General features: G+C 40.0%; 2 protein-coding genes across 2 annotated transcripts; both read left to right on the top strand.

Annotated features, from left to right (window-relative positions):
* The first annotated feature begins 13,069 nt into the window (after nt 1–13,069).
* OSR1 (odd-skipped related transcription factor 1) lies at nt 13,070–20,862 on the top strand. Its single transcript, XM_033055420.1, has 3 exons — nt 13,070–13,145; nt 18,403–19,095; nt 19,620–20,862. Exons 2-3 carry the CDS (start codon nt 18,449–18,451, stop codon nt 19,753–19,755), a joined length of 783 nt encoding a protein of 260 aa, XP_032911311.1. The 5' UTR covers nt 13,070–13,145; nt 18,403–18,448; the 3' UTR covers nt 19,756–20,862.
* Nucleotides 20,863–21,945: 1,083 nt separating this feature from the next.
* Nucleotides 21,946–72,618, top strand: LOC116993634. The gene is made up of 4 exons (XM_033054465.1): nt 21,946–22,057; nt 22,563–22,893; nt 51,715–51,813; nt 72,386–72,618. Exons 1-4 carry the CDS (start codon nt 21,946–21,948, stop codon nt 72,513–72,515), a joined length of 672 nt encoding a protein of 223 aa, XP_032910356.1. The 3' UTR covers nt 72,516–72,618.
* The last annotated feature ends 52,651 nt before the right edge of the window (nt 72,619–125,269 follow it).

The raw sequence follows: 125,269 nt of genomic DNA, 5'->3' as shown, positions 1-125,269 counted from the left end.
AGCCTTCAGCCTGACAGTCAAAATTAGGCTGTGTAAATTACGCAAAAGTAATATCTGAGAAGCAGCATTCAGCTAAACTCTTTTTTTTTGGTCATGATTTTTGGTAAGAATTTCTTATAAGTGAAATTCTGTTTTTGTGGAAATCTGGGGAAAGTAGGGGTTCTATGAAAATGTTTATAGCTTACATGCACGTGTTGAGAGCTCTAACACAATGTGTTGAGTCAAAGTAGAACAAAAATATATGATCAGAAAATTAATGAACATGTGAAAACACAAACAAGTCTCCATTGCAAACGTCTTGTGAGCCATTCATTGCAAATTAAAAACTTAATATGCTATCCATCAAATGATATAAAATAAAGCAGATTAGGAAGAGCTTCCATTCAGAATCCATAAGTAAAGTGTCATGAAGTGTGAAATATAAAAGTTTCATCTGATCTGGAAAGTTAAGCTCTGTCAATTTTCCCCAACCATCTCCTTTAGCAATACTTTAGCTGTGCTAAATCTAGAAAGAGTTGATTTAACCACTGACTTTAAAATCTAAAGTAAGAACAAAAAAAGCACATATACAAGCTTTATTTTAAAATAAATATAAAGGGAAGATCTTTGACAAAGACAAAAAAGGTGGAAAGGATACTGTAGTCCTCTAAGAGAGGAAGTCAGGATTGTATGGTCACTGGAAATCAATACTGTTAGTTCCTGTGAGAAGTAGATGAAAAATATCTCAAACCAACCACAACTGCAAACATCTGGATGCTCAGCTGCCCTGTTGGATGAGAGGAAGCAGGTGCACTCATCCTCTTGGTTAGAATTAGCCTTCTGCTGCTGATGGCAGACATTCCTGGAAAAGGATAACGGCCCCCAGATGGAAACATGACCAGTCCCATGCAGTGGACGGACTGTTTGGATTTCAGTGGAAGAAGTGGTGCTTAGGTCCAGTCAGACACAATAAGGATCTCGTCTTTGAAAGTCATAACCTTTTCCATACCCTCTTTCTTCAGTAAACACTCTCCCTTGAGCCAAGAGAGAGATGAGAAAGCCTCAAGCAGATGGAAAAGGAAGAGGAAAGACACTCAGCTGGCCTGCACAGAGCAAGGCTGCGAGAACTGAGGTGTGTACAGACAGGATGTATCTGTTCAGAGAGGAGATTTGAAACCAATATTGTTCAGGTCAACTGAGTTGGAAAAATAGCTAAATTGTACAACTGTTTGGTTTGTGAATAACATGGTCTTACTTCAAAGAGGGATGTATTGCAGACAGTGTTTGTTAATCAAGTTTATTTGTACGGATGAATCAGACTAGAGATGCAAACATTGTATAACCATGTATCTTGGGTACCAAGTACCTTGGCATTTAAATTACTGTAGAAGCCACCATTAAGACCACTAATTCAAAATGAAGGAGAAGCAGAGTAAGTTCATCAAAAAGGAAATTGGACATGAAGCATCCATCTTTCTGAACAGGATTTGTTTACTTTAGGATGCAAAAGCTGAGGAAGAAGACATCAATGACGATAAACAGATTAAATTAGCCCAAAACATATGGATATAATAAACTGCCCATGAGATGTAAGATGTGGGATGTTAGAACCTGGAAGGGCTTTCTAATAGAGATAAAAACACCCAAAATAATTCTCAGTAATTTTACAACTATGTATAAGAAATCCATGTGAAGACAATAGTGCTGGTTTTGACTGGAACAGAGTAAATTTTCTTCACAGCAGCTACTATGGGCCTGTGCTTTGTATTTGGTCTGGAAACGCTGTTGATAGTGCCGAGATGTTTTCATTATTGCAGAGCAGCTCTTAAACAGAGTCGAGGTCCTCACCCCTCCCCACCAGTGAGGAGGCTGGGTGGGCACGAGGAGCTGGGAGTGGACACAACTGTGACAGTGGATTCCAGCTGACCCAAGGGATGTCCATACCATAGGGCATCATGCTCGACATATAAAGCAGAGGGAAGAAAAGTAAGAGGGGGAACATTCAGACTGATGGCATTTTGTCTTCCCAATCACCATTATGTGTGATGGAGCCCAGCTTTCCTGGGAAGGGGCAATCACTTGCTTCCCTTGGACCTGGAAATGGTTTTCCAAACCTTGTTTCACTTTTCTGATGCAATTTTTGTTTGGCTTTTCGTTTACCTATTTAGCTGACTTTGTCTTTCACTTTCTCCCCCCGTTACACTGACAGGGAGTGAGCTGCTGTGGGAGTCTGAGTTTCTGGCAGGGGCTAAATCATGAAAAAAATACAAACCTGGACATCCAAAGAATGGAAACCAAACCACCATGACTCAGGAAAATCATTCAAGTTCAGTTTCTAGCCTTAATTTTCTCCTGTAAGATCTGAAAGACTAGTTACCACAGGGAGTAACTAGCAGTCATAAGGTCTGACCAGAGAAAGGCTGTCGTGGAAGAGGTAAGGTTCAATTTTGAGGTTCCACTCCTATCCAGGACACTCTAGGACAGACATAATGTCTGGTTGTTTTCTATCAGAGTCAGGAAGAGTAGAGCAAGATACAAGTCAGAAGTCCATGACTCTGGTCCTGCCCTAAATCTGCTCCCAAAGAGAGGCTAGAGCTTAGAAACTTACCATTGCTTTATGTGAGCAGGTTTGTGTGAAAACATTCACAATTTAGGAAGTAATTTTGGCAAGCTGACAATTCCAAGCAAATGGTCCCCAAATTGCTTGAAAATTGCATTGTGACAAAATATAACAGTAGCTGAGACAAGGCCAAATTGAACAAAATGCAGATTGCCAGCAGCTATTTTCCCCTCCGTGAAATATGATATCTAATATTTTTCTTTACATTATCCCCTGGCAGTTAGATGAACATTTTTACCCAACTTTTACAGATGTTTATATCAGAGCAGAGAATTGATCACGTGCTTTGAACAAAGCTAGAGGTGAATTTGGTAGAAACAATTGATCTAATTCCACTCCTCTTCATTCATAGCCACTTTTGTCCCTTTTGCCCCGTTTCTTGGGTAGAAAAGTGTGATTTTATCATTCACATCTACCATTACACCAGGGACATCCTCTCCTGAGTAGCTTCACTTCAACTTGTTTTTCTGCTACTATTCTCTGATCATCCTTATTACCATACACTGAACTAAAATTATTTTGGAGTTGTGAGAGACTGAGTTGTTAATGGTTAGTGACTCAAAACAATTGTCCATTTTTAATTCTTTTGGCTCTTCTAGCCAATATTTCTATCTTAAGTTCTCAGTATTATGCTGACATTTATGTTATATATATATTTTTAAAATATTTCCGCTATTCTGCTTTCGACATTTTTTAGCTTCAGTACCTTTTTCATTTTTGTTATGTAGAGTAATAAATTGAAATTCAAATGTAATATAAATTGGAATTAACAGGGTTTAAGTCTCATTTGTTTCTCTATTGCTCTCTTCCATTTTAGAAAGCTATCCATGTTTTATTTTCCTTCTCCACTGTTGGCTATACTGATAAAAGTATTCCTACACCTTGTGCATGCCAGCCTCACACTGACTGCTGCCCCTTTCCATGGAGATTTGGCCACTGAGCCTGGATGAACCCAGCCTTCAGTGCCTTTCCCTTTCTGTGTCCAGAACCTGTGACTGTGGCTTTTTTTCCCTGTGGCTTGTGCATTCACAATCCTCATCAAGAGATTGCAAACTCAATTCTGAAGTGTGTTCACATTGTATTTTGGTTTATTGTGTAATGGTCTACCCAAATTAGATTGGGATCAATGGGATCTGTCATCTAATTTAGCTGACTGTAGAGCAGAGAGTAATGAAAAAAGGCAACATTATACCTGACTTATTCAATTGACAAAAAATGCTGTTATCACTACCAAATAATCTAGAGTTGCTTACTAAAATGTCAGCATTATAAAAAGTTGGATGGTGAGCTCTAGCATTGAGAGGTGTTCCCTTTCCCCTTACAGGAATGAGAACTATTTCTAATGAGATGTCAAAAATCTCCAGTTACTGTTTAGTAACAGTAAATAAAAGTAGTAACAGCAAATAAAAGACCCTGTGGCAACACAAACATCACAAAAGAAACCACAAATTCCTGATGTAATCATAAGGGGAAGAAGAGGATATATATGTTTTAAAATGCATTTAACGTAACCACTTGTACAAAACATTCAGGCCTCGAGAGACTATTACTCACGCTGAAATATTTCATTCATAGTATTTTCAAACATCAGCGCAACACAGCGTCACACAGATTTCAGATGGAAATTGCTGTTTGGTTTAAGACAGAAGGTCCCAAAATGAAGGTTTTAGCTGGCGAGAGCATGAACCGTGGGTTGTTTCAGCTGCTGGGAACTGGGGAAAGTCGCCTTGAGCAGTGCTGGCTGGAGAGGGGCACACGAGGAGGCGTTCGGCCAGCAGGTGGCGAGTTTTCTTCAGGATTGCACTTCCAAAAAGAGATTTTCATGGTCCTGCCCGCTGCTCGGGATGCCTGACCGTATCATTTACAGCTTTCAGTGCAAAAGCCTATATCAAAATAACCTTAAAGGCCTGACCTCAAAGCACGAATAGCAGGAAGTTCTCGGTTAGGGCTGAAGCTCTGTCAATGGTTAATCTTCCCCTTGGGCCGGTACTGCGGCTTATTTGGTCTTTAGGATCACCTGATGGCACAAAGCACCCCTGCCAGGTGACCTTTATCTCTAACACTTCAACATGACTGTGTAGACAGAAATTGTCTTTCCAACTTTGCTCTTAACTTCCTTTGCTTTGTGACTTTTAGTTGGCCCCTCAGGTTTATTCCCATGTAGTTTCAAAGGAAGCTATATCCTTTTTGAACGTTAACACTAAAAAAAACCCGGACAACAACAACAAAAAAACAACCCAGAAAACCCCTAAAACCATCTTTTTTTTTTTTTTTTTTTTTTTCCCTTATAGGGCTGCTATATATTTAGAAATCCGATAAAAACAGGAAACCATTGTGAGTGATTATACAACTAAATTCTGATTTCTTATATATCGTCCCTAAATAAACATAACTTTATGGTTATTGTAAATAATAAAATACTCACCAGATCAATATTTCTACATATTTTAGCTAGGCACTAGTCTATATTATTAAAAACAACATTTTGTTTAAATAATACCTTTCCACTGAGTAGAAGCCAAGAAATTGGATCTGCAGTGACACAGTACTACACTTGTTAGATATTAATGTCACTGAAGTCAACCATAAAGAAATCATATAGTTTTCTGTGGGGGAAAGAATACTTGAACTCCATGGCTGCCTTCAGTGTCATGCAGTCATGTCAGCAGTGCACATACGGCTAAGGACCAGCTGGCCTCTGGCAATCATCATATGAGAGAAGAGAGGGGGCACAGATGTGGTTTAGAGGACCAAGGACTGATGTAATTGAATTTAAAATGTCCTTGTCCCCTGCAGAGAATTGGCCATTGCATCTGCCAGCAGCACTGGTCAATGAGCTTGCAGCCAAGGGACGTGGGCAGCAGAGCTGGGACCAGCAGCTATGGACTACACATTTCTTTGGAACGGGGAATCTGGCCCCAGTGCATGAACCTTGAATTTTCCATCATTCTACAGGACATGAAGTACTGGAAGTTCCAAAAATTTGCTGAAAGAGTGAAGGACCCAAACCTGTTTTTAAAGTTGATTCCCATTGGCTTCCAAGCCATGTTCTGCCCTCCCTGGATGTCTTTCCAAGGATGTTTAAAACACCACCCACATTTCTGATCTGTAGACTGTGATTCTACAGACCTGACCCAGCTGATCTGCCCCTGGAGCCTGTCCAAGACTGTGGAGTTGGGTTTGCACAAGATCTTCCCAACCTCCAGCATCTCTTCTCCCTGTTTGCAGTGCCAGGCAGGCATGGTAGCTGTTGAGTCAAAGGCATGGAAAGCTCACAGTTCTGGACAGATTGCTAGGGTTCTGTGGCACAAATGATGGTCCAATCACCCCTCATGCACCTGGATTGAAGGTACCTTTGGGCTCCAGAGTCCAGTCTGTTGGGATGAGGGGACGGGAGTATTGGTGAATTGACTGAACTCAGAGCCGTGTTTCATGACATACCTATGCAGTGGACAAAGTCAGAACAAGATCCCAAATAATTAAGATGTAAATTGTGGGATGCTATCAATCTGTATTGCTATCTCTAGTCCTGCTAATTCCAAAGGAGGTGCTGAACTGTTGCCATGAAATGTTGCTATAATTAAGGCCTAGGAAAAAGTTTTCTAACCACTTGTGCACAGAAAATGTTCCATTTTTTCATTTGTAGCCAGCTTCTTGTCACATAGGTGTATGACCTATCAACTACTGCAGATATGTACTTCATTAAGCCCTGAAGATAAAGCCCAATAAAAATGTAGAAATAGAAAAGACTTATACCCATCCCCTTCAGTCTATGAATTGAGATACCTAAAACAAGGACCATTGGGTCTGTGTATGTGCCAGCATATCTCCAATGAAAAAAAAAAACCACACGAAAGGTTTCTCTAGAATGATCTCAACAGGAAGTTCCCTGCTTTCAGGAAGTGCTGGATCCACTGGAGGTTACTAGCCCAATGTCACTGTGATGAAATCACTCCAGGGAAGATAAATCTTGTGGAATTCTGATTCCAGTCTTGTGATTGACAGACCGTACAAGCAAATATTATCTTTATTCACCGAAAGTTATGGAGCCCTCTTTTAAGTGTTAATGATGGTAAACATAAGCCTTACAAATTTACATATAATTAGAAAAAAATTAAAAATATAAAGGTCACTGATAATCCTTGATTCAATATACATATCTTCCTACTTCCATTGTGCATCCTGTAATGCTGTGTTATCTGTCTCTGCACCAACATATACATACAAAGATTCTTCCCTTTTCTAGTGTATATGTATTTACATGTATACACATGTAACTCTAACTCCATACACATATTTTGGTACTACCTAGAAGTAACTCTTTGAAGTCTGAGAGATTGTTCTTGGTAATCCTTTTTCCTAGACAAACAAAAGCTGGATGAGTTGGTGGATACCCCTACTGAGTTCCCAGGCCCACAGAAATGTATACTTTATAGCAGCAGAGAAAGGATTTCCCTTTAAAACATGTGGCATAGGCATAATCCACAGTGAAATGATGGGATGTCCAGGCTTCGCTGGCATTCTACTTCAGTGTCCCAATTCACACTGGTCTTTGTCTCACAGGCCCCTTTGGAACTCCTGTCACCGAAGCTTTCAGTTCCTCTGGGATCATTAAATCCTTACTCAATTTCCAGCAGATATGGGAACTGTATGTGAGCAAATGTAATGTACACAAATCATTCCAACCACCCTTGTATTAAATGAACTTTTTTAAGAAGCTGGTTTTGACCTGATAGAACATAATGGTTTCAAGGGAACCATATAGCCATTACAATCCATCATATAAATGAATACTTAGGGACACCTAAATCCAAAGATTATTGACTGTTGTACATATACTTGCTTAGAGGAGGCTGGAGGATAGACCCCTCAAATCTGCATTGAAAACATCTGTACTTTTACAAAATTTTTCTTAAAAATGAGGACATTCAAAACTTTCTCAGATTTCAAAAATGATCAGTTCATTTGGAATCAAAGTGACCCCCAGCATCAAATCACATTTTGGATGTATTGCTAATAAATTATTGGTTTAGAAAAGCAAAGAATTTCAGAATGATAAAGAGTATTTTATATGACCAGTTTTGATTGCAGACTCTGGTTTCTCTATAACCTGATGGTTTTTCATGTGTTATTAATTACTGTGTACTGTACTCCTTTAACAACTATGGCAGATACTGTAAAGCTGAGGAAAAGCAAGCGGTATAAAATACAAAAATGTTCTGCAAACACTGCTTTTGCTTCCTTTTGTTGCTCTCTCGCAATGTAAAAACAGATAAATGGTTTCCTCTTTCAAATACAACAAAAAGAAATTACTCCTGGGAGGAGCCCTAGGATGCCAAGTTAGAGCCTGGATTGAATTTTTATGACCACTGTAAAAACTCCTGAAAATAGGAAATTATAATGGAAATGCTGACTCTCACTGCACCAGTGTGAGCAGCACCACCACGGCATTATTAGTGATCTAAAGTGGCTGGAAGTTAAAGTGGAATCATTTACACAACCGGCTTCACACCGCGTTGCAAACAAGGGGTGCGTGGGGCGGGGGCTGCTGGTGGGGGGAGATCTTGCGCTTAATTAGTTGCTTGCAAAATCCATTGTGATTCTTGAAGAAGACAAATCCCCTATCGCTCTATTGCGTGCTCTGGATTTTCTTTCCTGCCCCGCAGAAGTTGCTGGCACAGGGCTGTCCCCACGGGCTGCGCGGGGCGCGGGGGGCGGCCGGGATTGCACACCCGCGGATCTCTCCCCGCCCGAGAAGGGCGGCGATGCATTAAAGCGCCGGGTTACATCTCAGCACCGCAATCAGGCTGAAACGATTTCCCCCTCGTTAACAAAATGGAGATGTTCCAAAGTTTGCCTTTTATTTTCAGGGAGCCCTAGAAGTTTGAAAACAACCCAAAAAAACTCCAAAGTTGGCAGCACAGCGTTATGTCCATCTCCGCACCGATTTTCTGTTAGAGTGATGGAGGCGGGAGTTGCTGTTTGAAGAGCGTTTACTCGCACCGCGGGAGCAGTTTCCACCCGCGTTGTTTGCCGCTATTCTTCCCTTTCTTGTCATTAGCAGCTATTAAAATACTAAGGCTACACGGAACCTGAGGAGCGAGCTGCGGTCGGGAGGGAGCGGGGGGATGGGTTTGGGAGAGGGGGTGCGGGAGCCCCCGCGCTGCCTCCGCGCCCTGCCCCGCGCCCGCCGCCACCCGCGGCTCCCGGCCACGCTCCGGGAGATCGTGGCCTTTCCTGCCCCTGGCTGACTCTCCCTTTTCATCTCAGTCCGGGCCACTCCAGAGAGGGCAGAGTCCACACGCTCCAATCCTTCACCGCGGCAATCAGCAAAATCGGAGGGGGAGAAGAAACCAGGCAAAGCGAAGCAGAACATATATATACACACACATTTATATATATGTATCCCTGGTGCCACAGATAGCAGGGGCGTTACGCCTTGCCCCAGGAGGCGTGAGGACAAGGAGGGGAATGCTGAGTGCACTTGTGCCTGCTCGCCCCTGAGTGTCTGCCGCCGGGGCTGCTCCATCCTTCCGGGTGAAGCTCCGGGAGCGCAGCAGCTTTGGAACCTCCGAGCGCTGCCGGCTGCTCAGCCCCGCTCCCGCTTCCTCTCCCCGGGAGCGCCGGGAGCTGCAGGGCTGCCGAGCGGAGGAGGCTTTGCCCAGCCATCCCCCACCCACTGCTCTGCGTTCGCCAGACTCCAGGGGCGATGGAGCCCCTGCACTCGCACGAACCTCCCCCTGCTCCGCCGGAGCCGCTGCTCCCTCCAGCCCCGGCGGAGGAGGATGCTTCGGGAGTAGCGCAGTCGTTCCTTCCCAGTAAAATAAGTTTTAAGGGACGACCGCAGTTCCCCGGTGGGCATAAAGTCCCATGGAAGCAAAAGGGAGTTTTATCCCTCCCGTGGCTGTGGAATGAGGCCGGGAATCGTTTTTTCTTGCAAAGGTTAAGTGGGTGAAGCTGGGTATCCCAGCTGCAGCAGGGAAGAGCAACATCAGTCACGCTATGTAACCTTCTCTCAGCACGTGTAGGTGCATCCAGGGATGATCGGCACCCAGAGGAGCGTGAACCAGAGGAGGCGCGATCCCCAGTGCCCGTGGTGCCCGGGGTCAGCCCTTGGACCCAGAACTCGTTAGAGGGAGGTGACAAGCTCCACAGGTTCCCCACGGGAGGGACGGGGAAATGCCCTCAGGTGTAGTCCCCGTTCCCCCTGAGTCTGCTCCACAAGGGTCACCAAGCCGCTCCCCCGGTGCCGGTTCGGGCACCGACACCGGCACCGGCGGCACCGGGGCGAGGCGGCAGCGCCCGACTCCTGCGCTGCGGAGCGCAGCGGAGAGGCAGCCCCGGTGTGCTGGGAGCGGGGGGCTGCCCGGGATACTGCTCCTCGAAAACGGGGTGCACACAACCGGGGGCCTTGGACTTGCAGACACGTGGGACAGGAAAGGGACGGGGATGGTTTTGGGAAGGGGATACAGGTGGGAAATAGGAATGGGGGCTCCGGTCTCGCCAGTCATCCCACAGGTTTCTCTTGAAACGAATTGGGTTTCGCTGACACGTCTAAATCCTACAAACGTGGCTAGCTTTGGGAGCAGATGCCTCCGCTTTTCACAATTCTCTTGAAGTCGTAACATTCCTAATCGACAGCAGATCTTCGCTGTGGAAAAGCGCAGCATATTCCCTGCGTGTCAGAGTGGTTTTGTTCCCCGTTCCCGGTATTAGGTTCCCCTCCGCTGCAAGTTGACATAATGCAAATTAGCAAGGGACATCATAAAAATGCATTCGAGAATAAAGGTTTTGGAACAACATAAGCTTCATAATTTAAACATCAGATATTTTAAACAAATGCACTTAACAAGACAGTTAACCTGAAACTTCAGTTCTATCGCCAGTGGGTTGACAAGTCCAAATATTTTTATTTTTTAACAAATACGTAAATATCAGATGACACATTATCCAGGCAGTTTTCAGCTACAGCTTCCAGGACAACTCTAGAACAGAATGATATCCCAACGACCTGCTTTGATTATAAACTATTTTCGCGTGGGAATATCTTTTTTGTGTGTGTCTCCCTCCCCCGTAGACAATGAGATCATTTACTGCTACTCATTTCAATGTTTAAGTATTTATTTCGGAATTAAGGGTTTTGTATCTGGAAGTGCATGGTTTTTATTTTGTTCCCTCAAAGGCAGCCACGTGCAGGTATCATAGCTGGTTTTGTGCTTACCGTCTCAGCTAATCCGCTATTTCTCTAAAGAGAATTGTGATTTTTGTTTTATTAGTGCATGCACCCACCCTAAGCTATAACAAGATTTTTCCTATGGAAAAAGATACATCTTCAGTTAGAAGAGCCTATCTGCGGTCTGTATCTTGGTCTGGGGACACTTGGGAATCTTACATGCGTGTTCAGGCAACTGGACTTAAACCATATTTGAAAATGCAAACTTATTCAAAGAAGTCAGTTTACAGCAGCGGGCATAGGATCACATTCTCGACAGGAATGAAAAAAAATTAGGTTTAGGGGTTTGGGTTTTAAGGGTTTTTTCTTTTTTTTTTTCTTCTTTTTCTTTTCTTTTTTTGCTTTCGCGGGTTGGGGGTTGTGTGGTTTTCTTTTGGATTTTGGGGTTTTTTATGCGCATGTGTGGGTATGATAAAGAAAGAGAGAAAATAACAGCACGAAATGACAGAGAACTGAAGAAGAACCGGGAACGTCTTTGCTTCGCCTCTGCCTCATAAAAATGCCACTCGTTTACAAAAAAAAAGGGAACGAAAATTTCTTCGCCTGCCTGGAGTAGAGTGCAATGCTGGACCCCAAATTGTTCATAAAAATAGAGAGGCTTTGGGGTTGAAATGGCAGGGCTTGCCACGCTACTGTCATGTTCATGAGCACTTATTCTGCAGGATGATAACCTAGTGTTTTCTTGTTGCTGTTTTGTTGATTTTAGTTTTATTTGTTCGCTTGTTTTTCCTTCGGAGAGGGTAAAAAAAAAATTAAAAAAATTTAAAAAAAGAGAAAAGGTGTAATTAGAGGAGTGTCATGAACAATAAAAAGACACATGCGTCCCTGAGCACGGTACCGTGTTATCCTGATGGATCTGTCTTCGCTCGCGTATTATATTACCCTGGCTTCTCGGGACAATGTAATACACCCAAGCAATTTTTCCCCCTTCACGGATCTAAAGGAGTGTGAACGGATGGATGAATAGAAAAACAAATAACCGAGGAGATTACGGCCTCAGGATTAATTATAAAGCCCGTTTAACCTTTTTCTTTCGAGGGTTATTTTGCTTTTCCTGTGTCGCCTGGGCAGTCGCCCCGGACGCAAGCCCAGTTTTGCGGCTCCCTGTCCGCGGGGAATCCGCGGAGTTTCGCACACCGTGAACCCCTCCGGGCGCGGGGAGAGACCCTCCCGGGCCGTGGGAGGAAGGACAGGAGGAAGGCACCCAGTTCAGGGGCGCTGGGGAGGAAAGCGGGGATCTGGAGGGATGACGGGACGGGCGGAGGAAGCGCCCTCCCGGGGGTGGACCCCTCACAGGTAAGCGGCTCCCGGGATCCTCTCTGAGGATCTCAGAGAGGCAGAACCACTTGAGATCTCTAAATCCATCCAGCGGGAGCAGATCCCTCCCTCCATCCTCCCCCCACTTTTTCATTCTCGCTGCCTTTGTCCCCCTCCTGCCCTCTGGGCAGGTCCCGGTGAGTCCTGTCCCGCGGCTGCTCGGCGGGGAGGGGGCGCAGCGCGGCGGCCGGGAGCGGTGCGTTCGGCCCGCTTCGGCGCGGTTCGGCCCGGTTCGGCGCGCTTCGGCGCGGTTCGCAGCCCTGAGGTGCAGAAGGGAGCGAAGGGCCGGATCGGCTCAGGCAGCGCTGCCGCGCAGAGCCGCCGGGGCAGCGAGCGTCGCGTCCCGTCCTGTCCCGTGCCGTGCCTTGCCGTGCCGTGCCGCGGAGCTGCGCGGGGAACCCCCGGGAGGACGCTCCGCCCGGGGCCGAGCGCAGCAGGCCCTGGGGAGACGCTCCGGGGGAGGCTGCGGGAGCGGGGCGGGGGGGCGAGGTGAGAGCTTTGCGGGCTGCGAGCCCCGGGCTGCTGCGCCGCCGGGAGAAGCGGGTTGAAAAGTTGGTTCTTCCCAGCCAGAAACTTTCTCCCTGCGTGCGCATGCCCGGAGTGCGGTGGGAGGTTGAGGGGGGAGCTGGGAGGGGGGGTTGAAATAAGGAGGAGGCAGGAGGGAAGGGATCGGTTCAGTCTGAGCGCGACTGCTCCCGGGCGCGTTCGCACTCCAGCGCACGCAGCCGGCTCCGGGAGCAGGAGCGGGGAGAGCACCTGGACACCTGGCCCCGCTCGGATCTGCTGTACCCGCTGGAGGAGCAGTGGGGTGGGTGGGGTGAGCTGTGCCCCCCAGGGCCAGCACAGACACTGACCTAGCCCAACGTTTTTTTTTTCCCTTTTTTTTTTTTTTCTTTTTTTTCCCCCTATTTTTTTCCCATTATTTTATTTTACCAGCTCCAATTTAGCCCAGGATCTTTTAACTGCTGCCAGCGGTGGAGCACAGATCGGGATTAGGTAAATAAAAAGAACAACTCATTCTGTTTGGTTTTTGTTTTGCCAAGCCTCGGGGGTTGGGGATATCGATTCAAATACTTCCTTTGCTCTACCTCCTTTCTTTCTTTGCCTCCATCCCCTCCCACGATCCGCTGGATGGTGCAGAAGCGTGGAAATTGTGGTTCACGTGAGGAGGACTGTTCTCTTTGGGGCGGGCGGAGGGCTGGGGTAAGCCTTCACACGGGTCTCGGATATTTTGATGCTATTTAAAGATTTGTCCTCCCCTTTCAATGTTGTCTCTCCCCCCTTGCGGAGAAGCAGTGTTTCTAACCCGAGCTAAAAATGACACATGCGAGCAAAACAGAAGCCTGCGTGTCCTTTACGGCCTTGAACTTCCAGCTTTTCTCCTTTCTATTACTGGCTTTTCTCTCCTCATCTTTCTCTTCTGTCTTTATTTCTGCGAGGTTCCTTTTTTCTCTTTTTTCCCTTTTCTTGCAACTCCAGTGTTTCAGGATCCGAAAAGCCTTCTGTCTTTCTACCCAAGGCCAGAACAGAAACGAGCCTGATGTTTGTATTTGTCTGGGTAGATCGAAACAAGTTCAGCGCAGGAGAGACTAAACTCCTCTCGTGGCCGAGCCTATAAAGTGTCAGTGCAAAGCCGAGGATTAGGGTATGGTTGTTGTGGTTGGCTTTTGGGAGGGAAACCATAAAAATAGAGCATTTTGGAGATTATCGTAGCGCCGCAGGAATTGTTCGATAAATCGCGAGCCGGGCAGGAGGGTCCCGGACAGGTGCACAGTAGATCCAGCTCAGTAAGTGCGGGGGCAGATGAGAAGGGCCCGAGCCTGAGGCAGCGCCGGGCCCGGGGTGCAGCTCCGCGGCTGCGGGCGGGGATGCGCCGTGCCCCGGCTGCCCCGGGGCTCTCACCGCAAAGCCCGGCCCTACCCGCGGCTGTGCGGCCAGCGAGGAGCACAGAGGCGAGGGATCCTCCCTGCACCGGGAGAGAGGAAGGACGATTTATTCCCGCGCAGGAGAGGCACCGGGAGTTTCTCTAGGGAGAAAGCGAGGGTGAATCTTGTGCTGGGGACCTTTCAACACCCGAGGGGGATTGCAAAAGCACACACGCAATACCCCCCAAACCTACCTAAAAGCTTCTGCGGGGGGAAGGTGGAGGCTTGGCCCCTGCGGCCGTCCCGCGGCACCCACCCACGCCCGCCCGGGGCCGCGCTCCCGCCCGTGGCCTCGCAGCCGCTGTCCCTCCAGGGGCCGAACACGGCGATCTTTGCTGTTCTGGATTAATCCTGCCCCGGGCAGTGTGGCCATCGCCGGTGCACTCGGCCCCCGGTTAGTATTTGCTATTATTATTTGAGAAACTGAAGCCCATCTCACTGAGCCGCGCTCGCGGTGGTGGTCTGGGGAGACTTGTCAACACCGATTTCGTGATAAAATGTGAATGATGATTTTATAAGGATTGAGCGGAGATATCCAAGGCACACGCTGACTGAGTCCTTCCAGTCCTCATTAATGTTAGCAATTAACTCTTTCACGCTCAATTAGCCCCAAATAAACCTGCTTTAATAGATTCTGCACACTTCATTAATACTTTGAATAAATCTGTGCTGAACAATGTATTTTATTCCTCAAGAGCACCACGCTCGAATAATGCGGAGCGAAAGGGCACTTGTATTCCCTTTCCACTTAGTTTCCCAAACACAGACAACGTGTAAGCTCCATCTCCTCGCTTTGACTTTAGGAAGGGAAATTTTCTTCCCCTTAAAGGAGACAAAAATAAATAGCCGACCTGGTGGCAAAATGTTGCACACCGATGCGTGCATCCAAAAGAACGGGGCTACCAGACCTGAAAAAATTCAGGCAAAACTGGGGAACTTTTTTTTGACAGAAGAACCTGATTACTGTAGTTTGAGGTTCTCGCAAGAATGCATCATTTTATGCCCGCTACTTTATCATGTTTGTAAAAATAAGCAACGTTCTCAGGGTAATTTACCTCCTCCATTCTTCCATGTGGAACTAATTAGCAAACCTCATTATTTATGAGTCAGGTATTTAATGTAACAAATATCCCTTTCAAAGGACACATCGGAAATTGATAATTCAATATAGAAAGGAAAAATACTGACTAACCACAAGATTAGTTAAAAACCCATCTAATTTCGCCTCTTGCTATGCTACCAGAAGAAAGCCGGGTAAATATTTTTTTTCTGGCATATAGAGTAGGTAGAATTTAATCTGGAAGGTTAGGATTGAAATGGTCTTAAAACAGTGGCAACTGGACAATAGTATTACCGTATCTTCACTCAGGGCAAAGGGTAAGAAAGCTGGAGACAGATGCAGACTTTCAAGTTTATGTTCCTCTTTTGCAGGGTAAATTTATCTTGGCATGAGTGGGTTTTGTTTCAGTCAGAACACAAGTGGTTTGTTCTTAATTACTCACCGAGCTACTTTGTGTTAAAAAAGAAAACCCCGCACAGTTTTATTGCAATGGGGGAATTCAAGCAGAGAACTCGCGGGGTCTTCTTCTCTTAAAAAAAAAAAAAAAAAAAAAAAAGGGAACAAGACCCGATAACGATCTGTTTACATGAAGCAGAATTAAAGGTGGAGGTGACACCGAAATCAAAGAAACGTTGATCTCTGCGGGCAAGTTGGAGACCAGAGAGTTACTACACTGTGAAACACATTTGCTTTGATGTCCCGAAGTGAGGGGACTTCTTTATGAAATAGCCTGCTCTTCATCCATATTTTTGAGTATCCTCATCGTACAGAGCAAAAGTGCAGCTTACATTTCTGGAAAAGTGCCAAGAAACTTGTAGTAACATGAACACTGCGCTCCCACCTCCTTTTTTCTTCTTATTTTCTCTCTCTCTCTCTCTTTTTTTTTTTTTTTCTCTGTTGTCTTTGGCTTTTTCATCTTTTTAAAATTTTTATTTTGTTTTAATTTAACAGACCTACTCTAGCAAAAAAACAAAAAACTGCGAGCGCAATGGATACTATTATGACCTGACTATTTTTCCTTGGTTTGTGCCTTGCTCTTTATTGGGAACATTGAAATATAATTTTAAAAATGTTTTCAAGTGAGAATTTACTCATATTGACATAATAGATTTCTGCTTATGTATTCTATACTAAGTGTTTTCTAAGGATAGAAAAGAAAGAGGAATAAGCTTCATTTGCAATAGTTTGCTTCATGTTTGAGAGATCTAGAGCTATCTAGACAGGGAAACACACACAGAAACGAACAGACATTTTCAGGTACCCAGACGAGAGGACAAGTGTTTTCTGAGCACTTTGTCCTCGGGGTCATCAGCTGAGGCATTTGTGCTGTGATGTGGACAAGCTTCGTGTATAGGCAGCACTAACTAAATAAAAGTATATTCCCAGTAGAGCAACAAAACAGTCTGGCTGGTTCAACAGCCCTAAGTAGTTTAGCAAAAATACTAAAACAAAACAAAACATAACAACAAAAAAAAACCCAAAGCAAAATAAAATTAAAAAAAATAGAGAGGGGAAAAAAGAGGAAAGGTAGGAGAACAGAAAATACAAAGTGTGCATTTTCCAATCAGTCACTATCAGAAATGTATCCAATTGGAAAACAAAAAATGTCACAATCTCTTATTCTGGGTCATTGCAGTGGAATTCCTCTAAGGTTTGAGTCCCTCTTCCTGCTGCTGATTTATGTAAAGCAGAGTGAAAGGTGGGCCTGGAGTACAGAGCTGCCCAGAGTTAGCTTCTCCCTCTCACACCCTCCCAGCTGCAGCTCCTCTTTCCAGGCAACAGCGCACATATAAATCAGATTTGTTTCCCTGGTCTTTAGACCTCTTCCACCACCAATTTCCACACCCCCAGACTTCTAGCTCAGAGGGACAATTACTGCTGTACTTTGCTGCCTCCATTTCTCCAGAGGCTTTACTGTACACATGGGGATGAAGTCTAATCCGAATACTGCAAGGACCTTTCTGGAGTCCCCCGTGGGGATCTTGGGGGGAACCAGCGTGACTCAGCAGGAACCCTGTCAGGATCTTGTAAGGATCATGTGGGCACCCTGCAGCAAACCTGGGGGGATTCTGGCAGAAAATAGCCTCACTGAAGGCAAATCCCAGAGCTCACTGAGGTTAGCTATGATCTAAGGGAGTACAAGTTGAGGACTGTGGAGTAAAGAGGAGGCTCTCTGGGCTGCAGGGATGTGTTGCTTCCAAAAGCCATGGGTGCTCTCTCACACCCACAAAGGGAGGAAGCTGCGTCCCCACCAACAACCCTCGGGAAGCATCTCCTGCCAAATGGTTGACAGCAGCTGGGGCTGAATTTTCAGACTGGGCCAGATGTGCCTCAATGCTGCTGCCTTGTAGCATTTTCCCCTCCGTCTTGTGGGGTGGGATGGGTAGGGATCAAGCCCACAGGAGAGTCTAGGGGCTTGGCAGGACCCTGAAACACAGACCAAAGTGGTGGCACCCAGCCCAGGGAAGGGCTGAGGCCCTGCAGCTGCTGGTCTGGGTGCCCCATGGGAAGGGTCTCCCCAGTCCTTGTATTTCAGCCTTTTGAAAGGCTCTAATTAAGCAATTGCTTAGATTAGGATGTGGGCTTGAAGCCAGGCACTTCTCCCAGGGAAGAGCAAATGGCACTTCAGATTTGTCACCCGAATTCACCATTTTTCACATTTCTTTTTGCAGTACACAGGAGAGAGGGCTTTGGCTGGTATTTTCCCCAGAATGTTTTTTTTTTTTTTCCACCAAAATTATATTATTTTTTTTGAAAGAGGGAGCGCATGCAGTTCTGATCATCCAAGTGCCTCCATCATCTCAGAGTTTTGGCTAAGGCCAGACTTCAGGGAGCTGAGCAACCCAGGGGGAGCAAGTTCTGTGCCTTTCCCTGTGTTACCTAAAGACTCAGCGCTAAATGCAATTTCTGTGGACAGATGTAGTGGGCGATATCTCACTATTTTCTAAAGGCTGAGGTCACCCAGGAAGGGATTTTAAATTACTGAGAGTTGACTGAGCTTTTTGGGCCAAAATAGCATCCATGTACAGGATCGGCACAGCAAGGGGATATGGCTTGGAAGTGAATGATTGTGGATAAAATACATTTGTGTGTGAGAGAGAGAGAGGGAGAGGGAGAATCTGGGGACACACAGTAAAGACCTCTCTAATTCCAAGGCAACCTCCTCCTGTGGCTTTGGAGAGGTATATTGACGAGGGGTGAGGTAAGGCACTTTTATTTTCATGTAAATCTACCTCTCCCTCTTCCCTCCTCCATCTTTATTTTCCAGATATTTTCCTCCCCTGTTCCCAAGATCCTCCTCCTGAGCGGCCACCATGGGAAGTAAAACCCTGCCGGCCCCAGTGCCCATCCATCCTTCCCTGCAGCTCACCAACTACTCCTTCCTGCAAGCATTCAACGGGCTGCCCGCCGTGCCCTCCGACCACCTCTCCAACCTCTACGGCTTCAGTGCCCTGCACGCCGTGCACCTGCACCAGTGGACTCTGGGCTACCCGGCCATGCATCTGCCCCGCTCCTCCTTCTCCAAAGTGCCCGGCGTCTCCAGCCTGGTGGACGCGCGGTTCCAGCTGCCGACCTTCCCGCTCTTCCCACACGTCATCCAGCCCAAGCAAGAGGCTGCCAACATGACCCTCAAAGCCAAACCCCGCTTTGACTTTGCCAACTTAGCAGTGGCTGCCACGCAAGAGGACCACTCTAAACTGGGACAGGCAGACAGTCAGGGCTCACCTGCTGGGCTGGGGTCTTTGCTTGAGGTGACTAAACTCTCACCAGAAAAGAAACCCACGCGGGGAAGGTTACCGTCCAAAACCAAGAAGGAGTTTGTGTGTAAATTCTGTGGCAGGCACTTCACCAAGTCCTACAACCTTTTGATTCATGAAAGAACCCACACCGACGAACGGCCCTACACATGTGATATTTGTCACAAGGCTTTCAGAAGACAGGATCACCTGAGGGATCACAGGTAAATGTGTATTTTTTCCCTGTACGTTTTCCCTTGTGTATTTGTACTCTCTCAGTTAGCCATCTACATACAATATTTTTATAAGAAAAGTTAAGTACCCATCCAACCTAGAGTGTTCACTCTAGTTTTTCCTCTGCCCACTGCTAGTGGAAAAGCCCAGGTAACTCACAGTGGAAGATATACCTCACTCTATAAAGACAACATTCACAACCTCCTTTTTAGATTCCACAGATGTTTTCATCCTCCATTTGCATCATGTGTCCTCTGCCTCTATGATTATTCAGAATTGTCGTGAAGCCTGGTGACCCCAAAGTAAGAGAGAAGTTATTTTTTCCCTGAGAAAGGCACCCTATAACCCTCTGATGCCCCCGTCTCTTGCACACATTCATACAGACAATTGCCCAAGCGCCACACTCCAGACTCTCAGTCTCAGCAGTAGGTGTAAGAAGTGTCCAGCATATTCCCCCTCACTGCTGAGTTTAGGCCAGTTATTTCTGACATCTCAATTGTTTTTCTCTCTTTAGATATATCCATTCTAAAGAAAAGCCTTTTAAGTGTCAAGAATGCGGGAAAGGATTTTGCCAGTCCAGAACACTAGCGGTCCACAAGACACTGCACACGCAAGTAAAGGAACTGAAACCTGCCAAACTTAAGTGTTGAATCTCCAGCTTCTATGAACTTTTCTTCCCCTTCAGACTTCACACCAAAACTAGAGCAGAAACAAAACTTTCGGGATGGGAGCACTGGACTTTATGCTTTGTTTTTGTTTCTACTTTAAAAAGGGCGAAATCTGCACCCCTTCAATCCCCTGTCCAAGAAATTAACTTCCTAAGTCGTGGGTGAAAAGATTATTTTGCATTAAAAATATACAAGAATGATACAGAGAGTGCTAGCTGACTTGTGTGGCTTTGATAAACTTTATGCCAAAAGGTGGTGCTCACGTGTTGGACAGGAATCTCTTTAAAACCAAACAAAAACCCACAAGACACCCCCGACCAATCCCCCACCTAAAAAAATCCCCAAAAACAAACCAAAAATTGTAGCTTCCAAAAGTATTACTTAAGAAAATCCAAACTCTTATTTTATACTTTTTTTTTTTTTTGACTGTATAAAGCTTCTTATTTTTACACTTCAGGAAATACAAAGAATTCCAGAAGACGATTAAGAACTGAAACGGTGGTTTTTCATCACAGCACCATTAAGACAAGGAGAGGGGCAACTTGCAAATCTCATTTGCTAGTTTCTTTTCAGAAAAGGAGAAGAAAATTAATGTTTGGAAATGACCTAAGTCTCTCAAGTGGGGAGTCCTATCATGCGTTAGAAAATGCATCCAGATCTCAGACGCACGGGTTCCTGGTGTTGGGACAGATCAGTGTTCATGAGACATGGAGACCTTTTTTATTACCTTGTGGTCTGGTGTGCTGTGAGGAAGTTTGTAACTTCTGGACTTATTTAAAAACCCAGAGGAAAGAAAGATGGCAATACGTCAAACTGACGGTATGCACAACGTGGTTTTAGTGGTACTTAAAGTCTTCGTGTGTCCTGGTGTGAGAGAACAAATCTCAACTTGAGAGCGTATTTTTTTAAATGCTGGCTTTCTGAACAGTGTATTCAAATTAAGAGACATTCCAATAAGTTCTGTTTATTAAAAAAAAAAAAAAGTTGTATGGCTGTTTGGCACTTTATGCTGATTATTGGTAATTGACATTTATCACTGGATTGTGTGTGGTTTTTAAGTATTAAAATAAATTGTTATTTTACAGGCAAGTCCGCATGGACTACATATGTGTTCATTTGGTTTCTGATCTCTTCCCTGGTAAATTCTCTTTGTCAATATTCAGAACCTTTTTTTTTTCTTAGTTAAGTTTTTATTTCTTCAGTGGTTGTGTCTACCAGTCTTGAAAAGTTTGGATCTTTTTTCTGTGCATTAGCTTTCCCCCTCCAAATTTTCCTTTTCCTCTCCTTTTTTTTTTTATTATTTTATTTTTATTTTTATTTTTTTTGGTAAGGCTGACAAAAGTAAACATCTGCGGAGAGTCAAATAATTTTGCTGCTAGTGAGGAAAAAAACAATCGTCTTGGGTAACTAAATCGTGGGTATTAGCTGATAAGATTAGGTGTCAGAAGCGTTATAAAACAAATCAGATGAGTAATGGGTGACCTGTTGCTGCTCTCGGTGCCTGGAGGCGCTGCGGGCAGAGCCGCCTTCGCACCCCCGATCCTGCGTTTGTCAGGAGCGGGCATTTTTCAGTCACATCTTCGGCCGGTTCCGCGCTCCTTGGGGCGGCCTTTGATTCCCGGCAGCTGTCTTAGATCACAGATGTTTATTCCACTGCGAAACCTCTTTGGATCGAGACGGGGGAGAGAGCTCAGTGCTGGGGCATCCGCTCCAGCCTTTGAAGCGCCTCTTGCCGCCGTCCTTTCTCGTCCTCTCGGCAAACCCTAAACCTTCCTCCTCCCGTCGCGAGTCAATGCCCCCGCGATAAGAGAAGCCTCTTTTTCTGCAAATTAGCGATGCGGCAGAGGTGACCTGGGAGCTGCGCGGCGGCTCCTGCGCGGATGCTCGGCCGGAGCGCGATGCTCACCGACGGCAGCGCGGTCCAGTGCGGCTCTTCCTCCTTTCCCCCTGCCGCTTTTAGTAATTATTCCTTTATTTGGTCAAAGAATTCTGTCAAGGACAGGAATAAAACGTGCGGTTGTAGCTCATTTAATGTAAGGGGAGGGGGGAGAAACCTCTCTCCCCGTGTTATTTATTGGAGACCCGCTCGAGCGCACCGTAAGTGATGAAAAGGCTCTTGCAGGACGGGCTGCGGACCCACCTCCGGCTTGGGAAGGCCCTGGGGGAGCTCGGATGCGAAATGCCGCCTGTGCCCGCATCCAGCTCCGGGAGCACGGGCAGAGATTGAAACCGGCTTGCTTGGGATTTGCTTCCCACGCCGCTCGAAGGTTTTTGGTTTTGGCATGTGAAAAGCAGCAAGCGAGGGCTGCGGGGTGAAGTCCGCGGTAACCTGCAGGCAGCCGGGGCTGGCCCTGCGCGGGAGGAGGGCGGGACGAGCGCGGAGATCTGCGCGCCGCTCCGCCGGCGTCTCATGCGCGGAGCCTGCCCGGCTGGAGCGAGGAGCATCCCTCCATCCATCCCTCCATCCCTCCATCCATCCCTCCATCCCTCCATCCCTCCCTCCATCCATCCCTCCATCCCTTCGCCGAGCCGGGCCGGGATGCTTGCTCGGCAGCTTGTCTCGGAGGAAATTTGAAGGTGTCGTCTCCCGCGGCTCTCCCCGGTCCTCGGAGGGAGTGTGGAGGGATTGTCGTGCACAAACCCCGCAGGAGCGGCCGCCTTTCTCCGCCGTGTGTGGCTGTCCCGGAGCGCTCCAAGGCACACGCCGGCCGCCCCCGCCGTGCCGGGCCGGGGTCACGGCATCCGCGCCTCGCCCGGGGGGACCTGCAGCCCAGAGCACTGACACGGAGTCAAGGGGCAGCCTGAAGGCTGGGTGGCTCATCCTCCTCCGTGCCCTTCTAAACGGAGAATCAGAGAGAAAATCCCCGACAGACTTCCCCGTCCCTCTCGTGTCGCTCCTGGCACCAAGAACGGGAACAAGGATGCACCGGGACCCGGCCGCCGAGCGAGAAAGAAAGGGGCACCGCCGCCTGGAACCAGGTTTTCAGGGGTCGTAACTGCGAGGCAGAAATCCGAATCGGGTCCGCAGGGAGGGAGGAAGGGACTCGGGTCACTCCTCCGAGGCTTTCCCACCGCTACACCGTCTCCTTTTCACCGAGGAGCTGAAGCACCCGTGGCGAGGTAAGAAGCCGTGTCAGTAACTGGTTCCTGGGAACCATTAGAGCTGCGGGGTCGCAAAGGTGGAGAAACCACTCCTCCCAGCTGGGCATGAGAAGCGTTTCATTTGAAAAGCTGGAGCTTGGTGATCTGACTGCCAAGAATTTCTTGGGACCTGCATTTTTGTGTGCAATTAAAAAGAAAAAAAAAACAACAAACCCTCCAGAACTGACATAATTAGAAATACAGATGTATTAAAACTACATGGGCATGCCGAGCGCAGGATGCACATACAACCTCTTAATGTCACTTGTACTACACTTAAATGTGTGTGTATTTCCTCCTCCCAGAAGGCCACTTTTGCCCTGGTGCTAACAAAGGCTATCTATCTGGTCATGCTCCCAGCTGTATGGGGGAACAGTTTGCCTTTTCCCTGCAGTATTTTGAAATTTGCTAGGCAGTATCAGTTCGGCGATTCCAAGGAAAGCAAAGTAGAGATGAAATTATGACAGTCAGAAGAGATAAATTGTACTAAACCCCAAAATAAATGAAAGGAATTAGATGGGAAATGTGCCTTTTGAATCAGGATCACAATTTAAATGATTAATTGCTTTCCCTCTCTTTCTTTTTCTTTTCTATCATTGCATGTGTTTTAATCTGACATTCATGCAGTGAATAAAACTTACTTAGGCCTCTGTCTGCCAATCGAGGGCTGATTCTGTTTTCACAGTTGCTTTAAATTTTGCATTTTCATCATAAAAACATCGCTGAATGGGAGTTCGCAAGAATAAAAAACTGGGCACCTGACTCAAGTTGCCTCTTCCTGCAAGATTTATAAGGGAAACACAGTTTTTTTCCTTTTAATTATTTTTTTAACCATTTCCAGTTACAGAAGGAAAACATAAAGATGTGTTGGCACATCTCTTGCTCTCTTTCCCCCCCTTTGCATTCCAGTCATTCTTTTTCTGCCCATAAACTGTTAGTACTCTGCAAGAGCCTGATTCTGCACAGCCTACTAAGCCTGTTTTTCTGTTGGATGCATGAAAAAATCCTGTCAGATGGGGTCTTCAGTGTACATTCATGAAACAGAGCAAAAGCCTCTCTCAGAATGTGCACTGGAACAGCAAATAGTTACTTTTCAGCTGTGGATTGCATGTGTCTCTGAAAAGGGGACCACAAATCATTGGGTTTTTAAAGGTTCCGCATGAGTTGTATATTAATCCCAGTTTCCCTAGGGATGGATTAATCCCAGCTTCCCAGTTGTGTGGCTAGAGACAATGTGGATGGGGTGGGGGGCAGGGGAGAAGGGAGATTGGGAAAGGAGAGGGAAATTAAAAAGATATATCACAGGAATACATGGCCTAAGTGGCGAGGAGCCATAAGTAGTTTCAATACTTTTTCTACCTCTGTCACCACATGTAAGCTGAAGCAAATCACTCCGGTTCCCTGTTTCAGTTTCTTCATCTGTAAATTTGGGGTAATGCTGCTGATTTTGCTCCCAGGAGACTTGGCACACTCATGTAGAAACTCCTGCTCAAACCTCAGTAGTGAAAGCAGAAACTCCAATCCGTACGAGGGCAACTGAAAGCAGCGGCTGATCTGGGTGATCTAATGGAGTGTGTACGACAAATTTATATTCACGTGTAACTCTTTTGCAGCCCTGGCAGTTTTGTTGAGAGATGGAGTCCTAGAGCCCAGTATGCTTTTCTCCTCTACATTCCTATCCAGTGACTACACAGGAGGAATGGCATGGGCCAAGTTCATCCCTGGTGGGACTCCAATGACATCAGTCATCTTTATAGGAGTTTTTTGAATGAAGTCAATTGGGTTTTACAAGGACCAAGTTTGACCACATGCATTTTTAACTGCTCAGAGAGCTGCAGGAGTGAAGGAATCTTCCCTTCCCTTAGGAAGAATCACTTCTCAGTCTGGGAGACACAAGCAAAGCCTTTGATTTGTTTTGCACAGTCAAGCTTACCTTATTTAAACTCAAGGAAGAGCTGAAGTGCACTCAACATCCAGCAGAACTCCAAAGAAGCAGCAGCCTAGCTGCTCTAAAGTGTTCCCAGTTTTTGGTGGAGCTCTGTGCTTGTCCCCAGGCTCAGGGCAGGTCCTGCTGATCCCCAGCAGAACTGTTTCCATGGCAGAGGGCAGTGCCCTGCAGGAGCACCAGCAGAAGGCCTGTGAGCAAAGCAGTGGCTTCAGCACACGGCTGTGCTGGGGCTGTTCCCTCTGCCCTTAATCAGACCTGGCTCTTCCAGGGTCCCTGTCATGCTCAAACATCTCTGCTACATCCAGTTCACATCTACGCTGCTCTCTGGGGCTGTAAATGCATTACCAGTTACACCTGGTGAGAACCTGGTAGATCACTAAGAAGGGCATTCTGTCCTCCATCTGTGAGGAGGAGGACAGAATGTTGGTGCTGATTCCCCCTACACCTTACTCCCCTGCTTTAGTGGAGTCTGACATTGCACCAAACATACAAAAGTTTATAAGAGCATTATAGTTCCTGGCTCAGTGGCTACTGAAAAATAAACCAACAATCTGATCAGCATCAGTGATTACCAAAAGTTTGTCTATAGAGTTTGACATCACTAATCAGTTAAATTATTTGCAAGGTCAGTTCATTCTGTTTTCCTATTGCATCTGTTGAGGAACAAGTCAATTTGAGCAGCTAGAGAACTGTATTGCTAAGTGTGAGCAGAAGAACATGTGCTCTGGTCCTATGAGTGACCCCAGCTCTTTCCCAAGGGATGAATGTCATGCTTCTTTCCCTGATTTCTAATGTGCCTTCTGTCTTTGCTAGATCTTTGAGTGATGGAAGTCACATTTAATTTTCAGTATTTTTGCATTATAGGTGTATAAGGATGAAATCTGAATTTATAGGCTTGTTCATCTCTTACAGCAACTTGACAGAATCAAATGGAGCTATTCCAGTTTTACAGCTGAAGTTGTGAATTAGGCCTAGTAATGGTTTTGCTGCAGCCACAAAATTCATACTATTGAGACCAGCTACTTTTTTGTCTATTTCAAATTTTCCTAAGTTTTAATTTACCACTTTGTTTTCTGTCTCTATTAGTCTGTATGTCATTTAGGATAGAGGAAAAAAAGAAATTTTACTAGCTTTTCAACAGGATACATCAAATTGTACTAGAGACTTGGTACCCAGGTTTTCTTTTTTTTTTTCCCCCTCCTTTCTTCAATCTTTATTTTTCAGATAATTTTGTTTGCTTGATTTTTTTTTTAAATTCAAATTGCTAATACTTCTTTCTCTCATCCTTCTTCTTCTTCTTGTCCTCCCCATTTCAATCTGTGATTCTGCCTCTTCTTCAGCTCTATTTTAATTTACCTACATACTTTATTTGCCACATCACTAGCTCTGATGACTCTACTTCAATCTGGTGTTTTTTTTGCTTCCCTCTGGTCTTCTTCATCAAGCTCAAGTTAGTGTCTTCCAGAATAAAATTCACAACAAATCTTTCTTTTTCCAAGTCTCTGAATTAATTAATCTCTTCATCCTCTTGCTTTCTTCACTTGTTTCAAACAACCACATAATTTCCAGCCTTTTTCCATCATGACACCTTTGCTCTTTCTGGCTTTTTGGTATCAAACTGGAGCTGCTCAAATCACATTTTATGAGTGAATGATTAATCTATTTAACAACTTTTTTATTCTTTCAAGGATTGTCCAGACACAACATGGCTTTCTTCCAAATGTGTGTAAAGATATTTCAGTTTGTATATGTCTTGAAAATTCTTTTGAGGCTTGCTTTTTATCTATTCATTTTCCAGGCGTTCAGTACTAGGTTAAAAAAAAGAAGTCTCAGGTACATTTTCAGAGATGAGAGGAGAAAACTTCCCAGTAAGGAAATATAAAAATAGGTAAAAGCAGATCTTATCTAAATTTATAAGAGATAGGAGGGGTCTGTGCTGCATGGTATCCTTTGGGAATAGCTCCATATTGATCAGTGTGTTCCCAACCCTGCTGTCCTTCCCCACCTGCCACAGCCCTTGAGGCTGGTGACACATGTCCAGAGGCAGGACAAAGCAGGGGGTCAGCAATCCACAGCTATACAGGGCTGTGGGACTCTTCCTCTGCTCAAGAAAATCTCTTTCAGGTTCTTCCATCCCGTACTGGTCAAACTCTCAAACCTCAAGAATAACAATTCCCCATGTTTCTTCCCAAACTTACACAGACTTCTGAAGCCACTCCAGTGTTTCAGGCACAGCCTCCTCTGTTCTTCACTCTTTCCTCTTTCCTGGATGTCTGTTCTGCATGCAGGGAGCACTACAGCCCCATGCTGGTGCCTCTTCCAGTCTGGCATTCAGCTGGTCTCACTGGGATCTGCACAAGGGTTACTGTAGCTGGCCACACTATCGTGAGGGTTTGAGGATGTATTTTTTCTTGTGAGTTGCATTTCATTGTAACTGAGCATGGTGATAAAACACTTTTTGTTTTTGAATTGTTTGATCTGAACTTCAACAAAATTCTTTTTTTTCCCTAGATGACTTTTTTTTTCACTTCATATGGGAAATTTTATATTATGAGTGAAAGTATATTGGCTACGGGCTGGCAGGTTCTTTTCCCCCTTTGCACACATAAAACTGGGTTTATGTAAGTGTTCTTGAAAGGGACATGAGCAATAACATCATCTGTGGCAGAAGGAGAAATCACAGACCGTCAAGAATGTGCCACTTTCCATGACTTCCCTTTGAACTGTCAGTTAATTCTTTTGGTGCCTATTGTGTACTTATTTTTCTGTTCTTCCTTAAAATGGACTTTGCTTGGAAAATGACTTCTCTAACACTTTACAAACATCTCTGGCTTTCACCACCCCTCAAGTGCATTGCTGGATGTCTACTGAACATCCAGTGAGTCGCTGGTATGCCAAATTTAGACTGTGTGGTGAAGGCTACCCTGAACAACTCGGAGCACAGTGTTGGCTGCTGGTCATAGCAACCAATAAATAATTAAGAAGTTGGATATTTGATGATCCTTCAAGAAGAATGACTCACCCAGCCCTCTACTGTTGATTTCTTCATTAGCACAGACTTAGATCCAGGCCAAGAATTGGTTTTCCCTTATGCTTTTATTTGGTGACCACTTGGATATGGCTTAGGAAACAGTTAGTGTCTCTCCAGCAGTTGGGAAACATTTATTTCCAGCTGTTTATTTCCCTCAGTGGATTAATAAGTCTATTTCAAAGTGCTGCAAAAATGAAAACTAGATTTTCAAAATGGGGAAGGAAGAAAATTCGCAGAGAGACATCAAACTCCCTTTTTCCTGCACCTCAATGTTTAAATGAATGGCTCAGTTTCCTTAGCTTTCCAATGTACCTAATCAAGTATGTAAACTATATGAAGGGTAATAAAAGTAATTCCCTCCACTGCAGAGAATAGGAGGGGAAATCAGATGGAGTTAATATTCTGGAACACAACCTTTCCACTGACCTGGTATCAGCTCAATTATCACATTATGGAAACAACACTAAGTTCCTGCAAAGGTTTCACTCAGTGTAAAGCAGTCAGCAAGAAAGGCTCAGTGCTTGGTGCCTTTCACTCAGAAGCTCTGTGGCCCACAAAGCCTCCTTGTCTTTTCCTCTGGCACAGAGTTTAATTCTTACACATAGCTTAAGACTTTTTATCTTGTTTACTGACATCTTGTATTCCTTACCAGGTGGAGATTCTTTTTTATTCTGAGTTTGGGAGAAATATCTATTACACAGTTCTTATGATTTTAATAAGATAGGTGTTTTATCCCTGGGTGGGTGGAGTATGCTGTCTGCTCTCTTGGGATGAGGAAACCTACCAAGTTCCCTTCAATAGCAACCTTGCAAAAGTAGAACGAGCATGGATGCAGCTGATGATAAGGACAAAGCTCTCATTACTGCTGCCACTCCTGTGAGAGCAATGAGATGAATCAGAAGGGACTGAATGAGAGAACAAGCTCCTCTTGTGGGCAATTCCATGGCCAGACAAAGAAGCAGAAATTATGGGTACAAGTCTGTCTGGTCCTGGCATATTTCTCAGACCAATTCCTGCCATTTTGGACAATTTGGAAGAAAAAGATCAAGAGAGGCTTGTCTAAACCTGGAGGTGTGAATGGGGATTTGAAAGTCAGAATTCCAAAGCCAAGCTTCTAAAGTTATCATATAAGCACCAAACTCACGGTGTCCCAATTTTCAGAGATACAAAGTGCCAGAAAGTCCCAACTAAGTCTTTGTTAGCTGCAAGTGTTCAGTGCTCACAACATTGATTTTGGAACTTTAATTAATGATTGTTAGTCTCAGTACCCAATTTATAAATCATTCCTTGGGTTTGGACCAGTGTCTATAGATCTCCAGATGGAGAAGAGTGTGACCCAAAGGTGGATTTGGCAACTTCAGTATGCTTTAGGTCAAACATCTGTAGGGAACATGTGTCTGATTTCCTTACAGCTTCATTGTTTCAGTAGATGGTGTATCCAGTGCAATGTTATATCTGCTACTGAAATAGCTGAATGCAAATACCAGGAACCTCTGGGAAATTTTAGTTAATAGGAAAATAATCTAAAACAAATTCATCTGGTTATACAGCCAGGAGAAAAGAAATGAAAATAAAAGGAATTACTGGTCCAACCAAGTAGGCACAGAAATGAAACCCCTCCAGGATTTTCTTTTTAGTTTCTCCAACTTCCATTAATTTAACGAGCAAACTAGGTCAGCAGCACAGTCTTGTTATGCTAATAAACGAATGCCATAGATTCACTAATGTTAAATTGTCCAGGCATTCAGCATCATTTGCTGCTTTGCAGGGGGAGCTGTGGCACAGCAACTCTGTCTTTGGCTCAAGTCCTAATTCAGACACTGAGCCCTGTGAGTCAATGCAGCAACTGCTGAAATGAAAACCCAGCTATGGGAAAGCAAGCTGCAGTACCACAAAACATCAATTAGCCCTTTTCTAGCCAGGGTAAGAGAAGTCATGTAAACTGCATTGTAAGTTCCTACATTTAGATGTTATGCTGATAAAAGACTGGGAGGTCAGCCTGAGATGTGGAAAGTTTTGTATCAGGCTCTCATCACAATACTGATGTATTTGCTTGAACTGTTCAGTAAACTTCATTAGTGCAACATTGTAAAATCTAAAGAAAGTTCTGAGATGCTGTTTTCTCCATGTGCTGTCTCTCTGTGGAAGGAAAGTTTATTAACTGTTAAACTGGTTACCAAAATCTCAGTGGACCAAAACTGATAACAGTGCTTCATGTAAATAGTATTTTATTTCTCTTGTGGTGGGTGGAGATCTCTGTGTACCCTCTAATTTTTGTCTTTTTTTGTCTTTTTTTTTTTTTTTTTGCTGTCAAGATACGAAAGAAGAAAAAAATGCAAATAAACACATTTGACTTAATAAAGCTATAAATCAGTTTAGTCCTTAAAAAGGCCATTTCCCTGATCTGGATTCAAGAACTCATTGCAGAACAACTTCTTGGAACACAGGTAAAAAAAATTGCATAATAGACTGAAACAGAAGAGTTTACAAAGAATGCAAATGTTAAAATGCCTTTGCAAGAAAAATCGGCATATTTATATTAAAAAATACATTATATAAATGAAGCAGAAATATAGCTTAAATATATTTAGGGTGAAATTATTCACTTTATTGTGATATTTCAGCACTATCTAGAATACTAGATATGCTAAAAGGATTTTAAAACAACACATCCTGAATTTATAACCTGAACTTTTGATTGAAAAAATAATAAATTGGATACTGGAAGGTGGTTAAGACATGCTAAGTCTGGCTCTCAATTTCCAAAATAGTACATATCCATCTCTGGAGTTGTTTTGTATTGCTGCTCTCAGAAACAAGAGCTACAAATCCTGTTGAGAATATGTACCACTCTTGAATTTGGCATTGCTGAGGGCAGTAATTCCTGTCTGACCATGCACGTATGAACAGGCACATGCATGGCTCCTTGGCTGCTTGCACATACCATTTTAGACCTGTGGGGAACTTCTTGTCGTGATGGTAGAGCTTACAGGTTTTTCTCAACTGTTTCAGGGAAAGTTTTAAGACTTTGTGGATCTTGGGAATAATTAATTCCTCAAAATGCTGACAAGCCAATTGAAGAAGGCAATCTTAGGTTTAACTCTTCCACCTTTTCTGCTGATGTGAAGTGAGGATTAATCTGCCAAAAGGAAATGTACTACAAAATGGGCATTGGCTTTAAATGTTTGCCTGATACACTTTATGGAATAGACCACCTCATAATATTTTAATTTGAGAACTTTTTCCTTTATTCTTTTAATCTCCTTGTCATGGAAACAGTTCACAGTGACAACTCCCCAGTCCCATATCCAACCACGTGAAGTCAATGCTTTACATAGGGTGTCTTGAAGAGATACCAAAATCAACAGCATTTGTGATCTAGGATGGATTAGAAAATGAATCAAAAATACTTTAATCAAACCAGCCACTCTTTTTACTTAGCACTGATGATTCTGTATGCACGGCATATGAAGCCACATAGTGTGCAGCTTTGTGTTTAATTCTGTAACCGAGATACAGCACTCTGTAACAGAAGTTTGGCAAAAGTGGAGAAAATAAAAATATATTCTGGATGTTTGTTTAAAGTATAGTACAAAATTTGTCAAATTAATGAACAAGTATTTACTATGTGAGAGTATTTTAGTGTGTGTATTGTCCAAATTATATCTGCTACGTAAATTGTGTGTGGACAGCCAATATTTGCTTTTCAAACTGTCACTGGCTGTACTGGCTACCTGGCAATGTTCCTTTTTCCTGATTAGATGTGTGATTAATATTTCCAATCAATATTTTTACAGTTATGGGTTCCACAAATACTCATATGTGACTCCTTTAAATCTGGTGTCTGAACCCATTATGCCAGAAAAAAATGATGGAAATTGTGGCTTGATGATATTAATTAAAGAAAACAGCAAAAGGATATTTCTATACAAAATGAATTGCAGTGTTTTCCCCAGCCTAACACCCAGGCACCCGTTCTCTGGTAATAGACAATGCAGATACTTATAAAGAAATAAATATACATAAATAAAACAATTGAATTTTATTTCCTGCTTGCAAACTGTGTGTGGGTGGCAGTTTAGTCTCTTCTCTTATTCCAACTGGGTCAGATTCAAGTTGGACTTGAACACAGTTTGCATCTTGCCCTTTTTCTTGTGAAACTTGGGAACTTGTAGAAAGGGGTCATTTGGCAGGAGAAAGAGTAGTGTTTAGAGTTAGACTTTGCAACAGAGGTGAAGCTTAAATTATTGTACTCATATGGTGGTTGGATGATGCTTGGTCATTCCTCTCATGTCAGTGAATCAGAAGCCAGATGTCATATATTTTTTCTTTAATTCCAGACATAGAGTAGTGTCTTGCCAGGGTCAAACAAATATCCATGTATTCAGAAGCAAAAATCATGGTCATGCTGAAGGGTTTACAGTCAAGTTGGAATGTCTCAGAATCTATCTTTGAGTCAGGGTCCACACCCAGGATTTTGTTGCAAAAATCAATTTGAAAAGGAAGATAAATTACTTTTACTTAAATATTTCGACATTTTCATCTACATTATATGCAAATACAAATTTTTCTACTCAATTTTTATAGGTGTTCTGTAGACATGATGTCTGCATAGGCTGGTATGAGCATGAGTTATATGTTGCACATATAAGTTTTTTATTTCTTGCTATTGCAAAGGTGGAATGGTAGGTTTGAGCTCTAGAAAAGCCCAGCTTCAATGTCCTGTATTGAATTAAGGGTAACAACCAAACTGCTCATGGTTGGTAGCTCTTTAGATAAAATGCTTCTGAACTCACAAAGGTGCCAGTCTGTGAAGAGGGTCAGGGGTGGGTCTCTTGACTCTAAGACTTATAAATGCACAGTTAAAATGAACACTTAAAGACTTTATTTATATAACAAAAACATCTTATATGCTGTTAAAAAAGTAGCAATCTTAGGGATGCAATAATTTCAATCTTTTGTGATGTCTAATGTTTAAAATAGAAAATTATAGATGTTGAATCATGGATATATTCCTTGGAAAGAAGAGAATGATTTTTATACCCTCCTGCTAAAAGGAAGTCTGGTGGAGTTTCATTGGGAGTCCTGTCTGTGATGGTTTGGTGTGGTTGTGCAGCCAGGCTGATGCAGTGTGTGGGAGTGGAGACTTCCAGAACTGATGGGATACAAAGGAAAACAGGCAAGGCCATTTTAGAATAGAGAACATAAAACCAGCAACAGGTATGATATTTGCTCAATGAACAAATTACACAGCAGTCCAATAATCACCACAGTTTCTCTGTCAAAGGATTTGCCTTGCTCTGCCAGGCAGAGCTCCTTTCACTTCACCCAAGGGCTGGAAGACTTGGATTAGGGACACGTCACCTCCTCCTCCTTCCCAGGGAAAAGTGTTGTCAGAATCTGTCCTGCATATTGACTTGGACACTAATATTAGTTTCCTGTCTTTTCTGTATTTTTCTCCACTGAGGAGCCAGATAGCGCCAATCTGGGTCTGAACCCTCATTTGAAATCCCATTTTGGAATCTTTGTTTCCTCCTGTGTGTGGTCCTGGCATGTTGGCAAATGAAGTTTGAAGTTCCTTACTTGTTTGAAACTGTACAACCACATCAACTGAAGTCCATCTGAAACCTGAAGGTTCTGCTCTGTTTCTGGGAGTTTTAGTGCACTACTGCTAAGAGACTGGATAAGAGAGTTGGGAGAGACGAATCTCTTCTTTCTAGAGAGTCAGAAATAATCTTTGAATGATATTCCTCTATTCATGTGGGCTGTTAAAACATGACTGAGCCCAGATTTAAAAAAACTTTTGCAAAATTTATCCTTAGCATGTTCACCCAGTGGGAGAGAGAAAGACCTCCTCCCTAGAAAGACATCACACACCACTGTAATTGGCAACATGTGCATCAGACACACAACCTAAAATTAAATTGACATGTCTCAGGGATTCCATCTGCTGTCAGATCTAACCTACCACAAACTGAGAAGCAGAACTAGACTCACTCAGAGTCTCTGTCTCTCCTCTAAAGCTTCAATGATGTGATGAAGTAGGAGTCAAGGCACAAGATTTGCCACCATCCTTCTGTTAAGTATCCTGAAGAAAGATATAATCAACAAGATGAGTCATAATGGCTGAAAAGCTAGAAATCCACTGTGTCCTGTGTGATGATGTTTTACCATTTCTTACATCTGATTCACCTTGTGCCACTCATTGCTGATGAAGGTTATTGATCAGGACAACTGATTCACCAACTGACAGGACTTTCCATGCAAATTGTTTCTAGAAATGGACTTGACAACAAAATCAAATATAATGGGTTATTAATGAGAATTAAAAGGATGGTTGGTGTCTAAAGAATGTACAAATCTGTAAGCCAATAGAATTGCTTCTAATGCAAATATGACAAAACACAGTCGATGCTGTAGATGTCTGTTACAGTCAAGGATTAAAAACCAAAGAAGCCTCATTGACCTCAATCATTCCTTCCTTATGACTAAAATAACTCATGGTAGTGAGCACTGTGCTGCCCACTAGATCTTCATTTTTCTGTGTATTGTCAAAAAGGTGATGCTCAGAGACTGAAATATTGATTTTAAAATGAACAGGAGCAGACATTTGAAGTTCATCTGTCACTAATGGACAGAAAAAATTTTCTTGACTTAGTAGATACTTACATTTAATTTTTTTTTTAGTTGCAATAGTAATCCCTAACTATTTAAAAAACCCAAAACCAACAAAACCCCAAGAAAACACGCACACAAAAAAACTAATTGGAAAGGACTGTTTATCACAGCCGAGCATTCCCAGAAGGGGAATCAATTTATATAAACATGCTAAAACTGACCTATTTATGAAATGTTATGGAGAGCTGAGAAGAGAACCACAACAGATCTTTATCTCATGTTCACTGTTTTAAAAGATCAGCGGTTGGGTGAAGGCTGAGGTTGGCTATCTCATGTGTTTTAGATGTGAATGTCAAGGTCATCTAAAATCTGCTGCCAAGGTCACTGTGATTGCCAACAAAATGTAAATGTTCCAGGGCTCTCATTATATACTTAATATGAATATGAATATGAATATGCTTCCCTTTGAACATAAATCACAATGAATGCAGCAATAAGTTACTCCTGTGAAAGTCACAAAATACAAATGCAAATGAAAGAAACTATCATAAATAGTAGATGTAGCCCCTAAGGAAAAAAAAAACAAACCAACACAAGACGGATATATCTGTAAGTTAATACATGGTAATACTCTATTTTAAAAGTTACATTAATATGTATGTAGGCAGATTATTTTTAATGCAATTTATCTAGTAAATTAGTATGCATGTCAGAAAAATATTTAAAAGACCAAATATAGTTTGCAAGTTCTATTTTGCCCATAAAATGTCTGTCACCTTCAGAGAATTTTCCACGGACCTTCTTAACCAAAGAAAATCCCCACGCAATTGAGATCAATTACAAAATTACCACAGAAACTATCAGTCAGAGCAGCAGTTTCTCCCAGCCTGAATTTTACCAGGCAAGGATTCTTCACACAAGGACAGCAGTATTTCTATCTCACTAGGTGAGAGTTGATCATGCATGGTCATGTACAACTTAAGAAAGAGTGGGAAGGTATAAACCAGCCTCCTTCTGTCCTTTGTGTGTCTAACAGGTTGGCAAAGTTCAGTTACATCATTTGCTCCTCTCTATTAATACCCAGATGTAAGATCTGCATTCAGAGCTCCTTGGGAGCTTGGGCACGTACTGCAGAATGCTCCATTTTGGGAATCGAGCTGCCTCAAGTATCCTTCAGCTCCTGGTCTGTCTGCACTGATGTTCCTGATGTTGATACAGATGTTTCTCCTGAGCACTTAGTTACCACAGAAAATTTTAGGTCATACAGAAGTACTTTATCATTGCTGGAAATTGCAGTGCTCAGTCTCAAATTCTAAAGTTTCCCTAAAATCAGTGTAATAGTGAGGCAAAGCCTTAAGCAGCATCATTCCAAACCTACAAAATTAGAACAGTTGGAAATACTGACAAGGAGTAAAACAGTTTTCCAAATGAGAGAAGCATACACAACCTTAGGAAAGAGCAAGATATGGGTTGTCTAACAGTGCCCTGTAACAGTGTTTTATTTATGATGTTGCCCAGTAGCACTGCTCTAAGCTAAGACAATCACTGTATAAACAAGGATATTTCTAAGAGTGTTAGCTCTATTCACTGAAGAGTTGAGTGAGAGATAGGGGGAAGGCAGGCATAGCAAGGAGGAAGGGAGGGGAAAAGGCTGACAGAAAAAACAAGGCAAGTGCCAAGGCAAGGAAGATAGTGTTTGTGTTTAAAAGTAGAACTTGAAGTTGTGCCAAATCAGAATTTTCTTCAGGAACTTGAGAACTGAAAACTTCATGAGCATACTCAGATCATGGGTAGAGGGAGACACTGAAAATTCACTGTAATGTGCTGCCATAAGTCTGAGGAGAGAAAATGGAGAAAAGAAAAAACTGGACTTTGGCCACTACTGTAATGAGCTGAGGAAGGATAGAACATGAGCCTTAGTAATTCTTTAGTAAGCCTGGCTCAAGCAGATGGTGTTTAACAAAATCTAGTAGCAGCCAGGGGTTTTCATATCCTTTCTGTTCTAGGACCAATAAATAAATAAATGATACATATACATAAATACATACATAAAGAGACAAGATTCTGCTGGTGGATTTGGTTTAGCTCTGAATTTGCAGGCAGAGGTTTCTGAAAGTCGAAACTCTGAAACTCAGGCTTCAATGGCTGAATGAACATGGACTTGAAGAAATTCTGCACAAGTTTATAAGTCACTGGAATAGCACAAATTCATATTGATGGGAATTACCCTAGAGTTGAGTTCAACCAGGAAGTTCACAGCTTTTAGTGTTGATGCTCTGAGATCACGTTTATATGAGACACCTTTTCTGGGAAAATACACTTCATTTGGAAGATTATTTTGAAATTTTATTTCTGGCTCAGCACAGTTCTGGATAGTTTTTTGTGGACTGTAACTTTGTCAACAAAGTTGCAAGAAACTATTTGCTTTCACTACCATAAGAAAATAAAATTTTAATATTTTTAATACAGGCTTTGAAGTATTGTAAGGTAGGTAGAATTTATAAGGCAGGTAGTCATCCTCCTGCCATATAATGAATTCTAAACTACTATTTAGAAAATAAGCTGTGGAATTTGGACAGAATCTGAGGCTCCTCTTCCCATCCAGGGAATTAATGACATCCATGGGTGCAGGGTTTCAGTGTCAAAGGTTTCAAACATTTAACAAGGTGTGTTAACTCACTGCAACTAATGGTCTTATTCTCATGTAAAATGCCTAATTTCCTACCACAAAAAGAATGAAAGAGTCAAGCTATCATTTCTCCCTTGTCTGTCTTCTCCGAATGGGGCAATATGGTGCATTACAGTGAAAGAAACTAAATGGACTGGAAAAGGTCCATGGAGTCTCGAGAAGCAAGGAAAAAGGCAACAAGGAATGATGGTTCACTGTGCTCTCTGTTCCTCTGTGGCATCTTTCTACTGGCCACTACTGGAATCCATGTACTGGATCAACTGAAGGTTTTGTTGACTTAATCCTGTAGTTTTCTCTCCTGCAGAAATCATCACTATTCCAAAAGATGGATGGAAGTGTTCTGGTCCTTCATTTCAAGGAACTGAAAAAAAACCCCAAGAAATCTTGGTCAAATGTTGCTTTCTTTAATGAGAAAAATGGTAATGACATTTTCCCCAATATGCAACTGGATAAAACTTTACAGACACCATTCTGATGAAAACTCAGAGCATCCCATTTCCTCTTCCAAGCACCAGCACAAGAACTGCTTACAGAAACACAGAGCTGGGAATGATCTCAACAAACTCCTCACATTTCTCCTGCATTAAAGGGTTCTACTTCTGTAATTTTTGACAGACGTTGTTCTAATCAATTTTAGAGATCCTCAAAAATGAAGAGTTTACGACTTCCCCAGAAATGTTACTTCTGTTTGAATGCAATTACCTAGAGCCCAGCGCGGCTTTTCTATTTTTCAGTTTCATCATACTGTTATTTTTGGTCTGTTCAGCCTCAGTAGAAAGTGTACTATTCCCATTTTCTTGGATTCAATTTTTATATGTTATTATACTCTTTTAGGGAATAATGTGAATTTGAGTTCACATTTGGAGTAAGATACTTACTCTGGATACTCCACTCTATCTTTAATAAAAGAAATTAATGTTATGTAAGTGATGAAAAGATCTGTATTAAAAGTAATAACAAGAACAGAAACTTGTGAGTGTGCAGCACTTTATCCATACAGACCATTGCTTTGGATTGGATTCCACAATTCTGTGTAACCACAATGTTCAAGAGCTGGTAAAAGAGCACTGTGTCAAGAGTAGACTTTATTATTCTATATTTTATTTAAATGCTTTGTCTAATATTTGGAAATATCATACTCATGTGGAAGTCACTCATATTACAGCTGATCTACTACTGCATTCATGTTGCATCAAAATAGAGAAATAAAGTAATAGATGAATTATTCTTTCTATTAAAATCTACAGCCTTTATTTCCCTGCAGAGATAGTATTAACCTCTGTGAGAAATGTATCTCAGGCCTGATTAATTAAATGAGGAATGTGTTTTAAAAATGTAGAGTTTTCTTAGGTGAGTTTTTTTTTTTGACAAATTATAACACAAACACGTCTTTTCTGTGCTGTGATAAATTTGATCTGCGCAAGTGACTTTCATGCTCTCAAAATAATTCAGAGTTAAAGCTCACTCCAACTTGCTTCACTGGATATCTGTTTATTCTTAGGAATACTGAAGATTTTAAACAGTATGACTCTGTCCCTTGTCCCTGATTAGTAATTCAGTAGAAGTGTCATAAAAAAAAATCATCAAAGAAATGAAAATAAGTGGCATGACACTGGAGACCCCATTCGAGCAATGTTGCAGCTCATGCTGGAAATGGAATCTCCAGTTTCATTTGTTTTGATGTACTGTATAAATATTTAAAGAATGCAAGCTGCAATTTTATCCAGCCTTTGCTGAATTCAGTGTCATGTCTTGGTGGGGGTCTTAATGCTGATTCTAATTGCTCTTAGAACTGCTGGTTCAGCAGACCAAGGGGGGATGTATGTAAGCCCATTTCTGCTCAGAAAAACAGCACAAGTTTGACTTGAAGCAATGGTTCAAGTCGTACTGAAATACCACAGAAGACACTGAGCCTGTATATATGTTATGAGATTTGATGCATGAATGATGACTCTCATCTAACCCTACTCTGCACAAATGCCTTCACTGCATTTCATAGCTTTTTGGTGTAGAAGGCATACTTTCATACACAATGAAGTAACTTAAAAGTGACAGGAATAGCCAAACTTAATGTAAGTAACAGAGTCATTAGAGAATGTTTTGTGATACTTTTGTTTAGAGGATTCATATGAAAATTTCATGACCTGCTTATTGAGAAACCAGATCCTTGTAAGATTAGAGAGCCAGGGCACTCTGTTGGTCAACATTTGAAGATTAATATACTAGAGTAATTAATATACAGAGTGACAGTTGTGATTCTCTGTGGATTGAACTGAAGACCATCAGAGCTAAATACAGGAAATGAAGACCCTGGAAGTTCTATCATGGGTTAATAATAGAATTCACCAATAAAATATGTCTGATAGATATAAGTAGCCTAACTTGGAGGATGAAAACCTGCCACCTGAAAATCTATTAGACTCACAGGGTAAGTGATATTGAGCTGCAACATGAAAACTTGTGAGAAACCATAAAATACCATCAGTCATTTGGCTGCCAATTCATCCTACTTCCCAAGTGTGTGTTTGCTGAGGAATGTACACAGCATCTGAACAGAAGCATAGGAGGATATTCCTATAGGATCATTCGTCCAACCACTACTACATCCATACTCTCAAATAAAATAAGGCAGGGCTTCTGTTTGCTCCTGAAGCTAAGTGACAGAGAGTGATTCCTGTCCACAAGACCCCTTGAAAAGGAGGCTGGGAATGTTGTTTGGTTTGTGCTGTTTCCAAGCTGTGAATCATTGCATCTAGAGCTGTACCTCGAAGCACCTTAGGAATTCAATGTCAAGGAAAATCACAGGACTGTGCCTAGCTGCTCCTGCACCTAGCCCTGTTTCATTAGGAACACAGTCCAAATTCATGGACAAGAATTTTATCCAACATAACTACTGGTGGTGATACTAATAAAGGAAAGGGAGTGTATGTGACCTGAATGACTTACTGATTCAAAGAAAAGGTAAAAAAGTTAAGTGGAGAAAGAATTGGTTAGTTCTGAACTTCACCTGCCTGCATGGTTCATCAAAAATCTCCCAGACTAATATTTTCGAGCCTTTAGTCTCTAAATGCAGCCCTTTAGAAGAAAGTGTTGCCTTTCACTATAAAAGGATGGATTTTTGTTTAAATGGTAACCCAGGAAACAGAGAAAGATATTGTTAAATATTACTGAGGTGTTTCTGGGAGTCTCAAGACTCTACTCTTCCCTGGGAGAAGATTATTCACAAAGGTATAATTTAAAACCACCAAGACTCCCATACTGCAGCACAGCAGCTCACTGAGCAGACAAAATGGGTCAGCACCAAAAAACAGAGCCTGGTTTTGGGGCCTGAGGAGCTGGGAGGCAGCTGGTACCAGAACTGCTGGTTTTTGAGCTTTCAGAGGCAGTGCTTTCTAAAATTTTGTTTTGTTTCTGGAGTTCAAGAAGCGTTTGTTCAACCCACTCAGGCACATGTTGCAATTCCTGGGATGTCCTGTGCAGGGCCAGGTGTTGAGATTTGATAATTCTTGTGGGTCCCTTTCAACTCAGTATATTCTATGGTTCTATGATTCTGCTTGATTTCCTTGAAAAAACAGAGGAAAAAGTTTTGCTGTCATTAATATTGTCCAAGAGAAATCGTCTCTCCAAAATACATTTGTGTTCATTTCAGTTCAGTTCATTTCAGAACATATCTTGTATGATCCATTCTCCAAGGATGCAGTCCATGCTTAAACATGCCTGCACAAAAATATGGGGAGTTTACTTATTTCAGTTGCTTTATATATAGATGAATGTAACACAAGCTGTTAATCTCACTTCAAAGCAAAATTTTCTTTCTCCATGTGATAGAACTGCCTTTTCTGGAGCTTGCAAAAAGTACTAGTTTATGCTTTGGGTCTGTTTGTGTTTAAGGCAAGGAAACACATCACACTGCAGTTTTCTCATTCTGCTCCATGAGACTTAGATAATTCACAGTGCTGTGGAAATAGCTTTTGAAATTTGCCCCGTGGGAGATATGCAATTCCAATAATTTCCGACCTTTGTTACCTCTGAACTCTATTTTACTTCCTTTAAGGAGACTTCTGTTTTCAAACACAAGCCTCTATTTTGGTTTTGGTGCAAGGAAGTCTTGAAAAGACAGCACACAATGGTCTCTTTTGTAGCCTTCACTGTCAGCTTTTCTAATTTTGCCATGTTTTGCTAAATTTTTCCCTGCTTCGTAATTCTGATAAGGATAAGGACAGGAGTAACCAAAGGAAAGTTCAGAGTGAAGAAGAGTAGAAGCTTCCTGATTAGCAAGAAAAAGAAGTATTAAATGCCTAATATTATTACAGATCTGCAATGCACATCCAGTTAGAAAAGGACAGGAAAAAGGTATAAGAATTTATAACAGATTAATAATTGCATCTGTCCTAAACCACTGTTTTTAATCCTGTTCATAGAAGATAGTTTATGAACCTGCTTTGGGATTCTTCTGGTTGAAAGAGAGTATATAAATATAAAGTAAACCCATAGCTGCATTATGCACTGTATGTCAGATGATTGAAGAAATTAAAAATATTGACTGTGGAATGTGCTGTGAAATAGGAATTAATGAACAAATGTGCTAATATGTAAATGACATATTAAATATATTATGAAACTCAATTTGTAGTAGGAAACAAATGATTGTTAGCAGATGACCTAGGCTTTTAACTTTGAAAGCAGAATCGCAAAGTAAAGCAGGTGGAGATTAATTCCTTGCCTTGTACCCAAGTAAATTAATTTTTTCTTTCTACAGTCTTGAGGGAGGAACCCAAGATTAGTTTTCAGAGTGTTACATGAATAAGTAAAATTAATGTGATATCTCTATCTGCAGAGTGCATTTTTACATGTGAGGATAAATTACTTTTGTGTCACTTTCAAACCTAAATAGTCTCTGTCAAGAGAATAAAATATCCATTAAAAAGATATTTTTAATGCTTATCAGAGATGTTTCTGTGCCAAATACATACTATCCTGTGAAGTACAGAATAGTGTGCTGGTTACTCCTTTGTTCTCAATATCCTTCATCCTGGTCTGCTGCCAAGGATCATTCACTCTCTGCACACATCAGCTGGGACAGGGAAAAATGAATGCAACTGAATTCACATCTCACTTTCCCTATTTCTCTGACTCTGATGTCCTCAGGGAAACTATTCCTCCCTGGTGTGGTATGAGCAACACCACCTACAGCTGTACCTTCAGCACAGACAGATGGCATCTTCCTTGCTTTGTCAAAAAGCAGACAAAGTGCCCTCTTTAAAGCTTGGAGCCAGCCATGTTATGATGACTTTTCTGAGGAAGGACAGCCTGTGGCACAAATACATTACAAAGTATAATGCAGAACTACTGATCTAACTCTGCCCACATCAGATGAGATCACCTCAGCATGGCACTGTTAGTTCAGGTGCCAGCACTATTAGTTCAGGTGCAGTTCAATGTGCTAACATGGCTCTGCTACTTCCAAAATCCACATCATTTTTCCTGCAAAGCCTTGCCATGCCTTGCTCAATTCTGCTGTGTGGTGGTACAAGGACTTATACAAATGCCCTGTCTACATGATGCCTTCTGTTAGATACCATATCTGCATTTATATAGACCTCTTTATTGGATTTAACAAAAACCAATCAATTTCCATATAGGAAAAAATTCTTTAATGGTAGTGAGGCACTGGAATAGGTTGCCAAGACAAGCTGTGAATGGCCCATCCCTGGAAGTGTTCAAGGCCAGGATAAGGCTTTGAGCAAGCTATTCTAGTGGAAGGTGTCCCTGTCCATGTCAGGAAAGCTGGAATGGGATGATCTTTAAAGTCTCTTCCAACCCAAGCCATCCTGTAATTCTGTGATTCTACTCTATGAACTCAGGCGGCAAATTGACATCCAGTAAAAGACTGCCTTGAATAGTTCACCATCCTAATGGACCAGGAGGAATAGGGGTTTGCCTAAAACAGCAGATTAATGTCTGGCATGCTGGGGTTTGAACCATCTCCTCCATGCCTCTGGTGGTGACTAAAGATTTTTAGCTGTTTGGGAAACACCTCTGTTTTATTCCAGGCATCACTGGATGCTCCCACTCAGCAGCTCTGTGCAGGGTACGTACACCAAGGGAAACCAGGACACATCTGCTGTGTTCTGTGCCCACCTGTGCCCATCAAACATCCAATAGTTGTGTGGGTGCTGGTCTGTGACAAGCACTTGGCAACACTACCTATGGATGTGCACAGCTGGCCTGGCCATTGCAAAAGGCAGTGCAGGCTGACAGGGGAAAAAGAGACAAGCACTGTTCTTCCATGCTTACATTGAGACAAGGACAAGGTGTGCAAATGTCTACAGCACCTTAGGGAACAGGTGCTTCACCTTAAAATCCAATGCAGAGATGCCTAAAGTCTCATGGCGGAGATTTTAGATTCCTCATGACAATACTGTGGTATCAGGCATCATAAAGCCTCAGAGTATCTTAAAGTAAATACAGATTGTTTACTTAGACCAGACTAATTTTTCTGTGTAGTTTTTTCACTGTCTGTTCTGATTTCTGCCATGCTTTTAGGGTAATCTTAAAACTTTGGATCTGGCTGTATATAGCTTCCATTGATTTATTATTTTCCTACATGCTATAACATAGAATATTTCAGTTGGAAGAGGCCTACAATGATCATCTGGTCCAACTCTCTGACAGCTACAGGAATGACAAAAAGTTAAAATGTTAAGGGCATTGCTCAAAAGTCTCTTAAACACTGACACACATGGGGCATTGACCATCTTTCTAGGAAATACATGCCTATTTCTATATTTAATTTGATAGGCTGAAGCTGTGAAGAATCATCCCTTCGCCCAGAAGTGCTACCATAAAAGAAACAATAGCAATGGGTCAAAACAGCCAGTGCTTTACACACATAATTCTTCTCACACTTTCATTTTTGCACTAAAAGAGCATAAAGGTTCCTTGGAGAGGGATTGATTAGGATTACTGGATTACTTGTATCCATTTAAAGGTATTTTTGGGCTGCAAGTGTGGTGGAAGGGCGCCAATTGTGAATTAAAATAAGGTCTTTTCAGTCAAAATTGCTTTGAATTTCTGTAAACATTAATTTAATGACGGTAATTACGATCCATTGTGAATGTTCCATGCCTGCAACACTCGTGACACAGCTCACAGTGGTAAACCTTGCAGGGGCAGGTATAGTGATGCATGTCAGGCATTCCTTCAGTTGTTTTTCATAGGATAAATGTTTTACTGCATATGTGTCTGTGTGCAGTGGACTTTGGCACTGAAACAGCTCGTGGAACATGCTACCCACACAAGTGGCTCCTGCTGCTGTCTGTGAACAGCCAGAGCATCACCTCCTCTTGCACAAACCGAGATTGCACAGGGTTAGTCAGTGGTAGATGCAGCTATCCTGGAACACTCAGCTTGGAACTGTCTATCCTGGAACTGCAGACACCAGATGGGAATGACCCACAACCTGTTCATAGAAATTCCTTATGGGTTGGAAAATTTTTTTTTTCCTTTTGAATTATTTGAACTTATTCCAAAAAATCCTGTCTGTTTTGAATTTATTTCGTGATCTTCCTCATTCTAATGCAAGATGAACAAATTTTGAATACCTTTTCATTTACATACAAATATCTGATCAGGGGAAGAATTTCTGATGCAATAAACCTTAGGAAAGTATTATAAGACAAAAGTTCAGCTTCTACACAAAATGGGTTGAGTTTTTCACCTCAAGTTGGTGACCAGGCAAGTGCAAAGCAAGTGTAAGTGCATACCACTAAGGTAGGTGATAGATGAGAGAGAGAACTTATTTTAATATTGCTTCTATATTACCTCATTGGTTAAATTATGTTAAAAAATATATAATTTCAAGTCGATACATTGCCAGATAATAAATAAGAGTGAAACCCCCGAGTTTTGAACCCATATGGCACAGGTGCAAGTGATTACTCCACGTTATGTGAACAGAGGCAGCACATGCTGACACTCGGGCACGAGAGGCTTGACATTTGCACATACATCTTCTCTGGGTGCAGCCTAAGAACAGCAGCAGATTTTCCACTTTCCATATCTGCAAGCCAGAACTTGATGAGACAATGATGCTCAGGAGAGGCAGTGAGAATCAGATGGTAGAGTGGATTAGGTAAGGAAAATGAAAAGGTTTCAGGAACCTATGTAATAGGAAAGGATCTCAATTCTATTTATCTTACTTTGATTCCTAAAAGAAGACAAGCTGCAAAGTATTGGCCTGTGCATGCACTTAAGACATTGGAGCTCTGAATTAAGATGTATTCATTCAAATCCCTTCTACTATAAAAAAATTATCATGCTTTTCACATCACTCTCACCATTGGAGTTTAAAGAATCCAATCATGGCTGTGATTTGGCTGATGGACCACAGTGGTGTAGATCCATAAAACTGCCTTCCATTAACAGTCACCTGCATTTTTAGAGGTAATTTTAAATTTTGGTGAAAAAAGAATGAGTGAAAGCAGAACAAAAGAAAAACCAAAGCCCAGCTGACTGAAAACTCCTGGAGCAGACCAAGTGAAAACTGATTCCTGTGCTGTTTCATGACACATCTAAGCAAAACTCAGCAGAACAAAACCTCTTTGAAGCTCTTAAATGTTCAGTGTTTGCTGAGGTGCGTTGCCTTGCACCTGTGCTCATGAAATAAGATGTATTTTGAAGGGGGCAGGGTTGATTTTGGAAGGTGAGATGGCTCACTTTGTTGTGCAAGTCAAGTGCAATGGCAGCACACCACAGATGTCTGCCACATGTTGCACACATTTTAATATTCAGTAGCAAATGTTCTCATTATATGAGAGCAAGAAGAATAAGGTTCATTTCATGAAAGCAGGTAAAGTAAACCCCATTGAGATGTGTGTCATATGGAATGCATAATGGATGATGGTCCAGATGCATCCAAAAAAGAAACGTGCTTTGCGTGCAGCTGACATGGAGAAGCTCGTGGTAAATTCTGCCCTTTGTCTATGAGGCTTTGGCTCTGGACAGGGATTCTTGTCATGTGTTTCTGCCAAATATTTTAGTATTTAACTCATATGTTTTACCAAATATGGGTATCTACTTCAGCACTTTTGTGTTTACCATTTGCATATTTTTTTTTCCTTCTTGTTCTTGCAGAACTGCTTAGTTAAAAATTCAGTGAGCCTAATGATTACTGATTATAAATTAACTCAAGAGAAGACTCACACTTTTATTTTGTAATAAGTGGAACACAAGGAAGAAAATGAAACAAAAACCCCCAACCACATTAAAAAAAAACTTAAAAAAAGGAACAAATTGAAGTTCTCAACAAGAGAACACCACAAGAAAATTCTGATCTCAAAAATATACTGAGCAACCAGACCCTCTTTTGATAAGTTTCATGGGTAACTGGACAAGCTGAATTTTCTTCCAGTGACAGCTATTTTTCCATTTTACAATGGTTATTTAGAAGATGAGAGACCTAAATAAAATGTTGACTGTTTGTCCAATTCTAATGCTCCCAGGGATCTTATTCCAGTCTAATTGTCATAATAGTGGTTAAAACAGTTGGTACACAGGTCCCTCCTATGATACAGAGTTTGAATTCTTAGTAAGTCTGACTGAATTCAGATGACAGGGGTCAGGAAATAAAACATAGGTTTTTACCAGAATGTTAATGTGTCAAATCAGGCTGCTTATTTAGGTGCCTAAATATGGATTTATGGCCTGATGTTTGTGTTTTACATTAGATTTGCATGAATAACATTTGAAACCTTACATTCTTGGCCTGAACAAATGAGTAATGTTTCTTTAAGGAAAAAAAAAAAAAAAAAAGCCAAAAAGCTAAAACCCCAGAGCCTTCATTAGTTTTTGTGCTAACCAACATTCTTATGTTTTATATTCAAACCAACATATTAACATGAAACAATCATTCCAGATGGAAGTAAATATCACTTCTAGGGTCAGGAAAGGGGTACATAAAATTCTGGCAAATTAGAAGGAAAAATCTGCAGGGGCTAAAAAGCTCATTAATATATGCTTTAATCCCCTTGTGGATCGTTGTGGTTTGGACCTGCAAAAAGTGAAATGAGAAAATGCTACCATAAGCTGTCCAGCTTTAGTGCTGAAAGGCAATATCCAAAATGTTCCTCGGGCTTCCAGGGAATGAAAGGCCTTGAATGGATATTTCTGTATTGTTCCTCTGAACAGCTGACTGAGTAGACGCCTACTCTGAATTAACGTGTCTCAGGCTATGGTGTGAACTTCAGCAGAAAGCATGTACCTAGCCAAAAGCCAGCATAATTTAGAAGGTACAACACTTTGTAAGAAAGATATTTTAAAAGTTTTGTTTAAAAACAAAAGCAGCCAACAACAAAAAAAACCACCCCCAACCATTGAAAATTTTTGTTTTGCCTCGGGGATAGAATTTCAAGAAACTAGAATTTATGCCATGATTTAGCTAATCTACCTAAATACAGCATCTGTAACTCCTTTATGTGGTGTTTTGTATTTTGACAAAAAACTTTTACTGGTTTTCTGTCCCAAAACATTACAAAGCTATGTTAATATATACACTAAATTTGAGTTTTAAAAGCAGAATCAGATACTGCCTTTTATATATTTCACCTGGTAAGACAAGCAAACAAGTCCCATCTCCTTTTACTGTCTTTTCTTCCAACCATGGGTTTGGTTCTTTGCAGGAGCCACGTCGAGGAGCACCAACTCTTAGAACGAGAGGCAACATTTTTTAACCATGCTCAGCTGCAACACCTGACTCTTGGCGCCTTTTGATGTGAGCCAGACATTAATTATCTCCATGTTGAGAAATGGAACTCGTTTCACACGAGTGCTGATTGAATTTGACCAAAACCCAAGAGCTGAAGCCCCAACATGAGGCTGCAAAGCCAAGCACATGACCAAGTAGTTCTGTATGAATTTCCCCATCTGGCTGTACACTAGAAAACTCAATGTCCATGGCCAAGACCTGCAGGCATCTGAGGGTGCTACTTGAAATGCAGCCCATCTATTTCATTCCTTCTGAAGCAAAATGTGATTTATAACTGGTTCAGGATGGGCCTCTTGGATTCAAACCTCTTACTGGAGAAAGTCCTTACACAGAAACTGCTACTTCTGCCTTCCCTTCATTCCTTCTATACCTCTCTCACCTACATACACATGTATGTTGCATGTGTGGTACTCTTGTAGCACATGTAACTGTTGATTACTTCAAGATTTTGGATCAACAGAAGATCAGCAGAAAGTGATGCAATTCTACCAGTCAGGAACCTGGAAGATTTCTGAAATGTTTCCTAAACATTAACAGGAGCCAGGAGGTATTTTGATAGTCTTATAAATTTAAACTCATTTATAACAAATACTGAATTTATTGCTTTATTATGTGAGCAGGAATTACATATTGTATTATAAAATCAAAGGCCAACATAGTTCAGATATCTTCAGCTATAATTAAGACTTCCATGTATTTTACAAGATTGGAGAGAGAGGAATACTATAAAATCTATAGGCCTTATTCATTAAAAAAAGCTGCTTATGTAATCAATTCACATTTTTCTGTGTTTTATGGCATCCTGGAATATCTGTACTCAATATACATTGGGCAATTTCAGCTATATTTATATAGCTGAAATGTTTATGGCTGTGGATCTACAAATATAGATGGGATATGACTGCTAAAAGGTAGGTCTGGTTTTATGCTATTATTTATTATGCACCCACAGTAGCCCCCAAACTGTATGCACATGTTTAATGTCACTAATGTCAGTCCCCATCCTGGCAGCAAAGAGCTGTCCTTGATTTGTAGCTGAGCATCCACAGGATTGGTGCTCTGGTTTGCTTACCAGTGGTGGGAGGAAGCCTGTAAAATAAACCAGGTATTTTTAAAATGGAGTTTGTTTGAGGACTGCCCTCAGAAATTGCTCCTGATCTTCTGTCTTCTGGCCCCCATGTCTTCTTTATGGACCCCCAAGGGATCCAGTCCTGTGTCCTCACCTCGCTGCCCTTTCTGTCAAGCCCATTTAAGCCTCTAACCCACACATATTCCTTTGTTTATCTCTATTCACCCATCCTGAAAAACCACCCCAGGATCCTGACATCCTCCTGGTGTGCAGGCCAGTGCTGCTGTCCCTGTCCCATGCACCTTGCTTTGTCCTGCTGCACACCTGTGCCAGTGCTGCTCTGAAAAGATCAGCTCTTGCAGGCTTTAGAATGGTGCATCAGTGCCAGCAGCCCAGAGAGTCACAGCCAGTTTTATTTCTAAGCCAGGACAATGTCAGCCACAGCTCCTTACTCTGGCAGGGCAATTCTTTCTCATCTCATTTTTATAAAAGAAAGGAGCACTGCATGTTAACATTGGCAAAAAAAATTTAAAGGCCCACACATCATGGCCTCTTGTATGAACAATTTAGTTAAAATTAGCATCATTACTGTAATTGAAGTGAATGGTTTTTGGGCTGTTGATTAAGATACTAATTTTAAAGGCTTTCCATGCCATTATCCTCCCAAAATTGTCTGATCTATTAATATGGATGCCCATATATTTGGTAAAAAGGCATCTGGAGTAGAAGAGGAGAAGGGAAGTGTACTCAGAAGGCCTCTACCTCATATCCAGGTAAGCCTAGAGAGATTTCAACCCGTTGTATCACTTCATGGTTTTCTTGCTTTAAACTGAGCTGTGTCATCTCCACAGTTTAAAGGGATCTGCTCAGCTGAGAGGGTGGTGGTGGCCCCCAGTCATGCCTGGGAAGTGCTGTGTATTTGCTGCCTGTATCTGTTACTAATTTGTGTCTTAAAATAAACTTGTAGGCATTCCCACAGGAACTTGAAGTTGAAAATATATGAAGGATTGGCAGGATCAGATTCATAATGATGCATTGTTCACATTTGTGATCAGTTTTTTGATGCTAAATATGTACTGTACAGTTTCACGACAGATTTTTTTCTCTAATAATCAGCCTTACTGCTAAACATCTAAAGCAGGATGATGTAAAGAACAAATCACTGCACAGTTCACTACAATAGGGGAAGATTTATTTATCCAGGGAGATTTCAAGTGGACATTTAGATACTGCCACAGTGGCAGATAAATTAGCATGGGAAAGCGCTGCTGATTCTATTTTCCAATAGATCTAGCACGTTAGCAGAACACCATGGGCTGGAAAAAATTATAATCTACAAATGGAAAATTGCAATATATTGAAATCTAACCAGGGAGTCAGAGGAACATGTCTCCTGGAATGGCTCCTGTGCTGGCAGAAGTGACTGGGCAGTGATCCCAGAGTGTATTAATCTCTAGTCATGAAGCTAACACAGGAAGGTCATTTAGTTATTAGGAAAATAAAACAGGTTTTATAAACTGAAGTGTGGTGATCATGAAAGGATTACACTCCTACCAGTTTTGCTCAGGACTGTCCACTGGCTATGGTTAGGGCAGCTGAACTGCTTGTTGCAGATTGTCTCCAATCTACAGGACAGCACAGCTTGCAATCACAAGTCTGGCTTTCTGTCTTTGCCCAAAAAAGGTAGTTCCCAAATGTTGCCAAGATTTGTGTTTGAGAGTGGCATCTGGCAGGAGCTACAGCCATGACAGAGAGGGTGTTAACAGCTAAAGAGTACAGGCAATCGCTGTTCACTGCTTTAGCTAGCACCTTCTTCTCTTTTTATTTGGTAATACAAGAATTACCCGTGTGTCTTATAACAGCCCTCTGCACAAGGTATCCTCTGGATGTCCTTTGGCCTCCAGGAGCATCCCAGGATGACTGGAAAGTTTGAATCTCAGTAGGCAAAAGAAAGGACAGAGTACAAGAGTGCAATTCTTCTCAATTTTAGTGATTTATATGAGTTGATTAAATTACTCTATTTATGGATTGAAACAAGAACTTTCACAGGAAAGCACTTCAGCTCTCCACCTCACAGAGGGCAAGTTTAGCTTAGATTTCAGGAATAGTCCTTTTATGTGAGGGTAATGACAGCTTACCCAGAGGAGCTGTGAATGTCCCATCCCTGCAAGTGTTCAAGGCCAGGTTGGATGGGGTTCTGCTGAGCAACCTGGTCTAGTCAAAGGTCTCCCTACCTATATCAGAAGGTTGGAATGAGATGGAATGAGATGATCATTAAGGTCCCTTGCAAGACAAACCATTCTATGATTCTGTGATAGGACAAAAACTTCCAAGCATGGGTACTGCACAACTTGTCTTGACAACCTGTTCCAAAACCTAGCTGGCCTAAAGTTTTTGGCACATGCTAATTCATGAACTGTCCCTAGACATCTGACAGCAGCCTTACTGCACCAAAGGCCACTCCTTGGCCCTCTTCATCTATCAGCATAGACACAAGCCCTCAGATTGCCAAGTGGGACCCCTAACAGCTGGGGTAGGACCATCACTGAACCAAGGAATGCAGCCTCTCCCCCCCATCCTGGCCTTAGACTCACACTCATAGAGAGAGTTGAAAAGAGATCAGAAAGAAAAAAAATATTGTTTTCACTACATTTATGTTTTCATTTGCTTCATATTTTAGGAGCCATGAGACAAAAGGGCAAGAAAGGAAGCTACAAATCCTTTTCAAAAGGCAGAGAAAAGAAATGAGCAGCAAGAAGAAGAAGAAAAAAGGAAAAAGGTACTTTTGAAATATATCCTTAACTTCTAAGCTGTGGAGCCAGGCCTTGGATATTGTTAATGAACCATTAGCCCTGTCTTAATCACAACATCTCTTTCTTTTGTTCTCACACCCCACTGCTTTTTCGCAGCCGGACACACTTGGGTTTTCAGAAGTGACAGCACTCCTCATGAGCATGGCTCACGCTGGTTGTAATGGACACATCTGTGCTTGCAATGTTTGTCTGAAATATCCACTGTTTGCTTTTAGCAGCACGAGAGGAGAGTGTGGCAGCCTGTGTGTGTGTGCATGTGTGGGAGCAGCAGCGAGAATGCAGAGACTACTTAAAACCCTGCTAAGCTGCTCTGTTTCTCAATACTGTATTTATTGCAACTCACTTTGTAGTCAGATGAATGGAGTATTTTTTTAAAGGAATTTTACTCCCAATTGTTTTTACTACAACATAAATTTGCTGACTCTTTATTAGTCAGTAAGAACTTGGGCAACCCTTTGTGAGACTTGATCTTCAATTGAATTGTGTTCAGCTTTGCCCTGGAAGTTGGCCTTTCAGCTGAGTAACAAAAACTCACAGGCAAAGCTCCCCATACAGTCACAGCATCGGTTTTCTCTGCACAAGCCTTCCTCCAACACTCCTCCTCAAATGAGCTCCCTGTGGCAGTGGCAGTGCTGGTGAGTGAAGCACGGCCAGGGTGTGCTGTTAAATTTGAGCACAATTCTGGGCATGGTTTTGGGCATGGTTTCAGCCCTGGCCAGCCAGCAGCTCCTGTGCAGTGCCTGGCAGGGTCTGGGGAGCAGCCTGAGCGCTCTGGCTGCAGCAGTGCTGATGTGGTGAGAGTGTGACTCATGCCACGTCCTTTTGGCCCCCTGCCACACACTGGCCTCCAGTTTTTGCTCAGTGAGATGCAATCACATCTGCCCTTTTTTTTCCCCTCTTCCCATTTTTTTTTTTCCTTCTCCTTCTTCTTTTTTTTCTTATAGTTTTGACTTATCTTTTTTTAATTAGTTTATTTTTCTTTCTTTTTTTTTCTATTTTTTTTTTAATTTCTCCTTCCCAGCAACAACTTAGATTATCATTCTTTTAAACTCTGATTCTCTACTGAAGGTTGCATGAGTGATTCTTTTTGCATCTCTGGAGTCTTTCTAATCTACCTGCAACTCTGTTTTTACCTTACAGCAATTTCACTGACTCTGTGTTTAGACTGAGGTGAGAGAACACCCTACAGTGCTCTACATAAGTTTGACTGTTGTTCTTGAAAACGTAGAAAGAAAACCAACCATAGTCTTACACAGGGAAAGGATAAAAAAACTTGTTCTTTTTGGTCTCCTTGATAATTATTTTTTTGCTTCCATATTTTTAAAATCAGCTTTTTATTTTCTTATATTTTATCTAGAATTTGCATTTCACATAATCATAGAAACAGAGAATGTTTTGGGTTGCAAGGTACCTTAAAGAACATCTAATTTCAATTGTGCTGTAATCAGCAGGGAATATGTGGACATGCATTTCATGCTGTTTTTTTACCTTCAAGTTAATCCTATAAATTAGAATGTGAGCTATAAAGAAATGAAAAGTTAGCCTTAAAACATATTTAGATTTAATTTATCCTTTTGTGCATCTTCCTACCATCGTTAATTCAATCTGCTGCTATGTCCCCTTTTGCATATTGTATCCTAACAATCCTTTAAAACATTTCCAGAATGTTTGTTAGCCAAAAGGGATATTGTGAATCTAATGATGCTAAATATTAAATTAATTTCCTGATTGTCTCAATATTCTTGGATTAGCAACATGCTACTTTGAAATAACCAATATTTCAGAAACAAAATGATTCTTCTGTATTTATTATCTCTATCATTGAGCCAGAGAGTAATAATATGAAGCAATAATACAAATTAATGTTAAAAAGATTAATAATTTACTTTTACTTAGAGGATGCTGATAGGTGGAAGAGCAATGGCAAATATAATTAAAGTTGCATAACTCTTCCATTCTATCCGTTCTTTAATGCACTCATACTTTTCTTAATTGATCATTATCCATTCCAAACATTTGTATTCATAATTCCTGTCTGTAAGTGATTTTTTTTTGGTGAAAATCTATGTAAAAAATGTTCCAGCAATTCTTGAGAATGACAAAACTACAAAACTCAAAACTCAAAACAATCCCACAAACAAAGCCAGTATTTTCCCCATAAAAAGAATAACTCAAAAAGTCTGTCTTTTAAGAACAGCCTCCATTAAGATAGCTTGAGGAGGAGGATGAAGAGCCAAATACTTTGTTGTTACAAATGGGGAAATGTTGATAGGAAAAACGGGACTGGTGGTCATTTTCATGTGCAGAAAATCTGGCACGTAACTTGCTACGGAAATGGCCTCTTTTGAGACAAAGTGGTTTGGTGAACGTTGGCTACATTTTGACCAGAATGAGAATCTTTGGCAGCTCACCTCTGGTTGCATGGAATATATTTCTTATATATAGCTATGAGCTGTTAATCAGGGAACTAATTGTGCAGTGAGTGGGAAAGAGTTTGAAAATTTGGGTTAAAGAGACATTCTTCCTTCCTAAAACTTGGAAGGCAAAGAAGTCTTTGACATACTGAGTATCCAACATCACTAAAATGCCTCTCTGAAAAGAATTGATGGATTCATTGTAGTAGGCCACATTTTAGATCTTCCAGAGTTTAATTACTGCAATGGATTTTGCATATACTTTAAGCTAAGAACAGAAGTTTAGTTTAAGTCTTGGTTAAATGGTCAGTGATCACCACTAGTAGAATTTTCCATTACTGCTACCTTTTCCTTCTTTACTCTATATTTGGGTATTTATTGACATCTGGATTCAATTAGACCAAATATGTAATTGTAAATACAGTGCAAATAATCAGATCATTTTTTTGAGAGGAATATTAAGCAAGCAAACCACATAGTTCAATTTTACCCCAGATGCATTCTCAGTATCACTTATTTTAGAAAAATAAAGATTTTTAGAAAAGATGTTCCTGTCTTTATCCATCTACCATTGAGCAAAACTGTACTGGTTTTCTGTAGAAGGAAAAGATCAGAGTTAATCCCAAAAGTAGATTGTGAGCTTTTCTAGCCACCTGTGAGCACAGTAAAGAACAGGTTTGGAGGAGACTTGTTGCTGCAATAAATTCTGACCCAACAACATTATTGACAGTGGAATCCTTAACACCTGATTTTGACCATTCAAGTAGTAGGCATTTGGTTTAAATTGGTTACTACAGTCCATTGGGTAGGCAGTGGAGAAATAGATGTGAGTCTTTTTGGATGGTGATCTGGGATTTCAGACAATGGTGGTGACACAGGATAGAGTGTCCTCCGAAGGTATCCTTCCAATTCCTTGAGATTTGGAGAGATGTTCATATATTGCTACAGGCATCTAACCCTTAAACTGCTAAAGTCAGTGAGACAAATCCCAGAGCAGATTCTCAATATCAGCAACAGCCAGACATAATCTATTGGTTGAATTCAGCAGTTTATTAAATGATCCTTTTTCAATTACAACAATATCAAGATTTAGCCATGCCACTTAACAGGAGTGAGAGGGGACAGGTGACATGTGAGAAAGCTGTATATGCTTCACACAATTAGGAGCAGCTTCTGTGAATACTGGGTCTCAGAGACATTTTCTTTTCATTTCTACCACATTCCAGGTGGAAATTGCTGCAGTCCTGTTAGTGCTATTTATTGTTTACCCAAAAAGTACCCTAGTTGGCACAGAGGTCAATTTCTGACCTTTTTAAAAATATGGAACATTCTCTTTAAAGAGTGATTTATTTTTACCTTCATCCCCACATTCATTTCCTTAGGCAAAACTAGATCCGTTTTGAACTTCAGTTTTGCTTCTAACCCTGGAATTTATATTTTCAGGTGTTTAATATGTTTAATCCAGCACAAGACCTTTCCCTTGTGCATATATATTTTTATCTAATTTTTACTTTCAGTACACACCATGCTATATATGAAAACAGAATGTCTTCTGAATTGGTAATCACACACATAAAAGGAAGGTGTGGAAAAGAACCCATTTCATAGCTCTGAAACCAGTGATCTCCGTGTCACAAAAGACCACCCCACAGCAAGTAAGAAATTAGAAATGTTGGGGGCTGCTGAGCACCAAATTTTCACAGCAGACTGGCACAAAGTTGTTTAGCACAGATGTTTCTGTAATTGTGATACACTGGGAAAATCCTCAGTGTTCCAACTTCAATGGCTCCCAGACTCACACTTCCACCTGCATGGTGTGGTGGTCTGCTCTGGACACACTGCTCTGTAATGTGAACCATGTGCATTGCTCAAAAACCTGTTAAACCCCCTTCCCCCCTGTTCTCACATCTTTAGGCTTGTTTCCTCATTTCTACTTTTATGTTTAAAGGATTTACAAAATGGGGAAAATAGAGACAGCAGAAATCTCATGGGACTGGAGATGTGGGAGGGAGTTGGTCAGGTACTTCCAGTTTGATAGCAAATTAAATTTGCTCCCTGCTCTGTCCAGGCATGCAAGGATCTTTGGAAAGAAAAGTGGTGGTGCTTTTTGTAATTGGATGACCAGTTTGTGGGGAAAAAATTGATGCATTGCTTCTTTTTTTTCAGGTTAAAATAATACTTTAAAAAAACTAGGCATGAAAATATATTTCAAGCCATTTTTATTTCTTGCGACCTTTTTGACCAACATTATTATGATTCCTATTAGCTCTCACATAAAACTTTGCCTAAGTAAATCCTAGTGTGCTTTCAGTTTTCATTGTATGCTTGTCAGAGGTTCACTGCTGAACTCACCATTGTGCACGTGTATGTTTGTGTGAACAGAGGAGTCTCAACCTCGTAACACAGGAAATGTGGACCAATGTTTTGATAACACTCTTATAAACAAGTAGCTGAACATGAGTCCCAGAAATGCATAAATAATTTTTATTAAAAAAAGGTGAATGTAAAAATGTTAGTAGATAACAGACTATAATGTAAATTAATACAGTACATATTCATTATTTGAAAAAAGGGTAGAAGACTAATTTTCTCTCAAAATCTTGGTTAAAGCAAAACAAGTAAATTGTATATTACTTATGTTTATACATATACTCTTACTTACTGCTTGCTGTTTTGTACAGGTACCATAAAATTGATCATATTTACAGCCAGAGCTTTTTGGAAATTTTCCCAGGGAATATATTTGAACTGGGAAAACTTCTACAGAGGGAAAAGTTTTAGTGAAATGGTTTTTAAAGGAAATATACACAGCTATTTTGCTAAGATCAAACCTATTAATTTTGCTATTTTCGAAAAGATTTTTTTTAATGTTACTTATTTTAAAATTTGTTTTTAACTATAAAGTCTTGTTAAAATGATTCTTTATATGACATACTTAACTGGCCAAGAAAATTTCCTTCCTTCCTTCCTTCCTTCCTTCCTTCCTTCCTTCCTTCCTTCCTTCCTTCCTTCCTTCCTTCCTTCCTTCCTTCCTTCCTTCCTTCCTTCCTTCCTTCCTTCCTTCCTTCCTTCCTTCCTTCCTTCCTTCCTTCCTTCCTTCCTTCCTTCCTTCCTTCCTTCCTTCCTTCCTTCCTTCCTTCCTTCCTTCCTTCCTTCCTTCCTTCCTTCCTTCCTTCCTTCCTTCTCTTTTTCTTTCTGACCATCTTTAGTTACAATATTGAGAAATGGTGAAGTTAGGGAATTTGAGCAATTCAAGCAGAATTTTTTTTTAATGCAATACTTAAAAAGACAAAACTATGCCTTGCTAAATGATAGTTTTACCAAGGAACAGTCCTCACGCCGATTCTAAATTTTTCAGTATAAGTAATTTTATATAGGTTGAACAGTGTCTAACCTAGAAAGGTGTACTAAAATGGTAAAGTTTGAACTTACATATCAGTTAGAAAAGGAGTGCCACGTTTGTCATGTTAAACACCCCTGTGCCACCTAGAAAACCCTTTGAGCAGGCAGGAGTGAAGCCCCCAATGACTTAAGCATCCCTCTTTTCCTTGTTGTTGGTAATATTAAAATAACAGAGGCAATGATGGAAACCTAGACAAAAAAGGAACTGTCTTTGTTCCTGACAAGCAGGGCTGCCTCTCTGGTGCTTCCCACATCCCAGGGAAAAGGGCTGAGCTCCTGGCAGCCCTCCTGGTCCTCACTGACCTTGGGCTAACGCTTCACCGCGGGGTCACTGGACGACAGATTGATCACCCTGAAAGTGCCAGTTTCTCAAGGGTTACACAAACAACCTCCAGTCATTAAAACTAACTATAAAAAAAGCCCATTCTCCCTTTTTTTTAAGTGGCTGAGTCTCAGTTTGAGAATGGAAAGTGGATTAAACCACTGAATAAACTCATCTTAATAAATAATTGGTTTGCTTCTATTTATCAGGCCTTGTAGATGACAACAGAAGTGGAGATGGATGTGAATAACCCCTGTTTAGAGCTATTACAATGGATATTTTTTCATATTCAAATTAGAGCTAACTCCAATTAACACTGCAGAATAAAGAAAAGTGATTTTCTTCTACAAATTATATACTAAACTTGTTTTATTCTGATGGTGATAGATGAGTCATGGCTGAAGGAATAATAACCTTACATGTACTATGAAACAGGTTGTAGCTCAAGAAGGAGCAGATTTAAGCTGGCTGCAATAGCAGTGATTTATATATATTTTCGTAAAAATGTCCCTTTTTAATGAAGTTCAATTTTTAATTGATCAGAATATCAGAACTTTGACTAGCTTTGCAAGTGTTCAGACAGAAGTAGATGTCACTTTTTAAGAGGCACAGTATTTCCATATAAACACAAACATTCTAGAAATAATGGTCTGATATATTTTAATTCAGAAAAAAATTAAGACAAACAGTATTTCTATTTTTCACTGAAATTTGCTGTATAGACAAAAAAACCCCAACAAACCAACAAATTAAAACTAAAATCAAGGATTTAAATGTTGTGGATTGTAATGTATATCTCTAAAGAGAACTGAGAATTCACCTAAAATAATAATATTGAAAAAGTAGAAATAATTCTTACTTTCCTTTTTTGAGCACTGTATGAAAAACAAAATTAGTAAGATTTCTTTCCCTTCCTTCCTTCCTTCCTTCCTTCCTTCCTTCCTTCCTTCCTTCCTTCCTTCCTTCCTTCCTTCCTTCCTTCCTTCCTTCCTTCCTTCCTTCCTTCCTTCCTTCCTTCCTTCCTTCCTTCCTTCCTTCCTTCCTTCCTTCCTTCCTTTCCATAATGAAAAGATAGTTTTAAGGAACATTCAGAAGACTGTTCTTGTGTAATGGACATTCCCAGTGTAATAAAATGCACACATGAATCTCCAGGATCCTGGTCCTTTTTTGAACAGGAGGGATGTGAAGCCTGTGTAATGCTAGATAAAATTATGAGTTACAATGATGGTTTTTAAACCTTCTGGAATGTTCACCTGTTCATGAAAAATTACTGTGATGGCATAAAATGTTGTCCCTTTGTAGATGATAATTCTGTTCTGCTGAAAGTTTAATACAATTAATGTAATAAAATTAATTAATTGTTAATGCAATTAAACAGATTTCATAGATTTCTATCTCAAGTGCTCCAGTGACCTACAAAAGCAGTTAGATAAATTAAAAGAAGACTGTGTTTATGTCAAGTATTGAAAAGTTCCCTTGTCTGCATGAATGGGTAAGTAAAAGGGTGCCCCAGTTGCTGTAGTGTTACACTCTAAGACGCATCACATTTTCTTAAAGTTACTCATTCTCTGGGAATCACAAAAGGAAGATAAATTCAGACAGTTTGTTACAATTACAGATATGCCTTCTTTTTAGTTACTTTTTCTCTGCAAATGACCTCTTTCACTGCAGGATATGAAGATGCAACTTATTTAAAATAATAAATTAGCTCTTAAGATTTCTGGACTTGATTCATTACTGCTTCACGTATCACAGGCAGAAGCTGACCCCAGATTTAAGTTCCTAGCTGACTTGTAATAATTGTTGCATCCTTTTAAAAGGCAAAATAAACTTTCCAATATCTGTGAAACAGCTTTTCTTGCAAGAAGCAATGGGCCTATTGCAGCACTTGAATGCTTAGGTTAAAATTCATATGCTTTGACTTTGAAATTTAGATTCTCTGCCACATCTTGTAAAGGACTCTTGGGAGCTTGAATAAACAGTTTTGAAGAAAATACTTTGCTTTAATGATGTTTGTGTTTTCTTTGTAAACTGCAATGGAACCTGGTAAACCATGGAGGACATTTGCAGCTCCAAAGTTTTCAGCTATAGCTGAGAGAGGGGAGGTTATTCTGAATTCAACACTTAGAGCTTGAGATTGATGCTTTCATATGAAATTTGAAATTCATAAGAAGCATAAAAGGACCTTCTTTCCTTCACCTCAAATTTCAGCAGATATGGTGATAAAAACGATTTGCTAAAGGAATATCTGTGGAGAAATACAAAGGCTTCAGCAAGCTTTTTGCTGGAGAAGAGATGAGCTGTCCTGTCCTCTCAGAACTTGAATAAAACAGTCAGAAACTTGATACATTGGGACTGAGGGGAAGTAAAATAAAATCTTTTTTTTCTGGGGAGACCTTTTATATCAGTTTATGTTTAGCTGGAAAAAAAAAAAGAAGCAAGAAGAACTGGGTAGACAGCTGGGTTAACAGTAGGCAAGCACTTGCAGCCTGGTGACATTTGTGAAAATAACAATATTTTTCATTTGTAGACTCTTCATTTAGGCAGCCAAGCTTTACAAGCAAGTGAGATCCCTGCAGAGTGAGATCCTTTCAAAGGGTAAACTAATGTGTCTTCATACCAGATGCCTTTTTCCTTGCTCATTTATGTCACTTTCTTGCTACCCTGTGTACTTTTTTGAGCTTTTCTGAACTATTACATTTTTTTTTTAAATGACTGGCAGATGTTGTGGATTTAATGTCTATGGCATCAATTTATAAGACAGAGAGTTCTGTAGAGGAAAACAAAGAAAAAACCCCAAAAACCAAAACCATAAAAGACAAACCAGAAAACAAAGAAAGACAAAACCTAGGTCACAATCATTGCCTTTATGCTCTTTCCTTTCTCCAGCTCCTGCAATCTGACTTAATTTTACTGTCTCCTTCAATACTTATAAAAGTAGTGCTCACCTCAGACCTGACCTGCAGCAGCTCTTCCTGCTGCCAACTTGCCGTAAAATTTATTGCCTTGTTTTATCAGATGACATGAAACAATGCCAGCAATTTCTCCAGTATTATCTATATGTGATCAAACAGCACTTAAGCCACACTGAGCAAAAATTTGTTGCTTTGTCTTGAATATTCTTAACCTGTAAAGTCTACTGGAAGCATACTTGTTTGACAACAGAACGTTTAGGCGGAAGCTTGTCAAAAGGAACACTTGACAAGCCAACATTCAAAAGTGCTGGGAAAAGGAATCTTATTTTATACTGCAGAACTTTGCAGTATCATTTGCTTTAGAGGTCAGCCAGCTAAAGTTATTTATTGTTCAAAAGGTGTTTTTAATCAATTTAAAAAAGTATGGCTTCTCTCCAACTATGCCTCCCTTCTCCACAAGCACCAGTAATCAGGATTAAAGAAGTTTAAATAACAACAAACCAAGCTTTGTATTTGTGCCTTGTGTCAACTCACACTGCTGTAGGAAAAGGAACGTTTATTTTTCTTTTGTTACAATGCACTTAAGATGAAGTAGGAAAAAAATCATCTTGCAGTATTTACAAATACCCCCCAAAATCTTCCAGGCCCTCAGTGCTTTACACCTAGAATCTCTGATCACTCATTCCTTAAACCTAAGGACATGTCAACATTTGCAGTGGAGTGAGGCAAATAAGCCTGTGCTCATGGAAATGGAAGTCAGTAAAGTCTCTGTGTGTATCAGCACCCTGCAGGCACACTGACAGGAATCCATAAAGAGGACAGTCATGCTCATGCCTTGCTGTGACTGTGCCTCTGAAGCTTCTTGAGACCTTTTTCTCTCAATGCATCTCTGCACAAATGAACTGATGTGCTTTGCAAAGCAGTGGGGCTGTCCCTGCATCGCACTCTTGCACATCTCCACCAATATGAGTAGGACTCTTGTATCTGCAATAAACTATCATGTATTGTACTTTTCTTATCTTTTTTCTTTCTTTCTTTCTTTTAACCTCACACATTTTGTTGCATTTACACTAACCCAACTTCCCCTTTAGGCAGAGAATGCTATTAGTATCTACAACTGAGTAATGGAGGCACAGAAAGGTGAAGTGATTCACCTGTGGTCATAGAGGAAGTCCAGGGAAGGTGAAACCACCTTGGTGACTTGAAGCATCTACCTCAAACCCCTTGAGCTGTCCATTTCCTTTCACTGATATACTGAACAGCAGTGCCAAAATAATTTAAGTAATATCCCAGGACAAATGAAATGCTTCAAATACCTTGCCTCATCTTCAGATTAGCACTCCCTTTCTTTACTTCTGCCAGGTTATAAAGATGTGTCAGCATACAGGCCAAATTCTGTACTTGTTCTAAACATGAGCAAACCCTGAGGTTGCCCAGTTGCAGTTCTTGGCAGAGCTTGTTTAAACTCAGAGAATGCTGGTCAACTGTTGAATCTTCATGTGTTGCACACTGTTTTGTAACACGTTGTCTAAGTTACCATTCAACATACAATCTAAGTTTTGATAATGACAAATTGCATGAAAAAAGAATCCAAAAGGGAAAAGGGAATAAAGGCTAGCTTCTGCACTCCAGGTCAGTGGGAGTTTAAGTGCATAGAGAAAACTCCAGCACTGTTACAGTCAATAGCAATTTTGCCTTTGGCTTCAGAGGAGGCAGCTTTTCACCCACAAACCTTCTGTGTGATGTGTTCTCATCTTCCAAAAATCTACACTGCTTATTTTATTTGCTTATTTTCTTTTAGTTTGATGGTAGAAAGGAGGTTCAAAAACAAATTGCTAATCAGTTATTTAGATGTATTACCCTTCATTTTCATAACTTGGCCTATGATGTTTATTTTTATCTAAGTTCTTTCTTCATTGGTTCCTTTTTTTCTTTTCTGTAGTGGCTTTAGTGACTTCTGCAGAGTTTTATAAACTTACCTTCTTTCAGTAAACTATTTGAAAGCAGCCATACTTCTACAATTAAAATTTTGGTTGCTCCCTCCCCACAAACATGTTGTCACCTATATAAAAGCTAAACAATCAAGTGGTATTTATTTAATTATGATTTTATGTAGCTATTTAAGAGGGTTACTTAGGTTTGTTTTAAAAATATGCATTGTACAGAATTACGTCAAATTTGTGTAGTCCATAATACATAGAATACTACATCAGCATTTTGGTTCTGAATCATGGATTTTTATTTACAGTGAAGATGAAGATATCTTTATGGAAAAATCCCAATAACTTTAACAATACTCTACTTGTAGAATGTCTGTCTTACTGAATAAAGTCACCAAATTCAATATGACTCTGAATATTATGCCCCTAATATTGTGTGTGCATTGTTGATCTCTCTTCAGTCCTACATTCAAAAAATGTGCTGGGGGAAGAATTGTCTTTATAACCTCAGAGAGGCTGGAATTCAGTTCAAAATTCAGGCAGAAGCGGCTCAGAAATTCTCTCTTGCAAGGAGTATTTATATCTTTCAGCTGGTTGTGCCAGGCAAAGCACATTCTGTGGTATTATCCTGGTCCATGTAAACTCTGAGCTTTGCATCTGATTCCTGAACTGAGCTGGCCCATGGGGGTGGAAATAACCTGTGCCAGGTACAGGGCTCCTGTGGGTCAGTGCAGAGGAGCAGGAGCTGCATCACAGCTCAGTCAGTCAGAGCCTCTGGGGCAATGAAAGTGCCTGTGCTGGTATGAGGACATGGCTGACTCCTAAACAGGCTGGTGGTGCTCACTGCAGTATTTTAGGATATTCCACGTGACCTACCCCCATTGGCTTGGATGAGAATGAAAACCAGAGAACTTGCTATTTACAGATACAGAGAACTATTTACAGATACAGTAGCTGAAACTCTTTGGAATTGTCTGCAATGCAAAATTACTGGCTGTGGATGTAGGAACCACTACTAGGGTATTGAAATTATTCTGGTTAATGAAAGTAGAAAGAAATTTCATTTGCATTCCCAGAATTTTGTTGAAGAGTTCTTTAGAAAGGTAGGGGGATTAAAGAAAAAATGTGGGAAGGACAGAGGAATTTTAATGTTTTTCTATCCTGAGTTTTTATAGGAATGGTGCTATTAATGGCTTAGTGAATGCTTGTTTGTCTCCATGTGAAGGAAGATGGATGTGTGAAGAGTCACCCAAGTTCCAGGGAGAAACTGAGCAAGACAGATTAGTCCCACCTCAGCCTGACACCTGGGGCACATCCTTATCTAGGGGGGTAAATGGATCAGAATGTAACCTCCCGTTTATTTATTCTCCTTCTGTTTGGAGACTTTCTCTGATTAATTACTCTCTAGTAATTGCTGCTGTTAACTAATGTCAGATCTAATTAACCTGGAGTCCCTTCATCCAGTACCTTCAGCATCCCTCTGCAAAGATGAGGAGGTCACCAGCAAGGAGGTTCTGAGGATGGCCACACTTTACCCATTCGTTTATTTGCTTTGGGCCTTGTTTGCTATTCCTGCTGCAATGCCTGGCGACAGCTTTCTAGAATTCCCATCAAGTCTAATTGGCCTGCTGAAGCAGCAGTGAACACAAGATTTAAGAAATGTTTTCTTTAAAAACTTCTGGTCCTACAGACACTTTGAGATCGAGTTTCACTCTGTTGAAATCACACACGATTCCCTGTGATTTTCATGAGAAATACTGCAAGAAAGTATTAAAAGAGAAACATGTCTCTGTGGTTTGGAGGGAGTGATGGCCAGGGGGGTTGGAGAGTGGGTGGTGGTAACATAGCAAGGCATCCACAGAATCTTTAAAGGTTGCCAAAATTAACACATACAAGGTATTCAGTATCAAAGTTTTCAATATTTGGCTCCATAAACACAATACCGGTTGCAAAAACAAAGCTAAGGATTTCATGCTGATTACTTAAATAAAAACTGTTTAATTATGAACATTTGGGAAATGAAGTTATGAAGGACTGACCAGTATTGCTATGGCTTCCTAGTGTTCATAGCATACTGTGAACACTGTGCCAGCATCTTACTGTGTAGAGCACTGTAGATCCATCTATGGTAAACAGTCCTAAGGCTCAGTGTGCCTGGGGCAGATGGCTCCATGCAGAAGGAGGTCTCCCATCATTAAAGCCTTTGGTTTTCAGCTTCACTAAGGAGTGGACTTTCCAGTCCAAAAAAAGCTACCAGCATTGTCAGTGGAGAGGCTGATCAAGATTTTATCTGTTTTTGGGTATTTTCATAGATCAGCACTAGGAGATTTATTTCAGAAAATGAATAGGAATAATTCAAGTCATGTTAGTATTCAGGAAATACTGGATAACACTTCAGACTGGTCAAAAAGATTCATTTTTTCTTTATGATTTTCTAAGATTAGTACTGAAAATATGTATCTCTTGGAAATTTCGATTCTGCGTTACTCCTGTCTGTGTCTGACTTTCCAACCTCTCCTGTCCATCCCTCTGACTGGCTGCAAACCATTTTTCTGACTCAATTGCTTTATCTCACCATTTCCAGCTGAAGTTTTGGAAACATAAATAAGAGTTATAGAATGACTGTGATATTAGAGTAATGAGTTCTCTGTTCTCAAAAACACAGCTTGAGGTGACATAATTTACACTAGAATGATAGTGGAGCATATTTCCAGTCAGCCACCACTTACCAGTTGGTGAGCTCTTGGTATGACTACCATGTTCCACCTGTTAAGGCTTTTCACTCATAAGTAGGATAGTAGAAAATCTCATCAAGCTAATACATTGAATGCTCTGTCCTGCCTCGTTGTATTGGAAAGAGAATTGTTTATGAAATAAATTCTGCCCTTTAGAGTCTAACATTACAAGATAAACTAGCTTTAATTTTAATTTGCTGTAAAAAATTTAGATTGAAGAAGTTCAGTTGTTGTTTCACCAAAAAAAAAAAAAATCTATATTTTTTCTGAAGAGAAAAGGAAGGTGAGAACAACAGGTATATAAAGTTTGGAGACTTTTAAAGTGTTGGTTAAACCATAGTAGTTTCACTTTGTGTATAAATCGTTCCCAACTATGAAATCCAAGATGTAACATTATTCATCTGATTAAATGAGTCTACTGCAATTACTTACTGGGTTGAAGGCTTTTATGTTTTATCCTGATACTCCTTGTGTTACCAGTGCTCTTACCTTATTTACATCTTTGAACTCCACTGCTTTGCCTCACTGCAACTCTTCTGTTATGAAAATTCTAAATTATATCACTCTTAATGGCCATGCTTCACTACTAAATTATACCATGACAGATAGTGTTTCCAGGACACAAAATTATTCACCACTCATATTTGATTGCTAGTATACCAGCTGGATGTATTTGCCTGGGTAATTTCATATTTTCCCAAAATGATCACTGGGCACAATCTTGGAGTTTGAAAATATCAGGGACTATTTCCACTAGCTGGTTTGTGCACAGCCATCCCACTTTTAAAGTTAGGAGTCCTCAGAAATACACAAGTAGATTTGTCCCATCCCACTAAGATTCTTGTCTAGGGATTGTCTTGGATAGGTCACTCTGCAATCCTTTTTTCTCTCAAAGTCCATTAGGAGTAATTCAGAATTAGATAACGTTATTCAATGTTAATTTTTAAATAGCTAACATTATGACTGTGTTCTGCTTTGATTGCCTATGAAGGCAAAGCTAGAGGAAGATACAAAACGGAAGAAAAAAGGTATTTCTAAGTGAAACACATCACCAGCAGCAGCAGAACATTAAACCTTCTTGGTGTAAGGACTGAACCTCCTAGATTTCCTGTGAACAATAAGGAAGATGGAATTTCTGCCACCATCTAAAGCAAGAAAGGAACACTTGTTTCAGCTTTAGACAGTTGAGTATATTTGACATAAAAGATGCTGTTCTTATTAATTTTAGTCAATCATATAAAATATTGTTAGATTGTTAACAAAAATAAAAGTTTTCATTTATATACTACTAAAGCCTTAAGAACACTTACCTACTTGAAGAAAGAGATTCCTTTGTCCTATTATTCTCTTACTTTTCCTGTGCAATTACTAATATAAACAGGTGGAAAATGGCAGAATTCCTTAAGCTGTGATGTTCACAGAGTAATGATGTCAAAGTGAATAAATTTGAAGAAAAAGCTTCTTCCCCTCCCTTGCCCTTTCTCTTTCCTTCCCCTCCCCTCCCAACAGTACAGAACAAACCACACTAGAAAAGGAAATATGGCAGGAGGTGTAGCCAGATAACATCTGGCTGAGGAGCTCAACTTCTGGAGCTCTGAAACTGCTTCTATAATGGCAAGTTAAAGACTACCTGGAAACATTCCCAGACACTGAAACTCTGCACTGTAAAATTGTTAGCACAGACCCTGGAATGGCTTTGACCCTCTCCAGCTAACCCCTTCCCAAGCATTCCTAGATAATGTGCAGGAGTCAACATTGCTGGGGGATCACTGCCAGGAGGCAGTCTGGGTGGAGCTTTAATTTAAGCTAAAAAACCTTAATTTCACAGATGTGGCCAAACTGTGCCACTTGGCCAGCCCAGGGCTTGGCACTGTTTAGTTTACAGCTGTTACCTGAAACTTCCAAGATCTCTCCACACATACAGTTGGTTGTGCTACAGATTAGATTCTGTTTTTCTGGAAATATTTCTAGGTGGTCTATTGCAAGTGCTCATGAGATTGCTATTCTGAAGACATTTTGATATGTATTTATAATTTTTTGTATATCTGAGTGTTTCACAGATACTTCTAACTTACCTGTGTAGACAAGATGCACAAACAGACCAGGATTATGAACATGTTCTGGAAGACATACACAGATCTGGAATAAGAAGATATTTTCAAGGCCACCTTCATCCCCACACACTCAGAAACACCCAACCCTCTCTACCTACAATTTTTTTTATTTTCAAAAAATAGCAAGGTCCATGCCCAAATTCTTTGCAGTCATACTGAGTTTACAATTTAAGAGCTCAAAAACATTTTAAGGAGCATTTTCCAAGTCTATTTTACCTCTTCCATAAAAATGTGCAAATGAAATGGCTTGTTATTGTGACTCCCTCATAAAGATAACTTGCCAGAACTACAGCATCTCTGGAAACATGACTCAGCTACAGGTATCAGTTCTAAGTGCTCAGATTTTATGCAGATATATCTGATAACAGAAATGTTCCCTTTTTAGTCAGCCTTTTACTTTTAACCAGTATTGTCTATACTTAAAAGTGAAAACAGTCAGATACAGGTATACATATAGGTATACATTTGTTTGTTTTGTTATTTTCCAGCTGCAGTTAAACTGACAAACACTTCCTTTTTCTTTATGATCCTTATCTAACAAGGAAAAAATGAGTTAAGATGTTTAAAAATATGTTTACTACAAAAGGCTTTCTGGTATGTTTACACCAGTTGATCTATACCAAAAAATCTCTTTAAATATAGACAAGTGTTAATGCTCATACATTCTGAGAAAAGAGACAAAAAACTTCTTGTTAAAGGTCTTCAGCATGTTAGACCCAGTCTCAAAATATATGTAAGGGAAATTGTCAGAGTAGTTTAACATGAAAAACTGTGAACAATGCATTTTACTCTAATGACAGAGTACAGGGAAAGCCTTAAGAGTCTGTATTTCCCAGGGGCCTTCAGCAGCTCCCTTTATGCAAAGCAAATTACAGGGGGGGTTATCCATTGTATAAAAAGTACCTATTTTCTTTTTTCCCTAGAAGATGCATGTGTTTCTGTTTCATGGGACAGATTCATCTCTGCATCTTCTGACAGCTTAGGCCTCCAGAAAATCTTTCATCACAAAAGAGAAAGATATGTTAATATCAGTAGGTTTGCCATAGGATTTCTACTTTTGGATAGTAAAGCTCAACTGATTGCACTACTTTAGCTGTTCTGTTTAAAATACTACAGCACAATATTGGAAATACTGTATAAAAATGACAAATTTTTGTCACTCTTAAGATGTAATTGACATGTTTAGGACAACTGTAACCTAAAAATCAGCTTCTAAGCTATGAGACAGGCCTTTCCAGTGACATGCAAATATACTCCAAAAGAAGGCAGTTTTATGAAATAGCAAAAAGGAGAAATGAAGCAATGGATAGATTTATAACTGAGATTCAGCTTTGAAAATCTTGGGAACTTACAGCCCAGTAGAATTGTGATTTGCATTCTTGGGTGTTTCTTTGACTTACGGCAGACAAGAAGTCAAGGAAAACTGTGGGTGCTCACTGAATATTTAAATATTCTATATTATTCTTTCTTTCTCTTTCAAGTATCTAACCTAACAGAAAATCTTGCTATGCACATATAAAAAACTCCACCGCACCAAACTTTCAATTTTCATGTTGTCCAAGGTGCCAAGTGAAATTCCTTTACACATTTTTTATCCCTGATGCAAACAAGTAACTTAATTTACGATAAAATTTTATTCACTGGTCAAAATTTCTGAGGGGATTGATTGCAAAAAAGGAGCAGTTTATTTTAATAGAGCTCACTGAACTACATTGAGCTGATTAATAACATTAATATACCCAGAAAGTCTGAACCAAAAAGCAGCAGTAATATTTAAAGTAGAAGAAACTAATTTTCAGTTATAACTGGTTTGTGATCAGAAACCATTTTATTACAGGGACAATTTGTGTAAGATATGGGGGAATAAAAAGTAAGAATAAATATTAATTAAAACAGGAAACTATAAATCAATAAGTCAATAAATTAGCGATCATATTTTAACTTGAGTTAACTAGGCAAAGAAGTGTGTTGAGAATTTTACAAAGAACATAAAAGCTGTTCTGCATATCTGGAGTTAATAACATGCTGTGTCTTGTGGCACTATTTAAGCAATGAACTCACTCCTAATTTCTGTTTTTAGAGAATTTTGCCTCAAAAGTCCTATAGCCAAATCAAGCTATAAGTGAGGAGAACTTAAGAGTGAAGGCAATTAATAACTGAAAAAAAAATTCAAATAAATATCATCAATTCTCCATTAATATCAGTCTTTCCATCAGAACTGTGTGGCTATGAGAGAGAGATTAACAGAAACAGAAGTTATCAAAAGGTAATGCAGAGTAAAAATTCCCTGCAGCCTTAAAAATCCGAATCTTTCTGTTGGTAACCATCCACACAGGCTTCATCAGACAAGAGGAATTCAGCAGGGAAACAGAGAAACAGAAATTGTCAACTTTGTTTTGCATTTACATGGATGAATTTGACTCTTAAAGGACTGCAGAAAAGTATATATGGAGTGGATACTTAAACTGTGCAACTGAACTTTGTTGATTTCTGTCAACCACTATCATGAAATGCTCTACAACTGTCAAGGTTAGAGTAGAACCCAGAAAGTATGTAACAGTTTACAATATTTATTAAGAAAACAAGCAAAAAATTCTTAAAACATTTGTCATCACACAACAGCACATGTTATTAAGTCTTTTGTACTGTGTGATTGGATCAGAATTTCCCCCTGCTTTTGACTGCTATTTACACTTGCTCACATTTCTTAAGATGTCAATTGTTTAAAGCACAATTTGGATATTTTTGCTCTCAGAAAATGTAACCTCAATTGGATTCTCTTTCCTTCCTTTGTAATGAATACATTATTTTGCTTTTCTCCATGCTTATATTTTTTATATTTCTTTGAACAGTTAGCAATATATTTTCGATGTTTCTAGTGCTTCTTTGCAGAGAAATTTCAACAGCTTCCTCAATATCTCTGAGGTGCTGGTCTGAGGACATGCAAAAAAGGATATATTTTAGCAAAACCCCTTGTGCCATGCAAGACAGAAAAAAAAATGGATGCATTTTTGGCTTCATTCTTGTCAGGAGTATTTTTGCCGTTGCTCTCAAAAAGTTTATTCATCATTTGATTTATAGTCCACCCAGTTTGGGGATGAGATGTTACCTGCATTTGTCTGAATCTGTAAATTTGACAGGCAATCCATTTTTAGGCAATTGTGAGACATTTTCTGACACTTCAGCTGTATGTCCCAACTGGAAGCAAATATGCCAAATCAGTTATTTTTAACACATGCAGACAGAATTGTTTCTATTTGTCCTCGACAGACTTTTTTCAGAGACATCAATTTCCCTTCATATCAGTTTATTAATAAAATCTAAGTAGCTTTATCTAGTGTCTGCAGCCAACTGCAAGTACAGCCTGAGATATCTAAATAAAACATCATTGTTTTTACTGACATCTCAGCCATCTCCTCTGGCTCAGCCTTCTCCTAACAACTACAAAAAGAAAAGAAAACAAACAAACAAACAAACAAACAAAAACCCAAAAAAACCCCATTCAAAATGCAACAAGTTCCCTACCCTATTCTTAGAATGATCTGGTATTTTCTAGATAACTCAGAAGCCAAAGTTAGTTATCACAGAATGGCCTTAGATGTATGTGCTCTGAATTGTGCTATCATCTGTATGAAGAAAGTTCAGAGGCAATTTCTTTCTTGCCTCTAATTTGTGGTAAAATTTCACAATTAAATACACTTGCCATAGGCACAGGAAAGTAAATCAGATCCTGTTGGTAAAAAGGGTCTTCTGAAAAGACCCTTTTAAATATCTTTGATGTCACAACTTTTAAACCCTGACTTCTTTTTGATATGTCTGTCCAGATCCCTTCTCCTATGGCATTTCCAAATGTCCCTGCTGGTTCTTTCTTTCTTATAGAACTAACAAAGAAATAATCTTGGACATTGACTGGTCTCAAGAGATGGTTTAAAATCTAGCATCCCTTTCCCTAAAAGACACTGTTTGGGGATTCTTACTACTTCATCCATCTTCCTCTTCCCCCCGGGTGGCTGGGAAGGACCATCCCATCTTGGCTCTGACCCTCCACTCCTGCTACTGTTGTTGATACTGCTGCTGACTCTCTGTAGTCATGATTGATGTCTTGCTGACAGGCACATAAATCATGCCTGTTCATAATGGTTAATGTTGGTATTTGCATGTATTAAGCATGTTTTAGCTCTGAGACACTTAGCACCATGTGTGCTGCATTCATTCTGCTACCTCAGGGCCTTGGAGGGAGAGGAAGGGAGTTTTCCATTTATAGATGGTTTTGTTTGGGCAGTGGGGAGAGCAGAGACCATTGTTAAAAACCCATCCAGATGAACAGGAATGAACTTTGCAGCTGCAGCACAATTTGCTCAGACTACAAGGCCCTACAGGATATATTGTCTGGCCGTCAGCGCATCGGCAGCTGCAAACAAAGATGCATCTGCAGTATCACTGGATTTTGTACCATGAGCTGAGATATGAGTGAAAAAGAAAGATGTTTCTTAAATCCTGAGGCTTCTAATGTTTCACACAGACTTTTGTGGACACCTGGCCTTTTACAGATTATTTTTGAAGAAGGTGCAATTCCAATTTTATAGATTTTATCACTATAATTTCTTCTCTCCCTGTTGGCCCAAAAACCTGAAGAAACTATTCTTATTATTTCATAATATAATTATCAGTCCTATGTTTCTGTCCTCTCCAAAAGTTCTCTGAAGGGAGCAATTTGTCCCAGAACTTGGCAGCCTGGACAGCTTGCAGTTTTTACAAATCCTCCTGATGGGAATGAAGTTTTGGCAGCTGATGGAATCACAGAGGTATGTGAAAGTCAAGACTGAAGAAAATCCAGGCTCAAACCTCCAAATCTGCAGAGAGATTGTCCCTTTGAGGATCTCCAGTTCTTCGAGAGTCCAGGTCATGGAGGCAGCCTGTGACCCTCCCCATGCAGTTGTAGAAAAGAAAGGTAATGTCATGAACCATTTCCTCCTTTGTAGACAAGGCTGTTTGCTTTGCAAAACTAGAGTTGGAGAGCAGATGCCCTACCTGGCATTATCCATTTGTGATAATAATAGCTAGTTTTAGTTTTTACTATCAAATTGTTAGCACAGTTGCAGGTATAGTTTTGGGCTTTGGGCTTTGCACTATTCCAAGAGATATTTTGCATAGTTTGCAGTTTACAGCAGGTCAGATATCATTTTCACATGATCAATTTTTCATGATGTAGTTTCTAGCTTCCCTTTAGACAATATTAAGGAATCTGCATGTGTTTTTACTCTTCTAGAGGCCATCTTAGTATTAAGAGAAAAAATATAATGCAATGCTGAAAAACATTGCAAGATGGACCCCAGTTTAAATGGGCATGTTTCAGACTTTGTATCAGGAGTTGTAATACCTGTCCAGAAGAGGCACACGCAGTTTAAAAAAAAAAAAAAAAAAAAAAGTTTTTTTGACATTTAAAATCTATAAAGAGAATTGACAGAATTTTCAGAGGGTTACATTTTTCCGTTATTTTGTAAACATACTCACTGCTCTATAGTGTTTTTCCATTAAAAAATGGGCTACATGACAGAGAGAAGTAGTCATAAGAAGTCCTTATGATGAAATAGGTCCAAATCCTCCGCTCCTGGGAGTTGAACCCAAGCCCTTTGGCATAGCAGAGAGCAGTGATTCTTGTAAATGTCAGTGCTGATTAATTAGGGGCCTGGCCTGAACATACCTATTGAAGTAAAGTTGTCATTTATTTCACAAGGGGATTTTGTTCAATCAAAAAGAAATGCTCAAATATTATGCAGCTAAAACTGAGTTTAGAAAATACTAGCTTCTGAAATAATGGAGGGCCATCTCCCAAAGGATTTTTTCCCAGGACAAAATGGCACAAGATCCATACTCCAGAGGTCAGGAGCATGGGTTTTTCATCAGGCTCATTTAGAGAGAATGTATTCCTGTTTCACAGAAGTTCTTCAGGTGTGGGACACTGAGGTCTAAGACCTTCTGGTTTGCAAAAGCAACATGCTCAGCTGACAGAGACGGTAATGTTTTTCTTTTACCTTTTGTTCATTTCCAGGGTGCTTTCAGACAATGAAGAGGTTTTTGTTTTTTTTTTTCTCAGGGAGCATGACACATTAAAAGACAACTAAGGAACAGGAGAGAATCTTGGTCACATGAGATGAAGTGAGAAACCTACAGTGTGAATTCTTAGACAACAAATAAATTATTGGAGGAAATCTCAAGCTCGTTTTCAAAAAAGGGAAATAGAGAAAGGGAGTAGGAAAATGAAGAAATACTGTGAATTTGTCCATTAATTTTACATGTAAATATATGCATCTTAAAAATTATGCTGTTGCTGTGATTACAACAGTAAAAGGCGATCCAAGAGGAAGGTGCCTGTCTTTTTTTATTGTATGAACTCTGTTTCTTGACTTACAAGTTTTATAAAGACCCCAAGGATTAAATTTTGTGTACTCCTGTGGTCAACTAAACATGGTAAAGTTTAGACACTAGCCCTCCATCAGGATGAGACTTCCTGGCACATCTGTAAGGATTACTAAGAAAGTTTGCAGATGATAGAGAATTGGGAGTTGCTGAGAGGTCCTGAGAGAGACCCTGACAAATTAAAGGAATGGGGAAAGAGAGGCTGCAGAGCAGTGCCATGGAAAGGGACCTGGGGATCCTGGTCACTGGCAAGCTGAACATGAGCCAGCAGTGCCCTGGCAGCCAGGAGGGCCAGCCCTGTCCTGGGGACATCAGGGACAGCATCACAGCCAGGCAAGGGAGGGATTGTCCTGCTCTGCTCTGCTCTGGGGCAGCCTCACCTCCAGTGCTGGGGCAGTTTTGGGTGCCACAGTGTAAGAAAGGCTTTAAACTATTGCAGTGTCCAAGGAGGGCAGCAAAGATGGTGCAGGGCCCTGAGGGGAAGCCGTGTGAGGAGGGGCTGAGGGCACTGGGTCTGTCCAGCCTGGAGGAGACTGAGGGGAGACCTCAGTGCAGTTACAGCTTCACTGAGAGGGGAAGAGAGGGACAGACACTGATCTCTGCTCTGTGCTGACAGGGACAGCACTTGAGGGAATGGCCTGGAGCTGTGTCAGGACAGGTTTAGGTTGGACTTTAGAAGAAGGTTCTTCACCCAGTGCCCTGGGCACTGGAACAGCTCCCCAGGGCAGTGCTCACAGCAGCAGCCTGGCAGAGCTCAGGAAGCATTTGGACAATGCTCTGAGGTATGTGGTGTGATTGTTGTTGCTGTCCTGTGTAGGGCAAAGATTTGATGATCCATGTGAGTCCCTTACAACTCAAAATATTCTGCTTTTGATTGATCTTTTCTTTAAATCTAAGGATTTAAAAAAAAAAAATTCTTAGTATTTTAAGCTGGTTTCTTCTCCCTGAATGCATTTGTATGCTTGTCCTTACATAAAACATTTCTGCAGAGGTGCAGAACATTTTAAGACACCTCAGAAACATTCTTCCCTAGATTTGCCAATAGCAGAAGGATTCAGCAGATGGCAGGATGTGGCCACTTCAAGACAGCCAAGAATCTGGGCCCCCACCCTCCTTTCTGAGCATGTGTAACCAAGCTGTCTGCCTGTCAGACAGTGGGAGAGAGACCAGTGTGGGAACTGCATGTACTATTGGAAAGCTTTTTAATGAATATCACTGCCATAATTAAGAAATTATCTTTATGCATTTAAACAGAGGCCCCACTTATGTGCTGTATGAAATTCTTACTTTGCATCTCTGGAAATCATAGAATATTTCTTTGCATTGGCTAGGAACCCACAACTTAGCACATGCACTATGGCAAATATGAAAGGATTTTTTTACGATCCATTAAGATTAAGAAGTACATGCACCCATTGCCAACAAGCACACCATCTAATCAATCTTGCATTCCATTTTTCTGTTTCATACTATTTTTGATGGGAAAATTCCACTGGGTGGGCCGTCATCCCTTTTATAAATAAGGAATAAAATAAACAAACAAATAACCCACTCACAACCCAGACTGATTCTAGGGCTCACAAGGCTCTCATATATTAACTGACTGCATCCCAAAGTAGCATCTATTTTACATTTGAGTTCAAATTATTTCAATGAAAACTAATGGCAGTTGTGCACATTTGGGAAAGTAGGGATAAACCCTGAAATACAACACTGTTGCCTGGTTTTGATGGATTTGGAAGGCTTGCAACTCAGCTTTCTATCAGGGGAGAAATCAGTGATACAGAATATCTTAAAGTCAATTATTTATACTGTGTACAACATACACTGAACATAGGTGGTCATAGACTGCATGCAGGCTAAACTTTATTTGAAAGTCTCAACCAAAAACCACTTTCAGGTTCTCAGGAAATAATTTTCACCAAGAACTAAGTCTAATCAGAGACCATAAGATAGGTTGAACTCCCTGGTTGTTTACAAAAGCTCCCTCATAAACCTGAACACCAAAGACTAACTGTACAACATTCCTTGAAAGTGCATGTATTCCTCATAGACTAAGAAAAGGAATGTGCAAGATTATATTTAACATGACCACCTGGTGACTCCACTCCTACCATAACAAAAGAAAGTTAATATTTTAAAAGGTGCTTAAGACGCTCTGACTTCAGTTTAAGTAACTTTTTATGTTCTATAAAGGATTAAACACCCAAGTCCGCTCACAAATAGGATCCAAAAGTGGCCAGAATGTAGCCCCCAGGTGCAGTGTTGTTGACATGAATATTCTTTAGGTGTGGAGGTGGAGTTCACGTGCCCACGCTCAGTCGTCTGCACTGCAGAGATCTCTGTCTGAGCTTACTGCCAACACTCCCTTTTTCACCTGTGAAGAGAAACAGATGCTCCTAAGGTGACAGTCTCATCCTGAAGTAAATAGTTGAACTAGATGTGATAAAACTCCACTAACAATAAAAAAATCTGACAAAGTCTACTGGCTGAGGCATGGTTTTCTGCACTGCAGAGGTCTGTATTTAGGTGAAGAGAGAATCCCACTGTTTGTGTTTGGGCAGTTTTCACACAGAGAATCAGCCCAGTTTTGACACTGATGAGTGGCTTGTCACCTAGTTTGTACTTGGACTCAAGTAAGCTCTAAAAGAAAGATATCTCTAAAATTCCCAGGGAATTACAGTGCTGGAGGCCTCTCAGGGACTACCAACATGCTCCAACAAGGGAAGAATCTTGACAAAATATTGCTCTGGCACCTTTCTTTCAAAACCCCAGGCAAAGGCTCCTATTGTGACCAAGCCTCCCTGGCAGAGGGAGGGCTGTGCTCCCTTTACCCTGTGAGATTCTGGAATGACATCTCCCACTCTCTCCAGGAGCCCTGTAACCCTGCTCACACGGTCTGACCTTCTTGCAGGAGATTTCTATCAGGCCAAGAGATGAAAACATTTATTGAGCCAGAAAGAAAAAGCAGGTGTGACTCTGATATTTGATTGCTAGTGATTAAAGACTTAAGGGCATAGGCAAAGGGAGAATTCGGTGAGCTGGGTTATAGGCAGTGCTGTGAGAACTGTTTTACTGTTTGGCATGAGATAAATCTGGCTAAAGTGTAAGAAATGCAAAAACAAGAAAAGATATGTCTCACAGGAGGAAAAATATTTCATTAGAGTAAAGGAAATCAGAGGTAATATTGTAGTTTCACAGCCCATGTCATTTTTAATAAAATCTGCAGGTGGCTTGCTTCTTGTGTAGCCTAATGCTACAGAAAGCAACCAACTGTGAAAGTGTAAAAGTGGAATAAACCAATAGAAAATAAGCCCAAAGTTTAGACATTTAACTGACTCCGTATTCATAGAGCAAGGATGAGATTGCTGTGAACACAGCCTACATAGTTGGGAAATCTTTGCATGGGTCCTTTGAATTTCAAGAGCAGAAAGTAGGAGTCAAGTTTATTAAAGCTGATAAGGGAGGTGGAAGATTCTGTAGGAGTGTGCTTGAGCATGCTGACCTCTCCCAGACATCCTTCAGCTAACTTTCTTGTGAGTCTCCAAATCCCAGAGGCTTTGGAGCTCAATTCTTAGCCTGTTGTAAAGTATTTAAGCAAATATTTTAATGGCTTTTCAACTCTTGTTCAAACACATGCATTGCTCAGCAGCAGTTCAAGGGTTAATAAAAGCACACAAACATAATTTATTATAAGTTTTTTCTTTAATGTGCAGAATGAAGACATTTCCAGTAACATTTTAGCCATTTTGCAGCTCATACAACAAAAAAGGAGCAGTTTAGGTTGCATATCAGTTATGAAAACATGGGATTTTTCTGCTGCTTTGCACGGGAGGATCTCACTTCACTTTCTGCCAGGAAGAACAACATTCTCAGAGGTGCCCCTTCATGTTAGGGTTGTTTTTACTCCATACCTGGAGACTGTGTAGAGCTGATTTTCACAGCAAAGGAGAGTTTTACATTCTCCTTGGACATATAGCTCTTTCTCTGGAAAAAGGAGTGCTATCCATACCAAAATTTGACATCCAGAAATGAAAACACTCAAAATCTACAGTGAATACATATTCATAATATGTTAGCTAGAAATCAGATCAGTAGAGCCCTCGTGACTGTTCCATCAGTTTCAACAAGCACTGAAAAGCTGCATGGCAGTTTCTGGAAAGAATTCAAAAGTCTGCTGCATGGGAATGCAGCTGCTTGGGGAATAAAGCACAGTGTTTTGACCCAAGTTTGAATTTGTTCAGGACAGACAGATAACTATTACAAAATTCCCTTAGAGGACTCTAATTTGCTCCATCTACCCTCGCAAGGTGGTCACAACTCATCAGGTAGCCACTGTTAGTCACTTCAATAAGACCCCACACATGGCTAGTGAAGTAAATGGAAGGGATCTCCAAATGTGGGAGAAGTAGATGAACCTCAAAAACACAAATGCCTTTGGTGTTTTCTGGGGGGTTGGCATCTCATGGGAGCATTCTTATGAGGGATCAGATTGGCTAGAAAGAAATGTATCAGCAGCTGCTCTTGTAATATCCCAGATTTCAGTTTATTTTCTCACAATTCTGGAACTTCAGGAAAGATGGTTTAAATTTAAAAGCAAAATGAAAGTTCGGAAGTGACTTTATTTCATCCAATTTGGCAATAATCTCCTACCCACTCCAATGGGTGTTTATTGCTTAATTTTGTATGGACTGGTGGCACTGGTAAATAACTAAAGATTCCTATTTATTAGTTACCTGTGATGGAGATATTCCCAAACTAAAAGAAAGATGCGATTTTGATATAGCTTAAATTTGTACAGCTCTCATTATATTCTTTCAATAGATTAAACCCAGAATGTAAGATTAAAACCAGCCCCAAACTTGGGACAAATGTTGGCAGAAATTTTGACTCAGTTTTCTTCACTATAATTTTTTATTTAGTTTCTAAGTTGCAAGCTTAAAAAGTGTTTTGTTGTTTCATGTGTATAAAAGCTGCTGTGTTACAAGGGCTTAATTACATATCACACCTTGTTCAGATCTATCCCCTATATTTACTCTGTCAAGTTTCTCACATACTGATTGTTTATACTTAACTCTTTTAACAACAGGAAGTTTACCAATAAACAAAGGACCTTTACTCAGATAGTTTAGACCAGACATTTTTAAACTTAACTCCAATCCAGAATTCCTTTACCTTTACACTGGAACACTATGGCTAAACCTAGGCAAATAAAAATGGTGTAATGTTTCTGTTTAACTTCCTTGGTAGTAGAGATGAAAATTCTTGACTGAAATGATATTGTATGACATGAACCAACAGTCTGGCTAAATAGTCTTTCCCTTTGCTTTTGGCTGTCTGGATAAACTCTTTGATGAGTTCAGTAAAAAAGTACACAATTGATTGTAATCTTCCCTATGTTAATTTTACATGAGTGAAATTTTACTGGCTTTGATTATTTTGTTTCTGAGTTACCCCAGTGCAAGATTACTGAGGAGCTGAAGATGTCAGTCCTTGTTGGTGTAAACAGGTGTAGCTTTAATGAAAGGATCATAGTCATGTACCTGTAAACAAAGAGAGAAATAAAACTTTGTTTGTTTCTAATCTCAGACTTACTGTTTACACTGTCTACTTAAATAGGAAAGTTGATGTATAATTCCATAAATAATAAACAGACATTCCAGGTACGTTGCCAGGAGGAGTATACTTAGCAAAATGAAGGAATTTTGAGGTCTACCTGTAAAATTATTTGTCCTTATAAGCAATAGCAGGCATATGTTCTCCATCATATTTGGGCCCAGTCTCTGTGGCCCAGAACCAAAGTAAACATATTTTTCTGATGTAATTGTTTATTCTAGTTGAATTAGTGCAACGCAGTCATAGCTGTGAGAAACATTTTATTTGGATCAGCTCTCAACCAGAGCTCAGAGAGGTTGCCTACCTGGCAAATCAGCAACAGTAGCTTGTTTTCACAAAGTCCTCCAAGTTTTTTACTCAGAGGAGCATATAAAAACATTTTAAAGCATGGGTTGTGGTCCTTCTCCAGCTGACACTTGAGTAAATCAGAAATAACTGCAGTGAAGTCAAAGGCAGCCCTCCCAGTATATGTGAGATGGGCTTTGTGCTCCACTTCCTTGCTGCTTCCCACTCTGACGTACTTGGCACTCAGAAGAGTGTACTCACACACTGGTCACACACACCACAGCCTTCTGCTCCTCCCTTAATTTCCCTGTGCAAGTGTTGGCCACCAGATGAATGTGTGGCAGTGGGGACGATAACTGGAGCCCTCCACCTGGGTGCTCCACTGGAAATGCCTGCACTGCCCTGACTACTCCTTTGCAATGGTAAAACTACTTTCACCCTTAACTGTCCTCATTCACATGTTAAAAAGGGAGGGAAAGAAAGGAGAGAATGTAAAAATTGTCACCCAGCACTCGAAAACCGAAAACCACGTACTTTATACACAATAGACTTCTGAAGAAAAATAGTGCAAAGTTACTATGGGAAGATTTTTCTTTTCAAAGTTTTAAAAGTTCAGCGTAAGTTGGTAGCAGTACTAAATTCAAAAAAACTCTCTGTTTTGACTTTGGGAGGTTCACTGTGCTTTAGGAGGATTAAAACCACATATGCTTCTGAAGATAAGTATATTAATAAATAAATAAGCCACAAGTAAGCAACTGAGGTTTGAGAAACATAAGAATAAATTCCTAAAATGCTAGCTGACTACAGCTATTTTCAAAAATAAGGTGTTATTTTTTACACATTTTCAGGTATGAAAGGGATTGCACAGTTCAATTTATTCTTATTTCTGTGGGGTTTAAATATGGAAATTCTGATTTTATATAAATAATTTTTTTAGAAAACAAACAAACAAATATTTCATCCTTATTGAGGGGCAATCAAAAGTGAAATAGAAGAGTTTTAAATAACTAAAAGTTTTCCAAGCCGTTTATTTTACCAGATTCCTCAAAATGTTCCACTTTAATTCTAATATGAATTATTGCTATTCACTCCTTCCCCGTTATACACAGAGAAATGTTACTCACACAACTACAGTAATCAAGAAGAGATTCAGATTATTTCTTAGAATGGACGAGCTGAATAGAGAATGAAGTTAGGAAGGGAAGTGACAGAAAAGAAGGAGGCAGTTATAAGTCTAAGGCACTTTCAATGTACTTTTGCTGTGCTTTAGCAATGCTCAAGTAAAGTCACAGTAATGAGAAAGTAAAGTCACAGTAATGAGAAGTTTGTCACAGGAGTTTGGGCATGACTGCCTGGAGACTAAACTTAACTTTTTATCACAGAGCATCTAATTGAGAAATCTCACTGGCTCAGTGTTTGCACATGGAAAAGAGCTGATGTAGCACTTCTCTACACAGTATTCCCAAGTGATCCTCAGAAAGTCATCCAGTTGTTTAACAGATAAACTCTTTTTATTTTTGCACATATAAAAATAACTAATGCTGAAAGCTATCTTTCTTCTGTTTCTTATATTGTTACACAGGTGGTTCATTCATTGAAAACACCCTCTGCTGTTCCAGATAAATTATTGTACAAACAAACAATGGAAACCTCTGCCCTGGCAACTGAAAAGAAAGATCCCAGCCATTGCATTTGTAAGGTTTCTACACCTTTATTCACTCTTTTCAATCAAATCCTTCTGTGAATCAAAAAGAATTAACCATAAGCCATTTTAAACAAAAGATGTACGTCTGGAAAGAGATTACCTAAGCACAAATGTACAACAGAAATCTGCGAGTCACAAAATGATAATCTTTCTGCATTCTTAAAGTCTTATGCCAAAATGCTTTGCTTACATTGTAAGTTTTCTGTTTGGGGCTCTTCTGTCTATATTCTCTCATGAAATGGACTTTTCAACATAAGGAGGGAAATCTGGTTTTAGATGGAGTAGCCTGTTAATTTTCATCCTCTGGGCCATGCTGATCTTCTCTAGTATAGATGTGGCATTAGCAAATATCAAATCAGTCTTTGTGCTTGCAATTTCTCTTTTAAAATCATCTTTCACATCTTGCTAGTTTTTTACTCAGCCAATAAAAGCTACTTATGCATGGACCATAAGGCTTTCAGTACTACTTTTAACCTGATTTTCTCAGGGAATTAATGGCAGAATTCAGTGTATTCAACTTCTTCCTAAAACTCAGGCATCTAAAAGTAGTAGACACCTCCCTTTCTTGCTGAAAATCTATCAGAGATGCTTTGCAAATTTTACTTGGCATGCAATGCCAGAGATGACTGCTGTTGGGACACAGTGCTTGACTCTTCCCAACACCCAGAGCAAGGACAGTACAGTATAAATTCTGCCTCACTTCTCCTCAGAAACAGTAGTTGGTGTGCTCAGAGCTAGAACTTCCTCTTGATTTTGGTGGCTGGTGTCAGCCACATTTGATGCAATTTCCAGAGAAGAGGTTCCATCATGCACTGTGAAAACAGACTTCTAGGTAAAGGTAGGAGGCCTTGCTACTGCTGCTGAAGGAAAAGAAATTACAAAAACTCCACTTTCACTAGAAACCAGAGAAAAGCTTCATGTGATCTGTGCTCATAATTAGTCACTGAGGCTGCAGAATACTCTTCTCTAAGGACTATGTGATATCTAATAATTTATTTTCCCTCACTTTGGAATAATCACAGCATCTCTCCCCTATGTCTAATGACCATCAAGAAATAATGCTGCAACATTTGTATCTTTCATCTAAAACTGTCAGCCAACCATGAAACACCGACCTGTCAGACAAAGGGCTTCCTTTTCTTGACTATCATGAAATGATCTCTCAAGTACTTCAAGTACACTTCTTATTAAAGTCTTAGAAAAAAAAGAATTTTTTAAAAACTTTTTCCTGGTATGAAATAATTCACTAAAAATTGTATTGAATTAAAAAAAAAAAAGTAAAATGAGAATGTATGCAACTGGAGCGATTGTCTTGTGGGGAGGCAATAAAAAAAAAGGTGCAACACATTGATAGTAGTGTACCACTGGGACCAACATACTCAGCATTGGTAAAACTGTTTTCCTAGTAGAAACTAGAATATTTCACCCTTTGCTATGCTGTATTTAGCAGCCATAAACAGGACTTCTCTCATGTGAAAGGGGTAATGCAGGATGCCCACACAAACTATAGGCTGCAGTCCCTCAGAAATTCCAAAAGAGTAGGAAGGGCAGCAGTGGTTCTCCATGCCCCTCAAACGTCTCAGTGATTTTGTTCCATGATTAACACTCCTCAAACTCAACTGTTGCAATGGTGAGAAGAACTTAGGAGAGGACATACCTTTGATTTTAAATAGAATGAAATAAAAACTAGCTTAAGGAGAATCAGAGGAACGCTGCTAAAATAGCTGAGAAACCATTGGAATAAATACTAGGAATAAAAATATGCTTGCAAATGTTATATATGTTTTATGATGGACTCTTGCTAAAATGGGCAAGGGGAAAAAAATCTAATTTTCTTTGCATTTTATTGGACAGGGTAGCCAGAAGTACTCCCACATGGTCTAGAATATAGATAAAAGCCAAGGCTGGAGTAGCACCAATATTAGATATTAGACTGGAAATCAGTTAGAGTCTTTGATTTTCCACAGGCCAACTGTACAAATTTTACAGGAGCACAAAATGAGTTTCATTCCATTCTTCCTAAAGGTCCCAGAAGGCTTTTAAAAAGAGTTAGGAAATGTTTGCAAGGTGGTGTGCAGTTGCACCTTTCATGAAGAGGAAACAGAAAGCAAAGCACTGCTTGTGCAATAAAATAGCATTTTACCTCTTTGGGAGCATGCTGCTGAGGTTTGTTTGAGCTCTGACAGCTTCCCCTTTGAGATAGCCAGGCCTCCTAATGGAAGTGCCCAATTCTCCAGCATGGTCTGTGGGAAGAACGGAATGCCTGCAGAGAAGTTCTGCCTGTGTGACATGTACCCACAGGAGAAGTAAGAATTTAACCCAGGAACTCAAGTTTGCTACATCCAGGACATTTAGACAGAAGTTCAGGACTTATTTTAGGTGAAGTAGTTGAGCTTACAAATTCATAAAATACCCATACTTTGAAACTCTCACATATTATGTCAGAGTTACTTGACTTTGTGTTACCCATTCACTGAAATGTTTAAAGACCTGGGATTCATTTACTCAATGGAACAAATAATCCAGGAACTGGTTTTGTGTTTAGTGTTTGTTCCTGTGGTAGAATCTCATGAATAAATATGATTATTGTCATAGCTTCTTGGATTAATTAAAAAGGATTAGTGTCTTTTCCACAATATTCTTGATTTTGTAGAAAGTAGGAAGACTTAGACTCCTGCATCATCTCTTTCTATGTATCTGAGGTATCAGATATAATACATCTGCAGAGAGACATTGTTTTAAAATGCAGTCACTTCACTGATCTTAAACTTTATTATGTGTATACCAGGTGGATAAGTGCTTTTAAGAAACTATTTTTGCAGTTGTGTTTTTTGGTGATTGTTTTCCTTCCAGATCTATATACCACATACGTTCTTTATTAATAGAGAGAGAAAAATGCAAAAATGTGAAGATCCTGTGCTTTCCTTGGTGTTCATTTTGGAGCTGTATCAGGGGTACAGCCTTGTTTCAATCCATGAACTTATGAACTGATCATTTTATGAAATAAAACTCTAACTTCTATTATAATATAATCCTCATTCTCTTCACGACACATTTTTTTTCCTGCAGATTTAGACCTCGCTTTATTTTCCTGTAGGGTGGCAGGGATGTACACACCCTCTTCCATCCCTTGTATGATATGGCATCCATCAGGTGATCAGATAAGCAGAGTACAATCATCTCCTGAAATCAGTGCCTGAATGCTTTTGCTGGGTACATGATCTTCTCCCTGACCAACAGTTTCTTCTTCAATCTTCAAAATTCTTTCCTTTCCATGCTAAGTGAACTAGGCTGCCATTTGAAGCTCTTTTTCTGCACCAGGAGGAAAGGTAAGCTGATATTAATTTATCAGGGTCTATGAAATTAATTAATTTCCATTAACTATTCCTTTTGTTGATTTAGTGGTAAAACTCTTTTTCCCCCAGGAAAACTTAGCAAGAAAAGGTACAAAAAAACCCACAGCAGAGGCAGATCCTGCTGGCAGCTTCTGTTGTTTAGGTCCATTACAGAAACAGAACTGGCTGTATTTAGGTCTGCACTCAGTTCCGTCATGCTGCAGGAGAAAAGCAGCCTGGAAAAGCTCGGCCTTGTCTTGGGACAGGGAGGAGAGCAGAGCTGGGGATCACCAGGTGGCGCTGGAAGATACTGCGAGCCGAGCCAAGCCGAGCCGAGCCGAGCCGAGCCGGGCCAGGCCAAGCCGAGCTGAGCCGAGCTGAGCCGAGCTGAGCTGAGCCGAGCTGAGTTGAGCTGAGCTGAGCCGAGCTGGGCTGGGCCAGGCTGAGCCAAGCTGAGCTGAGTTGAACTGAACTGGCCTGGGCTGTGCTGAGCTGAGCTGTGCCAAGTTGAGTTGAGCTGAGCTGAGCTGAGCTGAGCTGAGCTGAGTTGAGCTGAGCTGAGCCGAGCTGGGCTGGGCCAGGCTGAGCCAAGCTGAGCTGAGTTGAACTGAACTGGCCTGGGCTGTGCTGAGCTGAGCTGTGCCAAGTTGAGTTGAGCTGAGCTGAGCTGAGCTGAGCTGAGCTGAGATGAGCTGAGCTGAGCCAGGCCAGGCTGGGCTGGGCCAGGCCGAGCTGAGCTGGGCTGAGCTGGGCTGAGCCGAGCTGAGCTGAGCCAGGCTGGGCCAGGCTGAGCCGAGCTGATCTGAGCTGATCGGAGCTGAGTTGAGTCAAGCTGAGTCGAGCTGAGCCGGGCTGGGCCAAGCCAAGCTAAGCCGAGCCCAGCGCAGTTGAGCCAAGCTGAACTGAGCCCGGAGAACTGAGCTGAGCCCAGAGAACCTAGCTGAGCCAAGCTGGGCCAGGCCAAACCAAGCTGAGCAATGCTGACCCAAGCCAAGCCGAGCCAAGCAGGGCCAGGCCGAGCTGAGCTGAGCCAAGCCGAGCTGGGCCAGGCCAGGCTGAGCTGAGCTATGCATTAGTATTTTTAATTTGGTTGGTGTCCGCAAAAACCTTGTAGCCTGATAACCATGGGTGAGACTTCTACTTGTGTGCATTCAAATATTTCAATTTCAGAATTAAAATTAAAAAGAAAAAAAAAGACAACCAAAACTAAATCCCCAAACATTACCAGCAATTGAACCTCCCCCCTAAAATGCAATAAAATTGCTGATATTATTTGGGATCAAAAGGTGAGAAAACTGTTTATGCATCTGAAACTATTTGAGAATCAACAGAGCTGAGAGGAGCACCCTTGTGATATATGAGTACTTGAGGATATTTTTCATGTTTAATTTTCAATGAGAAATGTAATTTTTAAAATGTTGTTGTTGTTCATAGAATCACAGAATAAGCTGAGCTGGAAGGGACCCATCAGGATCATCGAGTTCCACTCCTGGCCCTGCAGAGGACACCCCAAGAGTCACACCCTGTGCCTGGCAGTGCTGTCCGAACACTTCTTGAGCTCTCTCAAGCTTGGTGCTGTGATCACTGCCCTGGGGAGCTGCTCCAGTGCCCAAACACCCTCTGAAAAACTTTTTTGTAATAACCAACCTAAACCTCCCCTGATCTGGGATCACTCCCTCAGGTGCTGTCCCTGTCAGCACAGAGCAGGGATCAGTGTCTGTCCCTCTCTTCCCCTCTCAATGAAGCTGTAACTGCACTGAGGTCTCCCCTCAGTCTCCTCCAGGCTGAACAGACCCAGTGCCCTCAGCCCCTCCTCACAACTTCCCCTCAGGGCCCTGCACCCTCTTTGTTTCCCTCCTTGGACACTCTGCAATAATTCAATATCTTCTATTGTAGCACCCAAAACTGCACACAATATTCAAGGTGAGGTGTCACTGGTTGTTTAGAAACAGAATTTGGGGAAAAGTCAAAGAAAAACTTGAAAGCATCCTCTTTTTCTTCTGTTTGGGAAGAAATAATGGATAACATCCATTGTATTTAACCTTTCATAACAAATATTTACTGTTTTGGCTATCTGCAGCAGTTAACTATAACAGGACTATAACAGTCTCCTGCCAGGACTTTAAAATGAACATATTTCTCTGCTTTCTTCCCTGTTTCCTAAGAGGTTGCGCATTATTTTCTAGTCATAGTTGGTTGGGGAGTCTGATTTTTGTTTAGTTTTAGTGTGCTGAGAAAAAGTGCCACTTCTCACATTACTACAATCACTCCCTGCAGCCTCAGGGGATCTCTATATGCCTCTGCTTCTTGTATGACCCCTCTTGATCCTGTTTACCTTGTAAAATTTGACTGGATCACAGCTCAAAGGGCTGTGGCAGAGGCACTGTCTGATTTTAACTCCTTGATGACCTCAGAGAAGTTCCTGCACACAGATAAGCACGTGCCCATCAGGGGCTGCATCCGGCGAGGTGCAGAGCAGCTCTGAGTGGCTCTGCTCCAGCAAAGCACTTAAACCCACTGCTCACATGGAGCCCCTGGGCTCCAGCCAAGAGGGAGGTGCTGCAAGTGACCTGCCCTCTGAATTGCATTCAGATTTAGGGCTGGAGCTGGCCTGAGAATGGGGATGGGTAATCCAAACAGGGGATTTATTTTACATTGAAGTGTACTCACAGAGGTTTGCTCAGTCTGATAGAGCCACTCCCAAAGGGTCCCCAGGGAAGCCCACCTTGCTTCTCTCCTTGTAGAGGATGTGTCTAGAGAGATCAAGCTTGTGATGATCAAGTGGAGCTTTATGAATACTCTCAAAAATGTCATGCACACTGTATTTTTCTAATCTGCTTTAGTTCTTGAACTCTGGGTAATGCTTCTGAACTGTTCTAAAGCATTCCAGCATTTTCTGAAGTGTTGCTGTTTCACTTAATCCTTGGGTAGGTGGTGTTGTCTATTGAACCATGTGCATTGCTGAAACTTCTTTCCAGTGCTGGTGTTAAAGACAGCTTTATCCTTGCAGGTTTTCAATTGTTCCTCCAGTTCACTGAGTGAGATGTGTGACTGTCATGTCTGTGTATCATATGAAGTTGATTCTTTCAGGAATAATTTGAGCAAAGATGATGCAGGTTTCCAAAATGTTAAAGTAGCTTTATGCCTTTCAGCAGTGTTTACCTCAGCCAAATACAGTAACAAAGCTTGTGTTGAACAAGTGAAGAGTAAAATATTAAGATGGATAGTGGGTTTACAGCAAAGGTGAAATCCAGATGATAAAACTTTAAAAGGGTGATACATGACCCTAGGATATTTTTAGTGTAAATTCATTCAAGAGTGTGTCAGAGCATCTGTTTCTGTACATTTTATACACTCCATCTTCTTGATTTTAAGTCTATTCTCTCCAAAGTGTTCTTAACTTTGTTAAATGTGCAGAATAAAACTGGGGATTAATCCTTTTGGCATCCATAATCCTATGGCATGAAGAGTACAAAAGGGGAGGAAAGGATCTTGGTGGACTAAAGAGCTGAAGATAATTGGCAGCAATTGGCTCCCTAATAGTAAGATGTGATACATGAGTGTGCTGTGATAAGTGGAGGAGCTCAAGCCAAGAGGATAAATGTAGGAGATTGCAAGTATCCTGTAGTTCTGTGCATGGATTTTTGATAATTTGTTGTAGATGTGGCTACTTATTTTCTAGACAGCTTTCTGGTGCTCTATCTGATCAGTTCCTCCAGCATATAATGCATATTCCTTCCATGAGATGACAAGTCTGGCATCTGGGCATGGCTTCAAATAATCATTTTATTTGGCAATACTTGTCCCTTACAGTCAGATTATCTGGTGGTCTTTGTCCTGTGCATTTTAGTAAATTCAGCTAGAAGCTTTAAATATTCTTCATCCTGCCTGAGCTCAAGTCTAATCACAGCTAAAAACATGCAGACATGCAGTCGAAGTATTCATTTTATATTTCTCTGCAAAATATTAAACTACTGACTTTTGTTTGCTTAAATATGAAAAGTGCATCTTATGCTTATTTTGACTTTGATTTTAGAACCAATAGACATTTTTTAAAAGTCAAATGATACACAAGCAAAAAACCAACTTCAGACTGACATCAAATTGATTGTTTTTCCTGTATCTTTTGTCTCCAATGCATAATAATAGCATCTAAATTTCTATCAGAGAAGCTTTTGTGCCATTTGGACTGCACAGCTGTGAAAGTTACTGTCTATCCAGAGGGAAGGTTTTGACTGACCATCACAGAAAGGGAATGGTTTCCTAGGGAAAAGGAGTCCACTGGTATAAAGTTCATGTCCTCCTATACATCTGCTGATTCACACATGCAAGAAAAAAAATAATCTGGGAATGAAGGTCTTTGAAACACCTTTTGTGTTGTAGAAAATAGATGGAGGAGGATAAAATTCTTTCTTCCGCTCACATCTGTCATTGTCTTTTCAAGCACAGCATCAGTATAGAGAAGACTCCTGTTTTGATCTGTAATCAAGGCCTGCATTTTAATCCTCTAAAGCCTAGAGATTTTTTTGCTTTTGGATAAAAAGAGACAAATCTGAAAACACATGCCAGAGCTGTACAGACTCTGAGCTGGAATAACTCCTGAAGGATGCTGAGCCTGATGGGAATTAAAAAGCCTGACCTGCTTCCCAGCTTCAAGCTTCCTCTCCCAGACATGCAGCAAATGTGTTATTCACTCCCTGACCCTTTGCACAATGGGCTGACCTTCCCCTCAAATAAGTCAGCCCAGCATGAGAGAAACATATGGAACCTTTGGGGCCTTCCTCTGTCCAAAAAATTGTGTCATTTTTAGGCAGCATAGGACTCCCAGTTATGTGGACCTTCCTCCTGCTGAAGTAAGTATCAAGACTCTAATTGACTTCTGTGTAAAGGGGACTGGGCATTAAGCTTGGCTCTGGGAAAACAGAATCTAAATAAGGAAAGTTATGTGGATCCCTGAGAGTCCATAACATAGGAATTACTCATGCAAATGCAATATTTAGACTATTTAAAATGCATACTAGTTGGAACATGCAGAGTGTGTGTGATATTTTGCAGTTTCCCCGCAAAGAGAGCTTCTGTGTGTGCAAAGTAGCTGGTGGTGCTGCAGTGCCACAGGGAATTGCAGTCCCTAGAGTAGGACAGCAGAGAAGGGGTTGGAAAGGCTGAGGCAAAGCAGTTCTTAACTTTGGAGAAGAAGATCCTTGTATAGTAAATTCCAATATTAAGCTTTCCCTCTGAGCATCTTAGAATTACTGTCAGATCATGAACATAATAATTTATGAGAATTTTATCTGTGCTGTCTTGGGAAAAAGTTTGCCATGCATTTTTGTGGAAGAAAAAAATATAAGTTTTTTTGTAGGTAGAGGAAAACATGGTATGAGTTTTCCAGCTTCTGCAGTCCTGCTGTAATGCATTTAAGATTGATTTAAAACACTTCAGCTCTTCTCTCAACTTTATTCATGAGTAAACAGGTGTTGGTGATGCCCCATCCAATATACCCCCAAAAGGACATGAGAATCTGGACTCTCTTTTGTAAACCAAAACAAGCAAAACAAAACAAATCTCAAAAATGCTATATAAAATCCTGAGATGATTCTAATGAAGAAATATTGAATCCTAGAACTGTGATGAATGGAGGGGGATATATATATAATTATGAAGCTGAAACTCTGTACATGCTTCTCTGCATGGCCCACTCCGATAGAAGAGGTTTGTCCTGCTTGTAACTCCACATCTCACCATCCCTATGTGTTAGTTAGGAGCAAACTATAATAATGGATCTGCCAGATAACCAATCCAAATACCTTCCTCTTACTAGAAACTATACCAGAGACTGTGAAAAATTGTAATACCAACAGGAGCTTTCAAAGTAAAAAAAAAAATCTCCGTTGTTTTGATCATTCCAAAATGCTGTTCATGCAAAGGTTACTGGGCAAAACCAAACTTAAAGCAAAACAGATTCATCCCCATGTTTATGTACCCCTATATGTGCTCTGTACAAATCAGGCTGTGTAATGATGGGACTGACCTCAGAGTGTGGGAGGAAAATAGGTACAACAGGTCACCATCTTCCTGCAGGAGAAACCTTCTCCTGGAAACAGACAAGCCAGGCAGTGTGCATTTTAATCAAAATCACATCGCGGGCATTTAAGTTTTCAAAAATTATTAACATGACAGAGGTTACCTTTTCTTGTGACTACTATTATTACTGTCAGACTGCCTGCTCCAAGTGGGGGGCTGAAGGTTACATATGGGATGGGGGAATGTAAAGTTAGCTGGAAGGGGTTAGTACATGGGGCCATAGCCTTGGAATGCTCTTTGTTGGCCAGAGCTCTCTTCTGTCTTGTCTACATCTGTGCAAAAGACCCCTCAGGACATCGTGAACAGCCCTCAGCAGTGACTGCAGTGCTATAAACTGCAGGTGACTCTGGTCAAATCCAATTTCTCATCCTGAACAGAGTGCAAGCTATCACTGCTGCATATTCCTTGCCAAGGTGAACAGGGGTAAAAACTTTACAGATTATTCTAGAGAATTTCATTCCAACAGATGCTTGCTGTTGTCACATTTCTTTAAATAATTTTGAACTGTTTGAATTCTTACACTAGTAATTCAGGCTAATGGTCCATGATGAAATAAGATGATGTTTGGGTGTATATAAATAGATTTACAGATGCAAAAATGAGCTGTTCAGCTTAGTAAAGGACACACTTTCATGTAGGAAACTTAGGACTCACTAAGAGTCTTTCTAGGAATGCCTTAATTTTTTTACTATTCATACTTTGATTCATATTCCTATGATTCATTGATGTGCATTTTACAAATTAAGCTGTGCACAAAAAGCTGTAATTACCTACCCAAGGCTGTACAAAAACTTGTGGTGCAGTCAGCAGTTGATTTATGCTCCAAATCTCTGTTCCATTCTACTATATTGTTCTTTGGCATCCAGCAAAAGCTTGTGCCTTGAAAAGTCTTCCCTTCTTTAACCAGTTTTTGTTTCAGCTCTGAGGAGCACAACCACTTTAAAAACAGAGACACAAACAGCATACATCTTTGGGGAAAAGTTTAAAAAAAGCACAAGAAAAACAAATTATTTCATAGGTTAAAATTCCTCTTTGAAGTGCATTTTGGTGATTATCAGATAAATCCCTAAGAACAGAATTGGAATGACACTGTATATGTGCTTGAAACAGTTCTCTCTTTAATGGATCTTTTGGAACTTGCCTAAGTTGCCATAAGAAGTCCGTTTTTATCATGCTGTACTGTAAATATTTTAGTACTGAAATTGGCTTTTAATAAAATTAACTGCAAGTTCAAAATGTTTAATGGACTCCATGGCAGTAAAATTAAGAAGAATGTCATTTTGTCTCTTTAATGTGCCCCGAAACATTCTTGCATTGAATTAGAACGCTGATTGTTATTTTTCAGCTCAGGACTTGGCAGGTGTGTAATGTGACTCCTGATAGCAGGACAGCAGATTACATTCTCCTATAAAACCATTTCTAAGGGACTTGGCACAAAAACTGTTATTGCATGTCTGCAGGTGTTTAGTAATTGGATTAATGCGGAGCAGAAGGAATGTCTGATGCCCCAGCAGTGAGAAATGTTGAGGAAAGACACATTCATTTCTAAGAGTAACCTGGAATGCATGATGACAGCCTGTTCACACACACAGAGCCAGATCTAAGCCTGCAAGTTTAAAATTAACTGCTGTGAGCAATCACCTTCCAGAGGAAAGTTTAGCCAAACCTAAATACAATAACAGGAGCCCTGTAAGTAAGGAGGTAGGGAGCTTTGGGCTATGTTTTGATCCTATTCCAAAAGTAACTTGCATAACCTTAGAAAAAGTTCTTATATCATGCATATCACGAATCCCTAAAATCCTAGGTGTCTGATAAAAATGTCCTTGATAAACATATAGACCATCAAAATTCTGGAAAGGTATAGACAACATAATATAATCTCAGATCAAGGGCTTTCAGGACAAAATTATGTTCTTTTAAATATCTTGATCATGAATTAGAAAGGCTTTTGTAATGGCCAGGGACTTAAATATTTCTATATTGATGAAAATAGGTTAGGTCCTGACAGTACTCATAAAAACATTTGCAGGAAATCTTTAGATTCACTAAGTTTTGATGTACAATTGATATGTTGTCCTCAAAAATTAACTTCAACATGAGTATTGTTTTAAAAAGCATCTTTTACACATATGGTTTATACATTAATTTTAACAGCAGAGGGATTTAAGAATAAAAACAATGCTTTGTTTTGTGCTGGGAAAACCAGACCCATGAGAGAAAGCTTTCTGCTGCTAGGCCTCCTGGGAGAACAGAAGTGATGTAAATCCAGTGAGGACACTTCAGGAAGTGTTGCCTTTCCTATCTGTCAGGAAATAAAGGTGCTGAGGTGACTGAGCACTCTGCTTTTTGGCTGTCTGTTTCCTCTGGCAGCAGTCCTAACTCGCTGTGGGTAGGACTGGCCAAAGCCAGGTAACAGGTTCCTGGCTAATTAAAAAAGCCACTATGTTTGAATAAAATTCATGGCTCACGCTTCTCAGGGTTTCTGTAGTACTATTTCCAGACCATGGAGATGTCTCAGGTGAGGATTTCAGCCCTTTTGGCTTTTGCCTCATTTCTCTAACCTTACAGATAAGATGAGGAGTGAGCAAAACTTCACTTTCGTTGGTTGGTTGATCAGAGATACAATTTACTGAAATGAGTGGGGGACTAATTTCAAGAATAAGTTATATTTGCATTATTTATATTATCTCTCTGAATTTATTAGAAAACAAGAATCATAAGAGAGGAGAATGTATTCTTAAGAGTAAAATAGGTGTAGAAAATTTTAATTGCAACACTTTGCCTACAGAAAAGAGCTTTCCTTGGGGAATTTAGTCAAAATATCCCTAACTTTTGGGAATGAGACATGGAGATTTTACCAGAATCTGAAAAGCTTTGTCCTTTGCAATGAATAACCTTTCATTTGGGATCAGATGTTTAATGACCATGGAGCAAATAGAAGCCTCATGGAGGCTGTTGAGAGCTCTGCACTGACTTCCAGACACAAGTCACAGGCCACCCCCACTGCAATTAAAGTTGTCAAACAACTTCTGTTATGGCTTTTTTTTTTTTTTTTTTTTTTTAACAGGCACAGAGCCCTCCCTGGCTCTGAGGGGGTTTCCTGCATGTAGAACAGAGCTCACATTGCACATAGAAATGAACATGCACAATCTACTGGTTTGAGAGATCTTTAGAATGAAAGGTTCAGCTTCTGTGAAGCTCAGGGAATGCTGCATCACCATTTCCTTCACAGAGGTGGCTGTGCCTCAGTTTAGATCCCTTTCATGCTTTGCACAAGTCAGTCTCTCGTGTGGAGGGTCCATTTCATGTGGTATGGGGAACACTTCATTTATATTTTTTCAGATTTCAGAAGTTTTACTTTGGAGCTTTAAAACTGCTTCCCTATCAGCTTTTATGACTTTAATTACTTTTGTTTTTTTTTAAACATGAAAATTAAAAAAGTCTGTGGTAAAAACACAAACTTGAGTGTTGCATTCCCATGGCACAGAACTGCTGTGCTGTGTGATGGCTCTGACCATATAGACTGACAGCAGACTGTTCTAACAGGGAAATGAATATTGCTGGAATGACTCAGGGAATAATAAAAATAACCAGTTCTGCATCTAACCATCCCATCCCCCAGGAAGATGATGGTGTTTTCACCTAACCTTTTCCAGCTTTACTACTCAAAATTGGATTATACCCTGAAAAACAACTTTGACATTTCTGAGAAAGTCTCTGAAAGCCAGAGTTTCCTGCAGGTGGAGGAATGACTGTGTTCTAAACATCCCAACAGCAGTAACCAAAACAAAGTAAAGGGACAAGTTTGCAGATGTTTGTGCTGTTTGTACACTTGCTATGAATTCACTCAGTCTATTGTTGAATGCAGGAAAATAAGTTTCTGGATCTTTGATTGGACTCAATACATGCTGCTATGTTCTTAAGTCTGAAAGTTACAGAGTTCAGACAAAACCATTTGCCTCCACTCCCTTTATTGTCAGTGGAGACAAAGTGAATTATGTCACACCTGGCTTTGGAGTTGCATTCTAGGGGTACCTGCACTTCTTTCTGCACTGACTAAAAGTGAACTGTGCATAAGTCTTCAGCCTGCCTAAGACATGAACTTTCAGACCATTGGATTAACTTATCTGAATCTCATTCCAGCCCTCATTATCAGGAAGGGCTCATTATGTGTTGCTGCACTGAAACACTGCTTTGTCCTGCAAACAAAATTACACTATCTTGTAAAAATTTTAAATTGCTGAAACAACTGTTGACACAGCTATATTAGGCAAGGTTCACATCTTGCCACATAGCTATGCAAGAAATATCTTCAGCATCCTGAGCAGGTCTTGATATTTTTATTCCCTGTAAATAGGGGTGTTGTCTGTCTGTAGTTTCACTGATTTCAGGGAGTGTCCTGAGAGAGAAGACTGTGTGGCAGGGCTGATTTACTTACTCTGTGTATTTACTGATGGGAATTACAGACAGTTTTACTCAAGAAAATAAGCATTCATCACCCTTACGAAAGGAGTTTGATAATTTTTCTTTCACGTTAAAATTAGTACTGAAATAGAAAGACCTCGCTAGAAAATCCTAGAAACACTGCAGACAGTTCATTGTCCAATTCTATACCTTCATTGATTTTTTTCACATTGTACTCAGAAAGGGTGATTGTAAATGATGAAGTTTTAAAAAGCAGTTTTTCACCAACTGGAAGAAGAAATATAGAGCTCTTTTCTAAGTTAGATATCATGGCTATTTTTTAACTGTGTATATGCTTTTTAGGAAGAAATGTGTGAAAGGATTGTCTTCTTGAAGCATTGAGCATTGTACCCTGTATTTTCAAAGAATCATTAACCATGCTATGGAATATATATATGTGGAGTTTCTTTATGAAGTCTGAAATTCCTATAATGTCATAGTTTGCTTTATTTTCTTATATTTTGCATTTTAAAAAATGCAGAAGATCAAGAGACATGCCAAGTAGAGGTGGAGATGTGTTCAGACCTGAAACCTTACAGGTTCAGGAAGACTTGAAAGTCTCAAAGTTGAGACTGGTAGGATCCAGTTACATTTCATCACAAAGGATAAATTTATGCCTGTAAGCCATAACCTTTGGCCAGTCTCTGTTTCTTCCTATTGGCTGTGAGACATACTTGTGTTATTCGTCTGTCATGTATTCACACTGCATGGCATTCTCTTTCCTTTGTTTTTCATTTGTTTTCCTGGCTACTTACATCTTCAACAAAGTGGAAACTATCCAAATTGGTGGCGTGCCTATCCACAGAAGGCAAATCAAATTTTTAAAAAATATTATCCACTGTGCTAATGCAAAGGATGGAAACTGCTGGAGCTGCTGTAGAAACTAAAATTGGAATAGCTGTTCCTTACATAGAGATTGAATTGAGAAAACTGAGTAATTATTAACACCATGTTGTTGTAGCCACAACACAGTACACTGAGGCTGCATTTATACCAGTGAATAAAATAGACCATGGCTCTGCTGTGGCTCTGTGACCAGTTGACATGAGTGACCTCATGGCGATCAGCCAGCTGAATTCTGCTTTACAAAACCACCTGACTGCCTCCGTACAGGCTGCTGGGTTTTGAGTCAGCTAAGACCTGAAAGCTATGTCCAGACATTATCTGGAAGAGCATTACTTTGGATCAAAACAGTGCCAAGAGGTGTTCTAGTAACTGGAGGTCATGCCCTGCCTGTGTTTAGTACGCTTGTATAAAGGCAGGTGCTGTAGAGAGCCAGAAACCAATGCAATGCCAGTCAGACAATGATACAAGCAGCATATTGAGAGGAGACACAGAAACCTGGCTTCTGCAAAACATACATAATTTTCCACTGCATAATGGAATAAAAAGACACTAAATTTCTTTTAAATTTTGTGAAGAGATGTATGCTCTTGTGGCTACTCTTAAAAGTCTGGGAACGGGAATGTATTTCCTGTCATTCAAAAATGTTCCTTTTATCCAAGGAAGGTACTATGTGAACAATATAATAAAAAGTTGTCATGAAAATCCAGCTTCACAAAGCTAAAACAATATGAAGCATTCTCTTCATCCCAAATTGTGAAGGTTTCAAATGTCAGCCTGAATGAATAGTTCTGTTTTCCACCCAAACACATTTCTTGGACAACTCCTGGAAACCTGATGCCTGAACACAGCTGTTTATAGGAGCTCTTCTGAGTTTCCATGCCAGTCTGCACCTGAGGGTACACTGGAATACATGGCTGATCATAGCTGGAACTGTAAAGATGTATGTTTGTACCTCTGCTATGTCTTCATTGTGGAGTGGACTTGGATATTGCACCTAACTCCTGCATTTAACACATACTCACCACTGAGTTCTGGTGGTGTGTGCAGTGTGGGCCAGCTGGTGAAGGAACTGAAGCTCAGGATTATATTTCATCCTCATTGTGAGATAAGGACAGATCCCTCAACTGGATAAAGCTTTTCTGTAGACAAGAAGATAATTGTGGGTAGATACCAGAGAAGAGGCTAGAGCCTCATTTTCTTGTGAAATCACGAGTACCTTAAGCAGCTGCAGGACAAAATGCCTCCAGATTTTTACTGTGAATAAGTGCAGCTCTAAGAAGGACTCAATTATAAGGCTATACTTTAATAGCTGGCTAAGCTAACCTAGCCACAGAGGTGTTAGTGACGATTACATGAATTAATTTTGCAACAATGACATCAGATTTAATTTCAGAAACCAATTCTTGACTGTAAGATGAAAAAGAATTGGAGTGTTGGACTTTTGAAGGATTAAAGAAAAGATGAGGTGCTGTGCTTATGAAGACTCTTTATCAAAACAGAGGATATTGCTAAAGAAATTAATGTCTCCAGTTCTGTCCCATTTGGAGAGATCTTATTGCTAGTGGATAATATTTATCCAAGGTGATATTTAAATTTCTCAGCATTCTTACTTGTGTGGTGTTCCATCCTAACCAAAAACAGTGTGGTGCTAAAAGTACAGCTATACTGGCAAGCAGGGCTTAAAGAAATGCAGGGTGCAGCTGGTGTTGAAAAGGGCTCTCACATTTCTGCATAACACAGACTAGCCCAAGACATAGCCCAAGATGAAGCCACCAGAAAACCTCAGCACAAGCAAGATACACAAGACTGTACAGCCAATGATAACAGGAAAGTTTAACACTAGATCAACACAAGTATAATTAGCTGTTTCAAGTGGAGACATTATTCTTCATTTCCTGCCCTCAACTTGTTGCTCTGAACTGTTAAACAATAGCTGTGTTTCATGCAAGAGGGGTTGGGTTTCAGAGGCTGGTGAAATGGTTCCCCTGTGGGACCAGATCCAAGGGTGCACAGATTCTCTGGGAGTGTCTCTGGGCTGTTTCAGGTTGGCCAAGACAGCCTGACAACCAGAAATAGTGGGGAGAGCCATTAGGATTAATTCAGCAGTATTTTTATCCAGTTGATTTCAGTCCTTTTGACTCACCTAGGCTTTATACCCACCGGACTAAAACACAATCAAGAGATACCTTTCCTTTTTTCTGGTAAGCTCCAAATTTTCAATATAATGAAAGAGTTCCCCTTTCTTTTCCTTACCAGTCTGGGCTCAACTCTTCCTTTTTCTCTCCACTTTTCCAGTCTCCTTCATCCACATCCCACCCTTCCATCATATTTTTTCAATCATACCTTTTCTCTTTGCTGCCTACTATTAACTTCCAGATGCACTAAGCTGTCTTTCCATGGATCCAGACTTCTTCACATCCCAGTGGGACTTGCCCTTGCCAAAGATCACTAGACTGTGGAGGCAGGCTGGACACCATCTGAGTCAAATTCCTGGGTTACAGGTAATGAGAAGCAGCTAGATCCAGGGAAGAGCTGCCCTCTTGCTTATCCTGCAAACTTTGTAACACCTGAACTCAGTATTACATAGTGAGTCTAAAGTGAACATGGTCTTTTACCAAATTCATAACTATCTTGCAATATCAGCAGAGTCTAGCATCATCCTGTGGGATAAGAAAAGCTTTTAGAAGTGTCTAATTGAAAAGTTTATATAATTATATCAATCATTAAATCTTTTCTATATGTGCAGTTTATAGTTGTGTGCATGTATATCTCATCCTTTTTGTCTGACATAGTAAACATTTCTTGATTTTTTTTGAAATCTTTTGCCATTTAAAAATGGTAGACTACAAAAAAATATAGGTTATATAGTGCTCCAAATATTTAGAAGTTTTCTGAATGCACACATGCTATTGCTGAGACCTATTCTGACTATCTGCAGATGCAGAAAACATGACATGCAAAAGGGATTACACATAATTGGAAGATGTGATGCAGAAAATGATTTCTTTCACTGTCACTTTATGCCTTTATTTGTTCTTGAATCTGTTATTAAAAAAGCCCAACACCACACACAAAGAAACAAACATGTACACTGTACACCAGAACCTGGAAATCTCCCAAGCCACAGTCTAAGAATTGGCAAAACTATCAGATAAGATTCAACAGAAAAACTACAATGTGATGATGGGCTGATTTTAGAGACAAGACATAAACTTCTGGTAGGGTTCCTAGATAAAAGATTCAATTCCTGCTTCTGATATGGGTTTCCTATATTACCTTAAATAAGTAATATATGATTTCTACTCCTTTGTTTCTAGAGTCTGAAAAGTAAAGAAAAAGAAACCTTTCTTTTTATTCCCCCCACAATTTGTCTGAATTCACTTTTTAAAAGATAATAAAATGTTTGCAAATAAACCTACAAATGAATACATTGAAACTTAGACCTAACAAGAGTCTATTGGCTCATAACTAATATCAAGTTCATGCATTTAGATAGTATATAAGCTATATCAAAGAATTTTTCTGCAATATGGTTTTGTTGTCGATTATATAAAACAGTGACTCATTCCTTTCTTGTAGCAAACATTTTTTCTTGTCCTCATTTAAAAAGTACAAGAGAAGCAAAAGGAAAGTTTGCCTGGATCGTGTGAGATGAGATAGATAGAAAGATTGGAAGGAATCTGTGGAAGACACATAAATGGCTTCAGAGTGTGCATAAAGACTTTCTCTGCAATCTGTGATCTTTAAGTAACTTTAAACTGCCTGCATTAGGTCTTCTTCAGCTGCATCATTCTATACAACAGATGTTGGTCCCATGAATCTCTCAAGTGAAAACATTCCGTGATTCATGGAAAATTTATGATTAAAAGATGGTATAAAGATGAGAAACCGCCCGCCATTATGAGCCACGATGAACATGTGTGCAAAGTTATTGCAAAAGACACTGTGCATTCTACTCCCAGAAAAGGGAAAAATGTTCCCTTTGGTTGAATAAAACATAGAAATTAAGTAAAGATGGTCCTCTCCTACTGTTTAAGTCTTTCATATCAGTTTTACAAGCAGTAAAATCAGAAGCAATAAGTACAACATTACTTCTACTCATCTGTCAATTTCAAGAAATCAGAGTATATAATTTGTTGAGTAATCCTTTGTATTCCCGTCTGAATATTAAAAATGAAATGTGGTATCACTTCATGTACCTGTCTGTGACTTTTCAGACTGTAAACAACTCTCAGTGCATAGCTTGATTTGTCTGTCTAAAACCATGAGGCAGGCATTTGTATCAACAGAGGGTTTGTTTAGATTTGCTGGTTTTCTCTAACAAATTCAGTGATTCTTCCTCTCTCAAGAGCATATAGAAAAGGCAATAGAGACAGTAGAATTTACATGGTGTTGCTACTTTTTTTCCAATTAGAGAGAAGGAAAAAAATACCATCTGAATTAAGTAACAGTGTGAAACCAAAGATAAATGCAAAAATATGGAAGTTCATTTCATAGAAAATGAAAACCTGAAAAGGTGTACTGTGATTTAGGAAAACAAAGTTGAAATATAAATTTGTAAATGGGCTGCCCACCTTCCTGGAGGTCCCCTGCACACCACAGCTCCATTTCTGAGCTGAAGGGGGTGCAATTCCCCCCAGTCAGGACGTGCCAGAGAGCCAGAGGGGTTTGGTGTCACCATGGAATAGGGAAGAGGAGGCTCCAGTGCCATTCTGCTGGCACTCTAATAGCCAGAGAGAAGAGCAGATAAATGGCACCATGTCTCCTTCTCGTTGTGGGATGGGGTGGGTCCTTCTCCAAACTCTCTGCCTCTCCCTTTAAGGAGTCACCTGGAGAGCATGGAGATGACCTGAAAGCCCTGGGACAGTGGTAGAATCACAGCCTTGAGCTCTGGAGTTTGCCAGAGGCTACTTTTGCTTGAGGCAGATGATGCTGTGCTGAAAGACCTGCATCTTACACTTTGCTTTTCCTGAGCCAGAGCAGATCCTGGCGTGGGAATAAGACCAAGGAGGAGGAGGTGAGCAGGATCCCCAACAAACAGACAAGAGTAGTGAGGGCTGGCAGAAGGGAGTAGGAGGAAAGAGGTCTCACTGAAACTCTGTATGGCTCCTGACTAATTTGTTTTCTGAAAGAAATTGAAGTGATTTACTGCATCTGAAGTCAGCTACTATATATCTAGTTTGGTCATCTTTTCAGTCACTGATGAAACATAAGCACATTCAAACTGAGGATAGCAAGCTGTTGACAGTAAAAGAGCAACATTCATTTATTGTGTGCTGTACTAATAAACAAGGATGAAAACCAGAGGGATTCTTTGGTCTACAAAACCTTTCTGCAATTAACCTGCTGTTTCCATCTTGGAGTTCATAGGGTTGATATTCTTATAAAGGATGTCCTGGAACAAGGAACTTTAGTCTATGCCTGATTTTTTATTCTGTTTGGTATGATGTGTTTTTAATGGTAGTTTGTGTTATGCCCTTGAATGAAAAAGAGACAATTGAAGTACAGATCCTGCCTGGAATAGAGGTTAGGAATGTTAAAATGTTGTAAGACCTTGGCAGGGTCCAACAGCAAAGGAAGATTATCTCTGAGGCAAGGAATTATCATGATGTCTTCTTCTGTTCTACTGATAAGCTTCTTAAGTGAGGCACTGGTCAAGGACATTTTTATTCTATTTAATGAAATCTTGTAATATTTCTGTGTGCTTTTTGGATACAACTGCAACGTGAAAAATATGGCTGTTGATCAGTTAAGGGAGTAGGTACTCTGGGTTCTTATAATCAGATACTCTAAAAGATTTTCTCAGGTATCCCTGTCAGGAATTTTTGAGATAATGCAGAATTTGCTTGATCATGTTCCAACATGGTTGTTAAAAGAATGCTTGCCTTCCTCGGTCATGCTATCCTGAGAGTTGTGAATTGCTCTCTTCAGTCTGGGATGGTTCCAAAATAATTTGAAATGGGTTACAATCATTCTTTTGTTAGAGAAGATGTCTTATCCATGGATGTTTTCTTTAATAGCCAACCAGTTCATAATTTACACATTTCAGTTAATAGTTTAAAGTTCAGTGCAGATTTTATTATATATGTTATAGTACACATCTGGGAGAGCTAGACTTTATGATTGTCCCTTGGTTGTTAATAGTGTAACTTTTTTAGATCAAGCTCTATTCTTCCTGGCAATTTACTTTTTGGCAGCAATCTGACAAATAACTTAAATACCTGATTAGTGTTATGCACAAGTCTTTTCTTACAGCCATTATCATGCTTGCCCTTGTCTATAAAGCAGATACTAGTCATGCCTTCTTGAGGTGGGGGTTAGCTGTAATTCTGAATGCAAAATAAATTCCTACCAATTCAGTTCCAATAAATTATGAAAATTATTGGCAGGAAATAAGTAAATAAAAATATAGGTGAAACTTTGCAACAGAAACCTCAAAGATATCTATTAAACCTGGCCCATTTTGCATAAAAATCAATGGCAGTGGGATTCATAAACATTTCCTAGGTTTTTCTAGGAATATTTTTCTAGGTGCACAGGGAGAAGAAGGCACTTTCAGAGCGTTATTCACCTGTAGATGAGTTCATACTCTGGAAATGCCCATTTTTTCTGTTATTTCATGAAGAACCAGAGTTCTCTAATAGAGAGCAGACTTTTGCTTTTAGGTGTTGAGGTTCAGTGAAATTAGTCTTGAAGACCTTCTCTGGACACAAACTCTATGTGAAGCCACTGAGGGCTCTTAGGGCTTATGAAGCCAACCCGTTGAACAGCAGTGTGAAAATCAGGATTTCATTTACCATCTTTCCTTGATAAGGCACAATGATCTGTAAGGCTTTTATAGCTTCTTAGAAAATGGCATAGGACTGCCAGTTTACAGATTTTTTTTTATGGTTGTTTGGTGATCTTTGGTAGTTTCTCTTCTTTCAATGGGTTATATAATATGTGAATATGCCAGAATTCACTTGAAAAAAGTTCTTCTAGCCCTCAGGGCAGCATAAAAGAAGCTATAAAATAGAAACCATATATAAGTAGTAAAGTTGTGATATTTAATGTTTCTAAAGAGTTGTGGGGCCTGAATTATTAGAGCCCAATCATGCTTTGAATCATCTGTGAAATACTCCTACTCTTAAGATAAACACATATTTTTGTAATACAATCTCTCTTCTACCAGTAAATTTCATTACTCAACTATTTGTCAAGGAAAAGTTTAGCTAAGTGTCAGAGACAAAAAAAAAAAATCTTATGTTTTGTAGAGGACTCCAAGAAGTTATCTTTCCAATATTCTTTGTACCAACAGTGAGGAGGGTTTCACTGAGCATATAAAGCTTTGTGTGAACTTGCTGTTAGAGACTATGAACTGCCTTCCAGCTTTTTCTGAATCAGTTGGAAATGAAAAATAAAACCATATGAAAGATTAAATAAGCATGTTGATGTCTTATTTTTTCAGATATCACACCAGTCTTTCTAGCAATGGGAGTAAAAGAAATTGTCAGAATTTTCCAAAATCATAAAAATGCTTTAAAATACTATAAACCAATTTCCAAAATTGTAAAAATGATTTATACTTCTTCACTCTCTTAAAGGAAATTATTTTGGCAAGGATAAGAAAAAAAAGAACTACAGCATGAACAAAAACCACTTCATTTAAAAAGGTGGGTTCCCCTAACGGGGATTATTTGCTTTTGTAAGCCTGAATAAAACCATGATATGGTAAAATTGTGAACATCTGGAATACTCAAAATCAGTAGGAAATTATTTTAACACAGAGTATGGGATTAATTTGCCTAAATTTAGACATCTACAAAGTAGACATCTAAGTTTGAACTGGTTTTCCAGGCCCTAGGTAATCAGTAAAAAGAAACAGGCTTTTGCACAGAACAATTAATCTGCATTCTAAAACACATCGGAAATTGTCCAGATGAATTACTCCCAGGAAATGTTTATTTTTCTCTGTTGAACACAAAGACAGACATGATTGACTACCTTGGATGTAAACATCTGTAATGTAGTCTACAGTTAGGCAAGACACCTTCATTATTTTTAGAGCTATGGCATAGCAATAGCTGGTAGAGTCTCTACTCCAAGTTTGGGTACAGAAATCAGCTACATGGTGGAATTTTTTTAGGTTTAGGTTGGCTACATCAAAATCTATGCATGTAAGTGAACACATACGCGTATCTACTTGTGTTTGTGTAGGATATATGACCTCTATCAAGGTTCATATCAGAAATATTAATCTTGACAACTTGCCTCTGCAATATTACAGACAAAACCAACCCATGTTACTCAGACAAGATTTTCAAATTAATGCTATGCAGCTGAGAAAGGACATCACCAACGCTGGGGTGGAATGTTCCTTCACCTATTTTGTAAGCTCAGCTCCAGATGAATGCCACATCATCTTCCTTAACTCATTCATACATGTGTTTGGAAATCAAAAGGACATGAGTTCTGCACCAGAAGGTTATTAAGGCTGACTTTACTACAAGCTTTGTCTTACAATAAACAACACACAAGGTGTAGAATGATTAATCAGTGTAATCCTCAGATCCTAAAATCATAAGAATCATTCTATGAGAGCTAGAGCTAAGAGGTTGTTTAAATGTTAGGCAGTGCTTAACAGAAGGTGAAATATTTGCAATCTAAAGCCTGTATGAAAATCTTTAAGAAGCAGGGAAATACTCAATTTCCACTTTGTTTGCATGAAGTCTGTCGTGTAATGGTGTCATAGTGGTAAAACGACAAAGATAAAGCTTGGGTTGTGTCTTTTGTGATAGATGGAAAATTGTTACCATCATTTCTGCTTAAGAACATCAATTTATAAATCTGTATACCAAGTGCTGAATACTTTCCCATAACAGAACCTGATGTGATCCTTTACCATCTCCAGTTTCTTCTTCAGCATTCTCTCACACTTCAGCCAGTAACCCTAACCTATTTCAAACTTTGATTTTTTAAATTTCTGTTGCACTCAATCAGACAAATGCCAATTAAGTATCAAATTCCCTTCATATCTCATTCTTGGCTTGGTGACCCACATGGCAGGATTGAATTTGAGGTGCTTTTCAGACACAAGCATGTGAGTATCTGAGATCCCATTAGAGCTAATGGAGAGCTAAAGATCAACTCATTCCTCTAAACCTAGGCCTCTAGTGGAACTTAAAATGCACTAAAATGTTTTAAGACAACTGGACAGGACTGGAAGTTGTGAGCCTTTTGGGGAACAGAACTGTCTTGGTTCAGCCACTAGAGGCTTAGCAGGAGGCTAAAGCAAATCAGTGGGCACCAGATGCTTATTTGTTGGCAACTGAACTGAGCCCCTGTGGGCTGGGATGTCAATCCCAAATCTCACACACAGGCTATCTGCATTGGCCACCATTCACACGGTTCAGCTGGAGGGATTGATGAAGGAATTAATCTGGCATGGAATTGGTGCTGAAATCAATTAACCTGGAGCTCTGGGTATGGCACAAAGGTACAAAGTTTAAGAAAATTATTTACCCTAGCCATGCTACACAGAGGATCAGGCCAACTGTGCATGAAATAGCTTCCAGGATCAGATCTATCATGTATTGAACGTTCACTACAGATTTAATAAAACTGCTTCAGCAGTATAAACTTAGTTGTAAAATACAGAATTTAAATCAGCATTCAGCCTTTGCAGTGTTTTATGCATATGATCCACTTAAAACTTTCATTAAGGAAGCTGGGTTAAAGTCATGAGGCATAGTTTTTATAAGCTTTGTCTCCTTCAAATCTTATAAAAATAAATTTAAGTAGCTTACATATCCCAAAATAAGCTGCAACAATAGTATAGCACAGTTAAGTTAATTTAGTGTGTTAGAAAAAGTTTTCTTGCTGGTTTTCAAAATGTTAGAGTTTTGCCGGATATATCATTACCACAAAGTTGGTACTGACTTGTGGAGGCTATAAAACAAATAAAGTCATTAAAAATAATTTGAACAAAAGGAGTAACTTGATATCATAATGCCATCCACATTTGGTTAAAATGACTAATTTTAAAGCTCCCTTTCATCTTACTAAACAGATTTCCAGAGTTTAAAAAAATGTGATTAATAAATTATCCCCCATAAATCTTATGATAACTATGATAGTCTTTGGAGAATTATGAAGCCACATCTGGAAAAAGTATTTTACTGCCTGTAAAACAGCATGCCATGAATTTTACTAGTTCATATTAGTAAGTGAAATACGGTATATAATTTTGCATTCATCAGTGTGAGTGCAAAACACATAATTTTCTTCTCCCCAAAACCATTAGATTTATTTCAAAAAGAATGTTTCTTGTAAAGTTTATAAGAAACTTGTTTTCTTTTATTCATATAGAGATATTTCTCCTTTATATTAGCTGTAATTTACAAGATGAACTGGAGAGTACCTAACATTAGAACAGAAGTAAGCAAACAGTAAGAGTAATAGGGTTCATTTGTTATTATTATTACACCAAGGCTAAAATGAGCAAGGCCAAGACACTGAATAAATGCCAGGGCACTAATCAAGAGAGAAAGCAAAGAAGTTCATTTTCTGCTATGTAATCCAACAATAGCTATTACGTTATTCTTTTTCATTAAGGACATTTTAAAATATATAGATTAGAGTTGCAAGTCATTCAAGATGAGTGGCTGTAATATTTCTGGAATTAAAAACTTGATTAAACTTAAGTATTTCTTAAATAAAATGAGCAATGTTCTTGTAGAGCCAAGTATGTCCCAGGGAAATATAAAACCCTTTTTATTTCCAAGCAGATGTTTGCAATAAGAAATGGATGGTGAGTGAAAGGGAAGAACACCATTAAGCTAAGGTAACCCCTAAAGATTTTTATATAGTTCTGCAATCATAAGCTCCATCAGTGATAAATATCACAATAGTGCTTGTAATGTACCTGGTTTTATTTATGTGTAGATCCTTGAATTTGCTTACCTCAAGTAATATAATTCGCTTAATGACCACAGAGAAGTTATGTATTAATGTAAATGAAAGTGGCATAATTTTTGTAACCTGAAAAAGTTCTTTCTCTAAATATACTATAAATCTGCACAATAACATCTGTAAACATGCTTTGTTTTTATAACAGAAATAAATAAAAAGTCCAGAGAAATGGTTACTAATAAAATGTACGTGGACTAGACCACTTTATTGCAAATGATACTCTCACAATTTAAACACAAATTATTTGTGTAACATGTTGCTCAGACTGATAATGTGGATGACATTCTGGCCATAAAACTGCTATTGCAGTAAATACAGCTCTCTTCTGCTCTGGTTTGAAATGGCCATTATGTCACTGCATTCTTATGCTTGCTGTAGCTGATTTATTAAATATTCTACACTGAATTGGGTTTGTACCTATCGGTAATTTCTACCTTTTCTGGAAGCAAAGACATTATTTTCTTTTAGCTTTCCTCAAGCTTTCCTTACCCTCTTCCCTTGATTTTGGCAGAGCTTTATGAGAAAGGCTGGGGGCTTTGCACAGCTGTTGAGATGCTGCTGTAGGAAGTGTTGGTTAACATCAAAACTGCATGTCCCCAGAGAGGGGAGGGTGAGGGCCACAGAGACATGCAGAAATGTGCTGGGTTTATGTGGTGGGGTGGCTGCAGGGTGAGGCCAGTGCTGTCACAGCCATTTCCAGCCACCTCTGCAGCAGACTCAGTGTGCAGAGCTCAGCCCACCTGGGCAGCTGGTGGAGATACAGTGGTGCTGCTGAGGAAACACATTCAAGAAAGGGTAAATAACACAAGAGGGAGATAGGAGCAGGGAGCAGAATCAGGTGGGAAACAAGGGTGGGTGTACCAGGATCCCAGAAGGAGGCTCCAAGCTCCAGAGCAGTTGTTCTCTGCAGCCCATGGAGAACCCATGCTCTGCAGAGCAGGTTCATCCTGAAGGGCTGCAGCTATTGGGAAGGACCCATGCTGCAGTGGGAAAAAAGCGTGAGGGAAAAGAAGTGGAAGAGAGAACCTGTTATGCATTGATCACCACCCCCATCTTCCATCCTACCTGAGCTTCTGGGGAGGGTGCAAATGAGGTTGGATTGTTGAGGTGAAGTTGAGTCTGGTGGAGGAGGAGGAAAGGTGTTGGATTTAGTGTTTACCTTTGATCCTCACTACCAAAGTCTGTATCAAATGACAGTAAATTATTCTTTCCTACCCCACCACCTCAACTTTCAGTATTTCCTGTGATGATAGTTAGGAAGACATCTCCCTGTCTTTTCCTCAATCCATGAGCTTTCTCATCCAGTTTCCTCCCTCTCTGTCCCAGTGAGGGGTGGTGGTGACAGTGACACGTGAGTGAGCAGCTGGGTGTGTGTTGGGCTGTTAGTCAAGGTTGACTTATCACAAAATAACATAACACCCAAAAATTAGATGATAAATGCATAAGTGGATGGGTACAGTGCAAATCACATGCAACAAATTCATATGTTTCAGTTTTATTATTATTGAGTTATTCCTTAGTGTGGCTCATTTTGAAAGATAATTCTCTATGAATTCCAGCATATAAATTGTCTGGAATAAATCTCAGTGTGAAAGATTTCTCTGTATAGACCAGACTCTTCCTCTTATCATTAAGGTGCACTCCACAGCTCTGAATAATTAAGAAAAAAAAATCCCTACTGCACAGACTTGTCAGAAAGCATCAGTGTGCAAAAGTCTCCAGGAGTTATAGACGAGTACAAAATTAATCCATTGCTCTTTGAAACTACTGCAAAAAAGACAACACTCATTTGGGAGTTTAATAACAGAAGTTTTGCCTCTGCAACAAAGCAGATTGTTATTCCATCCTACACAGTACCAGGGAGCCCTCAGATGGAATACTCTGCCCTGTTTAAACATCACATTTAAAGAAACATATAGACATATTGGAAAGAGTACAAATATGAGCAAAAAAACCAAGAGACTAAAAAAATATGACTTCTCTGAAAATTTAAAAAGAACTTATTTTTAAAGGGAAGATTGCAGTTGAGTGGAGTGGGACATGAACTGGTGACACAAGAAGATATGTAAAATACCTAGGATGAGAAAGGTTATGAGATTTTTTTTTCCATGCCTTTCATAAGCAGGATGAGAATAAATTGACAATTTCGAAAAGAGGAAATTACAACTAGAAAACAGAAAAACTTTCAAATTAAAATAGAAGCCATGTTCTTGTAGATTTTTAACTAACAAAATTAGCTAAACTAGTTATTTAGTTTTACAAAATAAAATTATTGAAAGTCCAGAAAACTTGTAATTACCATTGCATGGAAACAAAACTGCAGTGGTTCATGGCACCATTCCAGCCACAAGTTTCAATGATACCTAAATTTTTCATTTTGAAAACTGGTGCTGTGTACTATAGGTATGAAGTCTCATTTGAAATTTGACTAGGGATGTCAAATTGCCATTACCTTATTCCAGAATATTATGTTCTTTAAATCTAGTATGCAATGGGTGGATCTATATTAATGATTTACTGAATGGGTCCTTAGCTGCAAATTTGCCATTTCAGTTGCTGTCTTATGATGCACACTCAATTGCACAACTGAAGCATTTAAAGGAGCTCTCAGTGCAGGAACTTGAACTCGAAGCCATTCTCAGGGACACTATTGAAAGTATCCACTTGTGATGTGATGCCTGATCCTTCAGGAATTAGCTCTGCATGACTGTGGGACTGGCCCCTGTAGCTGCCATGAACTCCCCTGCTGGTACAGACACGTCCTGCTAGAGCACAAATGGACAGCAGTGAAGTAAACCATCGTTATTCCGTATTTGGGTTGCACAGTGAGGAAAGCACCACTCAAAGTGGATGCCTCCAATGTCCAGAATTTAATATGAAGCCTTACACAGGGTGTCAGCTGACAAAAAAGTACTGGGATTTACTCAGAAATAACATTCACTTACACTCAGAAGATGGTTGCTGAATAACCCCACCATAATTCTATTGTGAGGGTGATTCTTTTTTTCTTTTTACCTAAATGTGTCTTAAAAATCCAATCAAAAAACAAGTCTGTGTTTCCTTTTTTCCCAAAACTGTTACATGGGGCGTGACTGACTTTTACAACTTTATTATGTTTTTAGTGTAAGAACCCCATGAATGTGAGAAATTATTATTGTGATATTTGCTTTTGATTTTTCTAACCAGTTCTAAACTGGATGAATGAATTTTGAAACATTTTAAATATTCCAAAATTTGAATAGTCCAGATATTTAAATATAACCAATATTTCCTTTCAATATTCCTTTCTTGTTAAAAGACCCTGTTCTTTTCACAAGTTAACTCCAGTTGTGTGATGCTGTTTCAAACTGTAATAAAGTTGCTTTTTTCTTTCCTTGGTCAATGTGTATTTGAGTGAAGCAGTAAATGATCCCATGGATATGTGCACTGTTCTGCTTTATGCAGGCAGAGTCTTGTAGCAAAGTAAAACCACAGAGAAATGAGTCTGCTTAAGATCCTCTCAGCACCAGAGCAACATTTTTGTTCTTGATATAGACCATGACATCTTTAAAATATGGAGAAACCATGCATGGAATATATACTTTGTCAATTTATCTAATTATTTGTCTATTTCTAGTATATATGCTAGTAAATTAACATAATTCAGCAACAAAATTTTCATTTAATTTTCTTTCACTTTCTTTTATAATTGCAAAGAAACTCTCTGCTAATTGTAATTTATAAATGAATTTCAGGCAACACTGATAATGGAAGGCAAAAATTTAGATTCTCCTCTGAGCAGTTCTTTCCACAAACACTAAGGTAAATACAAAACACCCTGGGTTACATTTGTAGCCAGCAAAGATAGATGTGTGCTTCCAGATGGCAAGTTGTGTCTGTGGATGGGCTGAATGGGTTTCCAAGTGGTGCTTACACTCACAGAATTGCAGAATACTTTTAGAGGAAAGAGATCTTTACAAATCACTTATTACACCCCCTGATATGGGCAGAGACATTTTCACTAGATCAAGTTGCACAGAAGTCCTTCCAACCTTACTTTGACCATGTCCAGTCATGGAATCTTTAAGGCTAGGAAAGTCCTTGAGGATCATTAAGCCCACCTGTCAAGCTGGCCCCGCTGCCATGTTCACCATTAAACCATGTCCTCAATTGCCACATCCACATATTTTTGGTATGTTTTCAGGAATGATGACTCCACCACTTGCCTAGGAAGTCTGTTCTAACGATTTACAATCCTTTCTGTGAAAAAGAAATCCTAAAATCTAATCTAAACTTTTCTGAGTACAACTTGAGGCCATTTCCATTCAATTCCTTCCATTTTCAATGTCAGGGCATTTAAAACTTGTGGCAACCTGATCAGATCAGATGCTTGCTCTGATGTTAAATATGTAGCAGCCTGTCACATATTCAGGTGGTGTTGAGAAGTTTTCCATGAGAGCTAAGACAGACCCACTGTGAGATAGCAGCACTTCAAATAAACATGGTTTCATATAAATGTGTCTTGTTCAGAAAGCCACTGTTAACATGGACAACGTTTTACATCTAGGAAGATTTAAGGGAACTAAGACTTCTTGTTATTTTGTTTCTTTTAAGCAACATCATTTAACTTTTCCTCTGTCATTTTTGGTCGAAATGAAGGTATTACCATGTTCCTTGTAAAAGATGCATTAAATGATTCACTCCCAGTTTAAATATGTTTTAAAGTCACTCTGTATTCTCAGGCTGAGAGGAGTTCTGATCTAAATGCATGAAATAAAATATTGTTTGGTTTCTGCTGTTGTTCAGCCATAACAAGGGCTCTAAAAAGCAGGAGACATGGCACTGAAAAATATTGGTGATACTGATCCTCCAGTGATTCTAAGAAGTTTTCTTGTGTTTAAATTTCCCATATCTTTGCACAGAAGATCATAACATGTATCCTGGCTTGTAAAACTCCTAGAACTTTAGACAGCTAGTGCCACTGATTTGATGATGTGTGAGACTCAAAACCTGACATTTTTCTAGGATAGCAAGATGGATAATTTAGGATTTTTGTTCTCAATTTCCACCATGTTATAAACACAAAAATGATTTGTTTAAATGGTATTGTTACAAAATACACTGCAAGTTCTTTCAAAGTGTATTTTTTTTGGAGGAGTCCTGGGACAATTGGTTCTGTCAGAAATACCTCTTTAATTTGGAATTTAAAGCACCAAGAACTGTAAGGACTGTGTGTTCCAACCAGAGGTGGAACTGAAGAGAGAGCACAGGTCAGCTCTGCTACCCAGAATCCAACCACATTAATTCATGCAGGAAAATGTGCTCACCTGTCCCTTCCTCACCTGGAACACCAGAGAGGTGAGTTGAATACTTTTTAAGCCTACTATTAGTTCAATGAAAATGTAAGAGAAATCAGTAATTAGATCTACTCAAGAAACAGGAACTCCAAAATAATAAAGTTCCCAAATGAAGTCTATAATTCCAGGCTTTCAACTAGATGCTGGAGATGCTTCTCTAATTGCACTTTTAAAAATAATTGCAAGATTTGTTTGTTTTGAATTGACTACAAGTCTGGGTTAAAACATGTGAAGACATGGACAGATACCTCTAGATTGATTCTTCTGTTTGGAACTTCAGAAGCATCACTTTTTATTTTGGAACATAAAAATCTTAGATGTGATTCCTTCAGTGTATCAGAAAAACCAACCCTTTTAAAGGGAAAGAGCAGACTGTGTTTTATTTTTTTCGGAATCATAATTATGAGATTCGTTTTGTGAATTATGTTTAGAATATATATTTACATATGTAATATATAAAGTGCTAAAACAGACCCTATGTAGATTTTTCTAGAAAATACTGGACTAATTTGAAGGGAAAAAAAGTATTTATCCTTCTAAATTCCTTCCATGGTCTGTCTTTTGAGGAAATGTTTCCAGTTGTTTTCTCTTTCTTCACACACAAAAAACAAATTCTGCTCATTTGCACACTTACTTTTTGATGCCAAGATTAAATGAATGGTGATGGAAAGAAAAAGGGAGAATGCAAGAAAATAGGAATAAAAGCCTTAAAAAGCTGTAGGTGTATTAACTCAAACCAGCAATAGTCATTGAGAAAGTGCTAACCCAGAAGCATGGCCATCTACATTGCACAGTTCACACAAGTCAGAGCAGGGGGGTGGCATTAGGGACTCTAAAAGGTGCCCCCTCACAGTGTGGTCACAAGAAATATCTCCATTTTTGTGTGCCCAGGTGTGCTGGACCTCTTCTGCTTTGCCACAGTGAGTATTGAGATTCCCCCAGGAACCAGGAGAAATGGCTCCAGCTTCTTACTAACTCCCCAGAATCGTTCTGGGGAGAATTTGCCCTTTATTCACACTGCTTGGAGGTTCTGTCTCACACCTTTTCAAGGCAGAGCAGAGTGATTCACTGAAAAAGAAGGTTCTTTCTCTTCCAGTCTCTGAGGAAATGGCATCCTTTTCTCCTGTGGAGATAAGGAGGAAAGGTGCCAGTGTTCTACATGTTTGCAACCTCATTAAGAGCTTCATCTGAAACTAAGTATGGTAAAATTTCCAGCTGGCACAGCATACAGCTTCCACTTTCCTGGCATCACACAGAGCTCGAGAGCCTTGTATTAATGGTATAAATCAGTCACATCTAGTCAGATTCAGAGCTGCATCAGTCTTTGATTTTGATTTTTAATCACTTTTCAGCTACATAAAAAATATTAAGCTGAAGTCCATCAACACACACTAGTTCACACCAGGGATCTGGTGCTGTCACAGACCAGAATGAGAGATTTAAAGCAAGTCTCAAAATTTTCCTCATGCAGTCTTCTCACCAAGAAGGCTACAATCATGTGAGTATCCTTCTTTATTTCTAAATCCCTTATCATCCCTGCTTCCCAATCTGTGACCTCAAACAGACATTTATGGCTACAAAAAGAGAAGTTTCAGAGGCTTCCTGAAATCCAGTGAGGACCTCTCTGTTTGGGATGGGTAACTTACAAATAGTGCAAAATCGGGACAAATTGAAACTAAATAAATAAACAGATAGACTATTAGTGCAAAAGCATTGGAAACCACCATTATTTAATGTAAAAAGTCTAAACAAGAGTAACATTGAGATAGGATTATAAAGTAATTTCCAGATTTGACTGGCAGATATTTAACTATACAACATTTTCATACCATCAAAGGGTAAAATTTCCATTACATCAGTAAGGAAATGTTGTAATGTCTATCCTGAAATAGAAAAAAGAGCATGACAGCCCTCCTGACAGCTGACAAACAAGGATTTGGACAGGAACCATCAGCCCAATAATCATGAGCTACTGGAGCTAAGAGGTAAGCTGAATCACTCTCCTTTTCTTCAGTTATGAGAAGTGTGCTTCCTTGTCAGAGACAAATCTTCAAAATTCATTTATCCCATTACCATGAGGCAACATATGACAACAAAACGGAATGTGAAATGCCAAGGGTGTTCTGCTTTCCATTTCCCTGAAATTCTATATAGTAAAGCTCATTTATTCACCTCAATGATGCAAATTTTGTCACAGGTGAAGGGTTTTGCCTGGTTTCAATACGCTGGTTGTCTTGGTATAAGCTGAAGGTGTTTCAGACTTCACTTATCCCACTATTCATTGCTCAATGTTGTTCTCCTCTCCTCTCCTCTCCTCTCCTCTCCTCTCCTCTCCTCTCCTCTCCTCTCCTCTCCTCTCCTCTCCTCTCCTCTCCTCTCCTCTCCTCTCCTCTCCTCTCCTCTCCTCTCCTCTCCTCTCCTCTCCTCTCCTCTCCTCTCCTCTCCTCTCCTCTCCTCTCCTCTCCTCTCCTCTCCTCTCCTCTCCTCTCCTCTCCTCTCCTCTCCTCTCCTCTCCTCTCCTCTCCTCATTAAAAAAAATCCATTTAAAAAAGAATAACTCCATGCCTGTGGATAGTTGACAAATTAGCACGTTTTTGTTCCCAGGAGAGAAAGGAATGTGTTTATCCTATTTTATTTTATTTTATTTTATTTTTTTGTTTTTTAACTCCCCTCTGTTTAGAGTGTTTTGACCAAATTACATTCCTAAATATCTGACCTCTTAGTTTCCTAACTTAGCTTATGCTTTAAATTCATACTGTGTTTTGGATGGTTTTAATTGTTTGGAGATATAAATCAGTGTCTGATGAGTCTATGTGCAATCATGTCACATGAAGAGGAAAATACATTTCTTAGGAGAAGAATTCTTTCATGGATGGAGAAATGCAACTGGAGATTAGAACCAAATTTGATTTGAATAAAATGAGAGATGACATTTCCTTTAATTTCAAACTTTTTTTGTGCTTCTGATTTTCCATTCTTACAAGGGTTTTTTCCTTTTTTGTTCTCCCTTGCATTTCTTGGTTTTGGTTTTGAAATACAAATAGCAGATTAAGACAAGAGACAAGGCTGTTTTCAAGATTTCCATCTTAACTGAAGCCAAACCAGTTTTTCATTTTGTATGTTCTCTGCAATGCTCAAATTTGACTTTCAATTTGATTAAGCATCTGAATAATTATTCATTAATATCCTACTTACAGCAAACACTCTTCCTTCACCCTCAGGTAGAAATTAGCATCCTTGTTTCAGAAATGGTCTAATCTCTGATTGGAATCTTTACATAAAATTAAAGCCTATTTGTATGACTAAGGCAATAAAGAATTGGTGTTTTTGTGAGCAGAGATGATCAGCACAGGGTGAGGTGTTAATTCACCACCAGAGGGCATCCACATGGGAAGGAATATGATCCTAATGAAGTTGCAATAGAAGAATCAATAACAATTATTAAATGAGGTCAGCAGATGTCAAACAAAGCACGTTCACTAGTTCCTGCCAAATTCTACATGTGTAGAAAATTAAAACAATGCCTTAGAATTAAACAATCTTCAAACAAATTATCCATCCCATACTCAGGTTTTACTTAGGAAATAATCTCTGTATCGCCAGAACCCAAAGTTCTCATGTTTTTAACCACTACAGCTTCAAGAAGGCTCCTATTGATATTCTCCTGAGTAAGAACTGACAGAATATTGACCAGCTACTATATCACTCAACTCACAGACCTGTCTGCAACTACAAGATGAATGGACTTTTAATTTTTTGGCCCCAGACAATGCATTATGAGGCTGCTAGGATGTTGACAGAACTCTTTGTAAAATAAAGGAAAAAACAGAATGTGGGAAAATTATTTTCAACATATCACACAGCTGAAAGTAATAGCTTTTTACACTCTGTATGCCATGAACTATGCGTTTAAGAGACCAGGAAAGGAGAGAAAGGGAAAAGGGTTTGGGTCCAGAATGCCAGTTTTCCAAAAATAATTTTGAGGAAAGCATCAGTTGCCCCAACATCATGAAATCTGAAGACTTTTGAAAACTTCAGATTTCTAAAGAATTTCAGGACAAAGCAGGCCCAGGATTGTGGGGTTTTCTCCATTGTGAAGAGAATGTCTCAGTAGGATGGTGAGACATCAAGAAACTGTGCTACATTTCTTACTAGATTCTGTCTATCACATAGCCTGCTCCAGGCATATTAATATTTTGGAATAATTGGTAAATGGCTTCATATTTGCATGATTGCACTCTAAGCACTAAGAGTAAGCAAGAATTCTTTAATCTCCCATTGATTGTGTAGGCAGCCACCATTGCTGTCAATATTCTCAGTAGACACCTGCTAACATGATGTCTGGATTATTTGCCCTTTTTTATTCTACATAATCAGCAAATGATGAGCTGTTAAGCTGAAAGCAACACTCAAGCCCAATCTATGTATATTGTTTATAACCTGCTTATATTCTCTTTATTTTACAAATGAGTCCTAATCTTTGAGCTATTTATGAAACTTTTTTTGGTAGTCAGTGCTTTCAAATCTGAATTGTGCTTTAAGGAAGGGGATTTAATTTCAGGACAATGGTGTACCAGAGGCAGAAAGGAGTTATTGGGTTTTTTAAGAGTGCCAAATAACCCTCAGCTGTTGGACTAATGGTACATAACTTTGCAGAAGATTGCAAGCAAACTTGCAGTCAGGGATAAAGAATGAATAATTCTCTTTTGTTCTGTATATGAAAAATTGTACATCACTGCAGAAATTCTTACTAGCAGCCAAGTCTGATGATATGTCTTAGAAGAATTAGTTTAACTGATGTGGAATCACTATAACCTCAAGGCTTCAATAATTGTTTAAAGATTTAAGTTTCACAGTTGGTTTCACAAGCCAGAATAGTCAGCGTCCAGGTTTGTGGCTGAGTTGTGAAAGTTAACAGAACACTGTCAGAACTCACTCTGATATATTAAATTAAAGTCATGGGACTGGCAGTGAAGATTTCAAAGCAGGATGCAAAATTTTACCTGTCATAGTTTAACTAGTGAGGCAATCTGCAGGCTCTATAGGAAACATATTTCAACTGAAACACAAATTTCTTCCTGTCTGAGTGTGTTGGTACAGGCATAAATGGGCACAGATGCTAACTGTGATAAACCTGGGCAAATAAGTACACACTAGAAACAAAGCTTGAAGTAAACACAGGTTTTTACATGACAACATACAAGCTTGAAGAGCATATACAAACTTGAAGAGCACATGGCACCTATGAGCTAAGGAGTATATATCTGCTCTTTAATTTGGTAGTCTTGAAATGGCTTTTTTAAAATGACTTATGCTTCATCCATTTAGGAAGATCCAGAAGGTTCTCTTGTTTCCACAGCAACCCTGAGATTATAATTAAACATGAATAACCCAGAAGTTACTTTGCCAGTCTCCTGTTTGAGTGAGAAAGCAGCTTCACACAAATAATAATTTTTCTGTACCAGTAAATATAATACTGTCAATTAACTGAGCTGGTATAAGTTAAATTACTTTATTGCTACAGATTTTTTTGACTGCAAAGATTCAACATAAAATGCTAAACTGTCCCAGGCCCCAAAGGGTGGAATCTACTGCTGAGAGCAGAGGAAACTTTGTGGAAGCACAATTCAAATACTTCTTTCCTCCACCCAGATGGACCAAACTCTAGGACTCAGACTGGCACACTTTTGACAAGCTATGGGCTGAGAGCTGTCATTATTCAGCAGAGGGAACACACAGGATTAGCTTCAGCTAAGTATCTGTTTCAGACAGCTAAAGTTAGATGGGAGAAACCTCAGCCTTGCCTTGCAGCACACTTTTGTCAGGTACAGTAAAAAAAATAGTTCCCTAGTCAGATTATCCCTGGAGCCTAAAAAGATAGGATGTGAAATCTGTTTTTTAATCTAAGGGAGTTTATATTAAATAAATAAATAAATAGTATTGAGATTCTGTAAAGTTAGTTTGTGTCCGAAATGAAATAAAACAAATATTGGCTGTTTCTTACACTGGTGCTCACATTCCATGCTAAGTTCTGCAGGCCCTAAACCAGATGGTGAGGCCCTTCATAGTCAGATATGCCACACATCAAGATGAGGAAAATGTTTTAATTTTCAACAGACAGAGCTGATGACAAAGAAATAAACTACTGTAACAGTTGTTCTGATGTTTTGAGGAGGCAAAAGAACTACCAGATTTAACAAAATTTTAAGTTGTTTCCCTACTGGGAGATTTCATCTGAGATAATGAAGAGCTGATTCAAAAAAGATTAAAAATAATCAGAAAAGAAAAAAAAGAAAAGGAAATAAAAACCTTCTCCTCAACCTTTTCACACTTTCAGAACCAAACTGCAACTAAAGACTTTTGAAGTTCTGGTGCGAGTAGAGGGAGAGCTTTTATTATGACAATAGCAATTGCCATCAAGGTCTGAAACAGTAACACCACAAAAATGATGTTTCTGGAGAGCACCTGAAAGGTAAGTGCCAGAAATCTCACACAAAATTCTGGTTTTCAGGAGACTGCCAATTCAAACTGGAGATTTGATAGGTTCAGATGAGTTCATAATAAACTTTCAGAATTCTGGACGGTTATCTGAACACAACTTGCACTCTGAACCTTTTAATTCAACTTTCAGAAGAGAAAATCACATTTATAGGCTGTAGATGATAACATTATCTGTGGAGCTGTTATCACATGAGCATAGTACTTGAAGAAGAGCAATTAGACAGCAACATCTGAGATTTATTTTCCAGTACCTTATTTTTTCTCCCACTTATAATCTCCATATTTTGCAGAATGTCTGTATTTGGAAGACATTTTTGTATTTGGAATTTGTTTACAGGAAGCAGGATATGAAGACAGAGACTTTAGTGAGGTATGAAAACACATTTGTTATCCATGCAAACAAAAAGTACTTGGATTTTTTTTGCTCAAGCATGTGACCTGAAGTCTTATATACCTGAACATTTGATTTTGTTTCAGATTTTCCCTAATACTACTTTCTTTTTTCTTTCAGTTGGTGGAAATCTCTGAAATGAAGAGCTCAGGCAGGTTTCTTCTGCATAAAATAACATCAGTTTTCTGGACACTCAGAGCCTATGTTAGTTAAACTACCAACCTCCATTATATCACAACTTCAGATTTGTTTAAACAAGTTTCCACCTGCACAACAACTCCTTTTACTGCCAGTGAAACACACTCTTCCCCAAGGAGCCCAGTATTATAAATCACCAAAGTTCATATGCTGCTGCTGCCAGCATGAGAGGGGTCTGGCACAGTGAATCTGAGGAGTAATGAGGGGCATGGAATGGCCCACACATGAGGAAAGGAGAAACCAGAGCACAGCCCCAGAGTGTAGAAAGCAGTGTATCTCAAGGTTTTAAACACAGCATATTGGGTTCAGATAAGTGGCTTTTATCTAAGAGCTGTGACCATGGCGAGAGCAACCACGTCTCAAACAAAGACAAAGAGCCTAGCAGGCATGTGTTCATACACCTGTGCATTATAAAACAAGAATAAACTATAACATCAGACTGCCCTGGGTGCATTCCATCATAACAACAAGATTTGATCTTGAAATGGCTGGACAAAAACTCCACTAAATTGAGTGAGTCTCAAGTAAAAAAAAAAAAAAAAAAAAAAAAAAAAAAAAAAAAAAAAAGCAGTTCCCAGCTGCAGTTCCCATTGGTAACAGTAAATTGCTTTCTGTTGCAAGAAACCCTAATGCCTGTAGTCTCCATTTCCCCCTGCCTCCTCCACTGTTCTGAAGGAAACTGGTGGTCTTACAGCATCCTGGGGGTGGTCTGCAGACCTCCTCTTAGCTGCAGTTGCTCTGGTTCCTGTCTATGCTCCAATCCATTCATACCCAGTTCAATGCCACCCACAGTGAACAGTTGCATGTGAATATCAGAAAATCCTCTGAAAGATGCCAGCTCTATCTTCCTTTGATGTGCCATATTAGGTCCTAATGGGCCAATTTCTTCCCTTGCATACATGCAGCTCCTGCTGACTTCAACTGAGGCTGCAGATTCACTACACACAAGTGTTATGCTAAGCTGAGACTAACCACAGTTTCTGAATAGAGCTCCCTTCAGTACAGGAACTCATGTTCTTCAGTGTTGCAGCTATACCATTTCTGGAATCTTTGTCCCCAGAAGAGATCCATATCCATGTGTAAACATATTTTCATGGGTACTATTGCTAGACTAATTGTGTCAAATACTTCTCACTGCCTGGGGATTTTCCTGTGCTATGTTTACAAATTATGCATGTGGACACAAGCTTTTTCTAAATAAACTAGCTTGGATACCTACCAGAAATATAGCTAGAAATGTAGGAAGGGATTCAAGATGCAAAACTCACAAGAAGATTGGGTAAAGATTCATTGATTTTATCCATAGTATGTTTTGCACTGGAATAGTTGCACTCTTAGCAGGTCCTGACGAGATAGATTCAAGATAAATCAGCTTCAGCAAGTGGTATGAATTGCAGACATAGCACAGACCTCAGCAGAGCTATCCCTCAAACAGTGACTGTTAAGCTTATGAAGTTATTTTCAGGATTGAATCTTAATTATACCATAGCTGTTCGATTCCTCCATGCACCACATGTGTTGATGGCAAAGCCAGGTTAGCAGAACATGACATCCACATGCCTGTGGATTTTTTGTTCATTTTTTAATAACTGACATATATTTTATGGTGGGATTACAGTGATGAGCTGGGTGCAGTCCTGAAAGCAATCAGAAGTGGTTCTTTACATATACTTTGGAAAAAAGCACCATATGTTGAACCCAAGGCAATTTATAAAGTACACAGGGTAGCAGGAATACTTCAGAACAATCCTTTCTATAGCTTCCCAAGTTTTTTGAAAAACATATAAATATTCAACTGTCAATACTGACCTGAAAGTTTCTTGTGTTGTGTGCACACATGCTGTACTTTTTGCCAAGTATATTGGCACAGGATTATCCCAACAGCAAAGGCTATATTGAATTTTATGTAGCAGACACTTGCAGAATTTGTACCCACATCACTCATTCTGTAACAGCCTGCAATTAATTTGTTGCAGAAGGATAACAGATTATTCATCCATGAGTGATAAATTTAATACAGGCTGGAAAATATAGTGGAAAAATTAGGATTGGGCTATTCTGAGCTAGTTCAGACAGTGATATTTTGATAAAATAAAGCAAGGCAAGACAAACTGAGACAATATCAAGAAAGGATGGGCAAGGTGAAAAACTAGATAGAGTCTGGTGGTTTGCAAAATCCCTTATCACGTTCCTGGTAGAGAGAGGTTATTGTACTAGCATCATTGAATTTCTCTGTTTGCATTGCTGTATTCAAATTACGGCTCAGACAGCCTCAGCTCAGATGAAATAGAGGCAGTAGTAGTCCAGTGCAGGCTAACTGGGGGGATTAATTGCTCTGTAGCTCCTTGCTCTTTCCTTCCATGTCTTTTTTTTTCTCCTCTGACCTCGTGACTTCTCCCTTTTGCAAGGTCACGTAATTCTGCGAGCTTGTGGAGTGTGCAGTTTCCCCGGCACGCTGATTGCCTTGGCGTTTGTCCCTGAGAGTCATAAGGCCTAAAGCTGTGACAGTCCAACAGGCATTTTACTCTGCCATGTTTTCTGGCAACAGGGTGGGAGAGGAACTCTGCCAAAACCATCAGTGAAATGAACTGACTTAACAGAGCTGGTTATTTAGTTTTCATTGAATTTAGGGACAGAAGAGACAAGCAAAAACTGTTTCATCTGTTTGTCCCAAAATATTAAATATCTGCAGCTCTAATCCAAGAATCTACTTCCCTAAGAATTGTTCCATATAGTATTTAAATTCCAACTCCATTGTCTAACTTCAAACAGGTACTGAGGAGTTCAAAACAGGACAGAACAGGGGGGCAAATGGAAGGTGGCAGTGAGTCCCTAAAACCCTTAACTGGTCTCCTAATGCAGCCAAACAAGTGCTACTCACAGTGAGAGTGCTGTGTGGGCCCAGGTTCATCTGGTGCTCACCTTCCCACCAGGTCTGCTCTTGAGACAGTTCCCAGTCTGTGCTAAAGCCTAAGCCTGGACTTTGCTGTCTCAGGTACAGGACTTTGCACTTCTCTCTGTTGGCCCTGTCCTCAAGTTTACCCAGTTTCCTCTGAACTGTATCTCAGCAACTCAGCCTTTCACTGACTTCCCCTCATTTGTTATAATCCTCAAATTCCCTGAAGATATGTTCTGCCTCATTATCTAATTATGGAGTAGCAAACATTGCATCAATGTTCATGGCAGAAAAGGTAAGGGATGAGCAGAGGGCTCCAGATTCCGAGATTCCCACGCCAGGAAGACACATTCCACAATGTTCAGCCAGATCTTCTTCCCTCTTTGCACACAGGCTGTGAGCCATCTCCTGTCTTTTCTTACAGATAGGCCAGTATGAGTAAGTCATTCCAATATTTAATCATTCTCACTGCTAGGAAATTCTAACTCATTTAAGTTTTTCTAAGGATTTTTTTTCTGCCCTTTTGCAACTGTTTCAGATTTCAGTCTGAAGCCTTAATGCCGTATTATGTGAATTGATATGGGAAAGCAACCTCAGATACAGACTATTAAGATTTTTCTCCCCATGTTTTTGAAATTGATATTTAAATTTTTTTATTTGTCTGGAGAGGGGAAAGAAATTTTTGAAAATTGCATCTCTTGTCTCTCTTTATTTATAAATTTTGAAATTTTACATTCAAGAAAAATTTAGATCCATTCCGCTGTATGATATTTAGACTATACCTAGACAGCAAGAAATTGTTTTCCAAGTGTAGTTTACAGATCTACATGATTTTGAAATGGCGATAATTGTGCACAATGAAATTGCCTGAGCCTGAAACACATGAGAGATGGCAGACGTGAAATCTTTGGAAATTGTTTCAGTAAGTTAACAAGCTGTCAGCCTGCTGTAGACCTTGTGTATTGCTTCTCAAAAGCTCTTGGTTTCAGAGTTGTGTAGTATGGCATGGTGCTAATAAAAGCCAACTCAATATTGCTATCTTTTCCTGCAAAGAAATCTGGTTGTAGTGAGTTTTAAAACCACATTAGTGAAAATTTGCTTGCATACTGACTTAAGAAACAGAAATGACCTGTTTGGATTACTGCTGTTAAATGCTTGGTTTTTCTTTCTTCCAGTATTTATTTTCCATATATTTTCACAGCATCTGGAATTGGTACTAATCTTTGATGAGAAAGTCAGAAAAGTGAGACGGTAGGAATGGTAAAACACTGCAATATAGATTTCCCATATATGTTGCAGCTGCTCTGTAGTTTTCTGGTGACACACAGCAGCCTTAAATTACTTAATCTAGTTTTATAGCTGTCTTGTATCACAGGGGTAACATAAAACTGGAACATAGTGGTGAATCTGGTCCTGTGACTATGCTTTCAGCCAGCTTTAACTTTTATTTTTACCTGTGTCATTCAGCAAAAAGAATTCCTTTCCATCAGTGGAGTACGTGCATGAGGAAGTTAGACATACCTCTGAGAAGAAAATGCTTGCATTTGTAGCTTTAGAATGAGACTTGAGAACTCTGCATGCAGTTCCTTATTATCACAACCTTTTTGTGAGAACTTCTGCAAGACATCATTTTCCAGATCATGACATGTAAAATGACCGTGGAGCTTTTTTCTTTCATCCTTTGTATGTCCCATTTACTTGCATTAAATTCTGACGTACAGCACCTGTTTCCGGGCATGTTTCTGAAAAGTACCCAGCCCAACACAGCCCTAATTTGTGATAAATTTGTGAAAAAAAAAAAAAAGAAAAAGAAATTAATTCATGTTTAATGGTGCTTTAGATGAGACAGGGAGAAGTTCACATGCACCCTCTTTTTCATGGTTACTGTGTTGAACAGTTTGACTAGAGCTTTTCTTATTTCCTCCAACATGCTGGTAGCATTTTCTGTTCTACCAGCCAAAGAAACTGAGCCTCTGATCCTGAAACTGCAACACCTGGCTTTTTTGCCAAAATATTTTCAAGGTGTTGCAGGGTGGTGAAAAGCAAATTTTGAAAATTGTTTTTCCCCTCACTGCTAAAACTCATCCATTCCCAACAAAAACATTGCTCATGTCTCAGGCATTCTCTGCCTTACAGGCTATTTTATGAAGAAAAAAAAGTAGGAGGCAACACTCTCTGTGATTCCTCACAGTCCCTGGCCAGCACCTACCTCATCAGTGGAGTTAAGTCTGAAAGGTAGTGTTAAATCCTTATTTCATCCTTCTGAGACTTGGATCCAATTTAGTCTCCCTTTGCATGCACTTCCAGGTCTACCGGGATTGCTCCAGCATCAATTTAAAAAAAGAAAAAAAAAAAAAAAAGACAAGAGGCAAGAAAAAAAACCCCCAAATTCCCTTATTAATGTGGGAGGTCTCAGCTTTTCCAGTAGGGCACTGAGATGCTGAGCATGCTCATTCAGACACGAATACTGGCAGTCACTGAGAACAACAGAGGCTCCTGATCTGTGTACCAGCACTGTCACTCTGCAAGTGTTTGGAAGGGATGGTTGTTAGAATA

The sequence above is a fragment of the Catharus ustulatus genome, chromosome 3 (genome assembly GCF_009819885.2).
Source record: "Catharus ustulatus isolate bCatUst1 chromosome 3, bCatUst1.pri.v2, whole genome shotgun sequence".
Lineage (NCBI taxonomy): Eukaryota > Metazoa > Chordata > Aves > Passeriformes > Turdidae > Catharus > Catharus ustulatus.
This window is presented reverse-complemented; position numbering and strand designations above follow the sequence as displayed.

Excerpts from the sequence above, each read along its gene's own strand:
- LOC116993634 (XM_033054465.1), top strand. The coding sequence starts at position 21,946 with ATGCGAAATGCCGCCTGTGCCCGCATCCAGCTCCGGGAGCACGGGCAG. Across the intron at positions 22,894-51,714 it reads GCTGAAGCACCCGTGGCGAG|GAGCCATGAGACAAAAGGGC; the intron begins GTAAGAAGCCGT and ends TTCATATTTTAG. Across the intron at positions 51,814-72,385 it reads AAGAAGAAAAAAGGAAAAAG|TTCTCTGAAGGGAGCAATTT; the intron begins GTACTTTTGAAA and ends CCTCTCCAAAAG.
- OSR1 (XM_033055420.1), top strand. The coding sequence starts at position 18,449 with ATGGGAAGTAAAACCCTGCCGGCCCCAGTGCCCATCCATCCTTCCCTG. Across the intron at positions 19,096-19,619 it reads GATCACCTGAGGGATCACAG|ATATATCCATTCTAAAGAAA; the intron begins GTAAATGTGTAT and ends TTCTCTCTTTAG.